At 38.4% G+C, this 101,062-nt stretch overlaps 1 protein-coding gene and 1 long non-coding RNA gene across 10 annotated transcripts; one reads left to right on the top strand and one right to left on the bottom strand.

Annotated features, from left to right (window-relative positions):
* Nucleotides 1-33,374: 33,374 nt before the first annotated feature.
* On the bottom strand, nucleotides 33,375-37,205 carry LOC118912565 (uncharacterized). The gene is made up of 4 exons (XR_008994189.1): nucleotides 37,040-37,205; nucleotides 36,827-36,930; nucleotides 35,377-35,572; nucleotides 33,375-34,621 (listed from the first exon to the last, which is right to left on the bottom strand). It is a non-coding gene; the product is annotated as an uncharacterized LOC118912565 (long non-coding RNA).
* A 366-nt stretch (nucleotides 37,206-37,571) lies between these two features.
* Nucleotides 37,572-95,478, top strand: ZNF420 (zinc finger protein 420). 9 transcript variants are annotated; one of them, XM_036885705.2, is made up of 6 exons: nucleotides 37,572-37,709; nucleotides 46,028-46,075; nucleotides 74,878-74,951; nucleotides 75,982-76,334; nucleotides 92,293-93,819; nucleotides 95,279-95,478. In XM_036885705.2, exons 4-6 carry the CDS (start codon nucleotides 75,995-75,997, stop codon nucleotides 95,305-95,307), a joined length of 1,896 nt encoding a protein of 631 aa, XP_036741600.2. In that variant the 5' UTR covers nucleotides 37,572-37,709; nucleotides 46,028-46,075; nucleotides 74,878-74,951; nucleotides 75,982-75,994; the 3' UTR covers nucleotides 95,308-95,478. The 9 variants fall into 9 exon arrangements, with proteins under 9 accessions (XP_036741600.2, XP_057349440.1, XP_036741598.2 ...); XM_057493457.1 differs by having other exon boundaries at nucleotides 76,211-76,334; nucleotides 92,293-95,478; XM_036885703.2 differs by having other exon boundaries at nucleotides 76,208-76,334; nucleotides 92,293-95,478.
* Nucleotides 95,479-101,062: the final 5,584 nt, after the last annotated feature.

Raw genomic sequence — 101,062 nt, 5'->3', positions numbered from 1 at the left:
AAGTTTGAGAAAGACAGATGCACCCCTATGTTTATCACAGCACTATTTACAATAGCCAAGAATTGGAAGCAACCTAAATGTCCATCAATAGATGAATGGATAAAGAAGATGTGGTACATATACACAATGGAATACTACTCAGCCATAAGAAAAGGGCAAATCCAATCATTTGCAGCAACATGGATGGAGCTGGAGGGTATTATGCTCAGTGAAACAAGCCAAGTGGAGAAAGAGAAATACCAAATGATTTCACTTATCTGTGGAATATAAGAACAAAGGAAAAACTGAAGGAACAAAACAGCAACAGAATCACAGAACTCAAGAATGGACTAACAGGTACCAAAGGGAAAGGGACTGGGGAGGATGGGTGGGTAGGGAGGGATAAGGGGGGGAGAAGTAGGGGGGTATTAAGATTAACATGCATGGGGGGGTAGGAGAAAAGGGAGGGCTGTACAACACAGAGAAGGCAAGTAGTGATTCTACAACATTTTGCTATGCTGATGGACAGTGACTGTAAAGGGGTTTATAGGGGAGACCTGGTATAGGGGAGAGCCTAGTAAACATAATATTCGTCATGTAAGTGTAGATTAGTGATAGCAAAAAAAAAAAAAATAGGGCAGTTCCTGTGTGGTAACCTCCAACGAGTTCTACACAAGGGTATAAAGGGCATATAAAAGTGTAGGCAAAGGGTCTGTTTGTGTTTATACAGAGGATCAAAGCCTAATTGGGCTACCCCGAAAATGAACTAAGATACGATATGAAAAAGAACTTCCAACATCTGCACTCTCTGGAAGACTCATGCCAGAAGATGATCATCAAAAAACCCCAACAAAGATCCACGCACTGCTACAGCTGTAGATGCACTCATCCCACCAGTTCCTGGACTTACCATGGGAATGAGGAAGGAGATATCTAAGCTGGCCTGTGCATACAGTAAAACAACAAAATTGGACTGGATCTATACTGTTTGAACTCAACCAAGAATTTGGAGAAGTGCAAATTGTAGCGCTCCAAAGTCTTACAACTACAAACTATTTACTGTTAAAAGAACATATGGCATGTGAACAGTCCCCAGGAATGGGTTGTTTTAATTTGTCTGATTTCTCTCAGACTGTTCAAGTTCAGTTGGACAATATCCACCATATCATAGATAAGTTTTCACAAATGCCTAAGGTGCCTAACTGGTTTTCTTGGTTTCACTGCAGATGGCTGGTAATTACAGATATGCTTTGGTTATGTAACTATACTCCTATTATGTTAATGTGTGTGTGCAATTTAAGTAGTAGCTTAAAACCTATACATGCTGAAGTTACTCTACAAGAAGATATATCAAAGAAATAATCAATCTTCCCATGTTTTCTTCCGCCTGCTACTTCTATAGCTTTTCTTCTTCCTTCCTAATTACAACCCTTAAATAGAATTCGTGCCTCATATCAAATTTACCGAGTATCGTAACTCCTCCAAGTGGTAAAGATACCTCAAGACAAATGCTGGGCGTAGAAGCCACAGGGCATAAATATGCAAAGAAGTAAAAAGCTAACCTTTTCAAACAACAAGGCTTCTCTCTCACTTACCAACTTCACATTTCCCTGTATGGCCCCGGAAGATGACTGGTTAGCCAGAGACGGGTAAGATTCCTCAAGGGAGGAACAACCTAAGACAGGCACAGTCGCAGGGGGGCCATCAGGTGAGAAATTGGGGATCAACAGAGGTGAGGCTTAGAACCTCACCCCCCCGTTCTGAGAGAAATCTTCTGCATACGTGGATGTTTTATTGCCCTGGTCTAGCTTGGATTAACACATAGTCTACAGGCACACACCTGATCATCTACATTTGCTCTCTTACAACACTAAACTATGTTTTCTACCCTTATCTTGTATCTACCTACCACTTCAGCATTTTATTAAAAAAAATAATAATAAAGAGAGAAATGTGGTATCCACATATAAATCAAGTATAAAAACCAAATGAGTATTCATTATTTGAACTGACTGTTTATAGTTCATAATGCATGAGCAAAACCGAAATTTTCTGTGATGACTGCCCTTGTACTGTTCACTATGTAACTTATTCATTATGTAAGAATTTGTTCTACATGTAAAAACTTGTTTGTTATGCCTCAGAAGATTGGAGACTGACAAAAATTAGTCTTGGGGTGGAATAATGATTGTGCATTGAGCATTGACTCCCCTATACAGAATTTTATTGTCGTTAACAACCATTTGATCAATAAATATGAGAGATGCCCTCACAAAAAAAAAAAAAAAAAAGAAGGACAGACTTCCAATGGTAAAATAAATAAGTAACCGGGATGTAATGTATAGCATAAGGAATATAGTCAAGATATTGTAACAGCCTGGTAGGGTGATAGCTGGAACCTAGAATTATGTATATAAATGTTCTACCACTGTGTTGTACACTTGAAACTCATGTAATGTAATACTGTGTGTCAACTACCCTTCAATAAAAAATAATTATTTAAAAAAAAAAAAAAAGAATAATTGCCAATATCATTTCTGGTCAAAACTGTTTTGTAAATGTCATAGCGAGTATTATCTCTTTTAGACTGATCAGTTGCATTATTCCATCCAAGCTTTCCTCCATACTTTTGTCTGTATATCTCTTTGCCATCTTTTTTCCACACTACAGGACCTACAGGAGTAGAACAGGTGGATACACACTGAAGGACTACTCCTCGGCCTAAATATGGAGGACTGCTCACACTAGCTGTAATAGTGCAAGCTTGTGCAGTGTGTGTATGTATGGATGTTATCACCAAAAATAGAAGTAGAAACTTCACTATCCAGGAAGCTTCATTCCAGTGATGAAGTTTGTTGGTGGCCATCCTCTGGAACAACTCTTTCTGAGGATGTTGATGTTGGGAGTTCTTCTTCATATAGTATCTTAATTCTTTTTCTGGGTAGCCAAATCAAACGTTGATCATCTGTAATGACACAAACAAACCCCTTGCCCCACACTTTGATATGACCTTTATACCACTGTGAAGAACCTATTGGAGACCACCATACAGGAACTGCTGTTGTTTCAGGAAAATAAATACTGTCAGAAAAATATATTTCCATAGCTGATCGTCCATCACCTTTTAAAAGATCAAAATTGAGAACATGTAAAGCATGCATTAAGTGTTGATTTGCAGTTAATTTTATCATATCTGGGAGTAATCCCCCTTTTTGTTTTAACAAATAATGCTTAAGAGTAAGATGATGAAGTTCAATTAGAGCTTGACCTGTAGAATTGTAAGGAATGCCTGTTTTATGAATAATATTATACAACTGAAAAATTTTCTTTAGCGTAGAAGAGAGGTAAACTGGAGCGTTGTCAGTTTTTATGGTGGCAGGAACGCCTGGTACTGCAAATGCTTGTAAAAGATGAGTAATAACATGATGAGATTGTTCTCCTGGTAAAGCTGTTGCCCACGAAGTGGAAGAATAAGTATCAATGGAAACAGGAACATGTTTAAGAGAGTTCCAAATTCAGGAGCAATAGTAACATCCATTTACCATAGGGTGTTAGGACGCGTTCCCCTGGGAACAGTTCCTGCTTGCAAATGAGGAGAATTAATTTGAGAACAGGTTGGACAAGAATTCAAGATACTGTGAGCTTCAGATGTAGAAAGAGAAAAACGCTTCTGTAAAGTGAAAGAAGGAGCATGACTTAGGTCGTGATATTGTTGAGCTGGTGAGTATTTAACTAAAGAAACAAGCTTGTCTACTTTATCATTATAATATGATAAAGGACCTGGTAAATTAGAACGTGATCGTATATGACTGATGAAGAAGAGATATAGACGTTGACGGATACATGCCTGTAATTGAGAAAATAAAGTGTTAATAGGAGATTGTACGGTGCCCAATGTTGCAGTTTATAATAGAGGAACAGAAAAAGCAGTATAAGCAGAATCAGTAACAATATTGAGAGGACCTGGGAAATTTTGCGGAGCTTGCAATACAGCATATAACTCATTTTGTTGTGCAGAAGTAAAAGACGTTTGAAAAGTTTTTGACAAACCAGAACAAGTTGTATAGGCTGCTTTAAAAGATTTTGTACCATCTGTAAAACAAGTAACAGTATTTAATAATGGATTAGGAGAAGTTTTTTGAGGAAGGATCCGTTGATGGCACTGAAAAAAGGAAAACAATTTATTCTTAGGGTAACGACAGTCAATATTTCCTAAATAATTTGAAAGTGCAATTTGTCAATGAGTATTTTCTTGAAATACTTGTATAATATTTTGTTTCTTTAAGGGAAGAATAATAGAGTGAGGGTCTTGACCACTCATCTGTCTTAGTCTCTGTCATCCTTTAAGAATAATGGAGGCTACTTTGTCAATGTAAGGTTGTAAGGAGGGTTTAGTTTGATACTGCAAAAATATCCATTCTAACCAACCATCACATTGACAGAGCAATCCTGTAGGAGAATGAGGAGTAAAGTAAATTAATAAAAGTAATGGTTTGTGTAAGTCAATTCTTGATAATTGAGCTTTTTGAATGTGTTGTTCTATCCACTTGAGTTCTTCCTCAGCTTTTGAGGTTAAGTCTCTAGGACTTATTAAGATCTGAGGGTCCTTTTAAAGTATTAAAAAGATGTAATTTATAAGTTGGAATTCCCAATAATGGTCGGATCCAATTAATATCTCCTAAGAGCTTTTGGAAATCATTTAAAGTTTTAAGATGATCTCTCCTAATCTGAATTTTCTGAGGAATTATTGAATTTTCTTAAATTTTATTCCCCAAATAATTCATTGGGTATTGTATTTGTATTTTATCTGGCGCTATTTGTACTCTCCATTGTTTTAATTCAATTTCAGTCTCATTGAGAATATTGGTAAGAGATAAATGCCTAGGTAGGGCTATGAGAATATCATCCATATAATGAATGATATAAGCTGAAGAACATTTTTCACGTATAGGCTGAAGAGCTCTATGCACATAATTTTGACACATTGTAGGACTGTTTAACATTCCTTGAGGAAGTAATTTACATTGGAATCTTTCTGAAGGTGCCTGCAAATTTAAAGAAGGGACAGTAAAAGCAAACTTTTCTCTGTCTATTATAGCTAAAGGAATTGTAAAAAAAACAATCTTTAAGATCAATTATAGCCATGTTCCAGTCTTTTGGAACCATAGCTGTAGAAGGGAGGCCTTGTTATAAAGATCCCATAGGTTTAAGAACTGCATTAATTTGTCTTAAATCTTGTAAAAGTCTCCAATTTCCTGATTTCTTTTTTATAACAAATACAGGAGAATTCCACGGCTTGTGGAAAATTCTTTTAGTGTCCAACTACTATGTGTCATCGTACCCAGCTTGTCTTTCTATCTGCAGCCAGTCTCTTGTCCTGCTAGTTGTTCAGCAGGTATAAGAATTGGAGGATTGTCACGCTGATTTCTCAAAGCTTGTGCTTTTGCTTCCTCATACCACCACGTTTTAAATTGTAAAAACTCAGAAGAGTCTAAATAAGTACAAGCCAATAAATCCCAATCATGAGGAATCATCCTTTCCTGTTCTGCCAACCCCCTCAAGAGACCCACAACATATGGAGAGTTAGTACCATAAGAAGAAATAGCCTGTTTAAAACTTTTAATGTATTGTAAGGAATAGGTGTATAAAGTGCTTTACTCCCTGCGGAAAATCAGGATCCTCACCTGGCCAAAAGGAGTAAATTAACCGGTGCCACTAAAGGTGTCAGATAAGCATCTATATCACCCTCCCTCTGGGCTTTCCGTATTCCTGCTGCGAAGGCAGACATAGCAGGAACTGAGACTGGGGATATTTTACGATAAGAGGAACGAACAGAACTCTCATCATCAGTCTCTGAAGAAGAGGGAGGACGAAGAGGAGTCAGATGGATGTGGGGATGAAGACTGCTTACTTGATTCCACCACATCATCTAAGAGTTCTCTCTCACCCTCTTGTGTATCTGACTTGGTTTCAGACAGTGGGGGAGTTTGCAAAGGCTGCAAAGCAAGAGTGATCAAATTACATAAAGAGCAAACAGGCACAGGGATGACGTTTCCATGCCTGTGAGCCTTTTTAAAATCTCTTAAAACATTATCCCAATCAGCTTGTTTAAGTGTCCCTTGTGGTGGTAACCAATAACAATATTTTTTAATATACTTGTGAAGTTGTGTAAAGTCTTTTTTAGAAGTTTTCACTCCTGATGTTTTTAGGAGGGCACGGAGTAATTTTAAATAATCCTCCGGTTTAGTTGCTTTAGTTTCATTTTGGCCCATTTTGATGTCCCTGACGTCTCGATCCTGTTCCCTACGTGCGATTTCCCGGGAATCTTACTGGATCAACGATCTTCAGTGCTTTCCCTGCCTATGAATTGCAAGTGCCGCTGAGCGGAGGTTCTCCACTCTAAATTTTGACTGTCTTTCAAGTCCCTGTTCGGGCACCACTTGCAATTCCATATAAATTCCCACACAAAATAAATTATTAAATTAAATTAAATTAAATTAAATTAAATTAAATTAAATTAAATTAAAAAATAAAATGAATTATAAAATAACAAAATAAAATAAATAAAGAATAGGGTGGGTTTCAGAGAAGACAGGTAGTGACTCCATAGCATCTTACTATGCTGATGGACTGTGACTGTAATGGGGTACTTGATAATAGGGCAGAATGTAATAACCACAATGTTGCTCATGTGAAACGTTCATAAGATTGTATATCAATGATAGCTTAATAAAAAACTTTAAAAAAAAAAGAAGAAATTCAGATGGCCAGCAGACACATGAAAAGATGCTCCACATCACTTGTCATCAGAGAAACACAAATTAAAACCACAATGAGATATCACCTCACACCAGTAAGGATGGCCACCATCCAAAAGACAGACAACAACAAATGTTGGCAAGGTTGTGGAGAAAGGGGAACCCTCCTACACTGCTGGTGGGAATGTAAATTAGTTCAACCATTGTGGAAAGCAGTATGGAGGTTCCTCAAAATTCTCAAAATAGAAATACCATTTGACCCAGGAATTCCACTTCTAGGAATTTACCCTAAGAATGCAGCACTCCAGTTTGAAAAAGACAGATGCACCCCTATGTTTATCACAGCACTATTTACAATAGCCAAGATATGGAAGCAACCCAAATGTCCATCAGTAGATGAATGGATAAAGAAGATGTGGTACATATACACAATGGAATATTACTCAGTCATAAGAAAAAATAGATCCTACCATTTGCAACAACATGGATGGAGCTAGAGGGTATTATGCTCAGTGAAATAAGCCAGGTGGAGAAAGACAAGTACCAAATGATTTCACTTATATGTGGAGTATAAGAACAAAGGAAAACTGAAGGAACAAAACAGCAGCAGAATCACAGAACTCAAGAATGGACTAACAGTTACCAAAGGGAAAGGGACAGGGTAAGATGGGTGGGAAGGGAGGGATAAGTGCGGGGAAAAAGAAAGAGGGCATTACGATTAGCATGTATAGTGTGGGGGGGCACGAGAAGAGCTGTGCAACACAGAGAAGACAAGTAGTGATTTTACAGCATCTTACTATGCTGATGGACAGTGACTGTGAAGGGGTATGTGGGGGAAGACTTGGTGAAGGGGGGAGCCTAGTAAACATAATGTCCTTCATGTGATTATGTAGATTAATGATACCAAAATGAAAAAAATATAAATAAATAAAACACATTAACATTATTGGAATGACAAATGAAATTACTTTCTTTACTAGATAATAAGTTTTATTTAGCTGATTGGCTTGAAAATGAGCATTTACTTTGCCCCAAGATATATGGGGGATGCTTTCTGTAAAGTGAAGTCTGCAACTGCAAGATTTTGATTAAAATGTTTTAAATATATGACAAAAGCATTTTAGCCCAAATAATAATATATTGACAAAGATATAATTAACAACATTTCAATATTCCCAAGCCTAAGTATACTAGGGTAAGTGAGATATCTCTAAGAGAAAGAATTGCAAGGCATAATTAATTGTCATTTGATAAATACTGATGAAAGCTTTTTTGTATTTTTCTCAGAAACTGAGAAAAAAGATGACTGGCTAACAAATCCCTTTGCAATTCTGGTCTCTTCCGCTCCTTCACTCATAATAAAATTAAAGAACAACTTACATGAATAATCCACTGATTATTAAAAATATTTTTGTTCATAGAACACTAAGTGGTTATTTTGTATATATCCAGGAAGGAGTTAAAAATAATTGGGTAATATAATAAATCCTTGCTAGTTTTTATATGAACATGTTTTCTGGGTGCTTTCAACTATAAAAACAAAAACACAGGATTGGAACTGATGCTCAATAATCTCATTCTAAAAGCAAGACATATTATTTACTAACATATGAACTATATGAAAAAAAGCCTCATTCATCCTCGAGGGGCATATTCAAAAACATTAAAGTAACTTTTAATTCAGATTTACACTTTATTTTGTATATAAGCTATTCCTTGTTCACAGAAAATGTTTAGTTTTTTGTTTATATGCATTATTGCATAGAACTATGCTATAGTGATTAGTAAGACTTTCAAGCATAAGAATATTTTTTAAATCCTGTGGGAATATAAATATTAAAAAGGAATATATAATTTGTTAATGTCCATTATGCTGGACATTAGAAACTTTGCATGTTTGAGCCCATGATGAAAAATTTATAAATTAACTTAAAAATTTACAAGTTGTAAATCTTCAAAATTTCTGCATGAGATGCATGAGCTAACCATGTTGGAACACTCCTAAGTCTAGTCTCAGACTGGAATTGATGGGTCCTATTGTATCTCTTTAAAGAAATTCTTCCAAGTACTCTTAAATTTTAACATAATTTTAAAAATCAGTTCCTCAGTCATAGTAGCTACATTTTAAGTGCTGAACAGTGATGAGTGATTAGTGGCTACCATAAAGGACAGTGCAGACACACAACATTTACATTACTGAAAAAAGTTATATGGGACAAATGCTGTTTTAAGAATTATCCTATATGTTCTTAAAACAGATTTAGAATTTTGGTTTTAGAATTTTTGTATATTAGATAAAGTTTAAAAGCCAATTATGCCAGTACCATAGTGTTCATATTTCATTATTTCCCATTTTTAAATATCTGCTTTATCATATGCAAATATCTAAAGTGTTATGGTTGTTTCTGAGCTACCGTTTCACCTATTAATATGCCAATAATACAGGGTTTTATTCTAGAATTACAAATTTTGATGTTAGGGAGTGTCTCCCTAATTTGTTCTTTAAAAATCTTTTATTTGTAGATCTTTTCCTATAAAATTTGAAATCAGTATGTCAAGTTCTTATAATTTTAAGTTGCAATGAATTTACAAATTAATTTAGAGGAAAACTAATACCTTTATAATATTGTATTTCTATTCTTATATTATTCAGGTTTCTTTTATGTCCTTCAATGATGTTTTTTAATTTTGTGTTTGTATTTTTAATTTACTCATACACACTTTAAGTTTCATTTTAAGGTACATTTTTTGTTTGATATGATTGGCATAATAAAATGCTATTGATTTTGCATGTTAACCTCTTGCTGGGAGTATGTTGGATGGGTTTTCTCTAGATATGCATTTTATTTTCATATAATAGCAATTACAGAATACTTAAATGATATCACATCTGTTTTATGTGATTTCTGGTTATTAACTAATGTAATTCTTTTAAGAATCCTAGAAGATGATGAGCAATATTATTATCCCCATTTTAGGGAGCTGTTAAGGAATTTACAAAAAGTCACACAGGTAGTGAGTGGCAGAGCCAGTATTCAAAACATGATCTCAGCCTTTGTTTTCTTTTCACTCTACATCATGTGTTTATTTTCCTATTTGTTTCACTACATTTATTGTGTCTCACCTGAATGACCTTTCACATATTCAGTAAGAGATGTTTCCTTTTACAAAAAGCCTTCCCACATTCATTACATTCAAATGGTTTCTCACCTCTAAGACTTCTCATAGGTATAGTTAAGTAATGAGTTTTGAGAGAAGGCTTTCCCACACTCATTACATTCATAGGCTTTCACCCCTGTATGACTTCTCAGATGAAGAGTAAGAGACGTGATTTCAGAATAAGGCTTTCATAGATTCATTACATTCATAAGGTTTCTCTCCAGTATGAATTTTCTGATGCTCAATGAGGTTTTGTTTCTGTATGAAGACTTCTCCACACTTAGTACATTCATAATGTCTCCACTATGAATTTTTTCATGCTCAGTGGGATCTGATTTGTGACTAAATGCTTTCCCACATTGCTTACATATGTTAGGTTTCTCTCCAGTTTAAATTCTCTGGTGTCTGATAAGGTTTGACATTTGAATGAAAGCTTTTCAACATTAATTATGTTCAAAATGTTTCTCTCCAGTATGAATTTTCTTATGTGTTATGACGTTTTCTTGTTGGCTGATGGTTTTTCTACACTCATTACATTCCTAAGATTTCTCACTTCTGTGGTTTCTCTTATGTAGTCAGAGATGATCTTCAGAAGACTTTCACACATTCATTACATTCATAAGGTTTCTCACCTGTATGAATTCTTATATGTATGATAAATACTGAGCACTGAGAGAAAGCTTTTCCACACATATTACATTTATAGGATTTCTCCCCTGTGTGACTTATGTATAGAGTAAGAGATGAGATTCAAGAGAAGGCTTTCCCACATTCATTACATTCTTATGGTTTCTCTCCAGTGTGAATTTTCTCATGTTCAGTAAGGTTTCACTTCTGGCTAAATGTTTTTCCACATTCATTACATTCATAGGGTTTCTCTCCATTATGAATTTTCCCATGCTCAATGAGATTTGATTTCTGGCCAAAAGCTTTCCAACATGCATTACAGGCATATGTTTTTTCTCCTGTATGAGTTTTATAGTGTTTAATGAGGTTTGACATGTGAATGAAAGCTTTTCCACACTCATAAAGTTTCTCCTGTTTGAATTTTCTAATATGAACTGCGGTTTTCTTACTAGCTAAATGATTTTCCACATTCATAACATTCATAAGGTTTCTCTGCAGTATGAATTCTCAGATGTCTGATGAGATCCAACTCCTGAATGAAGCCTTTACCACACTGAGCATACTTAAAGGGGACTACTGAAATAGATGACCAATGGCAAGATTTTCCAGGTTTGTTATATTCATTATATCTCTTTGTTACATGGTTTCTCTCATGATTAAATAAATTTAAATTATATTTCATACTCTTTACAAAAGAGTCACACTTATGAAGGCATTTCCTTATAAAATTAACGTCTGACTTTACAGGACACATTTTTCCAACATTTTAAAATTCACTGCCTTTTTCCTGAGTCAAAGTTTTCTTAAGTATTTTTGCAACTGCTCTCACAAGTCTTTCCTGTTCTGTTTAGATCTGATTACCAACTTTCCAGTCTTCTAAGAAGGAATAAAAATAACTTATAAAGATGTCCAGCATTATATTATTAATAAAATTTCAAAAATGAACTGGAGTTGATTTTTTGTTTTTAGGACTTGTCTCCCAAAATAAAAGAAAATCCCGAAGTGCAAATATTCTACATCATCTTGTTTTTTAAAGGAAAACTCCTTAGAAGATTTAAGAGTAGAAAAACTAACATTTATGAATATAAAGATTTGTTAGTGCTTTTAACGTGACTTCGCACTGTACATTTATCAGGGAAATAAATCAAAAAGTGACAAATGACAAGACTAAAATGTGTAAAATTATATACAATCAAAATAATCCATATACATAGAATGACTGAAAATAAAGAATAATCAGGTAGAATCATCAGAAAATAAGTCATGCAGATAAAAATGATAGATTGAACAATACGCACATATATACTCACAAAATTCTACTAAAAAAGAAAAAATATGTAAACACAAGGACAAATAATTAGGAAGAGTACAAAAGAATATGAGCTATGTACTATTTTTTAAAAGCTGGAAAGGTGAAGGAGGACTCTTCATGGACAGTTAAACCAAAGGAAATGAAATGAAATACTTATGAGGAAGAATGTCAAGAAGTTTATTTATGCCACAAAAGCCAGAATATACCAGGAATGCGGAGAACAAGTTACCTCAAAAGGTGAGCATGAATACTATGGCTGAAAACAGTATATGGAACAGTTGCATTGCATCTCCCACCCTATAGAACCCTTAGTAACTACACACCAAGAGATGGAAGTAATATTTTATGCAGAAACTGAATTACGTTCCAGGTACAGCCTATAAGGAGGAAACAAAGGAGGACTAAGTGAAAATTTACATATTGAATGGCAAGACTCCCTAACCCCAGTCCCTTCCACTTGCCATCTCCCAGAAGACTGAGAGCTTTATATAAGAGATGGGAGAATTCTTTCTGGAGAAACGGAATAGACACAAAGAAAAGACAGACATATTAATATTTTTACTTCCTTCTTCCCCAAAGAATGCCTGGGTCGCTGCCCAGGAACATCAGAGTGAAGCCCACTAGTTGGTAAGAGACTTGCCCAGACACAACAAATCAGTTCTTTTTTTGTGTGTCAGACTTAAAGGTAAATAGCTGAGAATCACCACAAATGTGAGAGACACCTTAAAATCTCTAGTAATAAAAACTGGAAATAAGAAGTAGCTGAATAAATCTGAGAAAATGAAGCATAGCAGGGAGAGAAAGAAAGTTTAAAAACAACCATAAAAATACTGTAGAAAGCTCAAGAGAATAGAGTCATCAATGATGTCCATAGCAGGACAGTATTAAAAAAGAAAGAGACATAATAAGAAAGCACTTTCAAAAATTACAATTGAAGTTGATAAATTTTAAAAGTTCAAGAGAAATTTAGAAAAATAAGGGTTAGGAAATATCCCAGGAAGAAGCAAAATAGAAACAGATTCAAAATAAAAGAAACTATGCTGTTCTCAAAAGCATAAGATTTTGAAGATTTACTAAAACTATGAAACGTTATATAATTCATATTTAAACTATTATAAAACAGTGGGTCACATCCAGCTGTCACCTATTTTTTTCTTTATTTTGGTATCATTAATCTACAATTACATGAGGAACATTATGTTTACTAGACTCCCCCCTTCACCAAGTCCCCCCCACATAACCCATTAGTCACTGTCCATCAGCATAGTAAGATGCTGAAAAATCACTACTTGTCTTCTCTGTGTTGTACAGCCCTCCCCGTGCCCCCCACACACATTATGCATACTAATAGTAAGGCCCCTTTCTTCTTACCCCCCCCTTATTCCTCCCTTCCCTCCCATTCTCCCCAGTCTCTTTCCCTTTGGTAACAGTCCATTCTTGGGTTCTGTGATTCTGCTGCTGTTTTGTTCCTTCAGTTTTTTCTTTGTTCTTATACTCCACATATGAGTGAAATCATTTGATACTTGTCTTCCTCCGCCTGGCTTATTTCACTGAGCATAATACCCTCTAGCTCCATCCATGTTGTTGCAAATGGTAGGATTTGTTTTCTCTCTTATGGCTGAATACTATTCCATTGTGTATATGTACCACATCTTCTTTATCCATTCATCTACTGATGGACACTTAGGTTGCTTCCATATCTTGGCTATTGTAAATAGTGCTGTGATAAACATAGGGGTGCATCTGTCTTTTTCAAACTGGAGTGCTGCATTCTTAGGGTAAATTCCTAGAAGTGGAATTCCTGGGTCAAATGGTATTTCTATTTTGAGTTTGTTGAAGAACCTCCACACTGCTTTCCACAATGGTTGAACTAATTTACATTCTCACCAGCAGTGTAGGAGGGTTCCCCTTTCTCCACAACCTCGCCAACATTTGTTGTTGTTTGTCTTTTAGATGGTGGCCATCCTTACTGGTGTGAGGTGATATCTCATTGTGCTTTTAATTTGCATTTCTCTGATGACTACTGATGTGGAGCATCTTTTCATGTGTCTGTTGGCCATCTGAATTTCTTCTTTGGAGAACTGTTCAGCTCCTCTGCCCATTTTTTAATTGGATTGTTAGCTTTTTGTTTGTTGAGGTGCATAAGCTCTTTATATATTTTGGATGTCAACCCTTTATCGAATCTGTCATTTATGAATATATTCTCCCATACTGTAGGATGCCTTTTTGTTCTATTGATGGTGTCCTTTGCTGTACAGAAGATTTTCAGCTTGATATAGTCTCACTTGTTCATTTTTGCTTTTGTTTCCCTTGCCTGGGGAGATATGTTCATGAAAAAGTCACTCATGTTTATGTCCAAGAGATTCTTGCCTATGTTTTTCTCTAAAAGCTTTATGGTTTCATGGCTTACATTCAGGTCTTTGATCCATTTTGAATTTGCTTTTGTGTATGGGGTTAGACAATAATCCAGTTTCATTCTCTTACGTGTAGCTGTCCAGGTTTGCCAACACCAGCTGTTGAAGAGGCTGTCATTTCCCCATTGTATATCCAAAAACACAAAGGTTTTATGGGGCTCTAGGGGCAGTTGGTGGGGTGAGGGGCATGGTCTTGGCCGATTGGCTGGTCTAGGGGTAGTTGGCAGGGTGATGGTTATGGCTCTGGCTGATTAGCTGGGGAGTTGGTGGGCTTCTTGCTGACTGGTAAAGGGAAAGCCCAGTCCCAATTGGCTGGAATAGGATCCAGGCCCAGATTGGCTGGAATAGGATCCTGGGACTCTCCCAGAAAGGGGTAATGCTGGGGACATAGTTATTTAACACAGAACAGAATGGAGTCAGTCCCTGGTTTGCCCTTTCATTTCCCCCTCTCTCTGGATCTTAAGAAGGGACCCAATCATGGGTCTAATGAGGTCTTGCAGTTTTGAGGAGACAAAGGCTGATATTCTTGTCCTAGAACCATAAGCTGAACTGTATTAACTTTATCTTTAATAAAAGTTATCAGTTTATTGAGGATACATGGTCTAAAGGTAAGCAGGAGTAACAGGATTACTAGGGGCTTGTATTGAGCATGGAGGACTATCAGTTGGATGGCCTTCACATGGTCTCTGACAAACTGGACCAGCCTGTTGATATAGGGCCTAAGGGTTAGTAACAGGAGTAGGATGGTGAGGGGTCCTTGAATATGAAAGATTAATTTCCTGCCTTGATTTTTCTCTGGGACACTGGTGCCTTGGTCTGGGAGCACATCAAAAGGCTGCCTGCCCAGCCCCCAAGGTGGGCTGAGGTATTGTCTATTTGAAAAAGAATCCTGCCTCTTGAACTTCCTCGGTGTTAAAATGCAATCTTATCTTTAAGATGGAATTCTTCCTACTTTTTACTATGTCATCTACAGCTGGGTCTGCATGCTAAGTTAGTTGCTCAGTTTGCAAAATTACTTCATCAGATCTGAAGGAGGAAAGACAGCACATAGGCTTGGGCCTTTTAGTATGCTAAAGTGAATCTTATACACAATTGCAAATGATAAGCATAATAAAACATGTGCTACTCTTTTCTATCTGGGGAACATTAACTGATCTCACTGAAGAATGATTTTAGAGCTTAATGTTTAACATAGTTTTAGTAGGGGGTGGTTCTTAGCATGTAGTTACATTGCTCTGACTACAAATATCTTGCCTTGCTTTTTTTCTAGAGGCTCTCACTTTATTCTGTCTAAGCCTATGGTCCCTGTCTCATTCTCTCTTCTACAGGTAGAGACCTTAGCTGTTGCTAGGGAAAAGGGGAGACAACCGCTCTGGCTGCTTCATGCTGAGAGGGGGTGCAGTATGGGGTGCAGTTAGGTCTCCATCACTGGTCAGTTGAGAGGGCCTCAGAAGGTTGGCACTTTTATACTGGGTTTCATTTCTATTATTATTTGCAGTTTTGTGGTTTCTAGGCGAGATAGAACAAATCATGTTATTAAGTAGCAACATCTGGAGTTGGATTTTCTATTCTGGAAGGACAAATGATGAGATTAAGAATGCATGACTGAATATGAGAACTAGAAATATGAAGATTCTAATTGAGAATCATAGCCAGGTATCATGGGGAAACTAGAATTCTGGATCAAGTTTACATCTCAATGACTAGTATTACAATCTAGTATAAATAAGACTGCATTATTGAAACAATACTTTTCTCTAAATTACTTTAATCTTTATTAGAATTATTTGCATAAGTGCAGCAAGAACAATTGATTACATAGGCTCTTTTAAATAAGCTTTGCTGGAACTTTTTATAAGGAATTTCAGATTGAACTTTTAAAGGCTTCTTGAGGCCAGAAAGCCAAGCCAGACTTGCCATCAGGTTGTGCCTGCAGTAACTGTAGATTTGGGTGAATTCTTATCTTCTCCAGGTCTTCAAGACATCCTGAGGTTCCTGCACCTGCCAGGAAGTGACCTTCTTTACCTACCTGGTAAGGCTGCTGGGAACTCTGTAAGCAAGGTACCAGGACAGTTCTTCCAAGAAGCTTTGTTGGCTTTATAAAGTCAACCTTAGTTCCTTAAAGCTGTTCATATCTGAGTTTATGCATGTGTTTCTCAGGTATGACATTCCAGTCAAAGCCTTGGTAACATAACCGGTGTTTTTAATTGGTCTTTTTACAAGGAAAGCAGATTCTTATTGAACTTGTGCAAAAAAACATAGGTAATTCTGGAGGGATCAGGTAGAAAGATAAATGTTTCAATTCTGCTTATAAAGACAGTCATTTACTAAAGTGTCAGCTTAAGAGAAAAAGCTTAAAACACTTTATCAGCAATATTTGAAACAAAAAGAAACAAAATTATTTCCTTTAGTTTACTTAATTTTATGTAACTAATACTGTGAGGGGCTGAAGCAGTTTCAGACATAAAATAGGACACAAAGCTCTCTGTAAAGTTAGCCCCAGACCCTAGTCTTGTACCAACTTCTGAGAAACTAAAGGAAAAGATATAAATCCCATGAGAAACAGGATGTTCAACTAACTCCACCTATTTTTGCTTCTGTACATTGCTTTGTTAGAGACCAGCAGTATCACACATTTCCTGCAGCAGGTGGGCAAAACAGGATGCTTAAGCCCCTGAGCATTAAACAAGGAATATAGCTTGCTGAATTTAGGCGAAGGCGGAAAAGTTGCAAAAACTAAGCAGGATGCATAAAATGCTTAAAAGGATGTTGTAACAGGGGCTTGGGGCTGCACTTGGAGAGCATGCTCCTTGGCAGACGCTGGCTGGCTAAATAATAATCCCTTTTTATAATCTACTTTTCTGTGAGGACCTGTTTCCTTACTCCTGCTCTGGCGTGCCCTGTCTGAGACCCATAACAATATCTGTTTTGCTGAACTCTAGTTCTTTACTAGCTTAGAGTAATAAAACACTGGCTGTAAATGCAAAAGACTTACAAATGACAATGTTTAAAGACCTGATGAGAGCTTACTGTAAGATAGTTGACATAAGGAAATTTGGATATTTCTTTAACAAAACATTCAGAAACAAAGTTCAGCATCATTTCTTTGACAGTGCTTTCCAGGTAATTAAGAAGGTAATTATATATCAGATAAATAAGCCAAATTAGCCAAATACTTTCTCTAATGAGAAAATATTCCTCTGACATGTTCCAGGAGCCCTCTGGAACATATCAGAGTTAACTAAAGGTAAAAGCACTTTTTTGCATTTGATTTAGGGAAGTTGTCAGAAGAAAGTTTATTTGGCACTTCCTTAAATAGGATTATAGGTTGCTATGAAGCAATACTTATCTATGTAACTAGAATGACAACAAAATACCTCAAAGGCAAATAAAGAAGGTTACACGGTTGTTAGCAAAGTTCAGCTTTTAGTCCTTTTAATATTAAGATCTCATTTTCTTAAATACTCGGACAACTCACTGAGACTTTAAGCATGAGAAACTGCTTTGATAAAACAATTAGAGAACTTTTTGCAATCTTTGAATATTAAGAGCCGACTAACAACTAAGAAAACTTTGTCTTTTTAACTGAAAACAAAATTCTAAATTTGCTGTGTACTTGATACTTTGCTTTAATTTTATATAGCATGATGTAAGCACAGGGAGAGGAAATCTCGGGACAAAATACCTCTAAAAACTAAAATAATGAGGAGGTGGAAACAAGATGGCAGCGAGTAGGACAGTGGGAATCTCCTCCCAAAAACATATATATTTTTGAAAATACAACAAATACAACTAATCCTAAAAGAGAGACCAGAAGACACAGGACAACAGCCAGACTACATCCACACCAGCGAGAGCCCAGCGCCTGGTGAAAGGGGTAAAATACAAGCCCCACCCTGGCGGGAACTGAGCACCCCTCACCGCAGCTCCTGGCGGGAGGAGAAGAGTCGGAGCGGGGAGGGAGAGGGAGCCCAGGACTGCTAAATACCCAGCCCCAGCCATCCGCACCAGAGCACAGACACAGTGCATGTGTGGAGTGCTGGAAACTAGGGAAACAAGGCAGCAAGAACTGTGAGCGGGTCCTGAAGCCGGTGCCCCTGTGACAAAGAAAACTGAATGCTTTTTGAAAGTCTTAAAGGGACACGGATGCCACAGCTGGACGGAAACATCCCAGGTCACAGTCCAGCAGGTGGAAATTCCAGGGAACTCCGGGCGCACTTACCCACTGGGCAACAGCTCTGAGACCCCTCACGGAGGTAAACAGCCAAATGGCCCCTGTCCATTAACCCTCTGGGGCACCGCCATAGCAGAACAGCAGCCTGAGGCTGGCCACGCCCTCAGCAAAAGAGCTTTCGCCATACCAGCCGGGCAAGATACAAAGACCCAGTCTACACGCAATTGCACAACACAAGCCACAAGGGGTCGCAGTTGTCCCAGTAAAGAAAGGCCAGGAGTCAAGTGGAAAGAGGCCGGACTCTCCCAGCTGATAGACACGTCAATAGCACTCCACTGCACCTACCAACATGAATAGGCAAAAAAGTTTGATCCAGACAAGACTAACCCAGACAGCTTCAGCATCTGCTACATCTTCCCCTGAGAAAGAACCTGGGGAGATAGATTTAACCAGTCTTCCTGAAAAAGAATGCAAAACAAAACTCATAACCATTCTGATGGACTTGCAGAGAAATATACAAGAACTAAGGAGGGAGAATACAGAAATAAAACAAGCTCTGGAAGGACTTCAAAACAGAATGGACGAGATACAAGAGACCATTAGTGGACTAGAAAACAGAGAACAGGAATGCAGAGAAGCTGATGCAGACACAGATAAAAGGATCTCAAGGAATGAAAGAATTTTAAGAGAGCTGAGTGCCCAATCGAAATGGAACAATATCCACATTATAGGGGTACCAGAAGCAGAAGAGAGAGAAAAAGGGATAGAAAGTGTCTTTGAAGAAATAATTGCTGAAAACTTCCCCAAACTAGGGGAGGAAATGGCCTCTCAGACCACAGAGGTACACAGAACTCCCATGACAAGGGATCCAAGGAGGGCAAAACCAAGACACATAATGATTAAAATCGCAAAGATCAAAGACAAGGACAGAGTATTAAAGGCAGCCAGAGAGAAAAAAAAGGTCACCTACAAAGGAAAACCCATCAGGCTATCATCAGACTTCTCAACAGAAACCCTACAGGCCAGAAGAGAATGGCATGATATACTTAATCCAATTAAACAGAAGGGCCTCGAACCAAAAATACTGTATTCAGCACGATTATCATTTAAATATGAAGGAGGGATTAAACAATTCCCAGACAAACAAAAGCTGAGGGAATTTGCCACCCACAAACCACCTCTACAGGGCATCTTACAGGGACTGCTCTAGATGGGAGCACTCCTAAAAAGAGCACAGAACAAAACACCCAACATATGAAGAATGGAGGAGGAGGAATAAGAAGGGAGAGAAATAAAGAATCATCAGACCATGTTTATAATAGCTCAATAAGCGAGTTAAGTTAGACAGTAAGGTAGTAAAGAACCTAACTTCAAACCTTTGGTAACCACGAATCTAAAGCCTGCAATGGCAATAAGTACATACCTTTCAATAATCATCCTAAATGTAAATGGACTGAATGCACCAATCAAAAGACACAGAGTAATAGAATGGATAAAAAAGCAAGACCCATCGATATGCTGCCTACAAGAGACTCACCTCAAACCCAAAGACATGCACAGACTTAAAGTCAAGGAATGGAAAAAGATATTTCATGCAAACAACAGAGAGAATTAAGCAGGTGTTGCAATACTAGTATCAGACAAAACAGATTTCAAAATAAAGAAAGTAACAAAAAGATAAAGAAGGACATTACATAATGATAAAGGGCTCAGTCCAACAAGAGGATATAACCATTATAAACATATATGCACCCAGTACAGGTGTACCAACATATGAGAAACAAATACTAACAGAATTAAAGGAGGAAATAGAATGCAATGCATTCATTCTAGGAGACTTCAACACACCACTCACTCCAAAGGACAGATCCACCAGACAGAAAATAAGTAAGGACACAGAGGCACTGAACAACACACTATAACAGATGGACCTAATAGACATCTACAGAACTCTACATCCAAAAGCAACAGGATACACATTCTTCTCAAGTGAACGTTGAACATTCTCCAGAATAGACCACATACTAGGCCACAAAAAGAGCCTCAGTAAATTCCAAAAGATTGAAATCCTACCAAACAACTTTTCAGACCACAAAGGCATAAAACTAGAAATAAACTGTACAAAGAAAGCAAAAAGGCTCACAAACGCATGGAGGCTTAACAACACGCTTCAATGGATCAATGACCAAATAAAAATGGAGATCCAGCAATATATGGAAACAAATAACAACAACAACACTAAGCCCCAACTACTGCGGGATACAGCTAAAGCAGTCTTAAGAGGAAAGTATATAGCAATCCAGGCACATTTAAAGAAGGAAGAACAATCCTAAGTGAATGGTCTAATGTCACAATTATCGAAATTAGGAAAAGAAGAACAAATGAAGCCTAAGTTCAGCAGACAGAGGGAAGTAATAAAGATCAGAGAAGAAATAAATAAAATTGAGAAGAATAAAACAATAGCAAAAATCAATGAAACCAAGAGCTGGTTCTTCAAGAAAATAAAGAAAATAGATAAGCCTCCAGCCAGACTTATTAAGAGGAAAAGAGAGTCAACACACATCAACAGAAGGAGAACCGAGAAAGGAAAAATCACAACGGACCCCACAGAAATACAAAGAATTATTAGAGACTACTATGAAAACCTATATGCTAACAAGCTGGGAAACCTAGGAGAAATGGACAACTTCCTAGAAAAATACAACCTTCCAAGACTGACCCAGAAAGAAACAGAAAAGCTAAACAGACGAATTACCACCAATGCAGTTGAAGCGGTAATCAAAAAACTAACAAAGAACAAAACCCCCGGGCCAGATGGATTTACCTCGGAATTTTATCAGACACACAGAGAAGACATAATACCCATTCTCCTGAAAGTTTTCCAAAAAATAGAAGAGGATGGAATACTCCCAAACTCATTCTATGAAGCCAACATCACCCAAATACCAAAACCAGGCAAAGACCCCACCAAAAAAGAAAACTACAGACCAATATCCCTGATGAACGTACATGCGAAAATACTCCACAAAATATTAGCAAACCGAATTCAAAAATACATCAAAAGGATCGTACACCATGACCAAGTGGGATTCATCCCAGGGATGCAAGGATGGTACAACACCAGAAAATCCATCAACGTCATCCACCACATTAACAAAAAGAAAGACAAAAACCACATGATCATCTCCATAGACGCTGAAAAAGCATTCGATAAAATTCAACATCCATTCATGATAAAAACTCTCAACAAAATGGGTATAGAGGGCAAGTACCTCAACATAATAAAGGACATATATGATAAACCCACAGCCAACATCATACCGAACAGCGAGAAGCTGAAAGCTTTTCCTCTGCGATTGGGAACAAGACAGGGATGCCCACTATCCCCACTGTTATTCAACATAGTACTGGAGGTCCTAGCCACAGCAATTAGACAAAACAAATACAAGGAATACAGATTGGTAAAGAAGTTAAACTGTCACTATTTGCAGATGACATGATATTGTACATAAAAAACCATAAAGACTCCACATCGAAACTACTAGAGCTAACATCGGAATTCAGCAAAGTTGCAGGATACAATATTAACAGACAGAAATCTGTGGCTTTCCTATACACTAACAATAAACTAATAGAAAGAGAAATCAGGAAGACAATTCCATTCACAATAGCATCAAAAAGAATAAAATACCTAGGAATAAAACTAACCAAGTAAGTGAAAGACCTATACCCTGAAAACTATAAGACACTCTTAAGAGAAATTAAAGAGGTCACTAACAAATGGAAACTCATCCCATGCTCTTGGCTAGGAAGAATTAATATCGTCAAAATGGCCATCCTGCCCAAACCAATATACAGATTCGATGCAATCCCTATCAAACACCAACAGCTTTCTTCAATGAACTGGAATAAATAGTTCAAAAATTCATATGGAAACACCAAAGACCCCGAAGAGCTAAAGCAATCCTGAGGAGGAAGAATAAAGTGAGGGGGATCTCACTCCCCAACTTCAAGCTCTACTACAAAGCCACAGTAATCAAGACAGTTTGGTACTGGCACAAGAACAGAGCCACAGACCAGTGGAACAGAATGGAGACTCCAAACATTAACCCAAACATATATGGTCAACTAATATTCAATAAAGGGGCCATGGATATACAATGGGGAAATGACAGTCTCTTCAACAGATGGTGCTGGCAATACTGCACAGCTACATGTAGGAGAATGTTACTGGATCACTGTCTAACCCCATATACAAAAGTAAATTCGAAATGGATCAAAGACTTCAATGTAAGTCATGAAACCATAAAACTCTTAGAAAAAAACATAGGCAAAAATCTCTCAGACATAAACACGAGTGTCCTCATCTTGAACATATCTCCCTGGGCAAGGGAAACAAATGCAAAAATGAACAAATGGGACTATAGCAAGCTGAAAAGCTTCTGTACAGCAAAGGACACCATCAATAGAACAAAAAGGTACCCTACAGTATGGGAGAATATATTTGAAAATGACAGATCTGATAAAGGGTGGACATCCAAAATATATAAAGAGCTCACACACTACAACAAACAAAAAGCAAATAATCCTATTAAAAAATGGGCAGAGGAGCTGAATAGACAGTTCTCTACAGAAGAAATTCAGATGGCCAACACACACATGAAAAGATGCTCCACATCGCTTGTCATCAGATAAATGCAAATTAAAACCACAATAAGACATCATCTCACACCAGTAAGGATGGCTACCCAGACCAAAAGACAAACAACAACAAATGTTGGCGAGGTTGTGGAGAAAGGGGAACCCTCCTACACTGCTGGTGGGAATGTAAATGAGTACAACCATTGTGGAAAGCAGTATGGAGGTTCCTCAAAATTCTCAAAATAGAAATACCATTTGACCCAGGAATTCCACTTCTAGGAATTTACCCTAAGAATGAAGCACTCCAGTTTGAAAAAGACAGATGCACCCCTATGTTTATCACAGCACTATTTACAATAGCCAAGATATGGAAGCAACCTAAATGTCCATCAGTAGATGAATGGATAAAGAAGATGTGGTACATATACACAATGGAATATTACACAGCCATAAGAAAAAAACAAATCCTACCATTCGCAACAACATGGATGGAGCTAGAAGGTATTATGCTCAGTGAAATAAGCCAGGTGGAGAAAGACAAGTACCAAATGATTTCACTTATATGTGGAGTATAAGAACAAAAGAAAACTGAAGGAACAAAAGAGCAGCAGAAGCACAGAACCCAATAATGGACTAATAGTTACCAAAGGGAAAGGGACTGGGGAGGACGGGTGGGAAGGGAGTGATAAGGGCAGGAAGAAAAGAAAGGGGACATTACAATTAGCATATATGGTGTTGGGGCGGCACGGGGAGGGCTGTGCAACACAGAGAAGATGGGTAGTGATTTTACAGCATCTTACTATGTTGATGGACAGTGACTGTGAATGGGGATGTTGGGGGGACTTGGTGAATGGGGAAGCCTAGTAAACATAATGTCCTTCATGTAATTGTAGATTAATGATACCAAAATAAAAATTTTAAAAAAAACTAAAATAAGTCAAAGGGAGAAATAAAGTTTAAAAACCGTTTATTGCCCACAAACTGCAGTCTTAGTCCATCTTTCTTGTCTCTTCTAGCAGCAACTACTTCGGCCTCCCCCTCTCTTCTCAGGTACAGATAAGCTTTCTGTTGCCCAGATAATCACCCATTGATACGGAGATGAACTTCACTCCTCCTGAGGTGAGATGCAAATGCACTAAAGCCATACTTTTTTCCACTTCTGAACACCTATTGATATGCAGATATACTAAAGCTAGGCGAGATATTCTGGAAATGTTACAATTTTGCTCACACATGACCATATTAAATACTTCTACAACTTTCTACAACTTTCTTTTTACATTTAGATTTCTCTCTAAATAAACAGCTGTACCTTAGAACAAAGTTACTTTATTTTATCAAGACATTCTTTAGCATGCAGAAATGTTTTCTTTATTACTTTAAATAGTTTTAATTAGAACTTAAAACCATTAGGTACTTTAAGTTTGGTGCACACTGAGAAGTAGGCTTTGTAAACTGTTACACTGACATTCTTCAGATTGACAATTTTATGAACACATTTTACAACTTTTTTTTGGTATCACTAATCTACAATTACATGAAGAACATTATGATTACTAGGCTCCCCCCTTCACCAAGTCCCCCTCACACACCCCTTCACAGTCACTGTCCATCAGCGTAGTAGATTGCTGTAAAATCACTACTTGTCTTCTCTGTGTTGCACAGCCCTCCCCATGCCCCCCTCCCACACTATACATGCTAATTGAAATGCCCCTTCTTTTACCCCACCTTTATCCCTCCCTTCCCTCCCATCCTCCTCAGTCCCTTTGCCTTTGGTAACTATCAATCCATTCTTGGGTTCTGTGTTTCTGCTGCTGTTTTGTTCTATCAGTTTTCTTTGTTCTTATACTGCATATATGAGTGAAATCATTTGGTACTTGTCTTTCTCCACCTGGCTTATTTCACTGAGCATAATACCCTCTAGCTCCATCCATGTTGTTGCAAATGGTAGGATCTATTTTTTTCGTATGACTGAGTAATATTCCATTGTGTATATGTACCACATCTTCTTTATCCATTCATCTACTGATGGACATTTAGGTTGCTTCCATATCTTGGCTATTATAAATAGTGCTGTGATAAACATAGGGGTGCATCTGTCTTTTTCAAACTGGAGTGCTTCATTCTTAGGGTAAATTCCTAGAAGTGGAATTCCTGGGTCAAATGGTATTTCTATTTTGAGCATTCTGAGGAACCTCCATACTGCTTTCCACAATGGTTGTACTCATTTACATTCCCACCAGCAGTGTAGGAGGGTTCCCCTTTCTTCACAGTCTCGCCAACATTTGATGTTGATTGTCTTTTAGATGATGGCGATCCTTACTGGTGTGAGGTGATATTTCATTGTGGTTTTAATTTGCATTTATCTGATGACAAGCGATGTAGAGCATCTTTTCATGTGTGTGTTGGACATCTGAATTTCTTCTGTAGAGAACTGTTTATTCAGCTCCTCTGCCCATTTTTTAATAGGATTATTTGCTTTTTGTTTGCTGAGGTGTATGAGCTCTTTATATATTTTGGATGTCAAGCCTTTATCGGATCTGTCATTTATGAATATATTCTCTCATACTGTAGGGTACCTTTTTGTTCTATTGATGGTGTCCTTTGCTGTACAGAAGCTTTTTAACTTGATATAGTCTCGCTTGTTCATTTTTGCTTTTGTTTCCCTTGCTCGGGGAGATATGTTCATAAAGAAGTCACTCATGTTTATGTCCGTGAGATTTTTGCCTACGTTTTTTATGGTTTCATGACTTACATTGAAGTCTTTGATCCATTTCGAATTTACTTTTGTGTATGGGATTAGACAGTGATCCAGTTTCATTCTCTTACATGTAGCTGTCCAGTTTTGCCAGCACCATCTGTTGAAGAGACTGTCGTTTCTCCATTGTATGTCCATGACTCCTTTATCATATATTAATTGACCATATATGTTTGGGTTAATGTTTGGAGTCTCCAGTCTGTTCCACTGGTCTGTGGCTCTGTTCTTGTGCCAGTACCAAATTGTCTTGATTACTGTGGCTTTGTAGTAGAGCTTGATGTTGGGGAGCAAGATCCCCCCACACTTTATTCTCCTTCTCAGGATTGCTTTGGCTATTTGGGGTCTTTGGTGGCTCCATATGAATTTTTGAACTATTTGTTCCAGTTCATTGAAGAATGCTGTTGGAAATTTGATAGGGATTGCATCAAATCTGTATACTGCTTTGGGCAGGATGGCCATTTTGACGATATTAATTCTTCCTGGCCAGGAGCATGGGAAGAGTTTCCATTTGTTAGTGTGCTCTTTAATTTTTCTTAAGGGTGTCTTATAGTTTTCAAGGTATAGGTCTTTCACTTCCTTGGTTAGGTTTATTCCTAGGTATTTTATCCTTTTTGATGCTATTGTTAATGGAATTGTTTTCCTGATTTCTCTTTCTATTAGCACATTGTTGGTGTGTAGGAAAGCCACAGATTTCTGTTTGTTAATATTGTATCCTGCAACTTTGCTGAATTACAATATTAGTTACAGTAGTTTTGGAGTGGATTCTTTAGGGTTTTGTATGTACAATATCATGTCATCTGCAAATAGTGACAGTTTAACTTCTTTACCAATCTGTATTCCTTGTATTTGTTTTGTCTAATTGCTGTGGCTAGGACCTCCAGTACTATGTTGAATAACAGTGGGAATAGTGGGCATCCCTGTCTTGTTCCCGATTGCTGAGGAAAAGCTTTCAGCTTCTCGCTGTTCAGTATGATGTTGGCTGTGGGTTTATCATAGATGGCCTTTATTATGTTGAGGTACTTGCCCTCTATACCCATTTTGTTGAGAGTATTTTTCATGAGTGGATGTTGAATTTTGTCGAATGATTTTTAGGATCTATGGAGATGATCATGTGGTTTTTGTCCTTCTTGATGTTGATGTGGTGGATGATGTTGATGGATTTTCGGGTGTTGTACCATCCTTGCATCCCTGGGATGAATCCCACTTGGTCATGGTGTATGATCCTTTTGATGTATTTTTGAATTCGGTTTGCTAATATTTTGTTGAGTATTTTTGCATGTACGTTCGTCAGGGATATTGGTCTGTAGTTTTCTTTTTTGGTGGAGTCTTTGCCTGGTTTTGGTATTAGGGTGATGTTGGCTTCATTGAATGACTTTGGGAGTGTTCCCTTCTTTTCTATTTTTTGGAAAACTTTAAGGAGAATGGGTAGTATGTCTTCTCTGTGTGTCTGATAAAATTCCGAGGTAAATCCATCTGGCCCAGGGGTTTTGTTCTTGGGTAGTTTTTTTATTACTTCTTCAATTTCGTTGGTGATAATTGGTCTGTTTAGATTTTCTGTTTCTTTCTGGGTCAGTCTTGGAAGGTTGTATTTTTCTAGGAGGTTGTCCATTTCTCCTAGGTTTCCCAGCTTGTTAGCATATAGGTTTTCATAGTAGTCTCTAATAATTCTTTGTATTTCTGTGAGGTCCATCATGATTTTTCCTTTCTCGTTTCTGATTCTGTTGATGTATGTTGACTCTCTTTTCCTCTTAATAAGTCTGGCTAGAGGCTTATCTATTTTCATTATTTTCTTGAAGAACCTGCTCTTGGTTTCATTGAATTTTTCTATTTTTTTATTCTTCTCAATTTTATTTATTTCTTCTCTGATCTTTATTATGTCCCTCCTTCTGCTGACCTTAGGCCTCATTTGTTCTTCTTTTTCCAATTTTGATAATTATGAGATTAGACTATTAATTTAGGATTGTTCTTCCTTCTTTAAATGTGCCTGGATTGCTATATACTTTCCTCTTAAGACTGCTTCCGCTGCGTCCCACAGAAGTTGGGGCTTTGTGTTGTTGTTTTCATTTGTTTCCATATATTGCTGGATCTCCATTTTAATTTGGTCATTGATCCATTGATTTTTTAGGAACATGTTATTAAGCCACCATGTGTTTGTGGGCCTTTCTGCTTTCTTTGTACGATTTATTTCTAGTTTTATACCTTTGTGGTCTGAAAAGTTGGTTAGTGGGATTTCAATCTTTTGGAATTTACTGAGGCTCTTTTTGTGGCCTTGTATGTGGTCTATTCTGTAGAATGTTCTATGTGCACTTGAGAAGAATGTGTATCCTGTTGCTTTCCAATGTAGAGTTCTATAGATGTCTATTAGGTCCATCTGTTCTACTGTATTGTTCAGTGCCTCTGTGTCCTTACTTATTTTCTGTCTGGTGGATCTGTCCTTTGGCATGAGTATGTTAAAGTCTCCTAAAATGAATGCATTGCATTCTATTTCCTCCTTCAATTCTGTTAGTATTTGTTTCACATATATTGGTGCTCCTGTACTGGGTGCATATATGTTTATAATGGTTATATCCTCTTGTTGGACTGAGCCCTTTATCACTATGTAGTTTCCTTCTTTATTTCTTGTTACTTTCTTTGTTTTGAAGTCTATTTTGCCTGATACTAGTATTGCAACACCTGCTTTTTTCTCCCTATTATTTGCATGAAATATCTTTTTCAATCCCTTGACTTTTAATCTGTGCCTGTCTTTGGGTTTGAGGTGAGTCTCTTGTAGGCAGCATATCGATGGGTCTTGCTTTTTTATCCATTCTATTACTCTGTGTCTTTTGATTGGTGCATTCAGTCCATTTACATTTAGGATGATTATTGAAAGGTATGTACTTATTGCCATTGCAGGCTTTAGATTCGTGGTTACCAAAGGTTTGAAGTTAGGTTCTTTACTACCTTACTGTCTAACTTAAGTCACTTATTGAGCTGTTATAAATGCAGCCTGATGATTATTTCTCTCCCTTTTTATTCCTCCCCCTCCATTCTTCATATGTTGGGTGTTTTGTTCTGTGCTTTTTTAGGAGTGCTCCCATCTAGATCAGTCCCTCTAAAATACCCTGTAGAGGTGGTTGTGGGCGGCAAATTCCCTCAACTTTTGCTTGTCTGGGAGTTGTTTAATCTCTCCTTCATATTTAAATGATAATTGTGCTGGATACAGTATTCTTGGTTCAAGGCCCTTCTGTTTTATTCCATTAAATGTATCATGCCATTCTCTTCTGGCCTGTAAGGTTTCTGTTGAGAAATCTGATTATAGCCTGATGGGTTTTCTTTTGTAGGTGAGCTTTTTTTTCTCTCTGGCTGCCTTTAATACTCTGTTGTTGTCCTTGATTTTTGCCATTTTAATTGTTATGTGTCTTGGTGTTGTTCTCTTTGGGTCCTTTCTGTTGGGAGTTCTGTGTACTTCCATAGTCTGAGCAACTATTTCCTCCCCCAGTTTGGGGAAGTTCTCAGCAATTATTTGTTCAAATACACTTTCTATCCCCTTTTCTCTCTCTTCTTCTTCTGGTACCCCTATAATGTGGATATTGTTCCTTTTGGATTGGTCACACAGTTCTCTTAATATTGTTTTATTCCTGGAGATCCTTTTATCTCTCTCTATGTCAGCTTCTATGCATTCCTGTTCTCTGGTTTCTATTCCATGAATAGCCTATTGCATCTTACCCATTCTGCTTATAAATCCATCCAGAGTTTGTTTCACTTCTGTAATATCCCTCTGGACATCTCTAATCTCCCTCCGGACTTCATCCCTTAGCTGTTGCATATTTCTCTGCAGCTCTCTCAGCATATTTATGATTTTTATTTTGAATTCTTTTTCAGGGAGACTGGTTAGATCTATCTCCTTCTCAGGTGTTGTCTCTGTGATTTTTGTCTGTCTCAGATTTTGCCTTTTCATGGAGATGGAGATAGTTTGAGGATCTGGGTCGAATGATGGCTGGGAGAACGTCCCTTCTTGTTGGTTTGTGGCCCTCGTCTCCTGGGAGAACAGCGACCTCTACCGGCTTGTGCTGGGCAGCTGCACATAGACTGGGCCACTGATTCTTGCCCGGCCGCTATGTAGTTTAGCTCCGCATTTGCTGTGGGTGTGGCCTGCCTTGGGCTACTGTTCCGATATGGCAGAGCCAGGTTGGAGGGGAAACTGCCGGGAGGATCTTTATCTCCATGAGGGGCCTCTAAGCCGCCCTGCTGCACAGGGGGTTAGGGTGCCTAGTGTTCCCTGGGATTCCCAGCTGCTGGGCTAAGTGTCCTGGGATGCTCCCGTCCAGCCTTGGGGTCCCTGTCCCTTCAAGACTTTCAAAAAGCACTCACTTTTCTTTGTTCCTGCGGCGCCGGCTGCAGGGACCTGCTCACAGATCTTACTGTCCTGTTTCCCTAGTTTCCAGTACCCCCACGCATGCACTGTGTCTGTACTCTGGTGCAGATGGCTAGGGCTGGGTGTTTAGCAGTCCTGGGATCCCTCTCCCTCCCCGCTCTTACTACTCTCCTCCCACCGGGAGCTGGGATGAGGTGCGCTCAGGTCCCGCCGGGCAGCGGGTTGTATCTTACCCCCTTCACGAGGTGCTGGGTTCTCACAGGTGTGGATGTAGCCTGGCTGTTGTCCTGTCTTCTGGTCTTTTTAGGGAGAGTTGTATTTGTTGTATTTTCAAAAAATATGTGGTTTTGGGAGATTTCTGCTGCTCTACTCACGCCACCATCTTCCTGTCTCTCTCTCAGCATGTTTATGATTTTTATTTTGAATTCTTTTTCAGGAAGACTGGTTAGGTCTATCTCCTTCTCAGGGGTTGTGAATTTGCTCTGTATCAAATTTTTCTGCCTTTTCATGGTGACAGAAATAGTTTGCGGAGCTGGCGCAAGTGTTGGCTGGGAGAACGTCCCTTCCTGTTGGTTTGTGGCCTTCCTCTCCTTGGAGAACAGTGACCTCTAGCGACTTGTGCTGGGTAGCTGTGTGCAGACGGGGCCTCTGATTCTTGCCTGGCTGCTACGGAGTTTAGCTCTGCATTTGCTGTGGGCATGGCCTGCCTCAGGCTGCTGCTCCAATATGGCGGAGCCGCGTCGGAGGGGAAACAGACGGGAGGCTGTTTATCTCCATGAAGGGCCTCCAAGCTGCCCTGCTGCCCAGGGAGTTAGAGTGCCCAGAGTTCCCCGGGATTCCCAGATGCTGGGGTAAGTGTCCCGGGACACTTCTGTCCAGCTGTGGGGTCCCTGTCCCTTTAAGACATTCAAAAAGCACTCGCTTTTTTTTGTCCCAGGGGCGCCAGCTGCAGGGACCTGCTCACAGGTCTTACTGTTCTGTTTCCCTATTTTCCAGGACCCCATGCACGCACTGTGTCTGCGCTGTAGTGTGGATGGCTAGGGCTGGGTGTTTAGCAGTCCTGGGCTCCCTCTCCCTCCCCGCTCTGACTCCTCTTCTCCCGCCGGGAGCTGGGGTCAGGGGGTGCTTGGGTCCCGCCGGGCCGTGGCTTGTATCTTACCCCCTTCGTGAGGCTCTGGGTTCTCGCAGGTGTGGATGCACTCTGGCTGTTGTCCTGTGTGTCCTGTTGTGTCTCTCTTTTAGGGAGAGTTGTATTTGTTGTATTTTCAAAAAATATGTGGTTTTGGGAGGAGATTTCCACTGCTCTACTCACGCTGCCATCTTGGCTCCGCCTCACACATTTTATAATTTTTGTAACCATAAGCTTTACAGCACAATCTCTCACTAAGCACAAAGTATATCTTAACTTAGCAAAACTTTAAGGTTTTAGCTTACCACAAAGATTCCCAGGCTGTAAGTAGGTATACACACTGTAACACACAATTATGAAGGTGTTCATTTGCCACACTTATTTAGCTTACTCATTCCTAACATCTATGGTAGATTACTTACAAAACTTTTACTGAACATTACACAAAGTCAAGCCTCTAAGCATTTTATTCTTGAAAGACTTAGCAGATAACATCAACTTAAATGACTTTAGGTAAACTTAGGCAGCTGATAACCATAAGGACATGTCTGTTTTCAGTTCAGCTTAAATTAGCATTACTGTTTAATATCTTCTATTAGAATTTTCCGGGAGTTTTAGAATGCCCAATTTTCACAAGTGCTTGTCTTTAAATCAATTTTTATTAATTCCATCAGGAGGTAGAAAGATATTTTCATTTACACACTTAGACACACAAACATACAGATTGAGACGTAATGATAAGGTTCTCTCTGGCGGCCATCCGACATTGAAAGCTGGCTACTCGCTAGAGCAAAAAGTCTGCCACCGACCCTTCGGGACTTCTACTCTGAGGTTGTTAGCTCTTCCCCTGACATCTTTAACCTGTAAAAGAGTGGTTAGATCAAATGTTCCCTCTGGTGGTGAGCCAATATTAAAGGACGGCCACTTGGAGGTGCAGAAAACACGAAATTTTCCCTTGATGTCCGTGCTCAAATTGTGAGCTCTCTCCCTAATGTCTGAAAAATGGTCTGTCATGAGAGACAAGGGGGTCATCTGCATCTGTCCCATTTCTTCTGTCAACAACAAGACTAAGATAAACACGACAACTAACAAACAGGCACCTACAGAGAAAAGCTTGCTGCAGCCGTGGAGGCAAAACTGAAAGTAAGTTGAGGGCCTGTCGGACTGCAGCAGCAGCCGGCTTTCCTCACAGATGAGGACTTTGTCCTCCTGATGGGGACCAGGGACATCTCCCAAGACCCCTGGTTGGCGACACACCAGCACGTCCGCCTAAGTCAATGCCAACCTTGATACAGATTAGAGCTCCTACAGGCTTATACAGGCTTGTTAGTGAACGAAAACAGGGAGACACAGACAGACAGATAATTGAGTGCACTCACCAGCCAGCACTGGGCCCTCCAGGTTGGGAGTCCTGGGGGTCTCTGGGATCCCAGATGAGCCCCCAAATGTTATGCCCAAAGTCATGAATCCCAGAAGACCACTGAAGAGCCAACACCGATGCAAAAGCAAAGAGCCTTTATTCGAGCTTGCTCTAGCTCAATCTCCTATCTGCACCAACATAGCGGCAAGATGCCAGAGAGAGAGAGTTTCAAAAACACAAAGGTTTTATGGGGCTCTAGGGGCAGTTGGTGGGGTGAGGGGCACAGTCTTGGCCAATTGGCTGGGTCTAGGGGTAGTTGGTAGGGTGATGGTCCTGGCTCTGGCTGATTGGCTGGGGAGTTGGCGGGCTTCTTGCTGACTGGTGAGGGGAATGCCCAGGTCCCGATTGGCTGGAATAGGATCCGGGGACTCTCCCAGAAAGGGATAATGTTGGGGACATAGTTATTTAACACAGAACAAAATGGACTCAGTCCCTGGTTTGCCCTTTCAACAACAGTCCCTGAAGCAACAATATAGCCCTCCTCTAAACTTCCTGAACATGCATTTGTAACTTGCTAATGACTTTTATATACTGGTAGATTTACTTTAGCACAGCTTTTATCTTCTTTGCTAGGCTAAAAATAACTTTTCATCTTTGTATCTTTCTTAAATACTTAGTACACTATTTATATAATAACTCAACAAATGTCCTCATTTTTAACCTTTCATTTTTTATTGATATCTCAGAATTAACAACCTGACAGCTATCCATAAAAGAAAGCATAAAAATGTTCATGGGGTATTACTTATTATACTGAAAAAAATGGCAACATAATATTCATCAGAGAAGAATGATTTAAATAAATTATGGTAAATCTAAACAATGGAATACTATCTATTCAGCATTCACATTTATGATACAGAACATTAATAATTAATATAGATGTCACCAATATAAACTTTTAAGATTCATTTTTGTTAGTTTAAAATTTTAAATCTTTATAAACCCAAATTTATTGGATATAAACCATTTCATTGCATGTGTACCACAAATTACTTAATATTTCATGTTAAGGATATATATTTGAAAAGATCACCTCAAAAGTTTTCCTCAGAAAGTGTGGCTAATTCCAGGTCTGGGACAGGAAATGTACAATGTTAAGTCTGGAATATCTGTCTCAAAAAGTAAAGAAGTGCTCAAAAACAAAACGGGGATACAGGAGTCAGTCTGTGAGGCCAGATTTGGAATAATCTGAGAAACACAAAAAATGGTGATAATGGGCTAAAATACTTAGTTCCTTGTAGTAAATTATTTTAAATGGAAAAAAAAAATCCATGAGTCATAATGATAAGAGAGAAAGAACAGAGGTAGAGAGGGAAAGGGGGGAAAAGGATTGATGAAATAAAATCACTACTGCAACCCGATTTAGTAGGCAAAGGATCATCAATGGATGCTAAAACCATTAGGTAAAAAGTTTTATGTGAGATGGTCTCAAAATATCCCCATCAGAGTACTTCTTGGCATACAAAGAAAAAAGGTAACTTTTACCATGCAGAATTCAGGTGCACACATGACTTGAACTGAGGCGATCAAATTTAGTATCACCAACAGTGGATCAAACTTAAATTATGTGCTTCTTTATATGATAAAATAGGAAGAGTACACCACCATCCATAGTATTCTTGCCAAACACATTTCAACTTAAACCTAATTATGACAAAACAAACAAATCCAGAATGTTAGACACTCTACAAGGCAAATGTTCTAGACTCTTTAATGCTTCAAAAATGTTATGGCAAAACACAAAAGAGGTAAGGAGAACAGAACTTTCCATTAAAGAACCTAAAAATATATGCCCTCTCTCTGCCATGTGAGGAACAGCCACCATCTGTAAACCTGGAAGGGGCTCTCACCAGGAACTAAATCTGCCTGTACCATGATCTTGGAATTCCCAGCCTGTGAGAAATAAATGTCTGTTGTTAAAAGAAAAAAAAAGATAAGCCAATTCAATGCACTGTGACTTTGATTTGAATTGTGGATCAATTTTTTAAATGGATATATAGGAAGGACATCTGGGGAACAAGTGGTATAATTTAAGTATGGATTATATATCAGATGATATTATGAATAAATTTATGTGTATTCATGATATTGAGGTTATACAGGTCAACCCCTTGGTTCTTAGAGATGCACACTGAAATATTTGGTGGTGAAGCATATGATGTCTGCAGCTTACTAATAAATACAAACAAAAATATGTAAATAGGAGCAGAGAGTTTAAGCGAATGGTACAAAATGTTAAAACCTGGTGAATCTAGGTGAAGCATTTACAGTGAATCATAACATTCTTTTAGTTTACCTGTAGCTTTAAATTTTTTCAAATTAAAAACTTCAGGAAAATAATTATAAAATTATCAGAGTGCCTCAAATATTTTCCCAGGATCTCTGATTAAATGTCTGACCCTTATGTACTGGTATAAACCCAATCTATTGGAAGAAGGTCAAAATCAATTGCCAATATTGACAAAGACTCAAGAAAATGGTTTGCCAGGAAAGAGAACATACTTTACCAATGCTGTTCGTGGGCAGCTATGAACACTGGGCTGAATCCATTTGCTGGGCTGAAGAAATAACTAACCCTTTAAGGTCTACAAAGTCAAAATGGGTCATAAGGGGGTAAATCTAAAATTGCCAGTTGATAAACAAGGCACCTTAGGCCTACGAAAAATTGTTGCTTGAGTATTCCTTTCTCTCTGCAGTCCTCCTAAGGGTCAAGTTGGTCTGGATTCTCTCTGCTTTCACTGAGTTTGGAGTACTTGGCTCATTTTCTTCTTCCAAAATCTTCAAAGTCTCCATTTTCTTTTGAATTAAAAAATTGAAATATAAATACATTAGCCATATGTTTTTCTGGTAAAGAAATAAAAAGAGATTATTAGTAATGCTGAAAGTTCCCTTTGAAACTTTTCCCTCTTTACCGTAAGTTCTTTTCTCACCCCAAAGGTTACCATTGACATGAGGTTGGTGGGTATCCTTCCATGAAGTATATACTATTTTCTACATTACATATTTTACACAGTATGCTTTAAAAAAAGAGTCATCCTCAGCTCCTGCAGTCTGTATTTCTAATGGCCTTAACCTTTTTGGGTCAAAGTACCTCTTTGTGAATCTAATAAAACTGCCTATACGTTCTCTAAAAATAAAAAATTACATTATATCCAAACATACAAAATGTCACAAATGTAACAATACAAGAAGCCCATCCACACGGAATCTATTCATCCCAAATTCACAATTCCTGTTTTTCACTTTTACACAACAGCCTCTTTTTCTTACAACTGGTCACCAAAACTATTCAAAAGCCAAAAGAGAACCCAGAAATACATGTGGCTTGAGATGGATGCATGCTAATTTGAAACCAAATGTCCTCTTAAAAAATCCAATTTATATTTTATGTGTATTCTGACAAAATTCTTGCTCCACTTTGACCCACTCTAAATCAGTGCAATTTGACCATCTTTGTTTCACACTGGTATACTGGATCATGCACACGAGTTCATCCACTCAATAATCCCGGTCACCAAACCTGCTTCTCCAGTCACATTACTGGGAAGAGATCAAGTATTTGGTGGTATAAGGTTCTCAAAGTCAGAATAAGTTTTATTAATTTTGTTCCCCCTGGGGGAGTGGTGAAATTACAACTCAAAACACCTCTGTGCAGAAGTTCAAAAGTCTGTGATAATTAAGAAAAAAAAAAGAGAGGTTTTAAAGTAAGTGCAGACAAGTTCAGGCTTACCAAAATAACAGACCGCCTTAAGTTCCTTTGTCTTTGTGAGCGAAGATTTGCTCATCAGAAAATGGAGACAAGACCTAGAATTCAGGAAATCTGACTAATGCTAGACTCTGCTAAAATTCACTCTTCTTATATGTAAAATTATTTTATTTCATTTGTCGATGGCCTCTCAACTTTAATCCAATAATGTCTCCCAATTAGAAAAGAATGGGTGCCTACTTTGGGGGGGTGTGGCAGGGGAGAAAGCAATTATGCTAGGACTGCCTTTGAAATAATCTTTCTTAAAAAAAAAACGATGTTGCGTTCTTCCTAATATGTGCATTTGATCCAATAGAAAAATCATGTCTAAATTATTTGCCAGATACACTGACCTTTTCCAGATCATCAAATTAGTGTTCAAGTATGAGATAATCTGACCGTTCATCGTTTTTAGAGTCATACACATGCTCTTTGGCTAGTCTAGGTCCTACAGACACTGAAAAACAGGCAAGAGAAAAGCACTTTATGTAACACAAATCATCACCAGTCACGCAACGACAATCAATTAGAACACAAAACAAACCACGACAGCAGAGATCACTTACTCTGTCAATCCCACAGTTTTAAAATGCCATTACCATCAGCTTCAAGTACGAAATCACCTCACGTATAACAGCCGGCAGAATCACACACACACCGAAACAACCATACTCCCGGGCACTGAGGGCCTCCTAGTCCGCCCGACATCTCGCGTTGTCTCACACCCAACAAAGGGTCTGACAAAGCTCACAGAGGGTCCCCGCACCGTCTCGGCTCCTCCCGGCACCTGCCAAGCTGGCGAGTAGCTCCTGTTCGGGGTCCCGTCAGACCCCAGTACGACTCATCTACCGCTGGTCTCAGGCCCCAACCACCCCAGCCGAGAGCGCCGGACGCCTGCTCAGTAGCACAGCCGAGCACTCCCAGAAATCTCCGGGGCGCTTTAAATCTCGTTCTAGCGTCGGGCGCCGCGAAACCGCGCCGAGGTTAGTGGACGGGGCCTCTTAGCAATCTGGCCCTCCAGCCGCGGCTTTCCCGGCTTAGGACTACATTTCCCAGAGCCGCCGCGGCCCGAAAGCGGCCTCATTTCCGGTTGTTCGCGCGATTTGGAGGCCTCGCGTTGGGAGAAGGTGCGTCTGTGGAGGAACTTGGCCCGGCTCCCGCTGGGCGGGCGAACCCGAAGTCGGGCTTGGACCCCGGGCGCCAAATCCTGGATCCTGAACAGCACCTTCTGTCGAGGTGAGGATGCGCGGAATGCCTGGGCGAAAACGCTCGGAGGAGATTTGCTGGAAATGCGTGTGTGGCTGTCTTCTGCGGGTTTGTGTTGTCCGACAGCCTGCCTGGTGTTGGTGACTGGGCGAACGGGCATGTGCAACCGGTTTTGTGAATAAGCGTTTGTGTAAGTGTGAGTTGTTTGTGATAATATTTGTGTGACAGTGATGTGTGACCGTGTGCTTATCTGACTGGGAATGTGTTTATGTGACAGTGTGGTTGTACGTATGTATACCGTATGACTGGGGTTTTGCTTATGACTGTGAGATAGATGTGCGACAGTGCTCTTGTGACAGGATGTTTGGACGTCCTTGTGCCACTTTGAGGTTGTGTATCATGTGTATTACAGGGGTTTACCTGTGACTTTGAGGTGTTGACAAGTGTTGATGTGAGAAGGTGTTTGTGCCTGCTTGTTTCCTTGACCTGGAACTTAAGTTTGTGTTTTTCTGACTATCTGATTGGATGACTGTGTGTGCCACGCGTGGGACTGTGGGACCGTGTGTGTGCCGTTTTCATGACTGTGTCAAGAGAGTAAAAGTGCTGCTGTGAAAGGATGTTTTGGGCTATATGTGTCCCTGACAGGGTGTTTGGATGTGCTTGAGTGATTGTGTGTGTGCTCTGTGTATGATTGGATTTTGTTTAAGACTAGGCTGTCTGACAATGTAGCATTAACTTGATGATTGTGACTCTGGCTGTGTGACTGTGGAGATGTGATTGGGTGACTTGTGTGGTTATTTTTGTACTTTATAATCTGTGACCTTACAGGAGTTTAATGGAGTACAGAGGTAAAATTGTATTTTGTTATTTCTGGTATTTGTGGTTCATTCTGGAACTGAGTCAGCCTGTGGATCATGACTCCCCTGTGACTTTGCCCTACTTGGAGGACTTCTTTCTCTTCTGACCACAGTGACTACCTCTTCCACCCTCCTGCGCACCCACCTCCCAGCCCCAGTTCACACATAGCCTTTCTTGCTTCATTTCTGTATCATCAGTTCACTGGCATTGTATTTGTAGGTTCCCTGCTGTTTCCTGGTGCCCACTCACCCTAGAGCCTTAAAGGTACTGGATGCAGAGAAGTGACAGGAAAGGAAGTCAGAAATTCAAGACCCTGAGTGAAGAATATGAGTTATTTCTAAGCCACAGACCTGATGTTCAAATGAGAATTTTAGAGCAGGTAGCACCTTCAAGACAGGCCACTTGAAAATCTAATGAGGTTCCATGAATGTGAATACTTCCAGAGAGTACCTATAACACTTTTTTGTCTTTAATTATTTTAATATATTTTTTAAATTGAAGTATCATTGATAAACAATCTTAGTTTCAAGTACACAATACAGTGGTTCAACATTATCCATACTGTTATATCCTCAACCCTACTAGTACAGCTACTGTCTGTCAACATAGGAAGATGTTACAGAATCATTGGCTGTATTCTCCATGCTGTACTATTTTCCCTGTGACCAACCTACATTATGATTGAGAATTTTTGTGCCCCTTTACCCTCCTCAGCCTCCCCACCCTGCCACCCCAACCCCTCCCCATGGTAGCCACCAGTCCCTTCTCAGTGTCTCTGAGTCTATTGCTGTTTTGTTCCTTCTGTTTTGCTTTGTTTTTATATTCTACAAATAAGTGAAATCATATGGTATTTGTTATTCTCTGCCTGGCTTATTTCACTGAGCATAATGCCCTCTAGGTCCATGTTGTTACAAATGGTGGGATTTCTTTCCTTTTTATGGTTGAATAATGTTCCATGGTATATATGTACCACATCTTCTTTATCCATTCATCTATTGATGAACACCTAGGTTGCTTCAATATCTTGGCTATTGTAAATAGTTCAGTGGTAAACATAAGGGTGCATATATCTTTTTTAATTGGGGATTTTGTTTTCTTCAGGTAAATTCCTTGAAGTGGAATTACTGGGTCAAATGGTATTTCTATTTTTAGTTTTTTGAGGAAACTCCATACTGCTTTCCACAGTGGCTGCACCAACTGACTTTCCCCAACAGTATAGAAGGGTTCCCTTTTCTCCACATACTCACCAACACTTGTTACTTCTTGTCTTTTGGATAATGGCTATTCTGACTGGTGTGAGGTGATATCTCATAGTGGTTTTGATTTGCATTTCCCTGATGATTAATGATGTGTAACATCTTTTCATGTGCCTGTTGGCCATCTGTATTTCTCTGAAGAAATGTCTGTTTAGGGCCTCTGCCCATTTTTTAAATAGGTTATTTGTGGTTTTCTTTGGTGTTCAGGTATATGAGCTCTTTATATATTTTGGATGTTAACCTCTTATTGGATAAATCATTTTGAATATATTCTCCCATACTGTATGTTGCCTTTTTTATTCTGCTGATGGTGTCCTTTGCTGTACAGAAACTTTTAGTTTGATTTAGTCCCACTTGTTCATTTTTAATTTTATTTCCCTTGACCGAGGAGATGTGTCCAGGAAAAACATGCTTATACTTACATTCAAAAGATTTTTGCCTTCATTTTCTTCTAAGAGTTTTATAGTTGCATGTCTTACATTCAGGTCTTTCATCCATTTTGAGTTTACTTTTGTGTATGGAGTTAGGTAGTTACCCAGTTTCATTCTCTTGCAGGTAGCTGTCCAGTTTTCCCAACACCAGTTATTGAAGAGACTTTTCCTCATTGTATATTCATGGCTCCTTTATCGTATTTTAATTGACCGTACATGTGTGGATGTTTTCTGGGCTCTCTATTCTGTTCCATTAACCGGTTGGTCTGTTCTTGTGCCAGTACCATATTGTTTTGATTATTATAGCTTTGTAGTACAACTTGAAGTCAGGGAGTGTAATAACCCCAGCTTTGTTCTTTCTCTGGATTGCTTTGGCTATTCAGGGTCTTTTGTGGTTCCATATGAATTTTAGAACTATTTGTTCTAGTTCATTGAAAAAGTTTTTGGAATTTTGATAGGGATTGCATTGAATCTATAAATGACTTTGGGCAGGATGGTCATTTTGACAATATTAATTCTTCCTACCCATGAGCATGGGATAGATTTCCAATTATTTGTGTCTTCTTTAATTTCTCTCATGATTGTCTTATATTTTTCAGAGTATAGATCTTTCACTTCCTCAGTTAGGTTCATTCCTAGGTATTTTATTCTTTTTGATGCACTTGTAAATGGAATTGCTTTCCTGATTTCTCTTTCTGCTAGTTTGTTATGGGTATATTGGAATGCAACAGATCTCTCTGTATTAATTTTGTATACTGCAACATTGCTGAATTAGTTCTAATAGTTTTTTGGTGGAGTCTTTGTATGTATAATATCAAGTCATCTGCAAGTAGTGACAGTTTAACTTCTTCCTTAGTGATTTGGATGCCTTTTATCTCTTTGTATTGTTTGATTGCCTTGGCCAGGACCTCCAATACTATGTTGAATAAAAGTGGTGAGAGTAGATATCCTTGTCTTGTTCCTGATCTTAGAAGAAAAGCTTTCAGCTTTTCACCATTAATTATGATTTTAGCTGTGGGTTTGTTGTATATGGTCTTTATTATGTTGAATTACATACCCTCTATACCCATTTTGTTGAGAGTTTTTATCATGAATGGATGTTGAATTTTGTCGAGTGCTTCCTTGGCATCTATTGAGATGATCATGTGGTTTTTATCCTTCTTTTTGTTAATGTGGTGTATGATATTAATTGATTGGTGAATATTATACCATCCTTGCATCCTTGGAATAAATCCCACTTTGTTGTGATGGATGATCCTTCTGATGTATTTTTTAATTTGGCTTTCTAATATTTTGTTGGGGGTTTTTGCATATATTCATAAGGGATATTACATTGGCTGTAGCTTTCTCTTTTTGTAGTGTCTTTGCCTGGTTTTAGTATTAAGTGATGCTGGTCTTATAGAATGAGTTTGGAAGTATTCCCTCCTCTTCTACTTTTCAGAATACTTTAAGAAGGATGAGTATTAGCTCTTTAAGTGTTTTGTAGAATTCAGGTGTGAAGTCATCTGGACCTGGACTTTTGTATTTGGGTAGTGTTTTGATTACCAGTTTGATTTCATTACTGGTGATTAGTGTGTTCAGATTTTCTGTTTCTTCTGTGTCAATCTTGAAAGGTTTTTTTCTAGGAATTTGTCTGTTTCTCCTAAGTTGTCCAATTTATTGGCATATAAGTTTTCATAGCATTCTCTAATAATTCTTTATATTTCTGTAGTATCATTTGTGACTGTTCCTTCTTAATTTCTGATTTTGGTTATTTGTGTACTCTCTTTTTCTTGATAAACCTGGCTAGGGGTTTATCTATTTTGTTTATCTTTTCAAAGAACCAGCCCCTGGTTTTATTGATTTTTTCCCACTGTTTTATTCTCTATTTTATTTATTTCTGCTCTGATCTTTATTATGTCCCTCCTTCCACTAACTTTGGGATTCATTTGTTTTTCTAGTCTCTTTTAATTATGATTTTAGACTGTTCATTTGAGATTGTTCTAGTTTCTTGTTTCTTGAGACCTGTATTGCTATGTACCACCCTCTCAGAACTGCCTTTGCAGTGTCCCACAGATTTTGGGCTGCTGAATTTTTGTTTAGTCTCCATGAATTGCTTGATTTCCATTTTAATTTGTTCATTGATCCATTGATTATTTAGAAGTATGTTGTTTAGCCTCCATGTGTTTCTAGGCTTTTTTGTGTTCTTTGTGTAATTTATTTCTAGTTTCATACCATTGTGGTCTGAGAAGCTTGTTGATAAAATTTCAATCTTTTTAAATTTATTGAGACTTTTTGTGGCCTAGTATGTAATCTGTTCTGGAGAATGTTCCATATACACTTGAGAAAAATGTGTATCCTGCTGCTTTTGGGTAGAACATTCTGTAGGTATCTGTTTAGTCCATTTGATCTAATGTGTAGTTCAGTGCCTCTGTTTCCTTATTTATTTTTTGTCTGGTTGATCTGTCTATAATGTGAGTGGTGTGTTGAAGTCTCCTAAAATGAATGTGTTGCAAATCTATTTCCCCGTTTAATTCTGTTAGTGTTTGTTTAATATATTTAGGTGCTTTGATGTTGGATGCATAGATATTTGTAATGGTTATATCCTCTTGTTGGACTGACCCCTTTATCATTATGTAATGTCCTTTGTCTCTTTCTTTGTTTTGAAATCTATTTTGTCTAAGAATCGCTATTCCTGCCTTTCCCCCCCTATTGTTTGCATGAAATATCTGCTTCCATCCCTTCACTTTTAGTCTGTGTATATTTTTTGGTCTGAAATGAGTCTCCTATAGGCAGTATATATATGGGACTTGTTTCTTTATCCATTCTGCCACTCTATGTCTTTGATAGGTGCATTCAGTTCATTTACATTTAATTATTGATAGGTATATACATATTGCTATTTTGTTGTTTTCTGTTTGTTTTCATAGCTCCTCTCTATTACTTTTCTTCCTCTTTTATACTCTTCTTTTGTTATTGATGGTTTCTGTAGGTTGTTGTTGAATTTCTCTTTTAAAATTCTTTGTGACTCTATTATAGGCTTTAGGTTTGTGGTTACAAATGTTCAAGGATAGCATCCTGACTATGTAACAGTCTATATTAAGTTGCTGATTGCTCTATTTTAAACACAGTCTACAAGTACTTTTTTTCTTCTTCCTTCTCCACACTTTTTGTGTTAGATGTCATAATCTGCACTTCTTGTGTATCCATTGATTGATTTTGTCTATAGTTGGTTTTGCTACTTTTATTTTTGTGCTTAGTAATTAATTGGTCTACTACCTTTACTGTGGGTTTAATTTCACAGGTGAAACTATTTAGCCTTAGGAACATTTCCATTTACAGCAGTCCCTTTAACATATCCTGTAATGCTGGTTTAATCGTTATAAATTCTTTGAGCCTTCATTTATCTGGAAATTGTTTAATCCCTGCTTCAAACTTGAATGATAATTTTGCTGTGTAGAGGATTTTGGGTTGAAGGTCCTTCTGTTTCAGTACATTAAATATTTCATGCCTCTCCCTTCTTGCCTGGAAAGTTTCTGCTGAGAAGTCTGCTGATAGCCTGATGGGATTTCCCTTATAAGTAATCTTTTTTTCTCTCTCTGGGTGCTTTCAGCACTCCCCCCTTATCCTTAATCTTTGACATTTTAATTATTATGTCTTGATATTGTCTTGCTGGGGTTCCTTTTGTTATGGGTTCCCTGAACTTCCATGACCTGAGTGTCTATTTCATTCCCCAGATTGGGGAAGTTTTCAGCAATTATTTCCTCAAAGAGACTTTCTATCCCTTTGTCTCCTTCTTCTCCTTGTAGTACCCCTATTTTGAGAATATTGTTTTGTTTGGATTGGTCACACAGCTTTATCATTTCATTCCTAGAGATCCTTTTTTCTCTCTGTTCCTCAGCCTCATTGTATTCCTGTTCTCTAATTTCTATTTCATTGTCTCCTTTACTTGTAGCAATCTATTATTCATTCTGTCCACTACATGTTTCATTTCAGTTGCTGTATTCTTCAGATCCTGTATCTCTTTGTTGAAGTCCTCTGTGAGATCTTTAATACATTTCTTCAGATCAATAAGGGTATTTATGACTTTTACTTTGAAATATTTATCAAAAAGATTGGTCTCTGTTTCATTTAGCTGTCTTTCTGGCATCTTACCTGTGGTTTGAAACATATTCCTCTGCCTCCTTCATTATGTCAGGGTTTCTGTATTTCTTCCTTTGTATTAGATGGCTCTTCTATGCTTGCTGATCTAGAGAGTAATGGCTTTATAAAGAAGGCATCCTGTGGTCCCAGAAGCTCAGGACTCTTTTCTCTTCAGTGCCTGGTTCTCCTTTACTGTGAAGCCCCAGTTGCTGTTTGTGGGCAGTGGGTAGGGGTCACCTTTTGGTCTGTCTGCCAGCAGTGGTTTATCTCAGTCTGCTGAGGACAGCAGTTTGCCTCAGCTGGCCCTTTGTGGTTAGAGCAGTGAATTCTGCTGGGATGGTTGTGGTCAGGGCTACCCTGCAGCAGTGGTGGGGCTGCTGTGTTAACAGGGTGGATGGAGCAGTCACACAGTGAGTTACGCAATGGCAGGGTGCAGTGACTCACTGCAGTGGCAAGTCCCCAGCTTGTGGAGTGTCCTGGTACTTAGAAGTGGCAGTGAGCTGGGCTGTGGGAGGGTGCATAGGTGCGTGGGCAAGCAGCGGTAGTGAGAGGCACAGTGGGATTCTGTGCCAGCAGGAGGCAGCTAGTTGCTAGGGAGTTCTTTAGCAGCAGTGAGGTGTGCAGCACTGGGCTTGACCATCTCTGGGGAGGAAGGAGCTCTCAGAGCTGGCTCTGCAGGCACCTTCCCAGTTTGGCTTAAACAGGGCCTTGAAAGCTGGGAGACTTCCCCTCTTCCCATCAGGCAGCAAAGTTTGTGCTGCTGAGCTGAGTGGGATGGCATTTCAGCAGTGCACAGGGAAGTACCTCAGGGCTGAGCCACCAGCCTAGGGATTGGAGCATCTGGCACTCCCAAGAATGCCCAATTTGTTCAACTGAGGGAGGGCTGGGGAGGTATCTTCCACCTGCCCTTTCTTCTGCAGATAGCTCTGTCCAACCTTCACCCCTCTGTCTCCCCTCCCACTGGTGGCATGTGTTTTAAACTGCTGCCTCTGTGTTGGGTCTCGGCAGAAACAGTGGAGCATGCCTGTCCTCCACAGGTGGCTGGTTTCTCAGCCTCCCAGAGTGTTCCCACTGTCCCTGGTGTCCAGTCCTGCTAATCACCAGAACCCAGTGCAATGTGGACTTGTGTTCCTAGAGCACATCTGCAGGGGAAGGTATGCAGAGTTCCTGGTGCCTATTCCCTCCCCATTACTTCTTCTTCCTCCTGCCTGTGGGCTGGGAAGGGGAAAGAGCTTGGATCCCGCTGGATTGCAGCCCTGCCACTTTACCCTTTTCTGTGTGGTCTTTTCTTCTTCCTCAGGTGTAGGTGGTCTGTTCTGCAGTCTTCAGTTCACTTTTAGGTTTAGTTGTATTTCCTGTAGTTGTTTCCTTGGCGTGTGTGGGAGGTTTCCACCTTGCCTTCCTATTCTGCCGTCTTCTCTTTTCAAACACTTTAGAACTTGTAGCACTCTACTGCAGGGACCCATCTCCACCTTTGAATCCAGAAATAAATTCTAGCCCATGACAGCTGTGACCTTGGCTCTTCTTTCTCATACACAAAGCTGTTCTAGTCTTCTGATTTCCCTCTATGTTAATTGGGGGTAGACTGAGGTTGAGGAGTGGAACAGGATGTGTTCTCATTTAGAGTATACCCGAGAAAGGCCTACTATTTCATGGTTCCATTTTCTTTTCCTGATTGTAGAGCCCAGAGGAAAGAATGGCTGTTACACATTCAAAAGCAAATCCCAAGGTGAGTAGATGGTTCTTCTTTGTTTCCTGAAATGCCTTTGTTTTTTAGGCTATAGGAATCTTTGTTTTCTTTTCAAAATTTCTTAGATAAGTCTTCTCATATGATGGAGGGGCAAGGCAATTTTCTATAGATTGGGAACAAGGACTTTGTGCAGTTAATTGATAGATGCTTCCCAATGGTAGTTAAATTGAAGAAGAATGGATTTTCAATTCATGACTTTTAAAAGGAGATGATACTGGTTTTATTTTGACACAGTAGTATTCTGTGTTTAACTTTTGTTAATTTTCAAATATATACAAAAGTATAATGAATGACCATTTGACCAGCTCAAAAGTTCCACTATGTTCAGAGAATATACTCTGTGTAATTTGAACTCTTTTAAATTTATTAAGATTTGCCTTATGACCCAGAATATGTGGTGTATCTTAGTAAAGGTTTGATGTGCACCTGAAAAGATTGTATTCTGCTGTTGTTGGATAAAGTATTCCCGTAAGTGTTAGCTAGGTAAAGTAGATTGGTAATATTGTTAAAATCCTTTTTGTAACCCTGCTGATTATCTGTCTGTTGTTGGATTTATCTTTCTTTTACTAATTTCTATTGGTGTCTGCTTTGTGTATTTTGAAGCTTTGTTATTAGGTACATAAATGTTTTAGATTATGTATGCTAATGTTAATTGACCCCTTTATCACTATGAAATGGTATTCTGTATCCCTGGTAATATTCTTTATTCTAACATCTACTTTGTCTGGTATTTAATGTTACAACTCCAGCTTTATTTTCATTAGTGTTAACATGATATATCTTTATCTATTCTTTTACTTTCAACCTATTTGTTCTGATAGTTATAATACATTTATTGTTGGCATGTTGTGTTTTTATCCAGTTTGACAGTAGCTGTCTTTTAATTGGAGTATTTGTGCTACTTTTATTTATGTGATTATAATACAGTTTGGGTCAAATCCACCATCTTGTCCCATCTGTTCTTTATTTCCTTTTCCTTCTTTTCTGCCTTCTTTTCAATTGAAAGAGATTCAAAATAACAATACCAGTATTTTTACTAATCTTGTGAATATAAAAAACCAATCAAGACTTCTTGGAGTTCAGTAGAAAATAACCGTTAGGGATCTATTATCAAATTACTGTGTTTTTAAAATCACCTAAAATAACACCTTTCATATAGATAAGCCACCAATTTGAGAGACACACTTAAGTTCAGTTGTTTCATCTTGCTTTCTAGTTTTAGGGATTATTTTTCCCCCACTGTGATTTAATATTATTTTTAAATTACGTAAAATATTTACATATTTCCAAATTCAAAACTACAGAGCAAGGTGAATTGAGAGAAGTCTAGCATCCATTCCTGTCCTCTCCACCTTGTTTCCTCCTTCCATTTATAAATAACATATGTTTATGTATGTTTGTATGTATATGCACATATTTTTATGTTGTCTCCATTTTCAATTAAAAGGAAGCATTCTGTGTACACTGTTCTGTACCTTCCTTTCCCTCCCCCACCACATTGAATGTATCCCCAGAAATCATTCCACATTCAACTTCATCAAGTATTGATTTATGGCTAAACATGTTTCATCTGCAACACCACTACTCCATCCCCACCAAAAAAAAAAAAAAACGTGGGAAAACAATTCCATTCACAATATCATCAAAAAGAATAAAATACCTAGGAATAAACCTAACCAAGGAAGTGAAAGACCTATACCCTGAAAACTGTAAGACACTCTTAAGAGAAATTAAAGAGGACACTAACATGGAAACTCACCCAATGCTCCTGGCTAGGCAGAATTAATAGTGTCAAAATGGCCATCCTGCTCAAAGCAATATACAGATTCGATGCAATCCCTATCAAATTACCAACAGCATTCTTCAACGAACTGGAACAAATAGTTTTAAAATTCATATGGAAACACCAAAGACCCCGAATAGCCAAAGCAATCCTGAGAAGGAAGAATAAAGTGGGGGGGATCTCACTCCCCAACTTCAAGCTCTACTACAAAGCCACAGTAATCAAGACAATTTGGTACTGGCACAAGAACAGAGCCACAGACCAATGGAACAGAATAGAGACTCCAAACATTAACCCAACCATATATGGTCAATTCATATTCGATAAAGGAGCCATGGACATATGGGGAAATCACAGTCTCTTCAACAGATGGTGCTGGCAGAACTGGACAGCTACATGTAAGAGAATAAAACTGGATCATTGTCTAACCCCATACACAAAAGTAAATTCAAAATGGATCAAAGACCTGAATGTAAGTCATGAAACCATAAAACTCTTAGAAAAAAACATAGGCAAAAATCTCTTGGACATAAACATGAGAGACTTTTTCATGAACATATCTCCTGGGGCAAGGGAATCAAAAGCAAAAATGAACAAGTAGGACTATATCAGGCTGAAAAGCTTCTGTACAGCAAAGGACACCATCGATAGAACAAAAAGGTATCCTACAGTGTGGGAGAATATATTCATAAATGACAAATCCAATAAAGGGCTGACATCCAAAATATATAAAGAGCTCACACACCTCAACAAACAAAAAGCAAATAATCCAATTAAAAAATGGGCAGAGGAGAAGCATTAAAGATGGCGGCATGAGAGGAGAGACAGAGGCTACCTCCTAAAACTGAATACAATTAGAAAATTTAATTCGTGCAACTAATCCTGAGAGAGCAACAGGAAAGAGGATGGCGTCAGACTGCACACACCTGGAGAAAAGAGCAGACCTCAGCGAACGGGGTAACATACCGGAGCTGTGGCTCCGCGGGACCCGAGCCCCTCCCCCACCCCAGCTCACTGGCGGGAGGAAGAGAAATGGAGCAGGGAGGGAGAGGAAGGCTTGGGACTGCTGAATACCTAGCTCGGGAGATCTGCACTGGGAGCACAAACCTACATTTCATGGTGCTTTCATGAGACTCACATGGAAAGTTAATACAGGCAGAGTTCCTGGGGAGACTGGGATTCCGGCTGCTTGTGGAAAGCAGGGATCCGTATCCGGCTGCTCTGGGACAAAAACTTATACCTGTGTGCCTGGCCCACTGGCTCAGGCAGTGGAGACAGGCACAGCAGCCAGGAGGTGGGGAACAGCTCTTTCCTCCCCCCAGGCACCAGTACTGCTCCCCTGCGACCCCCGACATTGCTCCAGGGGCTCAACAGCTCCAGAATAGAGCTTCTGGACACTAGAGGGCGCCATATACAAACATGAAACACCAAAGGAACCATGTCCAGAGTAAAATTGTTAATACAACTCCTGAGAAAGATTTAAATGATATGGACCTCATGACTTCCTGAAAGGGAGTTCAAAATAAAAATAATCAACATCCTAATGGAGGTACGGAAAGACATCCAAGAACTCAGGAATGAATTCAGGTCAGAGATCCAATCTTTAAAGAACACGATGGAGGGTATTAAAAGCAGGTTGGATACAGTGGAGGAGACAATAAATGAAATAGAAATTAGAGAAGAGGAATACAAAGAAGCTGAGGCACAGAGAGAAAAAAGGATCTCTAAAAATGAAAGAATATTGAGAGAACTATGCGACCAATCCAAGTGGAACAATAGTCGCATTATAGGGATACCAGAAGAAGAAGAGAGAGAGAAAGGGATAGAAAGTGTCTTTGAGGAGGTAGTTGCTAAAAACTTCCCCAATTTGGGGAAGGAGATAGTCTCTCAGGCCATGGAGATCTACAGATCTCCCTACACAAGGGACCCAAGGAAGACAACAACAAGACACATAGTAATTAAAATGGGAAAGATCAAGGATAAGGACAGACTGTTAAAAGCAGCCAGAGGCAGAAATAAGATCACATACAAAGGAAAGCCCATCAGACTAACAACAGATTTCTCATCAGAAACCTTACAGGCCAGAAGGAAGTGGCATGATGTACTTAATGCCATGAAGCAGAAGGGCCTGGAAGCAAGATTAGTTTATCCGGTGAGATTATCATTTAAATTTGAAGGAGGAATTAAACAATTTCCAGATAAGCAAAAGCTGAGAGAGTTTACCTCCCAAAAAACATCTCTGCAGTCTATTTTGGAGGGACTGCTATAGATGGAAGTGTTCCTAGGGGTGGATAGCTGTCACTAGAGGTAGGAAAATTATGGTAGGGAGGGTCGAGCAGCCGATTGCAAGGCAAATGCAAAAATAAATTGACTATGCCCAAAGCCAGTCAAGGGATAGAGAAAAAGTTTAGAATCTGACACCTAATATATAAAGAATGAAGGAGGAAGAAAAACGAGGAGAAATAGAAAAGAACCTTTAGATTGTGTTTGTAACAGCATACTAAGTGAGTTAACTTAGACTCTTAGATAGTAAGGAAAGTAACCTGGAACCTTTGGTAACCATGAATCTAAAGCCTGAAATGGCAATAAGTACATACCTATCGATAATCACCCTAAATGTAACTGGACTGAATGCATAAATCAAAAGACATAGAGTCACTGAATGGATAAAAAAATAAGACCCATCTATATGCTGCTTACAAGAGACTCACCTCAAACCCAAAGACAGGCACAGACTTAAAGTCAAGGGATGGAAAAACATATTTCATGCAAACAATAGGGAGAAAAAAGCAGGTGTTGCAGTACTAGTATCAGACAAAATAGACTTCAAAACAAAGAAAGTAACGAGATAAGGACATTACATAATGATAAAGGGGTAAGCTCAAAAAGAGGATATAACCATTATAAATATATATGCACCCAATACAGGAGCACAAACATATGTGAAACAAATACTAACAGAATGAAAGGAGGAAATAGAATGCAATGCATTCACTGTAGGAGACGTCAAAACACCACTCACTCGAAAGGACAGATCCACCAGACAGAAAATAAGTAAGGACACAGGGGCACTGAAAAACTCACTAGAACAGATGAACCTAATGGACATCTATAGCACTCTACACCCAAAAGCAACAGGGTACACATTCTTCTCAAGTGCATATGGAACATTCTCCAGAATAGACCACATACTAGGCCACAAAAAGAGCCTCAGTAAATTCAAAAAGATTGAAATCCTACCAACCAACTTTTCAGACCACAAAGGTGTTAAACTAGAAATAAATTTTACCAAGAAAGCAAAAAGGCTCACAAACACATGGAGGCTTAACAACACACTTCCAAATAGTCAGTGGATCAACGACCAAATTAAAATGGAGATCCAGCAATATATGAATATAAATGACAAGAACAACACAAAGCCCCAACTTCTGTGGGACGCAGCGAAAGCAGTCTTAAGAGGAAAGTATATACCAATCCAGGCATATTTAAAGAAGGAACAACAAACCCAAATGAATAGTCTAACATCACAGTTATCAAAATTGGAAAAAGAAGAACAAGTGAGGCCTAAAGTCAGCAGAAGGAGGGACATAATAAAGATCAGAGAAGAAATAAACAAAATTGAGAAGAATAAAACAATAGAAAAAATAAATGAAAGCAAGAGCTGGTTCTCTGAGAAAATAAACAAAATAGATAAGCCTCTAGCCAGACTTATTAAGAGAAAAAGAGAATCAACACACATCAACAGAATCAGAAATGAGAAAGGAAACATCACGAAGGATCCAACAGAAATACAAAGAATTATTAGAGACTACTATGAAAACCTATATGCTAAGAAGCTGGAAAACCTAAAGGAATGGACAACTTCCTAGAAAAGTACAACCTTCCAAGACTCACCAAAGAAGAAACACAAAATCTAAACCAATTACCAGCAAAGAAATTGAAGCAGTGATCAAAAAACTACACAAGAAAAAAAACCCTGGGCCAGATGGATTTACCTCACAATTTTGTCAGACATACAGAGAAGATCTAATACCCATTCTCCTTAAAGTTTTCCAAAAAGTAGAAGAGGAGGGAATACTCCCAAACTCATTCTATGAAGCCGACATCACCCTAATACCAAAACCAGGCAAAGACCCCACCAAAAAAGAAAACTACAGACCAATATCGCTGATGAACATAGACGCAAAAATACTGAATAAAATATTAGCAAACCGAATTCAAAAATATATCAAAAGGATCATACACCACGACCAAGTGGGATTCATCCCAGGGATGCAAGGATGGTACAGCATTCGAAAATCCATCAACATCATCCACCACATCAACAAAAAGAAAGACAAAAACCACATGATCATCTCCATAGATGCTGAAAAAGCATTCGACAAAATTCAACATCCATTCATGATAAAATCTCTCAGTAAAATGGGTATAGAAGGCAAGTTCCTCAACATAATAAAGGCCATATATCATAAAACCACAGCCAACATCATACTGAACAGTGAGAAGCTGAAAGCTTTTCCTCTGAGATTGGGAACAAGACAGGGATGCCCACTCTCCCCACTGTTATTTAACATAGTACTAGAGGTCCTAGCCATGGCAATTAGACAAAACAAAGAAATACAAGGAATCCAGATCGGTAAAGAAGAAGTTAAACTGTCACTATTTGCTGGTGATATGATGTTGTACATACAAAACCCTAAAGACTCCACTCCAAAACTACTAAAACGGATATCAGAATACAGCAAAGTTGCAGGATACAAAATTAACACACAGAAATCTGAGGCTTTCCTATACACTAACAATGAGACAATAGAAAGAGAAATCAGGAAGACAATTCCATTCACAGTAGCATCAAGAAGAATAAAATACCTAGGAATAAACCTAACCAAAGAAGTGAAAGACCTATACCGTGAAAAGTATAAGACACTCTTAGGAGAAGTTAAAGAGGACACTAACAAATGGAAACTCATCCCATGCTCCTGGCTAGGCAGAATTAATATCGTCAAAATGGCCATCCTGCCCAAAGCAATATACAGATTTGAGGCAAATCCCTATCAAATTACCAACAACATTCTTCAACAAACTGGAACAAATAGTTCAAAAATTCATATGGAAACACCAAAGACCCCCAATAGCCAAAGCAATCCTGAGAAATAAGAATAAAGTGGCGGGGATCTCCCTCTGCAACCTCAAGGTGTACTACAAAGCCTTAGTAATCAAGACAATTTGGTACTGGCAGAAGAACAGAGCCACAGACCAGTGGAACAGATTAGAGACTCCAGACATTAACCCAAACATATATGGTCAGTTAATCTTTGACAAAGAAGCCATGGACATACATGGGGAAATGACAGTCTCTTCAACAGATGGTCCTGGCAGAACTGGACAGCTACATGTAAGAGAATGAAACTGGATCACTGTCTAACCCCATACACAAAAGTAAATTCAAAATGGATCAAAGACCTGAATGTAAGTCATGAAACCATAAAACTCTTAGAAAAAAACATAGGCAAAAATCTCTTGAATGTGAACAGTAGCGACTTCTTCATGAATATATCTCCCTGGGCAAGGAAAACAAAAGCAAAAATGAACAAGTGGGACTATATCAAGCTGAAAAGCTTCTGAACAGCAAAGGACACCATCAATAGAACAAAAAGGTACCCTACAGTATTGGAGAATATATTCGTAAATGAGAGATCCAATAAAGGCTTAACATGCAAAATATATAAAGAGCTCACGCACCTCAACAAACAAAAAGCAAATAATCCAATTAAAAAATGGGCAGAGGAGCTAAACAGACAGTTCTCCAAAGAAGAAATTCAAATGGCCAACAGACACATGAAAAGATGCTCCACATCACTAGTTATCAGAGAAATGCAAGTTAAAAACACAATGAGATATCACCTCACACCAGTAAGGATGGCCACCATCTAAAAGACAAACAACAACAAATGTTGGTGAGATTGTGGAGAAAGGGGAACCCTCCTACACTGCTGGTGGGAATGTAAATTAGTTCAACCATTGTGGAAAGCAATATGGAGGTCCCTCAAAATGCTCAAAATAGAAATACCATTTGACCCATGAATTCCACGTCTAGGAATTTGCCCTAAGGATGCAGCACTCCAGTTTGAAAAAGACAGATGCACCCCTATGTTTATCGCAGCACTATTTACAATAGCCAAGAAATGGAAGCAACCTAAGTGTCCATCAGTAGATGAATGGATAAAGAAGAGTGGTACATATACACAATGGAATACTATTCAGCCATAAGAAGAAAACAAATCCTACAATTTGCAACAACATGGATGGAGCTAGAGGGTATTATGCTCAGTGAAATAAGACAAGCAGAGAAAGACAAATACCAAATGATTTCACTCATCTGTAGAGTATAAGAAAAAAAGAAAAACTGACGGAACAAAACAGCAGCAGAATCACAGAACCCAAGAATGGACTAACAGTTACCAAAGGGAAAGAGACTGGGGAGAATGGGAGGGTAGGGAGGGATAAGGGCGGGGAAGAAGAAAGGGGGTGTTATGATTTGCATGTATAATGTTGGGGGTGGGGGAAAGGGGAGGGCTTTGCAACACTGAGAAGACAAGTAGTGATTCTACAGCGTCTTGCTATGCTGATGGACAGTGACTGTAATGGGGTTTGTGGGGGGGACTTGTTGTATGGGAGAGCCTAGTAAACATACTGTTCTTCAAAAAAATAAAAATAAATAAATTTTAAAAAAAGCGCAGAGGAGCTGAACAGACAGTTCTCTAAAAAAGAAATTCAGATGGCCAACAGACACATGAAAAGATGCTCCACATCGCTAATTATCAGAGAAACGCAAATTAAAACCACAATGAGATATCACCTCACAGCAGCAAGGATTGCCACCATCCAAAAGACAAACAACAAATGTTGGTGAGGTTGTCGAGAAAGGGGATCCCTCCTACACTGCTGGTGGGAATGTAAATTAGTTCAACCATTGTGGAAAGCAGCATGGAGATTCTTCAGAATGCTCAAAATAGAAATACCATTTGACCCAGGAATTCCACTCCTAGGAATTTACCCTTAGTATGCAGCAGCCCAGTTTAAAAAGGACATATGCACCCTTGTGTTTATCGCAGAACTATTCACAATAGCCAGGAAATGGAAGCAACCTAAGTGTCCATCAGTAGATGAACGGATAAAGAAGATGTGGTACATACACACAATGGAATATTATTCAGCCATAAGAAGAAAACAAATCCTACAATTTGCAACAACATGGATGGAGCTAGAGGTTATTATGCTCAGTGAAATAAGCCAGGTGGAGAGAGACAAGTACCAAATGATTTTACTCATATGTGGAGTATAAGAACAAAGAAAAACTGAAGGAACAAAACAGCAGCAGACTCACAGAACTCAAGAATGGATTAACAGTTACCAAAGGGAAAGGGACTGAGGAAGATGGGTGGGAAGGGAGGAATAAGAACGGGGAAAAAGAAAGGGGGCACAACAATTAACGTGTGTAATGTGGAGGGGTGGCCACAGGGAAGGCTGTACAACACAGAGAAGATGAGTAGCGATTCTGTAGCATCTTACTGCGCTGATGGACAGTGACTGTAATGGGGTTTTTGGGGGGAACTTGTTGAACGGCGGAGCCTAGTAAACATAATGTTCTTCATGTAATTGTAGATTAATGATACCAAAATAAAAATATTTATAAAAAATAAAATAATTAAAAATGTGGATTATCTTGAAGTAAATTCTAGATATATAATTTCATCTAGAAATATTTTAATACATTTCTAAAGAAGAACTTTTTATTTAAAAAACAAATCCATAATATTATCACTACTAAAGAGAAAAACTCTGTACTCTCTTAATGTCATGAAATACCTGGTCAATGTTCTAATTTCCCCCATTGCCCATAAACATTTTTTTATGGTTTGTTATTATCAAGATCCAAACAATGTCTCTTAGGTAATAGGTGATACGTTTCTTAAAATTTTCTTTCTCTTTTCTTGCTCTTTGTTTCAGAAACAGTCTTCTTATAGAGTTACTCATATTCTGGATTTTGTTGATTACATGTATGTGGTGTAATTTAACATGTTCCCCTAATCCTGTGTATCTTATAAACTGAGTATTTAATTCAAGAGACTTGTGTTCAGTTTTTGTGTGTTTTTATTTGTTGTGCATTAATCCTTCTTGTATGATAATGTGTACATCTATAAGTGGTATGTAATATTTGATTGTCTTCCTTTATGTGATGTTAGCCATTGATCATCTCAACTTGGAATCGTTATTTTATCAGGAGCTATTAAATTATACTCTCTGATTTCTTTGCAATTTATTATCTGGTTGGAATACTTGTATAAATGGAGCCATCCTCTCATCAATGTCTTAGTTACTCTGAAGTGTAGTTTATGCCAAAAAATGTAGAATAAAAGCTTGATTTTTGCTATCATTATTTTTCAGCATCTTCCAAAGTTTATCCTGTATTTTCTTTTTAAATTATCCTTATGAACTTGTAAATTTAAATATATTTGATACGTTTCACTCCATAGCACTTGTTCCTAATACTCAAAATTGTTCATCTGTGACCAGTGGGATCTTCTTCACTTCCGCTTATTGAGCTCCTTTTGGATTCCTTTTGGTTCCTTTTGACATCACCCCAGTAGTCCTTGGTAGATTCCAAACTTCCTGGTGTGGCAAAATGTTCTGTGCTCATCTTGTACGTTTTCCTGTTCCAAACATGAAATCTACCACTTCTCAGTGGAACTTTGGTTCCTTTCAGTGGGAAGTAGTTTTAAGAAGCCAGAATTAGCAGTAGGAGTTCTCATTGCTTCTGGTTGTTATTGATTGTAGGCCTTTACAGAGCTGATTAAATAACTTTTTTAGAAGGAGAAAAGTAAATCCTTAATTTATGCTGATATTTCCAATTGAGTGTAAATGTACAGTTTTTCTTGACTTTATATATATTTTTTGTAGTCTGACAAATTTTTATATTCCTAACAAGACTAAATAACCACATACTTCTTTTATCCTCATTGATATGTTTTTGTGTATATAATTATTTTAGACTGTATGTATGTTTTAGAATAACAATGCTGATATAATTAATATCAGTATAATTACTGAAAAACAGTTAATAGTTTTGTCTGTAGGTTATATTGCACTAGGGATCTATGTCAAATAACTCTATTTTAAAGTTCTTGAAACAACCACTTTATTCCTGTATTTATACTGCCATTATTATGCACAACTTGGTTTGTTTCATTTTGCTCTTAGTTTTTAGGGATTTTTTTCATTTTGATTTAATGATTTATATAAAACATTCTCATGGCTCCAAAGTCTAATGGATTCAGTGTGATAGTACTTTTTTCTGTATGTCAACTGTGTTCATGAGAGATACTGAGCTATAATTTTTTTTCTTGTAATATTTTTTCACATTTTGGGATCATAGTTATTTGGTCTCAAAGTGTTGAAGAAACTGTTTTCTTCTTTTCCTGCTTTCTGAAAAAGTTTGTGAAAGAATAGTATTATATCTGCCTTAAACATTAGTGGAATTTATGGATGAAGCCTTCTTGACCTTCTCTGTGGGCAGAATGTTTGTTTTGTTTTACAAAATTCAATTTCTTTAATATCAATGGGGTTTATGTTTTCTGTTCTTATAAGACTTTTGGTAATTTGTGTTTTAAGGAATTTATCCATCTTTCAAATTTTTAAATTTATTGGCTTAGAGGGGGAGAGGAAAAGATGGCAGCATGAGAAGGGTGTTGGAAATCTCCTCCCAAAACCATATATATTTTGGAAATACAGTAAATACAACTATTCCTAAAAGAGTGACCAGAAGATATAGTACACCAGCCAGGCTACATCCACAAGAACCCAACATCTCACAGAAAAGGGTAAGATATAAAGCTGTGACCCGGTAGGACCGAGCACTCCCCCCACCCCAGCTCACCAGTGGGAGGAAAAGAATCAGAGTTGGGAGGGAGTGGAAGCACAGGACTGCTAAATAACCAGCCCTAGTAATCTTCCCAGAAGCACAGACACACATTGCATGGTGCTCTGGATATTAGAGGAGCAGAAAAGCAAAATCCAAGACTAAGACTGCAAACAGGTTCCCACAACTGGTTGCGCTGGGACAAAAGAAAAGGAGGTGCTTTAAAAGTCTTAAAGGGACAAGGTTTTAACAGGTGGACAAAATTGTCCTGGCACACTCATCCCAGCAGGCTGGGAACTTTAAGGAACTTCAGGTGCCCTATCCACCTGGTTGGCAGCGCAGCTCCAAGGCCCCTCACGGCAATAAGCAGCCTGCTGTTCCTTCCTCCCCGCTGGCACCTGCAAGCAAACTGGCTGTCACTGTCACTGCTGCAGACCATCTGGAGAACAGCCCCGCCTACAACAACCACACAACTTAACCCAGAGGCTGCTCCCTGCGCGCAGTTGACCCATACAGACAGAGGAGACGGGTGGAGAGACCGGAAGGCATGAAGGAGCTTTCTTCTCACGGCAGAACACACACCACTCACCTGCGAACCCCAACAGTGCCCTAGGCCATCCTGAGGGCCACTGTGCCCATGGCAACTCTGGGGATTAAACCAGAGACTGCTCCCTGCGCACAGTTGGCTGGCACAGACAGCAGAGATGGGCATGGAGACCAGGAGGCATGAAGGGGCCTTGTCCTTGCAGCAGACACACGCACTGCTGCCCTGCAAACCCCGCCATCTTGAGGGCTGTCCCACCCGCAGCAGCCTAGGGGATTAGTCCAGAGCCTGCTCCCTGTGTGTGGTTGACCGGCACAAACAGTGGAGACAGGGAAGGCACCTGGCAAGCAGGAAGGAACTTACTTCTCCAAGCTGACACATGCGCCACTTCCTGGTGACCACTCCCATTGCCATGAAAAGGCAAAGGAACCTTGTTCATTCCAAAATCCCTCTAATGCCAGAGAGAGGGCTTGGTGAGACAAATCACCAATATTCCTGTAAAAGAATTCAAAATAAAAGTCATAAGCATGCTGATGGAGCTACAGAGAAATATGCAAGAGCAAAGGTATGAATTTCAGAGGGAGATAACAGAAATGAAACAAACAATGGAAGGATTTAAGAGCAGAATGGATCAGGTGGAAGAGACTGTTAATGGAATAGAAATCAGAACAGGAATACAGAGAAGCTGAGGCAGAGATAAAAGGATCTCTAGGAATGAAAGAATATTAAGAGAACTGTGTGATCAATCCAAATGGAACAAAATTTGCATTATAGGGGTACCAGAAGAAGAGAGAGAAGAAGTAATAGAAAGTGTCTTTGAAGAAATAATTGCTGAAAACTTCCCCAGTCTGGGTAAGGAAATAGTCTCTCAGGCCATGGAAGTTCACAAATCTCCCAATACAAGGGACCCAAGGAGGAGAACACCAAGACATACAGTAATTAAAAAGGCAAAGATCACAAAGACAGAGTATTAAAAGCAGCCAGAGAGAGAAAAAAGATCACCTACAAAGGAAAACCCATCAGGCTATCTTCAGACTTCTCAGCAGAAACCTTACAGGCAAGAAGGGAATGGCATGAGATATTCAATGCAATGAAACAGAAAGGCCTCAAACAAAGAATACTGTATCCAGCAAGATTACCATTTAAATTTGAAGGAGGGATTAAACAATTCCCAGATAAGCAAAAGTTGAGGGAATTAAACCAACTCTACAGTGTATTTTAAAGTGACTGCTCTAGATGGAAGTATGCCTAAGGCTAAACAACTGCCACCAGAGAAAATAAAACCACAGCAAAGGAAGTAGAACAACTAAATACTAACTAAATGCAAAATAAAATCAGCTATCCACAAAATCAGTCAAGGGAAACACAAAGAGTACAGAATATAACACCTAACATATAGAGTGGATGAGGAAGAAAAAGAAGGGAGAGAAATAAAGAATCATCAGACTGTGTTTATAATAGTGTAATAAGCAAGTTAAGTTAGACAGATACCCTTGAACCTTTGGTAACCACAAATCCAAAGCCTGCAATGGCAATAAGTACCTATCTACTGATAATCACCCTAAATGTAAATGGACTGAATACACGAATCAAAAGACACAGAGTTATAGAATAGATAAAAAATCAAGACCCATCTATGTGCTGCCTAGTAGAGACTCACTTCAAACCCAAAGACATACACAGACTAAAAGTGAAGGGATGGGAAAAGATATTTCATGCAACTAACAGGGAGAAAAAAGCAGGAGTTGCAGTGCTTGTATCAGACAAAACAGACCTCAAAACAAAGAAAGTAACAAGAGACAAAGAAGGACATTATGTAATGGTAATGGGGTTAGTCCAACAAGAGGATATAACCATTATAAATATCTATGCTCACAACACAGGAGCACATACATATGTGAAATAAATACTAACAGAATAAAAGGAGGAAATAGAATGCAGCACATTCATTTTAGGAGACTTCAACACAGCACTCACTCCAAAGGGCAGATCAACAAGACAGAAACTAAGTAAGGATGCACAGGCACTGAACAACACATTAGAAGAGATGGACCCAACAGACATCTATAGAACAATCCACCCAAAAGCAAGATACACATTTTTCTCAATTGCACATGGAACATTTTCCAGAATAGACTGCATTCTGGGCCACAAAAAGAGCCTCAGTAAATTCAAAAAGATTGAAATTCTACCACCCAACTTCTCAGATCACAAAGGCATAAAACTAGAAATAAATTGTACAAAGGAAACAAAAAGGCTCACAAACACACGAAGACTTAACAACAGTCTCCTAAATAATCAATGGATCAGTGACCAAATTAAAACAGAGATCAGGCAGTATATGGAGACAAATAAAAAGAACAACACAATGCCCCAACTTCTGTGGGATGCTGCGAAGGCAGTTCTAAGAGGAAAGTATCTAGCAATCCAGGCCTATTTAAAGAAAGAAGAACAATCCCAAATGAATAGTCTAAACTCACAATTAATGAAACTAGAAAAAGAAGAACAAATGAGGCCCACAGTCAGTAGGAAGGACATAATAAAAATCAGAGAAGAAATAAATAAATTTGATAAGAATAAAAGAATAGAAAAAAACAATGAAACCAAGAGCTGGTTTCTTTAGAAAATAAACAAAATAGATAAATCCCTAGCCAGACTTATTAAGAGAATAACAGTATCTACACACATAAACAGAATCAGAAATATGAAAGGAAAACTCACAACAGACACCACAGAAATATGAAGAATTATTAGAGAATACCATGAAAAGCTATATGCTAACAAACTGGATAACCTAGAAGAAACGGACAACTTTCCAGAAAAATACAACCTTCCAAGACTGACCCAGGAAGAAACAGAAAATCTAAACAGACCAATTACCAGCAATGAAATCGAATTGGTAATCAAAAAACTACCCTAGAACAAAACTGCTGGACCAGATGGCTTCACTACTGAATTTTATCAGACATTTAGAGAAGACATAATACCCATTCTCCTTAAATATTTCCAAAAAATAGAAGAGGAGGGAATACTCCCAAACTCATTCTATGAAACCAGCATCACTGTAATACCAAAACCAGGCAAAGATACCACAAAAAAAGAAAACTACAGATCACTATCCCTGATGAACATAGATGCAGTAATCCTCAACAAAATATTAACAAACCAATTTCAAAAATACATTTAAAAAATACTATCCATCGTGATCAAGTAGGATTTATTCCAGGGGAACAAGGATGATACAATATTTGAAAACCCATCAACATCATACATCACATCAACAAAAAGAAGGACAAAACCACATGATCATCTCCATAGATGCTGAAAAAGGCAGTCAACAAAATTCAACACCCATTCATGATAAAAACTCTCAATAAATGGGTATAGAAGGCAAGTAACTCAACGTAATGAGGGCCATGTATGATGGACCCACAGCCAACATCATACTTAACAACGAGAAGCTGAAGGCTTTTCCTTTAATATCAAGAATGGGACAAGATTGCCCTCTCTCCTTGCTTTTTTCAACATAGTGCAGGAAGTTCTAACCACAGCAATCAGACAACACAAAGAAATAAAAGGCATCCATATTGGTAAGGAAGAAGCTGGGCTGTCGCTATTTGCAGATGACATTTTATTGTACATGGAAAACCCTAGGGAATCCACTCCAAAACTGCTAGAACTAATATCTGAATTCAGCAAAGTTGCAGTATGCAAGATTAGTACATGGAAATCTTTTATATTACTATGCACACACGATGAACTAGCAGAAAGAGAAACCAGGAAAATAATTACATTCATAACTGCATCAGAAAAGAATAAAGTACCTACGAATAACCCTAACCAAAGAAGTGAAAGACCTATACCCTGAAAATAACAAGACACTCTTAAGAGAAATTAAAAAGGACACTAATAAATGGAAATTCATCCCATACCCTTGGGTAGGAAGAATTGATGTCAAAATGGCCATCCTGTCTGGAGTGATCCACAGATTCAGTGCAATCCCTATCAAAATATTGACAGCATTCTTCAACAAACTGGAACAAATAGTTCTGGAGTTCATGTGGAGCCAAGGAGACCCCAAATAGCCAAAGCAATCCTGAGATGGAAGAATAAAGCAGGGGGGTCTCACGTCCCAAATTCAAGCTCTACTACAAAGCCACAGTAATCAAGACAATTTGGTACTGGCACAAGAACAGACCCATAGACCAGTGGAACAGAATAGAGTCCAGATATAAACCCAAGCATATATGGTCAATTAATATACAATAAAGGAGCCATGGATCTACAGTGGGGAAGTGACAGCCTCTTCAACAGCTGGTGTTGGTAAAACTGGACAGCTCCATGTAAGAGAATGAAACTGGATCACTGTCTAACTCCATACACACAAGTAACTTTGAAATGGATCAAAGACCTGAATGTAAGTCATGAAACCATAAAACTCTTAGAAAAAAACATAGGCAAAACTCTATTGAATATAAACATGAGCAAATTCTTCATGAACATATCTCCCCAGGCAAGGGAAACAAAAGCAAAAAATGAACAAATGGGACTATATCAAACTAAAAAGCTGTACAGCAAAGGACACCATCAGTAGAACAAAAAGGCAGCCTACAGTAATGGGAGAATATATACATAAATGACATATCCAATAAGGGGGTGACATCCAAAATATGTAAAGAGCTCATGCACCTCAACCAACAAAAAGCAAATAATCCAATTAAAAAATGGGCAGAGGAGCTGAACAGACAGTTCTCCAAAGAAGAGGTTCAGATGGCCAACAGCCACATGAAAAGATGCTCCACATCACTGGTCATCAGAGAAATGCAAATTAAAACCACAATGAGATATCACCTCACACCAGGAAGGATCACCACCATCCAAAAAACAAACAACAAATGTTGGCAAGGTTGTGGAGAAAGGGGAACCCTCCTACACTGCTGGTGGGAATGTAAATTAGTTCAACCATTGTGGAAAGCAGTATGGAGGTTCCTCAAAAAACTAAAAATAGAAATAGCATTTGACCCAGGAATTCCACTTCTGGGAATTTACCCTAAGAATGCTGCAGCCCAATTTGAAAAAGACATATGCACCCCTATGTTTATTGCAGCACTATTCACTATAGACAAGAAATGAAAGCAACCTAAGTGTCCATCAGTAGATGAATGGATAAAGAATATGTGGTACATATACAGAATGGAATATTTTTCAGCCATAAGAAGAAAACAAATCCTACCATTTGCAACAACATGGATGGAGCTAGAGGGTATTATGCTCAGTGAAATAAGCCAGGTGGAGAAAGACAAGTACCAAATGATTTCACTCATCTGTGGAGTATAAGAACAAAGCAAAAACTGAAGGAACGAAACAGCAGCAGACTCACAGAACTCAAGAATGGACTAACAGTTACCAAAGGGAAAGGGACTGTGGAGGATATGTGGGACAGGAGGGATAAGGGGAAAAGGGGCATTAGAATTTGCACATAATGTAGGGGGGTAACGGGGAAGGTAGTATAGCACAGAGAACACAAGTAGTGACTATAAGCATCTTACTATGCTGGTGGACAGTGGCTGTAATGGAGTATGTGGTGGAGACTTGATAATGGGGGGAATCTAGTAACCACAATGTTGTCCCTGTAATTGTATATTAATGATACTAAAGGAAAAAAAAGTTAAAAAATCTATTTGCATAGAATAGTATTATCCTTTTAATGCATGTTAAGATCTATAATCCATTCTCCATACTGGTAATTTTTTTTCTTCATTGACTTGCTAGGGGCTTCTCTATTGTATTAACCTTGTATAAGAACCAAAAAGCACTGGGATTTCTAATTTTAACTTTGTTGATATTCTTTATTGAATCCTTTTTATATTGTGGATTTGTGTATATTTTTATTATCTCTTTTCCTCTTTGTGCTTCATTTGTTCTTTTTCCAGCTCCTTAAGGTAGGAGCCTAAATCATTTATCTGTCCTGGCTTTTTTTCTAATATAAACATTTATTGCTATAAATTTTACTTTAAATAATGCTGTTGGTACAGCCCACACAGTTTGGTAAGTTGTGCTTTTGTAGTTATTCAGTTCAATATATTTTCTTTTTTTTTGAGAGGGAATCTCTCATATTTATTGATCAAATGGTTGTTAACAACAATAAAATTCTGTATAGGGGACTCAATGCTCAATGCACAATCATTAATCCACCCCAAGCCTAATTCTCTTCAGTCTCCTATCTTCTGAAGCATAACGAACAAGTTCTTACATGGTGAACAAATTCCTACATAGTGAATAAGTTCTTACATGGTGAACAGTACAAGGGCAGTCATCACAGAAACTTTCAGTTTTGATCACGCATTATGAACTATAAACAATCAGGTCAAATATGAATATTCGTTTGATTTTTATACTTGATTTATATGTGGATCCCACATTTCTCCCTTTATTATTATTATTATTATTTTAAATAAAATGCTGAAGTGGTAGGTAGATGCAAGATAAAGGTAGAAAACATAGTTTAGTGTTGTAAGAGAGCAGATGTAGATGCTCAGGTGTGTGCCTGTAGACTATGTGTTAATCCAAGCTAGACAAGGGCAATAAAACATCCACGGATGCAGAAGATTTCTCTCAAAACGGGGGGTGAGGTTCTAAGCCTCACCTCTGTTGATCCCCAATTTCTCACCTGATGGCCCCCCTGCGACTGTGCCTGTCTTGGGTTGTTCCTCCCTTGAGGAATCTTACCCATCTCTGGCTAACCAGTCATCTTCCGGGGCCATACAGGGAAATGTAAAGTTGGTAAGTGAGAGAAAATCCATATTGTTTGAAAAGGTTAGCTTTTTACTTCTTTGCAGATTTATGCCCTGTGGCTTCTATGCCCAGCATTTGTCTTGAGGTATCTTTACCACTTGGAGGAATAATGATACTCGGTAAATTTGATATGAGGCATGAATTCTATTTAAGGGTTGTAATTAGGAAGGAATAAGAAAAGCTATAGAGGTAGCAGACAGAAGAAAACATGGGAAGATTGATTATTTCTTTGACATATCTTCTTGTAGAGTAACTTAAGCATGTATAGGTTTTAAACTACTAATTAAATTGCGCACACACATTAACATAATAGGAATACAGTTACATAACCAAAGCAGATCTATAATTACCAGCCATCTCCAGTGAAGCCAAGAAAACCAGTTAGGCACCCTAGGCATTTGTGAAAATTTGTCTGTGATATGATGGATATTGTCCAACTGTACTTGAACAGTCTGAGAGAAATCAGCCAAATTAAAACAACCCATTCCTTGGAACTGTTCACATCCCATATGTTCTTTTAACAGTAGATAGTCTGTAGTTGTAAGATTTTGGAGCACTACAACTTGCACTTCTAATTCTTGGTTGAGTTCCAACAGTATAGATCCAGTCAAATTTGTTGTTTTACAGTATGCACAGGCCAGCTTAGATATCTCCTTCTTCATTCCCATGGCAAGTCCAGGAACCGGTGGGATGAATGCAGCTACAACTGTAGCAGTGCCTGGATCTTTGTTGAGGTTTTTTGATGATCATCTTCTGGTATGACTCTTCCAGAGAGTGCTGATGTTGGAAGTTCTTCATATCGTATCTTACTTCATTTTCTGGGTAACCAAATTAGGCTTTGATCCTCTGTATAAACACAGACCTTTTGCCCACACTTTGATATGCCCTTTATACCATTGTGTAAACTTATTGGAAGTCACCACAAAGGAACTGCTTTTTTTAAGAGAAAGGAATCTTATCAGAAAAATGTACCTCCATAGCCGATCATCTGACACCCTTTAAGTGATCAAAATTAAGGATATTTAAAGCATGCATTAATCGTTGATTTACAGTTAGTTTTATCCTATCAGGGAGTAATCCCCCTTTTCTTTCTTTTTTTTTTGTTATCATTAATCTACACTTACATGAAGAATATTATGTTTACTAGGCTCTCCCCTATACCAGGTCCCCCCTATAAACCCCTTACAGTCACTGTCCATCAGCATAGCAAAATGTTGTAGAATCACTACTTCTCTTCTCTGTGTTGTACAGCCCTCCCCTTTCTACCACCCTCCCATGCATGCTTATCTTAATACCCCCCTTTTTTTCCCCCCCACTTATCCCTCCCTACCCACCCATCCTCCCCAGTCCCTTTCCCTTTGGTACCTGTTAGTCCATTCTTGGGTTCTGTGATTCCGCTGCTGTTTTGTTCCTTCAGTTTTTCCTTTGTTCTTATACTCCACAGATTAGTGAAATCATTTGGTATTTCTCTTTCTCCCCTTGGCTTATTTCACTGAGCATAATACCCTCCAACTCGATCCATGTTGCTGCAAATGGTAGGATTTGCCCTCTTCTTATGGCTGACTAATAGTCCATTGTATATATATACCACATCTTCTTTATCCATTCATCTACCGATGGACATTTAGGTTGCTTCCAATTCTTGGCTATTGTAAATAGTGCTGCGATAAACATAGGGGTGCATCTGTCTTTTTCAAACTTGATTGCTGCGCTCTTAGGGTAAATTCCTAGGAGTGGAATTCCTGGGTCAAATGGTAACTCTGTTTTGAGCATTTTGAGGAACCTCCATACTGCTTTCCACAATGGTTGAACTAATTTACATTCCCACCAGCAGTGTAGGAGGGTTCCCCTTTCTCCACAGCCTTGCCAACATTTGTTGTTGTTTGACTTTTGGATGGTAGCCATCCTTACTGGTGTGAGGTGATACCTCATTGTAGTTTTAATTTGCATTTCTCTGATAATTCGCGATGTGTAGCATCTTTTCATATGTCTCTTGGCCATCTGTATTTCTTTTTTGGAGAACTGTCTGTTAAGCTCCTCTGCCCATTTTTTAATTGGATTATTTGTTTTTTGTTTGTTGAGGCGTGTGAGCTCTTTATATACTTTGGACGTCAAGCCTTTATCGGATATGTCATTTACAAATATATTCTCCCATACTGTAGGGTTCCTTTTTGTCCTATTGATGGTGTCTTTTGCTGTACAGAAGCTTTTCAGCTTAAAATAGTCCCACTTGTTCATTTTTGCTGTTGTTTTCCTTGCCCGGGGAGATATGTTCAAGAAGAGGTCACTCATGTTTATGTCTAAGAGGTTTTTGCCTATGTTTTTTTCCAAGAGTTTAATGGTTTCATGACTTACATTCAGGTCTTTGATCCATTTTGAATTTTCTTTTGTATATGGGGTTAGACAATGGTCCAGTTTCATTCTCCTACATGTAGCTGTCCAGTTTTGCCAGCACCAACTGTTGAAGAGACTGACATTTCGCCATTGTATGTCCATGGCTCCTTTATCAAATATTAATTGACCATATATGTTTGGGTTAATGTCTGGAGTCTCTACTCTGTTCCACTGGTCTGTGGCTCTGTTCTTGTGCCAGTACCAAATTGTCTTGATTACTATGGCTTTATAGTAGACCTTGAAGTTGGGGATGAGATCCCCCCTACTTTATTCTTCTTCCTCAGGATTGCTTTGGCTATTCGGGGTCTTTGGTGGTTCCATATGAATTTTTGAATTATTTGTTCCAGTTCATTGAAGAATGTTGCTGTTAATTTGATAGGGATTGTATCAAATCTGTATATTGCTTTGGGCAGGATGGCCATTTTGATGATATTAATTCTTCCTAGCTACGAGCATGGGATGATTTTCCATTTGTTAGTGTCCCCTTTAATTTCTCTTAAGAGTGACTTGTAGTTTTCAGAGTATAGGTCTTTCACTTCTTTGGTTAGGTTTATTCCTAGGTATTTTATTTTTTATGATGCTATTGTGAATGGAATTGTTTTCCTGATTTCTCTTTCTATTGGTTCATTGTTAGTGTATAGGAAAGCTACAGATTTGTGTGTGTTAATTTTGTATCCTGCAACTTTGCTGTATTCCAATATCAGTTCTAGTAGTTTTGGAGTGGAGTCTTTAGAGTTTTTTATGTACAGTATCATGTCATCTGCAAATAGTGACAGTTTAACTTCTTCTTTACCAATCTGGATTCCTTTATTTCTTTGTTTTGTCTAATTGCCATGGCTAGGACCTCCAGTACTACGTTAAATAACAGTGGGGAGAGTGGGCATCCCTGTCTTGTTCCCAATCTCAGAGGAAAAGCTTTCAGCTTCTCGCTGTTCAGTATAATGTTGGCTCTGGGTTTATGATATATGGCCTTTATTATGTTGAGGTACTTGCCCTCTATTCCCATTTTACTGAGAGTTTTCATCATGAATGGATGTTGAATTTTGTCAAATGCTTTTTCAGCATCTATGGAGATAATCATGTGGTTTTTGTCTTTCTTTTTGTTGATGTGGTGGATGATGTTGATGGATTTTTGAATGTTGTACCATCCTTGCATCCCTGGAATGAATCCCACTTGGTCATGGTGTACAATCATTTTGTTGTATTTTTGAATTCGCTTTGCTAATATTTTGTTGAGTATTTTTGCATCTACGTTCATCAGGGATATTGGTCTGTAGTTTTCTTTTTTGGTGAGGTGTTTGCCTGGTTTTGGTATTAGGGTGATGTTGACTTCATAGAATGAGTTTGGAAGTATTCCCTCCTCTTCTATTTTTTGGAAAACTTTAAGGAGAATGGGTATTATGTCTTCCCTGTATGTCTGATAAAGTTCCGAGGTAAATCCATCTGGCCCGGGGGTTTTGTTCTTTGGTAATTTTTTTATTACCGCTTCAATTTCGTTGCTGGTAATTGGTCTGTTTAGATTTTCTGTTTCTTTCTGGGTCAGTCTTGGAAGGTTGTATTTTTCTAGGAAGTTGTCCATTTCTCCTAGGTTTCCCAGCTTGTTAGTATATAGGTTTTCATAGTACTCTCTAATAATTCTTTGTATTTCTGTGGGGTCCATCATGATTTTTCCTTTCTCGTTTCTGATTCTGTTGATTTGTGTTGACTCTCTTTTCCTCTTAATAAGTCTGGCGAGAGGCTTATCTATTTTGTTTATTTTGTCGAAGAACCAGCTCTTGGTTTCATTGATTTTTGCTATTCTTTTATTCTTCTCAATTTTATTTATTTCTTCTCTGATCTTTATTATGTCCCTCCTTCTACTGACCTTAGGCCTCATCTGTTCTTCATTTTCCAATTTCGATAATTGTAACATTAGACCATTCATTTGGGATTTTTCTTCCTTCTTTAAATATGCCTGGATTGCTATATACTTTCCTCTGAAGTCTGCTTTTGCTGTATCCCACAGTAGTTGGGGCTTTGTGTTGTTGTCGTTTGTTTCCATATATTGCTGGATCTCCATTTTGATTTGGTCATTGATCCATTGATTATTTAGGAGCATGTTGTTAAGCCTCTATGTGTTTGTGAGCCTTTTTGCTTTCTTTGTACAGTTTATTTCTAGTTTTATGCCTTTGTGGTCTGAAAAGTTGGTTGGTAGGATTTCAATCTTTTGGAATTTACTGATGCTCTTTTTGTGGCCTAGTATGTGGTCTATTCTGGAGAAAGTTCCATGTGCACTTGAGAAGAAAGTGTATCCTGTTGCTTTTGGATGTAGAGTTCTGTAGATGTCTATTACGTCCATCTGTTGTAGTGTGTTGTTCAGTGCCTCTGTGTCTTTACTTATTTTCTGTCTGGTGGATCTGTCCTTTGGAGTGCATGGTATGTTGAAGTCTCCCAGAATGAATGCATTGCATTCTATTTCCTCCTTTAGTTCTGTTAGTATTTGTTTCAGATATGTTGGTGCTCCTGTATTGGGTGTATATATATATTTATAATGGTTATGTCCTCTTTTTGGACTGAGCCCTTTATCATTATGTAATGTGCTTCTTTATCTTTTGTTACTTTCTTTATTTTGAAATCTGTTTTCTCTGATACTAGTATTGCAACACCTGCTTTTTTCTTGCTGTTGTTTTCATGAAATATCTTTTTCCATCCCTTGGCTTTTAAACTGTGTAATGCTTTGGGTTTGAGGTGAGTCTCTTGTAAGCAGCATATAGATGGGTCTTACTTTTTTATCCATTCTATTACTCTGTGTCTTTTGATTGGTGCATTCAGTCCATTTACATTTAGGGTGATTATTGAAAGGTATGTACTTATTGCCATTGCAGGCTTTAAGTTTGTGGGTTACCAAACGCTCAGGGTTAGCTTCTTTACTATCTTACTGTCTAACTTAACTCGCTTTTTGAGCTATTATAAACACGGTCTGATGATTATTTCTCTCCCTTCTTATTCCTCCTCCTCCCTTCTTCATATGTTGGGTGTTTTTTTCTGTGCTCTTTTAAGGGTGCCCCCATCTAGAGCAGTCCCTGTAAGATGCCCTGTAGAGGTGATTTGTGGGAGGCAAAGTCCCTCAACTTTTGCTTGTCTGGGAATTGTTTAATCCCTCCTTCATATTTAAATGATAATCGTGCTGAATACAGTATTCTTCGTTCGAGGCCCTTCTGTTTCATTGGATTAAGTATATCATGCCATTCTCTTCTGGCCTGTAGGGTTTCTGTTGAGAAGTCTGATGATAGCCTGATGGGTTTTCCTTTGTAGGTGACCTTTTTTTTCTCTCTGGCTGCCTTTAATACTCTGTCCTTGTCTTTGATCTTTGCGATTTTAATCATTATGTGTCTTGGTGTTGCCCTCCTTGGATCCCTTGTCATGGGAGTTCTGTGTACCTCTGTGGTGTGAGAGGCCATTTCCTCCCCTAGTTTGGGGAAGTTTTCAGCAATTATTTCTTCAAAGACACTTTCTATCCCTTTTTCTCTCTTTTCTTCTTTTGGTACCCCTATAATGCGGATATTTTTCCATTTCGATTGGTCACTCAGCTCTCTTAGAATTCTTTCATTCCTGGAGATCCTTTTGTCTCTCTCTGCATCAGCTTCTCTGCGTTCCTGTTCTCTGTTTTCTAGTCCATTAATCTCTCTTACATCTCGTCCATTCTGTTTTGCAGTCCTTCCAGAGCTTGTTTTATTTCTGTATTGTCCTTCCTTAGTTCTTGCATATTTCTCTGCAAGTCCATTAGCATGGTTATGACTTTTGTTTTGCATTCTTTTTCAGGAAGACTGGTTAAATCTATCTCCCCAGGTTCCTTCTCAGGAGAAGATGTCGCAGATGCCGTAGCTGTCTGGGTTAGTCTTGTCTGGATCAAATTTTTTTGCCTTTTCATGTTGATAGGTGCTACTGACTGTCTGCTGGGAGAGCCAAACTTTCCACTTGCTACTGGCCTTTCTTTCCTGTGAGTACTGCGACCCCTAGTGGCTTGTGTTGGTCAATTGCGTGTAGACTGAGTGTGTCTTGCCCAGCTGGTATGGAGGAAGCTCACTTGCTGAGGGCGTGGCCAGCCTCAGGCTGCTTCTCTGCTATGGCGGGGCCCCGGAGGGTTAATGGACGGGGTCTGTTTGGCTGTTTACCTCCGTGAGGGTTCTCAGAGCTGTTGCCCAGGGGGTTAGTGCGCCCGGGTTTCCCTGGAATTTCCAGCTGCTGGACTGTGTCCTGGGTTGATTCCATCCAGCTGTTGCATCCCTGTCTCTTTAAGACTTTCAAAAAGCACTCCCTTTTCTTTGTCACAGGGGCATCAGCTTCGGGACCCACTCAGAGGTCTTGCTACCCTGTTTCCCTAATTTCCATCCCTCCACGCATGCACTGTGTCTGCGCTCTGGTGCGGATGACTTGGGCTGGGTGTTTAGCAGTCCTGGGCTCCCTCTCCCTCCCCGCTCCAACTCCTCTCCTCCTGCCGGGAGCTGGGGTGAGGGGTGCTCGGGTCACGCCTGGCTGGGACTTGTATCTTACCCCTTTCACCAGGCGCTGGGCTCTCACATGTGTGGATGTAGTCTGGCTGTTGTCCTGTGTCTTCTGGTCTCTCTTTTAGGATTAGTTGTATTTGTTGTATTTTCAAAAATATATATGTTTTTGGGAGGAGATTCCCACTGTCCTACTCATGCCGCCATCTTGGCTCCACCCCACTCAATATATTTTCTCATATCTTTTGTGATTTATTCTCTGACTCATGGTCTATTTATTTGTATGTTTAATCTGCAGACATTTGGGGATTTTTCTAGACCTTTTATTGATATTGGTTTCTAAGAGTACTTCGTAGACAACCACCAGAAAATGTACTCTGTATGATTCAATTTTTAAATATTTTTGAAACTTATTTCCTCCAGACTTAGTGAATAGCCAGTGTGTTGCAGTCAAGGACTCAGCCATCCCCCACAAGCCCCCCGCCACTAGTCATGTTCTTATGCATTTCTGCATTCCCAGCCCAAGCCCCTCCATAAGGATACCTCTTCTCCAGGCACTTCTGCCAAGACTTCCTTATCAAGGGTAAGGGGAAAAAAGCCTTGAAGACACTTTTTTTACACTGTGACTCAGTAGTCAGTACTTTTCTACTCCCAGCCCTTCCTCCACCTCCCTCTCAATTGCCCTGGCCCATGAAATGAGAAATACGTGTTGTTTGGTACTGTCTTGTCAGTGAGATGATTCCCCACATCTTTGCTAATCATCTAACCCTCTCTAGCTGCTGTTCCACAGGGAAAAATGGAAAACTTTGAGAGTCAGGGCTTTCTCTGTGTTAGCCTCTTGCTTATACTGTGATTTGTAAGTGATTGAAGACTAGACTATTCCTTCCATTTTGTCTTGTCTTGATCAGTTTTTCTCTCTTCAGTTTAGCTCAGCTCTTTTCAGTTCGGTATGGAACTCTTAACAGCTGACATAAGTGTCAAGGTACTTGATAGTGTCCTATACATAATTGCTAATTTTTTAATGTACTTGTTCTCTCAATTACTGAGATAAATCTAAATTTCCATATCTAACTGTGGAGTGATTTGTCTATTTCTTCTTTTAGTTCTGTCAATTTTTGCATCACATATGTTGATGCTTTGTCATTAAATCTCTATACATTTAGGATTGCTGTGTCTTCTTGACAAATTTATCCTCTTTATCTCTTGTATTACTCTTTGTCTTGGTCTATTTTGTCTTCTATTAATACAGGTACACAGCTTTCTTATTCATACTATTTGTATTAGTGTATCTCAACCATTTTGCTTTCCACCCATCTGTGTTTATATATCTAAAGTGCATTTCTTGTAGAGCATATAGTTGGAACTTGCTTTTTTATCTTGTCTTGACATTGTCCTTTTATTGGAATCGTTGGACTATTTACTTTTAAGGTAATTCCAGTTTAGTTTAAACTTTGCCAGGGATGGGAGCATCCATAAATATATTCTTAAGAAGAACTTGGCATTTCTTAGAGCTCATTCAAATTTCTTTGTGTCTTCAGCTCTATAATGGATTTAAAAGAAATCCTGACTTTTCATCTTACCTGAATTATTTTTGGTTACTAAGTTGGGCATAAATGAGCTTTCTACACCTGGAAGAAGTGGAATTTCTGATTAGATATTTATTGGGCACCTATATCAATGATTCTCTGTATGGGCAGTAGTTCTCCCTAGTGGATGTTTTGGAAATATATCTGAGTGCTTTGAATGTTAAAATGAGTGGGTTAAGGATAAAGGATTTTGAAGGACTGAAGCCCATGGATCTAGAGCATAGGTTAGGTAGCTTTTCTGTAGGGCTACATAGTAAATATTTTTAAACTTTGTGGGTCATATGGGCTCTGTTGCAAGTATTCAACTCTGCCACTGTAGCCAAAAACGATATGTGAACAAGTAAGTGTACATGTATCCAATAAAGTTTCATTAACAAAAATCGTTGGTGGGCAGTAGTTTGCCAACTCTGATCCAGATGTCTTGCAGCACAGAGAGTATTGTTCTTTGACCTGAAAAATGAGCACCATAGCTGGGGAGAAAATGTATTTATAATTATCTGAGTCTAGAGCCTCTCACATAGAGCATTTTTGGCATGATTTTTATCAGATTGCTGAACCTATTTTACTTCAATTGCGTGGTTTTACTGTTAGCTAAATCTTTCAGGAATGCTACCATAGTTTGATTTAGAAAGGATTATACTTTGTTTTATTGAGAACTTTACTGCAATTTTTAAAAACCATTTAAAAGTCTTGGCATTGATGTCAACACTGCATATGTTTGATTTGCCAATATCACATACTTGTAAAGGTCTCCATTTGTAGATAATGAATTTCATTGATTCTACACACACAAATACATACATATATAAATATATAGCATTTATTTCAAAATGTCAAATATGAACAAAAGATGTCAGCAGTACTGTTGAATGTTGTCATATGTCTAAATTTGTTCATTTTTAGTTATAAATATAAGCATTTAACTATTTGTGCCTTTTAATGTATGTGTATGTTCCTTAATATGTTGAAATGTAACAATGGGTCATTGTCTTTATCTTTGGCATAATGTATATAAATGTGTCATCTATAAGTTTCATTTCATAGGTGGTAGAGAAGTTTTTGTAAATACTTTGTATATAGAGAGCATTGAGTTTAACCAGGGTAAGAACCACCACTGTCTCTCTCCAACTTAATTTGTATTTTGATGATGGAAGCAAGAGACAGGAAGAGGAGAGTAACAAACATAATTTTAGTTTAACTCATTTGGAACTTTTCAAAAAGCATGGTTTCATGATTTTGTTTTCTCCCCCTGCATCCCCTGCTCTGCCTTTTCCAGACTCTGTTCTTCTCTAAGATAGGAATCCAGAGGAGGATTGGTCATTTCTTACAGCTCTAAAAATCATGGCTCAGGTAAATTGGTGTTTCCTTATGCCGTCTTCTCTTTTTTACAGAGTATGTGCATGTTTGCATTCCTCATCTCTGAAACTTCGTCCCTAACTAAACTAAACGTGTTCCCTGGTTTTTGGCATTCTTAAAGTGATAGTGTCTTCTCTAAGTATGTTTTTCTAGTTTAACCTATATTCACATACTTACTCAAAAATCCCTTTAACATCTTTGACTAGGACACTGATAATGACAAAAGCAAATTTCCTGATTTTATAAGATAGAGAAGAGTGTTAAATGGTACCACACATGAGAAAACTTTGAACTTCTCTTTAGACCTAAGTTTCTTTGTTCTAGTTAGACAAGATAGAAGTTGATCTTGACTGGGCTCAGTATCCATACACGTCAAGAGTTCATGTTTTGTGAGCTTTTAAGATTAGAAATATGATTAGGGACTGAATACAGAAAAATCAGGGATCTTCCCAGGGAATCCATAATTGACAAACACCAATATTGTGGGTCATTTTGAGATTCAACATTATGTGCCAATCTTGAATGTGTTAGTTTGGATTATCTTTTCCACCTTCTATTACTTAGGATAAGGAAAAGGTACACATATAAGTGATGAATATTAACAAGAAAGATTATCATTCATGTGCAAAAGTTCAGAATTATAAACTCCCTAAAGTAAGAAATGGTTACTAGATTTTTATATAACAAAAATGTTCAATTGTGCACACTTATTAAGTCAGATATATTCATTAGATGGAGCTATTCTGCAGTCTATTAACATATTTGTTAAATTACTGGTTACAAAAAAAATTCTTGTGATACAGTATTTTGAGATAATGACAAACCTGAGATTTTGATAAATTCTTTAATTTTATATAAATCTTATTTTATAAGATTTTACAGAAAAATTTCCCCAATTTTTCTTATTTATTGAAGAAGAGAAACTTTCATTTACCTAGAATATATGATATATAAGATACATATTGTGCATGTTGCCTGTGTATGCTATTTTTTAATTAGGACATTGCATTTACTTTATTCCCAGACTTATCCATGAGATGTTCTCTGTGCAGAAAATACCTACAGCAACAGGATTCCAAAAGCAACACCCTTGCACTTCAGAAGCACCAATTTCTTTAGTGTATCATCCGTGTCAAAGGCTTCCTAAATTTTTCTGTTGCCTCCTTTGTGGAGAGCTCCTCATCTTCTCCCCCTCCATTGAAAAAACACTGTCTTTTTTTCTACAATTAGTATTTTGTTTGTTGTTTCAGCAGTCAGTGATGTTCAGGGATGTTGCCATTGACTTCTCTCAGGAAGAGTGGGAATGTCTGGACTCTGCTCAAAGGGATTTGTATAGAGATGTGATGTTGGAGAACTATAGTAACTTGGTGTCACTAGGTAAGGATATCTACTCCTAGTATTTCAGGATCTACCTTTGGAATGGCTGCTTTCTCTGATGTTATTTAAAGGTTGTTTTTAATGAACTGTATCTATTATTCTAAAGGAATGGTTTTAAATGACTGGAAGTAGACATAGATAGTTTCATAGGGCACATTTATCTTACCCATTCTTCAAATATAATTAACTATTTTTACCCTTAAAAATAAAAGTTACTTTACCAGCAAAAATGCTGGTTTATTCTGGAATAGCAGAGAATTGCAATCTAAGACATGGAAATTATGATAAAGGCCATAGGCATTACCAGAGAACAAAGGAGAGGAACACTATTATAGAGGAAAATGGCCTGGTTAGGAGGACTGTTTTAAGAAAAAGTCCATTGGAGTAAACTCGAGTCCTGTATGTCATGACTTCTTGGCTGAGTTGTGACAGTCTCTTATTGGCTGGGCTGTTGCTGGGTGGTGGAAAGTGGAAACTTTCTTCCTCCTTTTGGGTTGTAAAGTAGCTAAAACAGTATGTCATCTCTCTTCTTCTGTTGCCGTCTGAGATACATGAGGAGTGGTAGGCATGAGAGCTTCCCCTACAGGCCTCCTGATACCATATCAGTGAGGTTTCCCTTTATTAACTTTCACACGATCTTCCTTATTTTACTTGCTGTCTTCCTTAATAATCAAGAAAATTTGAATTCTGGGACATTTGTGATATTTTCAGGAAAAACAGGCTACCCATTGTAACAATTTAGATCTGCTAAAGGTCTAAATGTTTTTTTTTTAATAGATGAAGAAAGGTGTGGTTTTTCTAACAACAGATAAGCTTATTTATTTAGTGATAGGGTGGATCAGTACATTTCACTAACAATTCAAGTGAACACATTCCATTAATCTCTTATTTGTGTTTTGTAATTGAATATTACATTTTAAGAACTTTGTGTTTTACACTGAATGAATATGCTGGAACCACCTTTTATTGGAAAACAGCTCAGGGAGAACCTGTAATTGTCTAAGAAAGCTTATTTTTTTACTGTAGGAAAATAAGAGATTATCAATTAAGACTTTAGTAAGTGATGTTCCCACCTAGATGTTCACTTTATTATTTGGACCCTTCAAACTACTGGAATAAAACTGTCTTGCCCATTCACTTTTATTTCCTCTGGAGGCATTATGAAGTTATTGGTTTGTAAACTCCCCTGCAAGGCCCAAGTCTTGTGGAAAAAAGACCTCTGACTTGAGAAAAAAAACAAAGGCTTTTTTTTAGCATAGTCTCCTTAAGAGAGCCACCTAATCCCTACTCTTCCTTTGGTCTATGATAATCCTTCCCACTTTCAAAGAAGGGAGGGGCTGTTTTCCCCAGTGACAACCCTTTCCTGTAAACTTAGAAGTCGGTTACTTTCCAGATTTTTTTTGTATTTGAACTTCTATATCATTGTCTCCAGTCTTTTAAATGTGTTCATCCGTTCATTCAAAATATATATACACACATATATTGAGGGCCTATCCTGTGCCAAGGACTCTAGTAGGCACTGGAGAAGTAATGATCTAGACAACGTTCCCATTCTGCTGAAACATTTTCTTGTGGGATAAGTACAGAATAATAAAGGAAATGATTTGTGTGTGTGCACGCATATGTATGTACAAATATATAGTTATTTAATAAATGCAACAATTGCAGGTAGTGATAAGCAGTATTGTGAGTAACACAGTCACTGGTCCATATTCAATAAGTGGACACGGAGACAAAGAGAACAGTGGAGCGAGGCTTTAATGACGGTCTTGCAAGATCGGGTGTCTGGTGGGCAGGCACACCTGGGGAGTTTGGCGCCAATAATTTATCTCCTAGTGCACGAGTCCCTCCCCTGGTTCCTCATTGGCTGAGTACCACAGGGTTCACATTCTTTCCTGGACGTCACCTAAACCAGTTATATCTTTCCCTTACATTTGTCTTAATCTTATTGGTAGGTTTAAAAAACTCAAACAGGTATAGCCAGGCCCTTATCAATTCCTCCACCCCCACTCTCAGCCTGAGCAGCTTCCACCACGTGGCCCTTTGTTAATACTTTACTGTTAAAATGTTTAAACATCCTAGTGGGAATAAATCACATTTAGATTTTATACTCTTTCCTAATAGTTCCCCCCTCCTTTTATTTAAGAATTTCTGATTTTATTCCCAGTAATGTATTTTAATTTACATTTGGTCCTTTCTCAAATTTCTCTAATAGCTTTTTACTCTCTTCTTCATAGTTCAATTTTTCTTCTAATAACATAGATTATTTTGGGTGTAGGTCACAGGTATTTGCTTGTTTATGGCTGCCTCTATAAGCTTTTGAGTCAAGCCTCTCACACAAGGGATGATACAGCATCCTCCAGCAGTTAAAACTCCCACAACTATAACAAGGGATGTTAAAACAGAGGCAACCATACCTTTCCATTTTCCAAACCATCCTTCCAACTAGTCTGTAAAAGGGTCACTGATGCCAGAGTTTTCAGCTAATTATTTAGCCTAACATAACAGACTCCTCTTTTTTCTGCTAACATCATTTCTAATGCTATTCTGTTTTCCCAGGCCATCCTGCTGGTGGATAGTTGGAGAGCATCCCTGGTGTATAGTTAATTCATCAGGGACTCCCCTGGGGACTCCTAATGAGTCAGTGTATACATTTAAATCAAGGATCCTTGTAATGATCTGCGATTTTCTTTGAAAATTTTTTTTCATTGGGTGTGGAGAGAAATGCCAGGGTAAATGGAATGGCCAATTGGACTAAAGCACAAGTCCCAGTCCTGTTGGGTGGCAACGAGTAGCGCAGGTTCCCATTCCCCTTTCCACAGTACCACTAAACATCCGCTCAGAGGATGTGTAATTTCCAGAGGTTGCCCTCTTTAGAGACATTAAGGATGTGGGTACAAATCAGTAAGTTTCCCACAGGAGTTGTGAAACCTTCCCCTTGCCTAGAGAGGCATGAGGAGTGATTCATCTTTGCTATGGAAAAAGAGGGGATTGCCCTCGGGTCTGACTTCTTTAGTGCATGAAAGAGTCTCTTGCAAGTCTCATTTCCCCAAGCGTCCTTGTCCTGGTACAGGGCCAACATGCAGTTCATCCCAGTGGGGTCTGTGTCCCAGCTGAGAGGGACCAGGACCACCTGCACCTGTGGCCATCCAGCAGCACATGCGTAACAATCGCTTTTATTCAAAGTGAGTACTGAAAATTTAACCCACTCTACCCAGTCATTGGTGTCTCCATAACCTATCTCTATTTCAAGAGTCTGTTTTAGATCTTTTATCTCTGTTATAGTAACTAGTCTAGGGTCACTATGGGGAAGCTCTGGCTCATTATTTCCCTCAGGATTAGGGGTGGCCACTATGGGTGAAATCTTGTCTTCAATTAAATTAAGACCAAACCTTCCCACAGGATCTACTCCAGTGACATCTGCACCGAGTCCGTAAACATGAGGGGCAATTACAGGGTCTGAGTCTAAGTCTTGAGATTTATGTATAGTTAATAAAAGGGGGTTACACTGTCTTGGCAATTATCAGGAGGAATTCCTTTACCTAAGTGGAGCTTTCTTTTTAAAGATTTTTCTGCTGCATGAGGGGCTGCCCACCCTTGAAACTGGGTAGTCTACCAAACACTGCTCCATGGACATGGGGGCCTCCTTGCCTTTTTTATTCTATTAAGATTTGTCCATTCGGGACAGAGATACTTATTATCTCCAGAAAGCTGTCTTTGGTCATTTAGGTCACCACAAGAGAGAACCTGACAAGCATCAAACCTAATGGTTTGGGGCCTTGATGTTTTAGTAATATTGATTACCAGTTTGACAGGATAACCAATAGTTCCTTCCCATTCTAGGGCTTCCTGTGACTTGCCTATGAAATACAGAGTTAGAAGGATAGAAATTAACATTTTTAGGTTCTTTTTAGTTTCAGCCTTAAGGGTTGGTTAGCCACTTGGGACACCTGCCAATTCTCTGTTGTGTCCCCAGATCCCTTAGTCAGTATCTTTACTCTGGTGTAATGAGTCCAACCCTTTTCAGCCATCCTCATTGCAGTCTCTGCAGTCAGGAGCACTTGGTAGGGGCCTTCCCAGCTGGGCTGGAGTCCATCTTTCTAGGATTTGACTAACACCAGGTCCCCAGGCTGGAAGCAGTGAGTGAAGGACTAAGGTGGGGGAGACTGGGTGAGGAGTCCTTTCAGCCTGAGAGAAGATAAGTTAGAAGACATGGCCAGCACATATTCCCTTAGAAACTGATCTTTTGTTTCCATAGTGGGCAAGTCTGTTGCCCTTCCCAGATATGGTAGCTCATACAATAATCATTATTCCCTGTAGTACTTTTGAAGTAAAATGACTCCTGTTATCTGAATCAACATTTTCTATTAACCTAAACCTAGGAATCACTTGCTCTAAAAGTACCTTTATCACTGATCCTCCGTTGCAGTTGTTATGGGTGGGCCTCCACCCATCCAGTGAGATGGTCAACAACCACTACTAAATATTTAAGCTTCCCCACTTTCAGCATCTCAGTAAAGTCAATCTGAGTACTTTGGAATGGTCTTATTCCTAGGAGTCTCCCTCCAGATACTGGCTTTCTCATACACTTCTTAGTAATTTTTGGCACATTATGCAGCTCCTACAAACCTGTTTAGAATGGTATAAATGCCAATACACTCATAAACCTTTAGCAAAGCATCACACATTGCTTGAGGACCCCAATGGCTCCCTCTATGTAACATGTTCATCAGCTCTCTCATGATAGGCTGGCCGATCATTTCTCTCCCATCTGGTAAAGTCCACCTCCCTTTCTCATCTCAAGATGCCCCCACCTCCTGTAGCTTCTTAATTTCCTTCTCGGAAAACTTTGGGATCAATGAGATTTTAGGGATATTTGGGGTGAGGTTCAAAAATGTAATTTCATCTTCAGATGCAGCCTCTTTAGCAGCTACATCAGCAGTCCTATTAACCCATTGCTTCATAAGAACCCTTTCTGGTGACCATTCACATGTGTCATAGAAATCTCAGCTCGAAGTACAAGATTTTCCAGAACTTCTTTAATTAATTCCTCATGAAACAATTCCTTTCCTTTACTGTTTATGAGGTCTCTTTCTGTCCAAATTTTTCTAAAGGTATGGACTACTCTGAGTCTGATATTCTATGAGGTCTATGTAACTATGGCTCAATTCTGATTGGCCTTCAGCCTCTCCTGCCGATAGGAAGCTGGTCGAATTGAGACAGGTGTCTGTGATTAAGATCAGGTCATCTTTTTCAAGTAAACTTGCTTCATATTTTAAAATTTGAGAACCTGTTAGCCAGTGCCCAGCCTACTGATTAAGTATGACCCAAACCTGGTGAGGAGTACTGACCATGAGGGTTCCTTCAAGTTAATTTCCTGCTCTCTTCCACCAGTAAGGCCGTGGCTGCGATGGACTGAACGCATTCAGTCCATCCTCAAGAGACAGGGTCCAATAGTTTAGACATAAAGGCCACTGGTTGTTTCTTTCCTCCCCAGGCTTGGGTCAAAACCCCTACAGAGAACCTTGTTCAACAGTAACAAACTAGTGAAACGGCTTTTCTAAAAATGGGAGTGCCAGGACTGGGGCAGTGACTAAGGATTGCTTTCAATTCCTCTAGAATTTGCAGTTCCCCTGGGGTCCATTGGAGAGGGTCTGGCTCTCCCCCTAACAATTTGAAATACAAGCTTCTAGCCTCTCTTCTAACAAACACTTTTTGAGCTTCTCTCACTAATTCCTCTTTAGGTTTCTCATTCCATCCACTTAAATTCTGTAATTTCTTAGCAATATCTGGCTAACTTTTGGTTACAAAATTGACTTTAAAAAGATCCTGTCTTACCTGAGCTTCTGGGTCTAGTCCTGAATACTTCCTCATCTGGTCCCTGAGTCTCTGTAAAAATGCAGTTGGAGTTTCTTCATTTTCCCGTTGGACTTCAAACACCTTAGAAACATTTTGAGATCTTGGGACCGATTCCCTAATTCCCTTTATAATTAGCCCTCAAAGATCCTGCATTTTAATTCTATCTCCTAGATTATTATTATCTCATCTAGAATCTACATTTGGGAACTTTTGTTCCACTGACTGGACACCCTGGCCCAGTGGGTGTTTTTGTTCCCAAATGGACATAGCAGCACTCCTGATCACCCCCTCTCACCACCAGGGAATAGGATATTCATGATGGACATCAGTTCAACCTAAGTGTATATATTAGGTCCCAGGAATTGATCGAGTTGGTCCAGTAGGCCAAGGGGATCTTCTAGCAATGCTTAAAATTTCTCACCTCAGTACCCGTGAGGGGAGCATTAACAAATTTCCCCTTGTCCTAGTGGGACCTCTCTCCGTGGAAACATCTTCGGATTCCTGGTGGACTCCCCAGAAGGCAAGGGGAAACTCTAAGTCTGGGGAGAGGAAATCTTGGGGCAAAATACCTCTAATCCATTTATTGCTAACAAGCTGCAGTCTGGGGCTGTTTCTCTCTTTCAGGCTCTAGCATCAGCTAAAAACTGGCCCTCTCCTCACCTCTAAGGTACAGAATAGCCTCTGTTGTCCAGGTAATTACCCACTGATATGAAGATGAACTTCTCTCCACCCCTGAGGAATGATGCAAATGCACTAAAGCCATATTTCCTTCCACCTCTGTGTGGGGTGGAAAGAGAAAAAGGCCAGGAAAGTCCACTAAAAAGACCCAGAGTTAATTGATTAAAGCTCAAAAAGATGGGAGCAACTTGGCCTGGAATGTTTGAATATTCCTCAGATAAAGGAGGGAACCTCAGCAAAGCCTGTCTTTATTATGTTAATCACACAGGCCCAGCTGCTTCTTTTCTTTTTTAACTTTACCTATATGCTATTTGTTTTTCCTTCTGACCCCAATCAAATAGTCTGCAACCCAGGCAATCAATTTAGCATGCAGGCGCAGCCGTAAACAACATAGCAAAAGTCAGGAAGGAATTCATCCCAAAGATTGCATTTTAATACCCAGGAGGTCAAGAAGCAAGACTCCCAACTTACTCATTAGCAAACAGACAATAACTCTGACCCCCTTGGAAGAAAGGGAGCCAGTCCAGATATGCTCCCAAACCAGGAAGCTGCTATCCTGGGAGGGAACTAAAGCAGTAAATTTCTTGTGTTAAGCTAATTTTGTAGAATTACCGAGAGGACTGATAAGAAATATAATGTCTCACCAGATACTTGAGCCACCTAACAAGTATACACCTCCAGGTGCCAGCTATACTCCTAAAGAATCTTTAAAAAGGGAACCCCCAACCCCTGGGGCGCTCCTCTCTGAGGCCGCTGGCACCCTCAAAGTGCACAACTTTTTAACTTAAAACTTTCTCTCTCCCACCTCCCAGGGAGCCCCCTCCCTGCCCAGGTGGCGTGCACTTTCTCTATCCCCAGTAACTCCAAACAAGACTTTCACTCTGCTTCACCGCAGTGTCCCCACCACTCAACTCTCCGCTGCGACTGCAGCAGGGAAAGGGACCGAGGAAAACACACAATGCTCTCCCAACACCAGAGCTTGTCCTGGGAAGTCTCTTGTAGTTCCTCTCTAGCTTTCCCTTCTCCGGTGTTAGGGAAAATAGGGGAAGCGCCCTTGTTAACCAACAGATTCCTCGGGTGAACTGGAGGCTTTATTACTATCAAAAAGTAACTTAAACCTGGCAAAGCCAGTTTTCATCTGATTCAACTTTAATCCAGACAAAACAGCAAAATTTGATTATCTTATTTGTCCTTAACCCAGTACAGGAGGTGTCCCCCCAATACCATAACCTTCACCCCAGCAGGCTATCTGGGGGAATTCCAAGGGAACTCATCTGGTTCCCTTTCTCTGCTTCCCTAGGCCTAGCATTTGTATTTCCCATCCTTCAAGAGGTCCCTGTGTCTGAGTTCCCTGTGTACTCAACCCCCCATAATGGAAGTTTCTTGCACACACCCCGAGATCACACATCTCAGCCAGACACATTCAACCTCTGAAAAATGCCCAACCACCAAGGCAGTACTTATAGCCCAGTTTTCCTACCTTGGCTCATGCACGAGGTTGCCTGGTTGCTGCAGTGCCTGCGTTTTCTCCCCTGCATCGGTCATGCTGTCTCTGCACAACGGCTTCTGTGCAAAGGTGAGATGCCCAGACTGAGTGGGCTGCCCAAAGCCGGGTGGGACGCATCTTCCCACTTTGCTTGGGTCCCCACCTCACACAGGCAAGAGGATCCCGGACGAGCCCCCAAATTGTGAGAAACACACTCACTGGTCCATATTCAATAAGTGGACACGGAGACAAAGAACAGTGGAGCGAGGCTTTAATGACGGTCTTGCAAGATCGGGTGTCTGGTGGGCAGGCACACCTGGGGAGTTTGGCGCCAATAATTTATCTCCTAGTGCACGAGTCCCTCCCCTGGTTCCTCATTGGCTGAGTACCACAGGGTTCACATTTTTTCCTGGACGTCGCCTAAGCCAGTTACATCTTTCCCTTACATTTGTCTTAATCTTATTGGTAGGTTTAAAAAACTCAAACAGGTATAGCCAGGCCCTTATCAATTCCTCCACCCCCACTCTCAGCCTGAGCAGCTTCCACCATGTGGCCCTTTGTTAATACTTTACTATTAAAATGTTTAAACATCCTAGTGGGAATAAATCACATTTAGGTTTTATGCTCTTTCCTAACAGTATGAATAGAGTAGTATGAGTAAAAAATAAGCTAAATGAAGAGGGCTACTTTAGATTGGTAGATTTTGGAAAAAATCTCTCTTAAGAAGGTAATATTTGGACAAAGACTTAACTAAAGTAAGGGCATGAGTCAGGTCAGTATTTGGGGGAATGGTATTCCAGGCAGATGGAGTAGTAAGTGTAAAAAACATGGGGTGGCTTTAACTTTGTGGGAGGAACAGAAGAATATTCTATCTAAAGAAGGGTGTATGATGGAATAAGAAATAAAAACAGGCAAAAAAAAAAGGAGTCAAAGTTTTATTCTCTAAGATGGTGCTCTGTGACTCCTGGCCAAAACAAATGCAAATTCTCCCTGGAGGAAACTAAGAGGGCTTTAGAATTCTCATAAATTGATATCAACAAAAGATGAGCTTTCAAAAGATCATGAAACCCACAAAGAAACAGGACACAGGTGAGTGGCAAATAATCTAAAGAAACAACAGATGACATTGCAGAAGATTTCAACATACTGGAATTATTAGATGTAAATATAAACTATTGGTGAAATGTTTAAAGAAAAACTAAATCACAAAAATGATGAGGTTCTCATAAAAGAACAATTTGAAAGAGAATGAAATAGGACATTTCTAGAGATTCTGTTTAGGTCTTTTTAAAAATAATTAAAAAGATGGATAAATTTGATTGCATGAAAATTATTCTCCTTAGAAAAAGACATCACAGAGAAAGTAAAAGATAAGCCATGAATTGGGGGAAGGTATCTGCAAAGCATATTGACATCAATGAAATTAGTATCTAAAATATAAAAAGCTTCTACAGATTGCTAAGAAAAGGTAAATAATCTTTTTGAAAAACTGGGCAAAAGACATTTATAGGCAGTTCAAGGGAAAGGAAATGCAAATAGCCAATAAATGTGAAAATTGTCCAGCCTCATTAGCAATCAGGAAATATAAATTAAAACCACAGTGCGATAATTATTTCACACATCCTAGACTGGCAAAAATGGAGAAGTCTGACAGTACCAAGTGTTCACAATGTTTGGAGGCAGAAGTGCTATATACCTCCTAAAATTGCCAAAAAAGTGGAAACAACCCAAATGCCCATCAGCTGATGAATGGGTGAATAACGTTTGGTATATCCCTACAATGGAATATTATTCAGCAATTAAAAGAAATGAAGTTCTGATACATGCTACAAAATGGATGAACCTTGAAAACATGCTAAGTGAAAGAAGCAAGACACAAAGACGACATACTGTATGATTGATTCCACTTATAATTAATGTCCAAATACAGAAATCTATAGAGACAGAAAATGTAAATAAGCGGTTGCCCACTGCTCGGTGGGAGCTGGGTGTGGATTGGAGAATGAGTGGGAAAATTAAAAATGACTGTTAAAAGGCATGGGGTTTCTTTTTAAGGTGGTAAAAATGCTATAAAATTAGGTTGTGGTCATTGTTACACAACTCGGAATATACTAAAAACCTATGACTTGTACACTTTGAATGAACTGTAGGTATATGAATTATATGTGAGTAGATCTATTTTGTTTTTGTAAGTGCTCTATACCTTACTGATGGCAGTGTCAGTTGGCACTTTGGAGAAAAAATATGGAAATGATTTTCACACTTCCTGGGGTCCTTTTAAAAATTTCAGATCCCAGATCACACTGCAGGCCAATTAAATCAGTGTCTGGGTATGGGATACAAATATTTTTTGAACTTCCTTAAGTTGTCCAAATGTTCAGACATGTTTGGTAATCACTGCAGTATATTATTATCTGAGAATTTATTTTTTTAATTTGAAGGTTGACTCCATTTGTTACTGCCAATGCACTTGGACTTATTTCTCCCCTATTTTGTACTTTTTGTTAATTCTTTTAATCTTCTAATATACTTCCTTTTTACTCTCCTTAGGATGTTTTTGTTTTTTTAAGTCCATTTTCTCTTAAGTTTAGAAAACATACAATATTTTTTGTGGTTATCTTTAATTTTTATCCCATGCACTTCATTTCTTTTAATACAAATGCAGTTTTATAGTTTTTATTAATTATAATACATGAAAAAATCTGCATAGTTAATGGAAACCAAATATTTTATTGGATATTAAATATTTTAATATTAAAACATAATTATTTAATCCTCATAAAATTTGATATACATACTACTTTGCATAGGTCTTGCAATAAACTATATGCCCCACTTTCACATCTAGGATTTTAAAGCCAAGTTTAAAAACACAGATATAAAGGAGAATATACCTTGAAATTGGTGACTATTGTAACAGTGAGTTGAGGTTCTTAGAGGTAAGATATTGACATCTCTGTATCAAATATATATTTCATTGTCACAAAATGCTTATTGGGAATGTACCAGCAGTGTATGACTTTACTCTTTCTGTACTTTTACCAACACTAGATATTATCAATTAAAAATATCTTTGTCAATTTGTAGATTAAAAATAGAATAACATGTGATTACTGGTGAGTTTAAATATTTTAGGAGTATTTCTGCCTGTTTTGGCCCTTTAATCAATCGTTGTTGTGTCACTTTACAAATACCTAACAAAGGCTAAAGTTGATGTCTTCCTCTCCCAGGACAATATATGTAAAGGATCTTAGAATGCTTTAACTTTGATTAATCTTTCCCATCTAATATGTTATTGTTGTCTGATATTTTAGTTGTTTCCTTTTTAAACTCCAAGATAATGTTTGCTTTTAGATTTATTCACATGATTGTACTTTTATTTGATACTGTTCTTTTCCCATCATACCTTCCTATTGGGATCATTTTATATATTATGAAATACATTAAGCAAGGCCTGTTAGTAAATGCTCTCTGTTTTATTTTTGTTGCTGTTGCAAAATAACCTTGTTTCACTTTCATTCTTGCCTGATTTAACTGGATATAGAATTCTATACTGACAATTATTTTTTTCTTAGCACTCTGAAGATATTATTCCACTGTCTTCTGGCTTCTGTTGCTCTTGAGAAGTCTGCCATCTGTTTCATTGTTGTTCCTTTTGTAAGTAATCTGTATTTTCTCTCTGGCTGCTTTTAAGATTTTTTTCTTAGGATTTTAATATAATTGGTTACATTATTTTATTTCTAGAACTTTAAACATTTTCCTCCTCTCCTAGATCCTAGGTTATTTTTACTTCTGTATACTCTCTATCTCTTTTGATTTTATATTTTATATTTTCATATAGTTCAAACATTTATATGTCTTATTCAACAATTCCAGTTTCTGAGAAACTGGTCTAATTCTGCAGTTTCTTGTATGCATGGGAGCTCTTGTGTAATGATGAATTATCATAGCATTTTTCTCCTTTTTATTGAGAATCGAGGTCAAGACTGAAATGTTTCTTGTCATTTTCCTTTGAGGTCACCTGGATTTTTTTCCTTTGCTAGGATAGTTCTGATTTTTTTAAGAGATACAGTGCTAATACCTGACCTTTTGTGGGCCCACGGCTTTGTCTTGCATCTTTTCAGGCCATTAAGATACAAATTGTTAGGTAGTTGAAGTCACCAAATGTCCTGAGGGTAGCTGTGTCTAAAAAGCATGTTTACTTCTAGTTTCTCGTTCTCATTTCATGGTGTGTCCTTTGGGTCTACTTTACTTTCTTTTAACTGTGGTATACTTTAAAAAGGATGTTTGTTCTCTTTTACCCAGCATTTCCAGGTGTTTTCAGGAAATCTGATGCACCATTTAATCATATTTACAATGAATCCTTATATATTTGAACATGCTATATATTCTTTTTTATGAACTTCTGTAGTTTCATTGTTTTTTCTTAAAAGGTCTTGCATATTTCTTGTTAAGTAATTTCCTCAGAACTTTAAAAGTTTTGTTGATATTATAAATAGGAGTATTTTCTGTGACATTTTCTAAATGGTTAATACTGATGCATATGTATATACATACATATGTATGTACACATATACATATACTTAAATAGCAAAGTATTGATTCCAATAAATTAATAATAATCTTATAGAAAATATCTAATAGCTTTTCAGTAGATAATATTGGATTTCTAGGTGTATGGTTTTGGTCTCTACATATAATGTATTACCTCTTGCTTTTCTATTGTATCATTTTTTAAAAACTAATCAGTAGGAGCTGAGTATCACAATTTGAAAACAATTATCTTTTTTCAAAGTTTATTGAGAGTGCTTCTAGTTTTTATTAAGCATATTTCTATGGATTTCTGGTAAATACCTTTAGTAAAGAAGAGCCATCTGATTTTAGAGAGTTTTAATAAAGAGTCTTAAAATAGATTTTCTAATGTTGAACTATTTCTGCATTTGTGGGGTCATAATTTCTTAGTCCTTAAATATATAGCTAGATTCAGTGTTGTTACTAGTTTATTTTTTAAATGTACCTCTTTGTTCATGAGATTGGCTTAGTTTGCCTGAGCTGTCTTTGACAATTTTTTTATGAGTTAATTTTTTTCCTGAGTTCTCTATGTCAGTTTTGTTATCTGAGTTAATTTAACTTTGTAAAATGACTTGGGTAGATTTCCATATTTTACATGTTCAACAACAGTTATGTATGATTAGAACTATGTATTTTTTAATGATTTGAGTGATCTTGCCAGTAATACCATCAGTCATCAGAATCTATTGCATTTTATGAGCACAGGCATTGAATTCAAATTTAAAATTCTTATGTGGTTATTGATGTGTACTCAGATTTTCTATATCCATGGATCATTTTTTATTATTTTTATCCAGTTCATCTAGTTTTTCTAATTTACTATTGAGTTATATACAGGTTTTTCTCATAAACACTTTTTGACTCCTTTGGATTATTTACATTTATGTTACTTTCTTCCTTTTTCTTTCAGTGTTTTGGGGTTTGTTCCCAATCTGATATTCTTCCTACATGTCATATTTTTGTATTATGTATTTGTATATGTAAAGAATTGGCTTTTAGTTTTGCTAGCCATATCTAAATTCTAGTTTACTCATTTTTAGCTACCTAATTACCTTGTTTTGTTTCTTTTTCTTTTTCTTTCTTGAGTTGAAATATTAATTCTCTTGTTTTTAGTGATTTCTTGTTTTCTATTGTATTTAATACATAAGTTTAAATGTGGGTAAATTTGTTGACTCGGGATTTCACACAAAGTTGCTGTTGATATTTAGTTATAAATTATGTTTTGTGTTTATTTCCTTTTATGACAAACATTATATAAAAGTAACTTAGTTACTTAATTCTAGGATTGTATATTGCTTTTTCTTTGTTTTTATAATTTTTTATTTTATTATAATGTGGTAACATGTTAATTTTGTCTACTTATTAATTATGTTCCAGTCTTCTATGTCCTTATTTCTTGTATCCTCATTCACCTGACTATATTTTTATTGAGTGCTGGACATTTTAAAGAAAAATAATTAAAGTAATTTGAAGACTTGGATGATGCTATACATCTTCATTGAAGATTTAGGTTTGCTTATGACAAGCTATCTTGAATTACCTTAGCTCAGATTTCTGGGTTTGAGATTATTCAGGCTTCAGACCCTACCCAGATTGGCCCACTGTTTCTCCCTTATTCCTCATTTTAGCCCTCAGCATCCAAAACCCAAAGTATAGAGAATTTACAGTAGCCCCTTGTTCTCCACTTATTGTGGCCCAAGTCCTGTGAAATGGCCTAAAACACTGCATATTTTCTCCACATTTCAATTGCTTTATTCTAGAATTGTGAGACCTCCCTGAGTAGAAAAGTATCTCCAGATGTTGGGCTTATTTCTCTAAGTTTTCATATTTTTCAAATTCTAACTCACCAACTCTTTAGTCCAATATTAATTCTCCAATGCCTTCAGTTGAGTACCTTTTCTATTTTGTCTAATTTGTATAATGCTCTCATAAGGAAGGTTGGCTTAAATTACCTAGTCTTCTGTTTTCAGAAATGGATGTTTAAGATCCAAGAACTGGTATTTAAATTGAGACCTGAAGGATGAGTCAGTTTGAATAGAGTATCTCATACAGATCAGTCCAAAGCATGGAACAGGATCTAGCTAGTTGTATTTAATTCAGATTGGCTTTGTGGCTTTTTCAGAGCTAAAAGGAATCTAGTAGGTTTGGTAAACAGTGAGCAAAGCTGAGAAGGCTCATTGGGAAATCAGATACATAAGTAGGCTTGTCAAAGTCTAGAAGGCATTTGGATTTTATTCTAAGTTTAATTTGGGAGCTATTTAAAAATTTTAGGCAGAGATAGAAAATCACTGAATCAGAATCAGTTGGTGGAAAGTATTAAAACTAGTGATTCTCCATGCTCTTTTTTGATTCACTGGATTCAGATTCATTTAATCTGGTCCCCAGATAATTTCGATCCCCACCAAAGTTTGAGAATGAGTGACTTAAAATGTCTTCTTAATTTCTTCTCTTATCTTCTCGGTAGAGTTTTCATTATTCTGACAGCTCAGGTGCCCTTTTAACATGTTGATGCTTGAGGTAATTTTAAGCTAATTTTTTTCAAACTGTAGCAACACATTACTGCAGCATAAAAATCAGCTTTCAGTGGGTTTTGACTGTGTGTGTTTGAGAGAGTGAGGGAGAGGGACAGAAGACTAGAATAGTGTAGAATAGAAAATGGTGTATTATAAAACTATATGTGTATCAGATTGTGATATGAAGGGTAAGTAGGTATTACTATAGATCATAGTAAAACAATATTTGGAAAACACTGATATAAGCCAATTATTTCTTATAGGTATTATTTCCCTATATGGAAATTTCTCAACTTATGATCGGGTTATTTCCTGATAAATCCATTGTAAGTTGGAAATACCATGTCAAAAATGGATTTAATACACCTAATCTAACATTATAGCTTAGCCTAGCCAACTTAAACATCCTTAAAACACATTAGCCTAAAATTGGGCAAAATCACCTAACACAAAGCCTATTTTACACTGAAGTGTTGAGTATGTTACAATTTATTGAATACTGTACTGAAAGTGAAAAACAGTGGTTATATGGGTTCAGAATGGTTATAAGCTTATCAGTTGTGTTATCCTCATGATCACATGGTTCACTGGGAGCTGTGGTTCTCTGCTACTGCCCAGCATCACAAGATGGTGTTGACATGTGATCACTAACTCAGGAAAAGATTAAAATTCAAAGTATGGTTTCTACTGAATGCCTATCACTTCTGCACCATCATAAAGTAAAAAAATATAGTCAGACCATCAACTTAGAGTCCATCTATATATATTATATATATAGTCTTTTCTACTATGGAATTTCTCCAAATTCTGAAGTGACAGTGGAAATTTTTGATGTTCTCTTATCTTTCAGACTTGCCTTCAAGGAGTACAAATAAGAACTTATGTCCAACAAAGGACACAGATGGACCAGAATTATCCCAGTGGGAAATGAGTGCCAGTCTTGAAAACTGTGATCTTGAGGAGTCCACTTCCAGAGATTATTTGGAAGTCAAAGGCACATTGGAAAAGCAACAAGAAAATCAGGAGGAATATTTCAGGCAAGGGATGATCATATATGAAAGAATGTCCATTTTCAACCAGCATACTTACTTATCTCAACATCCCAGATGTCATTCTACTGAGAAACCCTATAAATGTAAAGAATGTGGGAAGTCCTTTAGACGAGCCTCACACCTAACTCAACATCAGAGTATTCATACTGGTGAAAAACCTTATGAATGTAAGCAATGTGGGAAGGCATTTAGTCGTGATTCACAGCTCAGTCTTCATCAAAGACTTCATACTGGTGAGAAACCCTACACATGCAAGGAATGTGGGAAAGCCTTTACTCAGAGCTCACAACTTATTTTACATCATAGAATTCATACCGGTGAAAAACCATATAAATGTGAAGAATGTGGGAAAGCCTTCATTCGTAGCTCACAACTTACCCGACATCAAAAAGTCCATACTGGTGAGAAACCTTATGAATGTAAAGAATGTGGGAAGGCCTTCACTCAGAACTCACAACTTACTCTGCACCAGAGACTTCATACTGGTGAGAAACTCTATGAATGTAAAGAATGTAGAAAGGTGTTTACTCAGCTCTCACAACTTATTCTGCATAAGAGAATTCATACTGGTGAAAAACCATATGAATGTAAAGAATGTGGAAAAGCTTTTATTTGTGGCTCACAGCTTTCTCAACATCAAAAAATTCATAATGGGGAAAAGCCATATGAATGTAAGGAATGTGGAAAGGCCTTTATTCGTGGCTCATTACTTATGCAACATCAGAGGATTCATACTGGTGAAAAGCCCTATAAATGTGAAGAATGTGGGAAGGCCTTTATCCGTGGCTCACAACTTACTCAACACCAGAGAATTCATACCAATGAGAAACCCTATGAATGTAAGGAATGTGGAAAGACCTTTAGTCATGGCTCACAACTTACTCAACATCAGAGAATTCATACTGGTGAGAAACCCTATCAATGTAAGGAATGTGGAAAGGCCTTTAATCGTGGTTCACTCCTTACTCGGCATCAAAGGATTCATACTGGTGAAAAACCCTATGATTGTAAAGAATGTGGAAAGACATTTAGTCGTGGCTCAGAACTTACTCAACATGAGAGAATTCACACTGGTGAGAAACCTTATGAATGTAAGGAATGTGGAAAATCTTTTATTCGTGGCTCACAGCTTACTCAACACCAGAGAATTCACACTGGTGAGAAACCCTATGAATGTAAAGAATGTAGAATGGCCTTTACTCAGAGTTCACATCTTTCTCAGCATCAGAGACTTCATACCGGTGAGAAACCCTATGTATGTAATGAATGTGGGAAGGCCTTTGCTCGTGGCTTACTACTTATACAGCATCAGAGGATTCATACAGGTGAGAAACCATATCAGTGTAAGCAATGTGGGAAGGCTTTTATTCGTGGTTCACAACTTACTCAACATCAGCGAATTCACACTGGAGAAAAACCCTATGAGTGCAAGGAATGTGGAAAGGCCTTTAGTCATGGCTCTCAACTTACTCTACATCAGAGAATCCATACTGGTGAGAAACCCTATGAATGCAAAGAATGTAGAAAAGCTTTTACTCAGAGCTCACATCTTTCTCGACATCAGAGAATTCATACTGGTGAGAAACCATATCAGTGTAAGGAATGTGGGAAGGCCTTTACGCGTGGTTCGCAACTAACTCAACATCAGAGAATTCACATCAATGAGAAATCTTTTGAATATAAGGAATGTGGGATAGACTTCAGTCACAGCTCACAAGTTTATATATGAATCATCTGAGTCTCTGATTAATATAGTGTTCTCTGGTCATTAATTCATTATAATCAAGGAATTCTTAAAATGTGAATGAGGAAACACATTTGCCTCTTAAAGTTCACCATCAGTGAATTTAATATGGGGGAAAGATAATGTAATCCATGTAGAAAAACCCATACTTATTGGAAGCCTGTTAAACTTTAAAAAGTTATAGAGAATAATTTGGTTGATGTAATAAATATAGGAAGGCCTTTAGTCATAGCATAAGTCTTTTAAACATTATCTTGACTCTACCAGTTGCTTTCCTTTGTGACAGTTATCATGATTATTAATCTCTGCATTGATTTAATCATTTGTAAAATAGACCTAAAAATAATACCTTTCTTTTAAGATGCTTGGAAACATTATATGAGTTATTACACATAAAGCTCTTAGAACAGTGCCTTGAACATTACATATCACAAATGTTTGGTATCGTTATAGCTAGTGTTATTTTAGAGAACTTGCATGAGAGGAGGACACTTAAAAGTATAATGAATATTGAGAAATCTTTCATTAATGCTTAGCCCTGATTACCTTAGGAGAAGGGAGGACAGTCTATACAGTGATGACTGAGAAAGCCTCCACTCACATCTCATCACGTACCCCATAAGAGGAAATTCATAATGTAAAAACTATATTTAATCAATAGATTGTTGAAGAGGTGTGACAAAAATCCAAAAACATTTTCTACCATTTCTGATCACAATTCAAGAATATTACTTAGAAATGAAAATACTGGATACCAAAATCTTTCTACTAGGACATTTTTTAAAAACTTGAATGTACAGCTTTTGAATTAAACTAAAAATAAGAATGACATTACAGACTATTTGTTAGAAAAAATGATGAGTCTGCCAGAGACTGCTCTTTGCCTACTCTATGTCCATTTTCCCTTTCATCACAGAATTCTTGCCTGAAAAACTATCTCAGCTTCCTTTGCATCAACAAGACGGCAATGGTATTTGTATGAGTAGGACATTTAAGAAATACTTTTGCCTCTTTGCACTTCTTTATTTCTCTGCCTACAGTGTGGACATTTAACCTGCAGCTCTGGTGATTTTATGGAGACCTTGAGAGTAGTATCTGGGTATTAAGGATGATGGAGCAGAAATACAGAACGAATCTAATCTACACCTGTGCTGATTGTATGGAACAACCATACCAACTCTGGTCTGCCTGCCTCCTCCTGTATTTCTTCATATAAAATTAAAATAAACTTATTTGTTGATGCCGTTGTCATTATGTTATTGACATTTAAAGTTATTAAGAATATAAAATCTTTAACCTGGAAGTGGAGTGCTGTGGGTAAAATAAATCTCAAATGTGGCACTGACTTAAGGCCATAGAGAATGAGGATCTACCCACTTCAGACTAGAAAACTGAAGATTCTTCTTTTTATTGAAGTACATGTCAGACTCCAATCCTATTTTACAAGGCAGACCTTGTGTCAATTAAGGCTGTAATGTTAGGGGAAGTGTAGGAGTGATTTACCATGTGTATGTTGTATGTTTCTTGCTGCTTTCAGTAATAATCCTGTAAAAGATGAATAGTGTAAAGTTAGCTACAGAGGTCACCTGCAAAATTGAAAGCAATATTGCTTGTTAAAAGACGCTACCTATCTGCAGATGCTCAATCCAAATCAATGGTAAATTCATAATTTTGAAACTTACAGAATTCAAAATGCTAAACTGATTCTCCACCCTTAGCTGAAGCTGCTTATAGTGATTTAAAGTAGCAGCCTGAACAAAAAAATTAGAATATTGCCCTATCCACATAAAGGCACTGAGTCTGCTATCAAACATGAGTTTAAAATGCTTTTTACACTCTAAAATTAATCATACTAAATACTTTCTGTATTCCAGCCACTATCTTAGGTTTTTAGGATATCAGTGAGCAATTGATGGAGGTGATGGAGTAATAACAAATTGTAGAGTATGTTTGAACATAAGTGTTACAGGGGAAATTCAAAAGAAGCTGAGAGGGATGTGACAGTTTGCTATATGAAATAGGACAATCAGGACAGACCATGTAGAAAGAAAAATTTGAGTCAAGATTTGAAGGTGTGAAGGAATATTATCTAAGGGAAGAGCCTTCCAGACAGGAAAAAAGCTGGAGCAAAGGCCCTACAATAGTACTATGTTGGTGTATTTGCAGAACACTGAGGAAGCTACTGTAAAGCTCTGTGCAAGGAGGTGATAGAGGAGGTCAGAAAGATAAACTCTTTAAAGGCTTGTAAGTATCACTGGAGACATTTTGGATTTTATTCTGAGGGAAACGGACAGCCATTGGAGTTTTGAGCAGGAAACATGACCTGACATGTTGCTATTGTGTTCTAAGAACAAAGTAAATGGATAAGAGGTGATGGCTTTCAGATGAAAGTTGATGGTGGCTCAGATCAGGGTGGTAACAATAGAAGTGTTTGGATTCTAAATATGTGATAAATATGGAGCAAGCAAGATTTATTTAGGGGTTATAAGTGAGGTGCAAGAGAAAAAGTACAGTCCAGGGTGACTTTGACTCAGAGGTTTTAGTTGCTTGAGACAGATGTATTCCTATCACCTGAGATGGGGAAAGTTTCATCAGGTTTGCAGGGGAAGATTAGGAATTTAATTTTGAACATGTTGAGTTTGAAATGTCTTTTAGACCCCTAATGACAATATCAAGTAGGCACTTGGATGTTCTAACTTGTATTATTCTAGAGATTATATGGATTTGGTAGTGATTGCCTATACTTATTTAAAATCATGAGATCACTAAGGACCTGAGTGTTGGTAGAGAAAAGAGCAGCCAAGACTGATCCAGAGTGCATTCCAGCATTAAGAATTCAAGGAGTAAAGATGGGGCAGCAAAGGATGCTAAAGACCAGTGAGATAGAAGGAAAGCCAAAATTGTGTGGCATTACAGAAGCCAAATGAAAGTGAGTCAAAGGAAGGATTTAAATGGCATCAGATACCAACTGGCAGGTTACATAATAAAGATTTGGGAACTCGCTGTTGGATTTAACAATATTGATGTTTTTGTTGATGTTGAGAAAACCAGGGGTAATATATTTGTGCATTTGTTTTGGAGTGGTTAAAGTAAAAGCCTGGTAAGAGAATAGAAAAAGACAATGAGTATAGAAACAACAGCTTGGAGGCATTTTGCTGCAAAAGAAACTAAGAAATAGGTTAATGATTAGTGTGGCTAGGAGTGTTTTTGCTTGTTTCCAAGAGGAGAGAAGTAAGAGGAATTCTGTATGATCATTGGAATAATTCAGTAGGGTTGGAGTGGAGGATGATTCAGGACAAAGAAGTGAGAATTACTGGAGCAATGAGAGTGTATATAGTTAAGTTGATGGAGGAATTAGCTTTAGATAATAGGAAAAGTTGTACCTGGCAAGAGAGCAGCAGAATATGGGGTGCAGATGCTGGGAAGGGAGTAGATGAGGTGGAAGAAGTCTTGCAAAGTGTTCTGGTTCCTTCAGTGCTTTCAGGAAGTGGTAAGCAAGGTTAGCTATAAGTATGAGGGATGAGAAGTTTGGGGTTTAAAAGAAAAGAGAGAAATGTATGGCATGATTGGGAACATTAAAAGGGCCAGAAAAATGAAAGACCAAAGGGACTAGTAGGCAAAAGGAGTCATCAGTCTTAAAGTATATTGACACATGATCTTTGGTATTGTAATTAAACAATAGCAAATAGCTTGAAAGTCTGTTGAGTTTTTGAGGGAAAGGTACCATTAATGAAACCCAATCCTAGCCTGCAACAGCAGTGACTTGAATCCCCTAATTTCCAGGCTACAGTACAAATCCATCAGGAAATGACCAATTTATGTAATTTTCCAAGGATGTATATGAAACTGTATATGTTATGAAAATATCACATACCTAGAATGTAGTCTCTCCTTTTTGCTTTTTAAAAGTATATAAATTTGATATTTTTTAAATGTGCCATTTTCACTTACATATTTTGGCAAATATTCCAGTTTCTATTGCTGCATAACAACCACCCAAAACTTGGCTTAAACTACAATAATCACTTATTTACATCACATATTTCCAAAAAAAATTGGACAGGAGTTGGCAGTAACAGCTCATCTCTGATCCACACAGCCTCAGACGGGGTGGTTTAAAAGCTGGGGGTCACAATGACTGAAGGCTGGACTATCTGAAGACTCATTGCTCAGGTGTCTAGCAGTTGATTCTGGTTGTCAACGGGACCTCAGGGCAGTCAGAATGCCTACATGTAATACCTCCATGTGGCTGCTTAGCATGGTGACTTGGATTCTGAAAGTGTATTCCAAAGAACAAGGTAGAAGTACACATAATTTTTATGATCTGGCATCAGAAATCATATAACATTACTCCATTTGTTAAGACAGTTACAGACCAATTAAGTTTCACATTGTAAGAAGAGCCTGTAGGATGGGCTGTATTGTGGCATGTTTGGAATATGCCATAAACATGCTTCCATACCTAGCCTTAGAAGTCATATAACCTGGCTTTGCCATTTTCTATTGGTTTAGGCAGTTACATATTGATGGGAGAATGTCATTTTGTAAGCAGAGCATATGGAATGCAATATATTTTGGGGGACATTTTTGGAAATATATTCTGACCCTGAGAGCCTCATACCTGGAGTTTCCTTATATTTTTGGTTGGTTGTTATTCTTATAGCTATATATTTTATTGACATACCATTATTTTGGCAGAGTACCAAAATTCTCATTTTTTCTGGGTACTTCGTTAAGCAGCTAGTTACCAAATTTCTGATTCTCCCATGCTAATTGTGGCCCTGTAACTAGTGAAAAATTATTAGAAGTGATACACAGCTTCCCTCTCAATTGTTCAAAAATAATGTTTTCCATAAGAATATAAATAAATCCTAATATGTTATTAATTACAGTTAACGTAAATATTGAATGTGGCTATTAAAGGATATATTTTACTTCTAGTTCTGGACCAAAACAGAATATGAGGAAATATTAAACTATGGTAAAAGAGTACCTGTAAGATGTAAAATAACTGAAAAGTACCCAAAGGCTGAGAGAGAGTATTCAAGGAAGGATAAATTTTGAAGGTAGACCCCATCTCTAAGTCTGGGGTTCAGGCTTCATAGAAGATGTGGTTTCAGCCCCACTGGATGGTGGAGAATTTAGGTAGATTGCCGGGGCCAGATAGGATCTATAGTCATTATGCAAGGAAGAAACAAACCTTTGAGACACAACTGAGTTGCAACTGGTAGTTGAGGTACCATGTGCAAGGCATGGAGATTAAAGTGTACTGAAAGGGCCATGGGAACCCACTGAAAGGGCAGAGATGAGTAAAAGCTGGTTGGCAAGCACCTAGGGAGAATCAGAAGCTGCTGTGGCCAAGGACTGTAGTTCACATTGTCTGCATTGGTAAAGTAGTCAGATGGTCTTGGCTGGGCTGTGGAGTCACCAAGGGACAATATACTCTCTAAGTATGGGGCTGCAGCAGACGACCACTGAATGTTCTTACATACCCACATTGCTAAGTAACCATGCAGGAGGAGCAAGAAAAAGTAAAACACTGAACACAAGGACCAGTAAGAAAAGCCTCTTGAAAAGCTTATCATGCTCACTGTAAAGGAGAAAATGCTTAAAAGCCAGTCCAGATGGCAGAGCCAAGATGGCGGCGTGAGTACAGCAGCAAAAATCTCTTCCCAAAACTATACATATTTTTGAAAATTCAACAAATACAACTATCCCTTAAAGAGAAACCAGAAGATACAGGACAACAGCCAGGCTACATCTACACCTGCAAGAACCCAGCACCTTGAAAAGGGGGTAAGATACAAGCTGTGGCCCAGTGGGACCCAAGCACCCCTCACCCCAGCTCCTGGCAGGAGGAGAGGAGTCAGAGAGGGGAGGGAGAGGGAGCCTAGGACTGCTAACACCAGCCCTAGCCATCCACACCAGAGTGCAGACACACAGTTTGTGGTGAGCTGGATACTAGGGAAATGGGACAGGAAAACCTGCGATTGGAACCCTGCAGCCAGCACTCCTGGGACAAAGAAAAGCAAGTGCTTTTTGAAAGACTTAAAGGGACAGGGACACCACAGCTGGATGGAAACGTGCCAGGACACAGCCCAGCAGCTGGGACTCCTGGGGAGCTCTGGGCACCCTAACCCCCTGGGCGGCAGCACAGCTCGGGGACCCCTCATGGAGATAAACAGCCTCCAAAGCTGCTCCGCCATAGTGGAGCAGAAGCCTGAGGCTGGCCATGCCCACAGAGGCAGGGCAAGAATTAGAAACCCCATCTGCACGCAGCTACCCAGCACAACCCGCTAGGGATCGCTGTTATCCCAGGAGAGGAAGGCCACAAACCAGCAAGAAGGGATGTTATCCCAGCCAACACACACACCAGCTTCCCGCAACTACCTCTATCACCATGAAAAGGCAAAAGAATTTGATACAGACCAGACTAACCCAGATACCCTCCCCTGACAAGGAATCTGAGGAGACAGACCTAACCAATCTCCCTGAAAAAGAATTCAAAATAAAGGTCATAACCATGCTGATGGAGCTGCAGAGAAATATGCAAGAGCTAAGGGATGACGTCCAGAAGGAGATTACAGAAATGAAACAATCTCTGGAAGGATTTATTAGCAGAATAGATAAGATGCAAGAAGCCATTGATGGAATGGAAACCAGAGAACAGGAACGCATAGAAGCTGACACAGAGAGAGATAAAAGGATCTCCAGGAATGAAACAATATTAAGAGAACTATGTGACCAATCCAAATGGGAAAATATGTGCATTATAGGGATACCAGAAGAAGAGAGAGAAAAGGGGATAGAAAGCGTCTTTGAAG

This window comes from Manis pentadactyla, chromosome 15, assembly GCF_030020395.1.
Source record: "Manis pentadactyla isolate mManPen7 chromosome 15, mManPen7.hap1, whole genome shotgun sequence".
Taxonomy (NCBI): Eukaryota; Metazoa; Chordata; class Mammalia; order Pholidota; family Manidae; genus Manis; species Manis pentadactyla.
The sequence above is the reverse complement of the archived record's forward strand: the minus strand, read 5'-3'. Positions and strand labels throughout refer to the sequence as shown.

Coding starts and splice junctions, on each gene's coding strand:
- ZNF420 (XM_036885702.2), top strand. CDS start 75,995: ATGTTCTCTGTGCAGAAAATACCTACAGCAACAGGATTCCAAAAGCAA. Junction 76,335..92,292: donor TAGTAACTTGGTGTCACTAG/GTAAGGATATCT, acceptor CTTATCTTTCAG/ACTTGCCTTCAAGGAGTACA.